The sequence below is a fragment of the Amblyomma mixtum genome, chromosome 2 (genome assembly GCF_055824585.1).
Source record: "Amblyomma mixtum isolate Tamu chromosome 2, ASM5582458v1, whole genome shotgun sequence".
Lineage (NCBI taxonomy): Eukaryota > Metazoa > Arthropoda > Arachnida > Ixodida > Ixodidae > Amblyomma > Amblyomma mixtum.
Window position 1 is genome coordinate 304705444 of NC_143013.1, and position 102300 is coordinate 304807743.

The 102300-nt window shown below is 48.5% G+C and overlaps 2 protein-coding genes across 4 annotated transcripts; one reads left to right on the top strand and one right to left on the bottom strand.

Moving 5' to 3' along the window:
• Positions 1–9799: 9799 nt before the first annotated feature.
• On the bottom strand, positions 9800–24887 carry LOC149364760 (uncharacterized). Its single transcript, XM_089574694.1, has 2 exons — positions 24456–24887; positions 9800–12432 (listed from the first exon to the last, which is right to left on the bottom strand). Exons 1-2 carry the CDS (start codon positions 24734–24736, stop codon positions 12297–12299), a joined length of 417 nt encoding a protein of 138 aa, XP_089430820.1. The 5' UTR covers positions 24737–24887; the 3' UTR covers positions 9800–12296.
• Positions 24888–25250: 363 nt separating this feature from the next.
• Positions 25251–99414, top strand: Hmgcr (HMG coenzyme A reductase). Of its 3 annotated transcripts, none has more exons than XM_089574696.1 (20): positions 25251–25702; positions 74425–74614; positions 76627–76738; positions 78480–78567; positions 86117–86201; positions 86555–86660; positions 86818–86924; positions 87210–87329; positions 88469–88584; positions 89895–90055; positions 91319–91524; positions 92165–92512; positions 93544–93629; positions 94238–94415; positions 94829–94935; positions 95450–95513; positions 96212–96352; positions 97444–97602; positions 98609–98760; positions 99255–99414. In XM_089574696.1, the coding sequence occupies exons 2-20, from the start codon at positions 74450–74452 to the stop codon at positions 99337–99339; spliced, it is 2586 nt and encodes an 861-aa protein (XP_089430822.1). In that variant the 5' UTR covers positions 25251–25702; positions 74425–74449; the 3' UTR covers positions 99340–99414. The 3 variants fall into 3 exon arrangements, with proteins under 3 accessions (XP_089430822.1, XP_089430823.1, XP_089430821.1); XM_089574697.1 differs by lacking the exon at positions 25251–25702 and adding an exon at positions 27832–27851; XM_089574695.1 differs by lacking the exon at positions 25251–25702 and adding an exon at positions 51645–51785.
• The last annotated feature ends 2886 nt before the right edge of the window (positions 99415–102300 follow it).

A 102300-nucleotide genomic window follows, 5' to 3' on the forward strand; every position in this document is an offset into this window, starting at 1 on the left:
TCTATACGTGGATTCAGAGATATATGAGAAGTTTTATGGGCATAGCAATAATACTTTTTTTTTTTGCGAATTTAAAAAGCATATAGACAGCTTGAGTCATAGAAGAGGCCGCTATAAGTTTTGGGACTATCAGCTGCCGCAACGTAATTGTGCTACTGCGCAAAATAATCGCAGCAGTTGAATAATTTTTTCAGAAAGATTAATAGGAAAAAATTTTGTATGCGTTTTACATAGCCCTTTATAAGCTGCATTAGAAAGAATGGCCTTTCGTCATAAAGTTTAATGCACGTAACAGCAGCGTCTCACTGGGCAACGCAGGTCGGATCCCAAGTTCTGAACCAACTGCTTTCGTCCTTTCAAACTTTCAAGTATATCACAATTTCCTGCATCTATGTATAGGACAGCCAGTGAGTTCAGCCCTCGACAGGCAAAGAAAACATAATTAATTTATTAAATTAGCCTAATGACCCAAGCAGGCATTACGAAGTGTGTGCGTGTGTCGGGAGGTGTGTGTGTGGGGGGGGGGGAGGTGGGGGGGGGGGGGGGGCAGGGGGTACCACAAAGGTTTAGTATACTCAGAACACGAACAAAACTGGCAAAAATGGAGAGAATTGAGAGCGTGTTGGCGCTCAATGTCAAGTTGTCTCACATAATTAAATTGGCCAATTTGGATATCTGTGCATGATGTACGGTATGGAATCCAAGGATAAATCAGCCCATTCCATGTTCTTCCCCTTTAGTAGGGCCAACCCAGCGCTAGAAATTTTATATCTGCATGTGGCAAGTAATCCTCGTCACTAACAAGTCGACTCTGGGAAATTCATAAGGTATTTTCACTACATTACTTCCCTTCACACTTCACACTTGCGTTTGAAATGCGTGAAATTTTTTATGGCGTCCGCCTCCCAACCTATCCGAGACTACAGGTTTCAAAGTTCTCGGAAAGATGGCGCTACGGTCCTATATACGGTTTTCGTTTCGTAGATACGAAGGAAAACTGGCCGCTCAGCGCAATATGTTTCGGGTTATGCCTTGTGATGACCGAAGGGAAAATGCAGGCTGTAACTTAAAGACTAAAGGCTAAACTTAAAGTCTGTAAACAGCGTTCAAACTTTGACGTGGGCTGCCAAGGGCTAACGCCGAATACAAAGGGGACTCCGCGCGCACCATTAGGTAAAAAGGCAAGGAACCAATCGTAGCAACCAGTCATATCATTTTTTTTTTCGTTGCTCTGTATACTTCCTTCGCATCGGAGCCACGTGAATTTTTCACCTATGCATGCACGATATTTTATCTCTTTCTTTTTTTTTGCAAATCGCTGCAAATGCGTAAAATATATCCGCTGTCGGATTTTTCAACATACCATAATTTTCAGTTCCCGACCGTGGAACGCCCAGACTCGCCACTGAGTTTTTAGAAATGAACACTGCTGTCGTCTACACAGAATTTTTCATTTTACATTAGTTGGTCCACTTAAACAATTTTGTTTGGATCCTGCTGTTGAATGTTTGTACTTTGGTACCCTAGCGGTAATGAATAAACTTTCAAATTTTAAAGCTCCGGAACATTTTCTTTTTCTTTGTTCATAAATAGTCATCTCCTACGCCTTGCCGCAGTGGGAACCCAGAAACTGTGGGGAAAAACAAATGCTTCAAAAAAATGCTTGTACACGCCAACCTGCAATCATGCACATACGCAGCGTTGACCGAATTCTTGTTTCTTTATTATTATTAGCATTAAGCCTTGGAATTTAGAACAATAACGTGAACTACCGAGTACCGACCGGGTACATGAGCAACCCAAACTCGTATGACCTGTCGTGAGCCGCTTGGAGTGAAATAAGGCTACCTCAAGTTGGGGCCCCATATGTGGAACCAACTGATTGAATAAAAGATCGACTCAAGCGGGCGCATATGTGATAAACCCATATGCACACGCATATATTCAATATTTTAATGTCCGTTTGTTATTATTTTCTCTTTCAGCGTTTGATCTGTCTTTTCCTGTCGTCCAGACTATTTTTTATTCCACCAGCTCGTTTTAATTTTTGACGAGTGTACTCAACCACTAAAAAATTCCAATACCTCGCTCAATTTAAAGCGACTTTTTTTCTGTGCGTTTGTGTACACGTGCTTCTTCAGCAGCGAGCTGGGCGCAGGGGTAGGATGAAGGCGAGAACGCGCGGTTCATCGAACGATCGGAGTCCTCGTGATTGAGTTGTTATGCAGATTGTGCCATTGCGGGCCTCGCGACGACAAAAAGCGAACATTGAGTCATTGCGTTTGCTCATCTATACGCGCCCGAAACCCGCAGCGCAATTCCCAGCGCGGCAATAACTCTGTGCGCTATTTCGCGGGATGTACCGCACGTGAACAACCCGCCCACGTACGTCACCAAAAGGTGTCTCAGGCAAACCTGTCTCGAATGCGCTACCGATTACAGGGTGTCCCATGTAAATTAAACCAAGGTTTAAAGACCAGGGACTCCAGGAAAGGGGGATGGGGACAGGGAACAGTCAGCCCTCCCCCCTCCCCCCCTCCTCCCCCCGTCGCCACCTGCTTTGCACTCGGATCAGATTTCTGACAAACGCTTCAATTCTAGAATATTGGGTGCAGTGGGCCTGGTCTAGTTGGCCTCACAACCAGTCTGAAAGCATTCCGTTGCAGTACGCTAACCGAATTCTATCCCAATAAAAGTCGTTTATTGACCGACCTCTGTTCATGCGGAAGGTTAGCAGAAGTGAAACATACTGTGCGCCAACATTTCTAATGCAGTCAATATCATTTCTCGTGCGTTCTTCATTGTAAAGTTGCCCATTTAAGTTTAGGTTTTACATGAATTAGCAAATACATCTTTGAGCGATGCAATATAAGAAGAGTAAACAAAATAATATTTAATGGACATTTAAATAAAACGAGGAATAAAAATAGCAATAACAAACTGGAAGTCTCGCCCCACCCCTCCCCCTCCCAATAAATTTGCGGAGTTCCTGTAAAAGGCGATGACAGTAGCATGGGAGACGAAGAGTTACGGCGATGGTTCATGTCCAACATTTTCGGACAAAAATTTTGAATATTGGAAAGTTGTAAGATACTGTTACGGAAATATTGAAGATAATGGTACATTCTTCTGATATGTAGCGAAATCTTTCTTTTAAAGCGTTTCCATCGATCGCATCCAACAGTTAAAACTGCCATAGAAAACCAATGGGGAACGTTTTTGACGACAGCAAAAATGTTAATAGAAAAAGAAAGATGCAAGACTGCCGTCGGGTGATCTGTGGATATCTAGATTGTTATAGTGAAATATTACATTATATGAAAAAAATTGCGTTCATAGAAGACTTCCCGCTAAAAAATGCTTTTGTCCAGAATAGTTCGCTGTGGTGGCACACCAGTACTCCTCCTATACCTCGCCTTTCCCAACACCTCAACGTACCTTTCCTCCCATAAGGAGTTGGGAGCTATAAACGGATCGGCATGCTACAGCTAACCCTCACCTCACGTTTAACCTCCCCGACATTCCTTCTTCCTTAGTTCTCTCTCGTCCATCCCATGACAGGATCACATGACCAAAGGTGACTCATTCTTGACAGAGCGCACTTCCCATCCTACATGGCCCTTCCCTTTGAAAAGTTTGTTTGTAAAGTAAATAGGCAATCTGTAGAGAGTATCTTGATTGCATATGGCAGTTTTTGTAAAGGTTATGGGGCCTATGTCTGCCTTAATAACATTTTATTAGGCCAGCAAGTGAACGCGGCAGTTTTCAGTTACGGCATACGATGGCTGCGACAGCGCTGCTCCTCGCGGAGAAGACGTATCCAACTATCGTAGTAAAAATAAAAAAAAATAATCGTAAGTATCGTATATATGTCTTCGGAATAAAATTGAAAGCATTGACGGTGACCTTCTCAGAACAGGAGATTCTTAGAGTTCATGCTGTAACCTGAAGAATCAATCAGACCCATGGCTGAGTTCCACTGGCATTCGGCAGCCAACGAGACCGTATCTTGTATGGCCCCGGTAGCCACATTTAAATGAGGGCGAAACGGAAAAGGCGCTCGTGTGCTGTGCTAGTTAGCGCACGTTAAAAACTCCAGGTAGTCGAATATACCATACGCACCACAATTGGTAAGGTTTAATAGTTTTCCTTTAAGCCACTGGAGTTACATAAAATGCGTTATCTGGAAACGTAACTATAGAGTCAGAAACAAAAATAGCCCAGTTGTTGTTGGCCTATAGTGGAGTGGCATATAACCCCTGTGGGGGATGATTGCCCACGGTGTCTTTCATGCACACAGTAGTGACATACTGACGCAGTAGTTGTTGCTGCTGTTGTCCTCTGTTTCTGGCAAGGTTTCATCCACTGCGGAGATGCAAGATGCTGTGGACTCTTACACGCGTTTTTAGCAACAGCGAAGGAGTTCTTCCACAGGTTCGACATGTTAAAAATTTCAAGTTAGGACTAATGCTTGAGCGAGTTGGTATGCCATTTCCAAGAACAGCGCGAAGTAGACAAGGACTAAAAGACGGCGTTGTCTTCCTGTAGTCCTTGTCTACTTCACGCTGTTCTTCAGCATTTCTAATTTCGCGCGCTCACCGCACTGGCGCCTATGCGGAAGGGGGCGATGAGGAGGAGGCGTTATGTGCTTCATTCTCCACGTCCCGCACCCCTTTTATAAAGTCTGCTCGAATTCTTATGCACGTGGCGCTATCTTAACGAAACCGCTTTCTCTACTCGCGCTTACCACATCTGCACTACCTGGCCAACTTCCTTCAGAAATAAGGTTTTCAATTCCCTAGACCAGGGGTTCTCAAACTGGGTTCCGCGGAACACAGGGGTTCCGCGGGCTGTCTTCTTGTGTTCCGCGAGAACCCTCACTGGCCCTGACCCGGCAGCTGATATGAGACTGGCTCTGAGTGCTGCTGAGCCCCGCTTTGACTTGCTCTCAAAAGGGAAGCAGTACCACCCATCACATTAGTATTTGTATTAATCGGTGCAATAAACATTTAACTTTTGCAACTCTCTCTATGCAAAAATGCACTCGACAACATTGCTGGTAAGTGAAAGCGGGGTGGGGGGGAGGGGTTCCCTGGAACTTATTGAAGGCTTTTGGGGTTCCTCCAAGCAAAAAAGTTTGAGAACCCCTGCCCTAGACGCTGGAAGCATGCCTAAAGCCTGCCGACGTATGGCGTGACAAAACACGTTTATTTATTTATTTCCAGATACTGCTAGCCTCCTTGAAGGAGCTGTGGCGGATTTAGAGGGCAAAGATTTATACACTAGAAAAATTCCTGTTTGCTTGCGTGAAGATAACTGACCTTCTGTCCCCAATGAGTACACTGCGCTTAAGTAATACACGACTTAACCTTCTGTCATAACCTCGAGCGGAGTTTCGACACCGTGATATTTCAAGCTCTTCTCTGAGATAACGGCCCACTGTGAAGAACTCCAAGTGGTCGTAATTAACACAGAGCCCTCCACCACCTCGTGCCTCAAAACTTAGTGTAGCTTTATCTAAATTGTCAGGGTCTCAAGTATGAGATTTTTACGTGCGATCTTTATATGTGCACGCCACACTTTCTTCGTACCTAGCTCAGCTCATTCTTTTTTCTCCAAGAGCTTCTACACATTTATTTATCTGATTATTTATTAATTTGTTACATACTGCGGAACGTTGGGTATGTACCTACAGAATGGAGGCATAAAAATAAATGAACAATAACAAACAGTTAAGTGAGTAACAACTCACTTGTATATTTTTTGTTATTGTGAGAAGCTGTTTGCGACTCATCGTTCTGGTCTGTGCAAGGAAAAAGCTAAATTTTTAGATGTCAGTTTGAGCATAATAGAGAGGTAGGGTGCTATAGGCTGGGGGTGGATGTCTTGCGTGTACTGTAATTAGGGACGCCATATAAAGGCATAAGATTGCAAGGGGAGCATATTGTCACAGTAGGTTCACTCTATAAAGCCAAGTGTTTAATTTCAAAACGGTATTGCATATCATGTTATATCATGCATATCCAAAGCGGTCGGTTCCACCTACTCTATGCCTTCTCTGTTGTAAATAATTTGGGAACCTTTTTCCTTCCAATGTTTATCACAACTACTGGGACCGCACATACTTTAGAAATCTGGACCGCAATCAACGCCTTCAAAATCAAGCATTTATAATAATGACATTCAAAGCCCATTGCTCTCTCACTCAGCCTCACTTTACCGTCAACTAAATATCTTTCCTTTTGGGCAACTTTTCGCCTTTTCGCTCGTTTTCTCATCACATCTTCGTCATATATGTACTTTCCCTTTATTTTCAAGCACCAATGTAAAGCGAAATACTCGCAGATCCAACGCTTATCGGCAGGAAAAACTTTCTCCCTTATCATAGCTGATAGAAACAGCAGAGCAGGCTCAGTTAACGCTTCAGAAAAAAAAAAAAAACTATAGGGGTGGGCAAATACTGGAGATTTTGGAACAGGGAATCGAATATACTTCTGTTCGATTTGTTGAACTGATCAAGTAGGGCATGTTCAAAGTTATTCGACACGAGTCGAATTCTTGCTCAAGTTTTCGAGTAGTTTTCTAATAATTGGCATTAAGTTCGAATATATGGAACGCCGTCGATTTTTTGGGCCCACTCTAACGCCGCAGAGCATGCTGACGCGATTGCTCTGTGCGGGAAGGAGGGTTCAGTAGTGATGCAACACTATCGGAAAATTGACTATCGATAGTTTTTTTGAAACTATCGATAGTGCTACTATTGATAGACTATCGATAGTATTATCGATAGTCTACTGTCGATAGTAATACTATCGATAGTATTACTATCGATAGTAGAATCGATAGTATTACTATCGATAGCAGACTATATTACTATCAATAGTAGAATCGGCAGTATTACTATCGATAGCGTTGCTATCGATAGTATGGTTTTCGATAGCGTTGCTATCGAAAACGGGCGAGTCCTGTAAGTTACTCATACCATCACCTCCATACCACACACCCGGGAAACCAAGTTTGGGATGCAGTGGGTGCGCGTGGTTGATTTTATAGTATCGATAGTACTATATATAACAAGTAGAATCGATACGGCTATCGATAGTACTATCAATAGAACTATCGATAGTATTTTTTGCCAACGATAGTTCGATAGTGACTCAACTATCGATAGTATCGATAGTACTATCGATAGTTTTTCATCACTAGGGTTCAGCCAATGCCATAGACGTGGATCGATCCATGTGGCCGCCTTTTTCACAAGATGTGGTGCCCTCTGGGGAGTGTTGAAAACAAACGCAGGACACGCAGGCGCGATCCGGTTCCACGCGGCGCCAACGGCGCCTGCGAAGTGGCAGATGTGTACTTGACAGCTGCCGCCATCTGCCGCACTCGCCTGTCTCTAAAACGAACTGCGACTGAGCAGCAGCAGCAGGTGGTTCGTTTTCAACCAGTAGAGCCGGAGGAGATGCGCGCATGCGCACAGAGGTGAAAAAGGCGGACGCTAAAACCTGTGCCCTTTCAAGAATGTGCCGCCCGACGACGCGGCAGGGTTAAGTCAGATACTGCATAACAGATGAGATTTGGGTCTTGTTCGTCGTCGTCATCAGTATCATAACGTATCATAACGTTATCCTCCTAAGACGTGTTGGTCATAGAGTATAATACCCTTACTTCGTGTGGCGTGTCCCGTGTGGAGATCAGCCATGGAGATCAGCGCTGTCTTTCAACAGCTACGGATTTAACTCCATGACTTATAGCGGCACCGCTAGCGTTGTGATGTTTCGCCCCAATATTCATTTTGTACGAATATTCGCAAAACTAGCAAATAATTACTAGGGTTGTATGAATAGTATTTTCTCAAACCGGATCGAATAGTGTACATTGCTACCAGACTGAACACGAAAGTTTAGCTGAAAACCGAACTGAATAGGAATCGAATAGTGAGAGAACCGAATCAAATACGAATTGAATATTCGGAAGATTGTTCGCTACTTGTGTGAATATTCAATGAGCTATCATGAGAAACAGTGAAGCGCTGCTTTCGCACTTATAGCTGTATGTGTTAAAAGGTCGCAGCATGAAGTAAGTGCATGAACTTTATCATTGTCATGTTATGCTCACAGGAAGAGTACATTAATTCTGATGTTGATAAAGAAAGATAACAAACTACCGCCCCTACTCAGTGCAATAGACGGGAGAGAGCTACGTATGAAGCGTGGCCTCCGAGGTCAGGCATAAAGGCCGGGTTTGCTGAACTTGCCCGGGCCCTGCCGCGTCGTCCAATCTCTGAGGCCATGTACGAGGATTATCAACACCGCCGCCCGAACGCATCGCACCGTGGCGCCGCGGCGTTGAGCCAGCTCCACCCCGCGTTTACCAATCGCGGCAGCATGGCAGGCGGCGTGTATGGTCCCTGTTTTTGGAATATAGTAACAAAATTTTAATAAATCGATTGCATAGTTCGGTGCTACCTGGGATGCTATTAAGTCGTATCCTTGCAACATGAAAGCCAATGCGCCGATGTGTGTTTCAAGCTGCGGTCCTATCCACGATATAGGACTGGAGCACTTCTGTCGTGTTGAATATCTGCGAGAAGAGTCTGTGCAAGCAGAAATGGCGAGCGCCGTGGCAACCAGCAGACCGGGCTACGAACGAACCGAAGTTTGCCACCTAGGATATAACGAAGTTTTGTGTCTGGGCCTCGGATGTAACGAAATTAGCGTGACCTCGGCTCCAAGCCTCGACGTGCCTTACCACTTCGGAGTATAACGAACGCTTGGCTGCTAACACATTCCACCGATCCACCGAGGATCGCCTGAATTTTTACTGTTAGGTTATATGCAGTAACTGCATACCGACTTCCCTCCGCAACGCCGACCACAGCACTCTTTTCAGCTTCGCGCCTCCGCTGTAGTAGTGGCCGGCCTGGAGCCGCATGGACTTTCAGGCTGGCAGATTGCTGGCGCCATCTGACGTTACGTTCTCGAAACACCGAGAGGCGCGAAAAACAAAACCCCTTGGTGACAATGCACTCCGCGTGATGCGAGGAAGAGGAGAAAATAGTAACAGAAAGAAAAAGCAGCAACTAGAGAATGTGTGAAAAAAACTGTAAGCAAGAACCGTACAGATGAGTCCGATTACATTTCTTTAAAGACCCCCCCCCCCCCCCCCCCCCCCCCCCCAACACAGACTTTTTCAGGAGGTTATCAGGGATTGGATTTTGCTTGAATAACAAACTGATGTTTAGCGTTCAAGGCGATCTGTTACACGCTACGTTTTTAAATATGCTGGTTACACGCTCTTGAACGACAAATGACGATGCGAAGGTGATGATCATCTTTTTGATGTCAGAATCTTGCAATTCGCACAGTTGCAGGATTTGCAGCCTCTTGCAACAAAGACGCAAATTTATTACCAGTTAGAACTTCAGTGCTTGCAGCAAATAACTCCTATGAAAGCCATTCTTCAATTTTTTCGCCTTATTCTTCAAAAGAGCAGTTTTTTTTTTTTTTTTCACAATATATTTGGACCGGAATGGATACTTTTTTGTCAGGCACGTATAGCCAGCATTTGTCATTTGGAAAGGGCCCAAGGTACTGTATTGTATCTGCTACCCACACACCCTCCTCGCACATCCCTCCTCTCTGACACAAAAGAACAAACACACAAGCATAGTTATGCTGATGCCTAAAGACGCGTGATATTCGATATGTAAAGTAAGTACACGATTTCTCAAATTTCTGGAGTGCAGGTTCTATTAACACTGCCTGTGCACGTCAACAGCAGTTAAACACGACGCTTGTCAAAACAATGCCTTTATTTTGTGCGCATGGGAAACAGCCGGCCACGGTAACAAAGTTAACACAAAGCAGATTACAGTGTTATACTCTTCTTGCTTAGTGTGTCAGCCGCTTATACCATCAAAAAATTTATACAGGGTGTACATAGGAATAAACTGTGCACTAGTGAGGTAAGATAAAGCATGAGGAGAAACTACCTTTTCAGCAGCAAGATCTGAAATGTGGCTGGACTCAGCCAAACACTTGCTGGTACAAGTCCACTCTGCCAGCAGAGAACACAGCAAGGACACTTTTAACCACACATAACCCTAAACTTGTCGCAGAGCACTACCTGCAGGTGCCATTCACCGAGCAACCAATCGCTAAACCCATAGTTACCTCAGTAGTGCCTCAGCAGATGTTGCAATGAAATTGTTGACATCAGCTGCTATTTCCAATCAGCAGATCCATCCATGCTAGCAAAGATTTAGTGTCTTCAGTTATACCCCAGCTTTGTGCCTTCGGCAGAAGTGCAAGGCTCTTCAAGGGCAGCGCAAAAGGCACAAAGCATAATGATACAAAGCAATGAGAGCTCATCATGTCCACCAATTCACTCTGAATTTTTCGTCTACAATGCTCACTCTCTGCCACACTTCTAACACCTGTATTCACAAGCTTCATTACTGCTTGGTCGCTGCATACCATGCTACACATCACTGCAATATGACATATCCATAAATTAGATGTCTCAAAAACTAATTTTTCAGTTGGACAAATTCAGTGTTTTTGCAAATGACACCTAAAAAGCTGCAAAAGTATGGAGCTTTCCAACAAAAAAGGCGTGCTTTAAATGAAAACTTGCATGCCATTGCAAACTGGAGAAGCAACCTAAAGACAATTGCTGCTATGGCAAGGTTCTCAGCGAGAGTGACAGGAATGTAGGAATAATCTTAATGCGTCAGATCCTGCAGATCAATGCAAGCAATCGACAGTGTCCACTGCTATACCAACACTACTTGATTATTAACATAACTGAAACAAAACAGTCATCCCATCAAAGAACATTAAATGACAGCTTTTGTATATCTACATGGTTACAGATATGTCTGTCTCTGTATAACTAAAACATGTTGCAATGCCACTAAACTAAACATGAAACACGTTTTTTTGTTCAGGAAAATTTATCACCATAAGCCCTTGATATTGAGAACACCAAAATGATGACCCTACATGAATCCTCCTAAATCATGCAGTAGCATAGCATTAAATTTTGTTTTGTTTAGACCTTACTGGAAAGTTTAGGTTTATGCAATCTGAGAGTATTGATATGACATGACGACAAAGGTAGTACAGGCTTGGCTACTATAGGCTGGAGGCAAAGTCTGTATTTAGAAAATGTGGCTCATGTAAACACACATACATTTGGCAGGAACGCTAACCACGCGAAGTTCTATGCATTTTGCATCTAGAGTAACACTCCCTTGGGCTTCACAGCAACACAAAGACAAAAATGCAGTGATAAGATCTTTGATTCTCTTGTGCAATAACCTAAAAGAAGGCATAAATGAGCGAAATCCAAATAGCTTGGCTCCTAAAAGAGTAACAGCCCTCAAACCTGGCCATGATGCTAGCTCCATAAACATGAAAAGGAATAATCAAACGCTTTAAAAAATTGGCAATTACCTAAGAGCATGCTAGAGCCTTTGCTATCAACCTGCAAAATGGTTCGTTTTGCATTTAAACACTTTCTCTCTTGAGATTTGCATGTGCCAATGGTGCAAAAAGTCCTACTGCACTGCTGGTAAAAGCAAATCAAATTTAACTGAAGCAAAACCAAAACAGAAGCAAACTAAAACAGAAAGTGGAGCAAAACAATGGCATGCATATTTTAACAATGACTGCGCCTCAGCCATGCAAGCAAAGACGGCCATGCACCACAGGCAATACATTGCACGAGGTCCTTGCATTCCTTCTTTCGTGCACTCCTGTCAGTCACTCTTTATTATACATGATACACATATAGTGCCCATCACAAGCCAAAAATATTTTAGTGTCAAGTGGTGTCATAAAACTTGACAAAGACAAATGAAAGCACGAGCGACACTTAGCTATGACACAAACCTCAGTTAGATGTTTCTTTCCAGCATACCTGAAACAGTGGCATGAATGAAACTGACAGGATATGGACACTTTGGAAAACAGGGTCAACTCAAAGCCCCGTTACTACCTAGTACTTTAATGCTTGACAGAACCAGCTTCAACTTAGTCCAAGCAGAAAAACCAATAATAAAGAAAAGCAGAATCAACAGAGAAGACTGCTCCACTTCTTTTCAACAACAGAGGTGCAAAATCAGGAGCTTGGAACACTTGCATCACACAGAATGCAGGCACGTGAAGACTAGATGCAGAACCAGGCAAGTGCCCGCTACTCCCCTAGCGAACACCAGTCAGCCAGTGTCAGGAAAGATAGACACAGGAGGCACACACAATGCGTGAGCTGCTTCCCACCATAGTGGCTCAGCGCTTGCCAGCTTCGAAAAGGGTCGTCTCTTCCTCTTCGTCATCTGCACGATCCAATGGCTGCATTTCCAACTCAGCACTGTGGCTGGCTATGATGCCGTACCTCCGCGTTTTACTCCGCCTGTACCTTGACCTGCAAAAGAAATCCTCAGTAAACATCAGCACAGACCTCCTGAGTAATCAAGGAAGGACCTGACTGGAAGCCAATACTGCGGTGGTCCAGTTTTTCTCATAACTAGTTCAGCTTCTAAAACAAGTTCAAAAAACGTCAACTGCCTGCGAAGGGAGCGACACTGGCGACAACAAATGCATAGCCAGCTACGAAAACTACATGTGAAACATACTGCATTCTAGAGGTTGATGCGCTTGAGGGCAAGACAGAATGCAAGAATACGATGCACTGGGCTTAAAGATACTGTTTACACACTTTGATCATGTACCGTCATGAATCGAAATGCACACATTCATAAGTAGAACTGTCTGTCCACCTGTCTGTACAAACAGTTTAACATCCTGGAGCTGCATCTGGGCTCTGAGACACACCACAGTGGACTACAGAGCATTAATTTGTACCTCCTGGGGTTCTCTAATCTGCACTGTCATTGCACACCACCTGCACATTTTTGCATTCCACCTCCATCAAAATAAAGCTGCCATGGCTGGGATTCAATCCTATGACACTGAACTCAACAGCTGAATGCCAAGACTATGGAGCCACTATAGCAGGTAAGTACAAAAAACCAGCACAAAAATACTACGTAAGTTACAAATACGCACTCTTGCTGCTAATGATTCGTAACAAGACAAGCAACGCAAGTATGACACCAAGCAGCTATCGTGTTTTATCGATGCTTCATGTGATCCTCCATCATTCATGTCATGCCTCTGAAAATTTGCTTTTGTTGATTGGTTTAGCAAAGCCCAATTAATTTAATATGCAGGGAGGTGCTGCATGTTTACTTAAGAGGTAATGAGTACACACTCAATAATTTTGCATACCTCAACATCCTGCTAGAGCCAACACGGCCACAACACAAACACTAGCTTAAATCTAGCTTTCTCCTCTGTAAAGGTTAACAACTATTTAGCCATCACTCCAAAAAAACTAGAATATGCTAGCATGATTTGAGACCCACATCAGTCATTTTTTTTTTTTTTGAACACACTTGAATCAGCACAGAACTGCGAAGCAAGATTTCTTTTTTTACTCTGAGTAAAGAGACCAGTGTTTTTAATCAAATCTCAAGCTAATCTATCTACCCTCATTTTTATCATTTTACCATTCACAGCTATCCTCTTTCCCTCCTGGCCGACTTCACAACAAGCAACACAAAAGTGCGAAGGAATGGTCTTCCCACTGAAGCTGTGCTTCACTCCAATCCAAAACATTTCAAGGTATCCATCAAAAATTCATCTACTGTTGTATTAATTGCATTCTTTATGTAATACTCCCTATCTGGGGTCATCTGAGGTATATTAAGGCGGAAGCCTTTAATGTCTCATCGTTGTAAGCAGCAGTTGTCGACAGAAAATGTCACGCTTTTCAATTGGTGGAAACGGTCGTGACGTCACAGTGCGCGAATTTCAAACCGGGCCAATTGTACTTTGGCTAGTAACCATGCAACCAATTGAAGGGATCGTATAGTCATGCTCCAAGTAAGTGGGACTGAGCTTAGTTAATTGCTTAATTACTCAATTAGCCTAATTAGCTTTACTAGTCAGGCCATATAAATAAATAAAACCGATTAAGAAATTGGTCGAGCTCAGGAATCGAACCCCGGTCTTCGGCGTGAGAGACGAGCATGCTACCCACTCCGCCATGCCTGCCCAATGGTTTGGAATGAACAAAGGCGCGTCTAGTGAATACGGTGTCTTCACTCACTCTCATCCTCCTCCATTCCCTTCCCGCGAGGTTTACGTGTCCACCGACAAATGAGAGACAGATAATTTCCTTTCCTCAAAAACCAATTTACTGACGAGCGAGGCGTAGAACCGAATGGGCGATGGCGTTCTATGGACTCCTTGGCAGCGTTGCAAGACGCTGTCGCGTTCCACTCTTAGGGGCATCAGTGGTCACTGATGCCCCTATGTGATATGTGACGCCACCGGTGATATGTGATATGTGACGCCACTGATATGTGACGCCACCGGTGCCACAGAAACAGCGAAGGTGGTGCGGAAAACGCTTCCGCCTCTACCCACTTTAGACAGTCAAAGTGCCCCCTGAATTTTTTGTAATATACAAAGACTGAACTCACATGACTGCTACAAAACAAAAAGTTCAGTTCGGTTTTAGGAACATGCACTAACAAGTGAGTAGGCTAAGAAAGAACCCTCAATATTATAATTTTATGCATTATTGATTACATGATTAATGTTGTACAGTGGTATGAGGATTAACTGTGAAAATCAATGGTGTGATAGAACATGTCAATGTGAGCTAGAGGAGGAGGGAAAACTTCATTAGTTCCAGAAGAAAAAAAAAAAATGGAACTTGAAGTCGAGGCTAGGTGATTGGAAAACGTTGCTTCGTGATGATGACTCGCTCGAGGGCCTGGCATAGGACAGCCAGGTCCGAGCTAAGCAGTGCTGCCTCCCATCACTCAGAAGTACTGAGTAGCAGCTCTGGTTTAGGGAGATCAGTGGGGAAAGCCCATAGGATGTGGGCTATATCGGCATGTCGATCGCAAAGGGCACAGTCAGGCTATAGCTACCGGGAAACATGGTGTCATAGAGGGCTGGCGTACGGAGAGACAGTGTTTGAGGCTGTCGCCAAAGGACTGCTTCAGATTTTTAAAGAGATTTATCACCCGCTGGAAAGTGGAGTCATTTGAGTCAGTAATGTGGGCTAAGAAATATTTCATAAAGAGCAGCTAAACACTATCGCCAAACTATATTAAGAACAACAGCCAAGTCTTTATGCACTTAGTCACACTTTAATATTAATCAACTTGATTCTAACAATGTTAAACTGATGTCAATCAACTTTAAATGTTAAATTCTCTGCAAGGCAGAATCCCCATAAAGCAGACAATGGAACTGAGTTTGGAGCTCAGGAGTGAGATGCACAAAATAGTGAATGTCAGACTCTGTTTAGAGGATGGTACGAAAGAAAAAGAGCTAAAATACATACTAAAAGACCCACAGAAAGAAAGAAATGCACTGTAAAAGCCATCCCGTATATTAATTTACTGGTGAACCCAACATTTTGTAAGAGTTGTTTATAGGCCAATTCTAACCAACACAAACAGGCAAAGAACATTTGGTGCTGTATGGTGTGGTACGCAAAGTTCTATTTCCCAAAGCTGCTCATGGCTATGAAGTATGTCATAGTGGAGGGTTCCAGATTAATTTCAACCATGTGTAGTTTGTTAATCTGCACTGACATCACATGGCACAAAGATACTTTTGCCCTCTATCTCCAGCAAAATGTGGCTTCCATGGTCGGGATTCGAGCTCACAACCTTGGTCTGGGCAGCCAAACATCACAACGACCGTGGCAGGTAGGCAAGGAATGTCATCCAACTACGAGGTCACAGAATCTCCAATAACACTCATGAATGAATCACTGCTGATGATAATGTGACTCTTTAATGAATGTACATTCCATGCAGATATGGTTAAATAAAAAAAAGAAAGAAAGATGACATTCAAATTGTTCCAGTATGAGGCATTGCAATTATTTTATCTAATCTGTCAGGTTCACTGAAAGCCAATTAAGTGCCAAATTACATTTTGTCTGTTGCAGACTATGTATGTCAGCATTTGCAGAGGATGGATCTTCCATTGTGTTTTGAGTCCTGGAATGCTGCTACTTTCCCTTAGGTTCCTAACAAATACAGAGAACTGTGTCGTAAAGAGAAAATTAAAAAAAAAAATCTTAGCTTAACTGATCCCTTGTGGAGGCCAGAATTTTGCACAGTGGGGGAATTTGGCTGTAAGATTTGTTTTACAATATGTATAGGTTGGGCACTAGTCTGAATTATCCTCATCATATTCGGCGATTCCCTCAAAAGTTAGGAAGTGGTCTTCAATTTGTATCTTGCATTCGTTTGCTTTCGCCATTCTGCCGCCGAAAACAGCCGATGCTGTCAGTACAGGCATTGTGAAAGTTGTTTTTTTTTTTTTTTTGGTACAGCACCAGCATTTACAATGCAGATTTTTGATTAATTCCCACTGATTCAGGCAAGTACCTAACCCAAACGTAGCATAAAGTAAATCGTACCACTAAATGCCACCTCTGAGCAAAATTTGAAAGCGAATAAGCCAGAGGTATAGCTTCTTTGATTTTCTCTAAGCGATGCAACACTCACTATAAGCTTTCGATACATGTCCCAGATAAACCTTAGCATTTTTATCCACGCATTTTTGATGGCACTAATGTTTCATTTCGATGATTGTTAGTTTTTTATGCCGCAAGGGTACCTGTGGCCAAACAGCGCTATGGCACAAGGTATTTTTCTTCTTCTCAAAGCGAAGTCAAGGACCCATTTCCCAAGTGTCTCACCCAAAATAAGCCGAGCACCAGGCCTGGGGAAGCTTGCACCCATTGTATCACTGGTGGGTATGTGGCGGCACTGGGGATCTGATGTTTTATTTTGTGTGCAGGCAGAAAACAACACATGCATATTCCATTAAAGACCTCATAATGGTTACTCATAATTTTCTCCCCTCCCTTTCTGTAAGTGTGCCAGGACAGAATGTGCTTTGCATTCCCTGATGTTTATATTTAACTATACATTAGTTGTGCTAAGTTACAGCTAAGCAGGTTTATTGCGAGCTATTTGGGACCTCATATAGTACACTACACTTTAAGCCCCCATGTACAGTGCTATTATGTGTGCCATTCAAAGAGCTACCAGTGGTTAAACAGAACACCACAGAACTTAGGCCACTGCAGTGGCTCAGTAGTTATGGTGCTCAGCTACTGACCCGGAAGATCCAGGTTCGAACCGGGCCATGGTGGCAGCACTTTGATAGAGGCGAAATGCTAGAGGCCCATGCATTGAGCGATGTCAGTACATATTAAAGGGACACTGAGGAGAGATTGAAGTTGGCTTGTATTGACAGAATACCAGCTCCTGATTATAAAAACGCCATTCATACTGACAACAAAGCTCTCGTAACGTAGAAAAGAGCAAGAACCAAAATACAGGTATCGCAGCCACAGGTCAAACTCGCAAGTACAAGCGTGATGACGTCATAGGAGAAAACAGTGTTGCTAGAACCAATACTTCTAGTAACACTGGGACACGAGAAGCTACGAATCACTGAGGAGCAGCTAATGCATGCGCAAATCTCCTTGACGCCACCAGATGGCGCCACGTACCCGGCAGCTACGCGCGCGCCTGCAGCATCGGGACCAATCAGTGCCTGCTCACCGGCAGTAGGCGGGCTCCTGGTATTCCGCTAACGGTAACAAGGTACACGATATGCCAAAGGTGTCTATTTGCGAGAACTTCGTTGACGACTTTGAGTACGGGATCCATCGTAACGCTGGCAAAACGCCAGTGCAAACGTAAACAAAGCGACGGTAGCGAAGGCCGCAATAGCTGATAGATGCCTTCAACGTGCGGCCGGCGGTAGCTTTCTTTTCGGCTGCAGCTAGGCCGCTCTGCTGGCCGTCAGAAATCACTGAGTCTGCATTACGTCATGTGCCCGTCATGTTTCACGTCACTTAGTCCTGTGTCGTCATAAGAGAATCCCAAGTTTGAATCAGAGCGGCGGGAAAAACTTTTCAACTTCGAATCCAAATTTCTTAGAAATAAATTCATCTTTCGCTGCCGGCCAAGAGGCAACAAAGCCATGAAATGCCGAACTATCGGATTTTGCTATAAAAAAAATATTAATAGAGCTCTCCTCACTGTCCCTTTAAAGAACCTCAGGTGGCCGAAATTATCCGGAGCCTTCGACTTCAGCGTCCCTCACAGCCTGAGTCGTTTTGTGGCATTAAACTCCAACTCCACAGAACCAAATCAAAACCAAACACAACTGAGCAAGGCTACGAAGACTGGTGCAACATAAACAGACTTAAGGAATAGGTTTACCCACTGCTACAAGGCGCCTACTTGACAGGAAGGAACAATATGTCACATTATCAATCCATAAACAAATCATACGGACAGCACAAACTGATGGGGCAAGATGGTTTCACATAAGGCAAAACAGCACTTCACAACAAGGACAAGGGAAGAGCACGGAAAAGTATACAACATCAATAAATCATTTAGCACTAATGATAAGGTGGAAGTCATCAAAATGAGTCCTAATAAGGGGTGCTAAATGAACACGGTACAGGCTCATGAAGTTATGATGACAAGATAATGTGAAGGCTATGTGAAGATGTTGGTGAGAAGACTATAAAAAGTGAAATTGCAGTACTGTGCTGAAGGGTGACATCAATGTATGAATAGAGAAGAAGGCTTCAGGTGAACAGGCAACTACAAACAACAACATGGTCTGGGAGATATCTGTAGTCAATTAGGCAAAACCTGTGAAAAGGAAATATCTGAAAACCAGAATTATATTTTTCTGCATACACAATAAAAGGAAATGCATATGGGAAAAAAAATGCTGAGACACAAATGAAATAGACTTCAACCTGTGCCCTTTCCCTGGCATTTTACAGGATACAGTGGTGCTAGCTAAGGTCAAGCAGTCTATGATTAGTATAGAGTGGAAATGTGAATAAAGCAAAGTTATCATGAAAAATGGATCAATACAATAGCAGCAGCAACAACAACAACAACAACAACAAGAACATGATTTAGCATGCCTAGGCCAAATGCATATTTGGTGCACTGGCACTTTTCAGTTTCACTGGAGGGGACACTTAAGCTCTGGTTTAAAGGGACACTGAGGAGAAATTGAAGTTGACTTGCATCGTCAGAATACCAGCTCCTGATTACAAAAACGCCACTCATACTGACAACAAAGCTCTTGTAACGTAGAAAAGAGCAAGAACCAAAATACAGGTATCGCCGCCACAGGCCAAACTCGCAAGTACAAGCTTCATGACGTCATAGGACAAAACAGTGTTGCTAGAACCAATAGTTCTAGCAACACTAGGACACGAGAAGCCACGAATCACTGAGGCGCAGCAAATGCATGCGCAAATCTCCTTGACGTCGCCAGATGGCGCCACGTACCCGACAGCTAGACAGCTACGCGCGCTCCTGCAGCGCCGGGACCAATCAGCGTCTGCTCACAGCGGTATGGGGGCTCCCGGTATTCCGCTAACGGTAACAAGGTACACGGTATGCTAAATGTGTCTATTTGCGAGAACTTCGTTGACGACTTCGGGAACGGGATCCATTGTAACGCTGGAAAAACGCCGGTGCAAACGTAAACGAAGCGACGGCCGCAATAGCCGATAGATGCCTTCAACGTGCGGCCGGCGGTAACTTTCTTTTCGGCTGCTGCTGGGCCGCACTGCTGGCCGCCAGAAATCACGGAGTCTGCGTTACGTCATGTGCACGTCATGTTTCACGTCACTTAGTCCTGTGTCGTCATAGGAGAATCCCACGTTTGAATCAGAGCGGCGGGAAAAACTTTCTCAACTTCGAATCCAAATTTCTTAGAAATAAATGCATCTTTCGCTGCCGGCCAAGTGGCAACAAAGCCATGAAATGCCGAACTATCGGATTTTGCTACAAAAAAAATATTAATAGAGCTCTCCTCAGTGTCCCTTTAAGGGTATGATGCGATAGCAACAATGGCTTAATGCCCATATATGCAGGATTGGTCATTCTCTACTTTGGCGCATTCGCTGCGGCATACCACTCCTGGCGCAGCGGTGCAGCAGTTAAGTGCTGTGCCACTGCCCTGCAATGGCAGGTGCTACCACCAGTGGGAGTTGAGACTCAGGTTGCTCTTCCAGAGGAACCTCTCGCGACCAATCATTAACTGAACTGCCACCTGCCACAGCGGCAGTTTGCTACCAACCTGGTGTGCAGGTTGCGATGACGTCACATGGACAGATTATCTAGGTGGTCCAACTAGGAAAAGTTACCCACAGCCCGGTGGGCACACAGAAGGACCTCACACACAACGGCTAAGTGGTTGAGTGGAAGCTACAGTTCTAATGCACTAAAAATTCCTCGCAGTTAAAACTTCTTACTTTCTGCCACACATGAAAAAGAAGAGCCTGAAATACAGGTAACAAATGCCATGGCAAAAACAAGCATGTGATGCGCAACTGAGGTAGGACAGCTGGTAACTTGGCAGGACACTGGTCATCTCCCATGAAACCACCTCATTACAGGCACACTGAGGACAAACAGAAGCTTGTTCGTATCAATAGGGCACCGTGTTCTAAAAACAAAGAGACCACTCTCACTGAAAATGGAGCTTTTATAAGCTAGAAAAGACGAAGAAACTAGATACAGGTATCTGCTTCACCAGCCATTTTCGCAAGTAAAATGCGTGCTTTGACACCTATGCTTGGGAGCAGATCCCAGAGGCTATGCTACGCCCCCATACACTTCAAAGCGGTGGCAACCTGTCCTTCTCGGTAAGGACATTGCGTGTTTGAATCTACTGGAGGGAATACTTTTAAATCGAATTTTCTCGGCGATAGATGCATCTTAGGTTGCTGGACAAACTTTAACGTACCCGGAAAGAGCCAGAGAATCAAGATTTACTGAAAAAAAATTTGAATTGAGTTGTCCTCCATGTTCCTTTAAGAAGCACCAGTTCATGAAAGCCCCACGTACCAAATTAAGGCAGAACCTTAAGGACTGTTAAAATCAATCGAACCACTAAGAGTAAGTGACAGTGGGAAGAACATGCAACGAGAATTGAAAAACTGCAAAGAAAAGCACAAGGGGTAAGCTGGGAACAGGCTGAAACTAAATGGACATAGTTAAACACAACCATAGTAATGCCATCAGCGATCTGAATGAGAGAGGCACAGTAGAAGAGGAGTTTTACTCTGCATTGTACAATAGGTTTGGTTTAGTTTATGGGGTTTAACGTCCCAAAGCGACTAAGGCTATGAGAGACGCCGTAGTGGAGGGCTCCGGAGATTTCGACCACCTGGGGTTCTTTAACGTGCACTGACATCGCACAGTACACGGGCCTCTAGAATTTCTCCCCCAAAGAAATTCAACCGCCGCGGCCGGGATCGAACCCGCGTCTTTCGGGTCAGCAGCCGAGCACTATAACCGCTGAGCCACTGCGGTGGCCTTAAGGTCCCATGCTTCTGGATTCCCATTAACATTGTGTAAAAAAAAGACAACGGACTGAGAGATCACATGACACGAGAGCTGTGTAGAGCTGTGCAGTGTAGCCTCTCTGCTCGTTGTCCTTTTTCGTTTGTGCAATGTTAACAGGAATGAGTACGAAGTTATCAAGTTTCGTGTTCTGCTTGATCACTGAGCTTTATCGGCAAAGGCAACATTGTGGACTCTCAGGCATGTGGTAGCACAGGGCTCCAGGTTAATGCAAAGTGCCGTGAGCCCTTGAACATACCCTGAAATGGCAACATGTGGGTCAGCCAGGACAGCAGCTTGGGCATGTTGGTTATTCATTTGTGACGGAACAGCGCAAAACAACAGGACAAGAGACAAGGGCTGACTTACAAATGATCTTTGGTAAGTCAGCGCTTGTCTCTTGTCCCGGCGTTTTGCACTGTTCCGTCACAAATGAACGTGTGGGTGTTATTGAATTTAAACTTCTTTGAAATGCAGCCAAGTTCCACAGTCTCAGTGGCAGGCAAGGTGCATTTTTGTGTGCATCTGCCCCTAGACAAGCATCGAAGGCAAGCAGGCAGGCATGGCGATGATACAGCAAGGGCAACGTTAAGCTTCATTTAGCTAAGAAACTGGCTGGTTTTAGAGAAGGGCACTTGAAAAGAATCATCTTTGTCATCAGTTAGGTACAAAAAAATCTGCACCATACGTGTTCCGGTATTGTGCATCTTTATCGTGAACACTTTTTAAAAATTTTCTTGCCTCAACCACTGACTCGTTTGCGGTGAAACTTCGCATAAAGCTCGGTTATTGCGGTAACTTTTGTGCCATAGGAAGCTTTAGAATGGTACTTACCTGGTTCAGCCACATATGATGCAAACCCGCAATTGTAATCATATGGTCAAGAGAGAGGAACCGAAAGTCGCCAACGCTGGGTTTACGCCATCTGTTGTCTGTAGATGAAAGTGGCAGGACATGAAAGACGCCTAGGCAAGCATTGCAAGGTTCGTGGGTCCTCTAATGGCTTTTTCGCTGCCCTTCAGTGGCAACGCGGCGCTGGTGGCTTTTAGCTGCTCGATCTCGGTGCAGACGATTACAGGTTTGCATCATGCACGGCTGAACCAGGTAAGCACCGTTGTAAAACTTAATACAAAACAAAAGTCACCGCAACACCCAAGCTCTATGCACAGTTTCACTATAAATGAGCCAGCGGTTGAGGCAGGAAAATTTTATGTCTTCATGATACAAATGCACAATACTGTATGCTCTGCAAAGCTGCCGCAGCAGAACCTGACACGAATGAGAAGAGGAAATACACCCAAGAGCACCCATGTGTCCTTTTTTTGTCAGCGCCAGTCTTCACAAAGCATGTCTCATTAACTTGCCCTAACTGTTATGCATCCCTGTACACATGGCCTTCATGGCATAAGAAAACGCATTTGATTCTCTGGAAACTTGACTGATAATGCAGGTGCAGCATAAAAGGCAAAGGAGAATTGCAGGCTTGAAAATCAGTATGAAGAAAACTACAGTAATAATCAAGAGCGCAGGGAAAACGCAAAAGCTTATAAGTACTGAAGAAGCAGATGCGACTGGGCCAAGTAGTCATGACAGGCTGAGGATATAAAAGATAAATCAGCAAAGGACTCCACACCTTCGAAATGAAATTGACCTGTGTTAGTAGTTAGCATCGCCCGATTGAAATCTTCTCACTTAAAAGTTCATGTTTACATTTTTTTGTTCGCGTTTCATCTGTTGCTGATGGTACATGTGTCCTTGATATTCTCTAAGCCTGATTACCTGTTGTATCTCCTGTGATATGACCACGTAAATATAGGCGCCATCTGCCTCCATGCTAGTCAACCTTGGCTCCCTTCATTCAACCTGCCTCGGGTCACTACCGTTTCACCTGCAGTAAATGTAGGTGTGCTGAGTGTGACAATGGCGATGATGACTCAGTTACGAACAGTATGTACTGACATTCATAAGGAAGCAAGTATGTCACACCACATCCGGCCAACAATAACCAATAGTTGCTAAATTAGAAGCTAATGAAACGGGCTTGAAATGGTGCTAAGGCCAGCGAAGTGAGTTCTTGAGAGGAAAATAATATGTGCAGTTTATGGGACTACAAACCCTATATGCAGATGATAGCGGCAGCACGCAACTCCTTGAATTAAGGGTTCAAAACAAGCTGGCAAAGTGAATGTGCTAAACCGTGTACAAAGCTTAGGTAAGCGGTCACCAGCCATATCACAACTCGCACTCACATGCAAGGGCCACTGCAAAGCTCACAGCACATAGACAAAGTATAAGCTTCTGAATATAGGGTGTGAAGTGGGCATCGAAGTTTGAGGTTTACCACGCAGATCAATGAGGTTGCCTCTCGGAGACCTGATAAATAAAGGGCGCAACGTTAGTTTGCCACCAGCCTGTGCCAACAGAAAGCAACTTCAGCATGTATCGATCTCGTTATCCGTGTGCTTTCTTATGCAACAGCAAAGTGTGTTGTCCGAAAAATGTTCCACAAGATAGACAGCTTTCAATAAGATCAAGCAAAGCGGTGAAATACGAGGTGCGTTGAGCGAGTCACCCTTGCGATAGGCCAACATCACGGACAAAGTCGATGTGAAGGACACAGTTATAAACAACATATGTGGCCCCTCCACGACGCCGAAAACACTGAAAAGCGTACAGAGGTTCCCAACAGATCAACAACGAAGACTACGACGCGTAGGGAGACCAACACACCGATTTTCCGATTAACGACATAACGTTCGCTAACACAGTAACCAGTATACAAGAATACGACTTTCTGAGCTCACTTTCACGACTGGATGCACTCAAAGCTTTATCTGGTGTCTAGCTCTTGAACGCGTGATAGCTGGGCGCTCTTTGAGCTTCACAGAGGTGACGTGTTTCCTGTGACACCAGTGGTAAACATCGGACTCTGCACGTCACGTACCTCACTATTCGAACGACGAAATAAACGAGGATGATCATCATGACGCCCACGATCACGTAGAATGCTCGCAGAACGACGCCGTTAGCCTGTTCCATGCCCGCAATGTTGAAGAAGGTGGTGGTCGTACTGTTCCTTCGGGTGGCATTCCCAGCTGAGGTGACAACTTGTTCGTGCACTGTCAGCGGAGAAGGTGTCGTCGGCGACTCCACAGCTTTCTCCACAGCTTTCTCCGCAGCTGAGACGCTCAGCCAGCAGGCAGCCGCGAGAAGTGTCGTGAACATGGTCCCTGGCTTCTCAGTCTGCTACACCAATGAAGTGTCACGCAGCAAACTTGCGAACTGTCCGAACAAACGAAATGCAAATGCAGGAAACAGCGTCCATGCTGTCACGAGCCGTTCCGCAGATTTCGCTTGCACCGCTACGGCTGCTATTTCGACGGCAACCGGCAACGTTGCCCAGCTCAACCGTCATCATCAATAATAAGCAAATATTCGTTTTGTAAATAAAATATTATAATAATTGTTAACTAATATGTAGAGAAAATGCAAATTATACAGTACTTAAATAGAAACAATTGTTCTATTATTGTAAAATATGCGTGTAACTAAATTATAATAGAGAGCATAAAACAGCATAAAAACAAAATAACAACAAGTAAACAATTATTTTACATATATGCACAATGATTTTATGTGTTTTGTCATTTTTTTTTAAAGTTCATTACTTACGCAAAGTTGGATGGCTTAGCGCGCCATCTGCAAGCTTTGCGAAGGCGCCGCTTTTTAGTGCGCCGACTTTGTCTCATCCACTGACCTAGCTCACCTACCTCCTCATCGCTTCCTCCTCTACCCCGGGCTGCCCTGGCTGCCCTGCTCCAGCAAGCTTGTCCGGTCGTTGCAACTGTAATCACAGCACCGTAATTCTCGCAGCGTCTTTATTCGAAACCTCTTGGACGGCCACGCTTGGTACGCATAGCTCGTTTTCAACCGAATGACGTTTCCGTGAATCGGCGTGGAAACAGCGTTGCCTGGTTCCGGTGATTCACTTCATGAGACGAGCATGTTGCTTCGGACCTATCGTCGCAGCAGCGAAGCATCGCATTGCTGTCCGTGATGTGCCTTGTTGCCTGGAGCAAAGAGAATCGCTTCACGTCTGACAATTTCCGAAAGAAATTTCCTGTGGACGCTGCCGCCGCTTCATCGTCGAATTTTGACGACCCTCTTCAAGAACCTTCTGGACAAGCTTTGGTGAGTCGTGGTTTCGTTGCGCCGGGTGCCTAGAAACGATCCTTACACCGCGGAAAAATACGGTATGTCAATGTTGTTGCAAAGCGGGCAAATTCAGTGAATTTTTAACGAGAGAAAATACATCTTCGCTGTGCGCCCCAAAAAGTCTAATCGCGACATACTGATTGAAAGGGCTGCGCTGTATCAACGTACTTAAAAAAAAAAATAAGAGCAATCTGGGATGTCGATATTTGGGTTTGTGCGATTTCGTACTTTTTAAGGCTGTGCTGACTAGATAACATATGCGAAGCACGCTGTTGATATTGCGCACAGCAAATGTAGTTTTTTTCTTGGAGCAGAATAAATTAATTTTTGTAGTGTACGGGTGTCAAAAAAGTAAAACCTCATAGCCAGCAGTTAGCTGATGTAGTATGTTTTTGCAGTCAGTGAATTCCCCGCAAGCGCGGCTCTCAGGGTTGTCTCCTTTTCGCATTTGCGTAATACCAGAGCTATTTGAACCTGTTATTAATCGTTGCATCCTACATGCTTGGTACTGCCCACCTTTCGAAGCGCATTATAAAGACAACAGACCGCCCGTCGAAACAGCACTGATTTAAACTGTTTTTGAGCCAGGTGATCTCAGCCCGGTGGAATTTTTCATCACGGTAGTCGTTTCTTTTTTGCTGATCTACGCCGACCAAAGTGATAACCCTCATGTTTCCCAGGTGCTTGTTTCCCAGAAAAAAATAAAGGGGGTACGCCCGTATTGAACTTGATGGAACAAACGCATTCCCATAACGAACGTACCCACTATTTGGCTGTCGCAATATTTGCTATCGCTAATATCTTACCTCGCGTAATGAACGCAGCCCCAAGACTTTATAATTTTTTTGTTAGGAAAAAAGGTCCTTCTATTATGGGAGTACATACGGTAATGCGTATGTGGATCAGGGCGGATGAAATGTGCGCTCGTTTCGGCAAGTGGGCTCAAGGGGGCCGTGACACCTCTGCATCGTGCACTCGACTTTTTTCCCGGATGTGTGTGGTGCGTTGTACTTAAAACGTGCGTTGTCAGTCGAATAAAACCGTGGTCTAAAAAAAAAAGGCAAGAAGAATGAGGAGAGCAAAAATCCTAGCACCGCTTAAGATAACCATTTGTCTAACAAGCCGGTGCTCTAAACCACTTCTAATGTCTACGCTATGGGTTTACCATCGCAGCGAAGTAGACGCAGAGGTGTTTCTGGCATAACAGAGGCGTCGTAATGGGATCACCGCGAAACGCGTAAAATGAGAGACTTTGAAATAGAATGGGCTGCAACAGGCACTGTGTAACCTGATAACGACGTCATGCCATCTTGCCGCGGCATGCAGCGCCGTCATCGGCCCGTCGTCAATTGCCATCGCGTTGCCATCGTGCCATGTCTATTTCTCGCCCTGACATTGGCTAGATCATGGTGCGTGAAAGGCGATGAACTGCACTGTGGACTTGATGGAAGAAGTGTATAGTGTGTCTTATCTCGTAGCATGACGATGATGATGAAATACAGTGGCGCAAAGGTTCGTCTTCGTAAGGTGGGGTCACCCATTTTGCAAGAATTTCACCGCAAAGAAACCAAGCACCAGACCAGGGGTAAGCTTATAGCCATTGGAAGCCGGTGGGCGCCCGGCGGCACTGGGGATCGAACAAAATATAGGGCGAGCTTAGGCGACGATCACGGCCCACCTGCCTAACTGTTGCCCGATTGACGGGAATGAGATGAGCGGCATCCAACAGAAGTCCAACACTTCCCCCCTTTCTTTCCTTTTCCCTGTCCCCTCCATGTCATTTTATTCCCTCTAGCCCCAGCTCAGGTGCTTCAGGCTTCGATGGCAGATGCCGCGGCTAGCAACATCTTTTCCTTCCATTTTTTATTTTCTTATTACGTGTAAATAGCCACTAACAACAAAAAAAAATGTGAACGGAGAAGCCAGTCAGGGGAAAGGAGGCGAGATTGGTGGAGGGGAGACCTTGCAATCCTTCCAACAGAAAAACATCCTTTGTGGAGTTAAGTCACTCCTGCCCTCTCTATGGCGGCTACACGGGGGATACGACGCCGTCAAAATGCGCGGCTGTGAGCTTCCCCGGCACACACACGCGGTTCTGATTGGAAGCGCCCAATATCAGCACTGGGTGAGTGAAATGGGCGAATGAAATGCGTTTTCGTCTTATTTTATTTCGAATTTTCTAATTGGAATAACTTTCGCTTGCATGCTCTGATTTCAGTTACACTTTTTGCAATGGTCTCTGGTACGCATGGGGAATCCATTTAATCAGATTAATCGGCACTGATGAAAACATCATGGTGCCCCTTTAAGAGGAAGGTTCTTGCCGGTGTGCACCCGTTTTCGGTATGTGCGCCGATGGAGATTTGCAGATTACAGTGACCACCACCAAAGTCGTCCTTTCCTGAGAAGACATTGGGCAAGCAGCTGAATTACCCCAACGGGTATTGCAGTGCTAAACACCCTGTGCAGAGGTTACTTTACAACTGGGGACAAAAGTCTGCAGGACGCATACCCGGGAACAAAAGCCGATAGCTCCGTTATTACGGAGTTTATTAAAGCCAAACTTGCGGAAGTAATAGTCTCACGCGCTCCAATGTGATGCAGTGAAAGCAGATGTTCGTTGGCAGGCGTGATACTTGTGGACCTAGATCGCTTTTTCCCCGTCCTGGAGAATTTTGTCCCCGTTAGTACGTGGGCGTCAGTCCTCAGCCATCATTTAACCGGTGCGTCCGTTAGTGGACCCTGGGTGCCACCTTTCCTTTTCCTTTTAGCAGCGTACTACTGATGACGGGCGTACAGCGTGAAGGCATACTTTATTTACCCCAAAACCGTTCGGCTTCACAGCCTGGCCCACTTCCTCCGCCTCGGCAGCTAAGTATCAGACTCCATCCAGTCAGCATGCCTGTCATAAGTGCGCAGTGACACTCTCCGAAGTGCGGTGGACGCTTTTCGTTGCCCTTTGTGGTCGCTAGATGGTTCTGAAACACGATGTCCATAAAAGCACTGGCGGCAGCACACGCGCACTATAGGAAGCCAGTGGCGCGCCATGCTGTTGGCCTGGTGGAGGAGGCTAGCCCTGACTTCCGCCAACAAGTCTAGCAGTGCTGGCAACGAAAGCCGGGTTGCAGCAGCCCCTTGTTTGTCACTCTGCGCCATCGGTTCGCGCATGCGTGTCAGCTGTCACACAGCCGTGACGTTCCTGCGCCGTCGTGAATGGAAAACTCTAGACCCTGTATATGCGCCGCGACAGGCGGCGGCCGAGGTCAGTGCCGCGGCATGCGACACGCGGTGGCGGCGATGACCCTGCCCTGTCGCCCTTGAAAAGCCTTGAGCGGTGGCGAAAGTTACTGGCCGCGTGCCATACATCCATTCACGTATCGGTAGCCAGATCGAGGTGACGATGCCAGCGACTGCCCATACCGGTATGGGTGGGCGGGCACCGCTGTTGATATGTTGGAAGCGCTTGCAACGACATTTGTCAAAGCAAGGTGTGTTGTGCACCGGAGCGGCTGTGAGAGCGCAGATGTCAGTAGGGCTTATTAATCGCCAGACTCGTCTTGGTTTACTGCACGCTACTGTACAACGCTACTGACTATGAAATCGACGAATAAACAGACAAGAACAAGCGAGGCGCCTCGTTTGTTGTTGTCAGTTTCTTCTATTGACAGTAGTGTCGTGTAGTTGCGCGCAGTAAACCAAGATGCAGTGTCAACTGTCCCCTATTTTAGCAATGCTTGCCAGACTCTTATTACGCTGCGCAGATGCGAGGGAAATTTCTCTTGAGTCATGACTATTCCTTAGGCGTACGAGTTTGGCTCTCACGTTCTTTTCAGCACCGTGTGTGTGTGTTCGTTCGCCTTTATTTTATTTATCTATTTATTTCGTTTCATCACATCCTGCAAGCCAGAATATGGCCCAAGCAGGAGCGCGCTATTAATAGTACATTTGACACTACACTGAACTACTGGAATGAAGCAAGCACAGCTGAAGAACAGGCAAAACGTTAGAACATCAGAGCAAACGAACGCACCCACGTCTCATAAAACACTTGAGTTGTTCAAAGCACATTTCCAGTTCCAAAAACATTACGAAGAAAAAAAAAAGAAACGATATTAATACGAGCAAACAAAGGAGTTAGCTTCCTGCGAGATTCGTAATTTTTATGTTATTCTGTATCATTAAGTCCAGATGGGGAATGAAGCCGCTGGTGGGATGATATAGAAACGAACTGCTGCTAAAGTTTTTTTTTTTTCGTTGTCATTTTTCTAATGATTTCCACACTTTAGTCGCCAGTGGTGATGCCGCTCTCATTTTCTCCGTGTTGCTTGACGCTCCTTCGCAGAGTTGCCTGTTTATTTATGGACAACTTTTCCTGTGTTTGCTTGCGGAGGTCTCCGAGAAGAGAAAAGGCGTTTCGCGGAACAAGCAGCCCTGTGCTGGGCTGTTACGCGTCGCAGTCACTAGCTTTTCCTCTTCCCTGAACGGCCAATCACAGAAGGAAGGAGTTGTGGAGAGGAGGCCCGGTCGGCGCGATAGAGTTTTTAGTATCGGTCGAGTTAGCCATCGCTCTGCGGTCTTCCTGCTCGCAAGGCATGCCCAGGACTTCCTGAGGGCCGGTCATCTTGCAGTGTGCCTTGCAAGCACCCGCTCTACTTCCAGTGGTGTTCAGTAGTCGCGCTACGTGTAATGGTCACCGCGTATTTGCGCAATGTCGCCTGTCGTGGTATATATCTAAGTGGGAAAAAGCAGGCACCTCTCTGCGAAATGATTTCAGCTTCCGTCGCCGGCAGTCTGTTTAATGGCTTCCCGCCAAAGCTCGGGTACAGTGTACTTCTAGTTCACTGTAGCTCGGGTCGTAACTTGACGAGAAGTTTGCTCCAAACTTTGCGTCGAAATCTCCTTCGATTGTTACTTCTGGTTTCGAGAACCTCTTTCGAAACCAGCTTCAGGATGACGTCGCGAAACTGTCTTGCCGCGTTCGGGTTCGCGACGTTTTTTTTTTCTCTGCCCTTCGCGCAACTGCAGAGAAAGGGGGTGAGTCACACTCGCTACCCAGCGGGATGGGGGGAGCCGGACAGGGGAGGATTCCGAGAATACGGGAAAGGTCAAACCACCTCCGGGAACGCATATGTCAGGTCGCATCCCATTGTACACGTTCTTGCGCCGAGGCGGATTCGCACTTTTCAGCGCCTATAGGTGGCGCGGCGGCACCGGCGTCATGGAGAACGGAGCGGTGATGGAGGTGCCACGGAAGCGCTCGCGTATGAAGGAGCATGCAGCTCTCGGCCTTGTGTTTGTCGGAACGGTTATGTCGCTCGCTAAACCAACGCAGAGGTGCGTCGTAGAGGATGAGACACCTTTTAATGCCAGCCATATGATCCACTAACCGCTTGAAACCATACAACGCAAAGAAAGGCAGGAGACGAAATAAGCACTTCAAGCGCCTCTTTTCGGTCCTCTGTTGCATTACTTTGCGCTGCAACTTTTTAGCATGAAACGCTAAGTAACTGGCTTCAATGTACCGTAATTTCAGGTATGCAATCCGCGGGCTGTAATGCCCAAAAGCTGAAATTTCGCGCTTTGCGCACTAACTATAGGCGCGGATAGTACAGTATCTTTCAATATCGGCGGATATGCAATGACATTCCCTACGCTTACTTTATTAGAATGTAATCGTTCTGGAGTGTGTGCAGATAAATTTTATGCGCCTGTCGCACACGTTGCTCCTCTGGGCTACATGTATTGGACGCAGACAGTCTAGTGAACAAATTTTTTTTTCAGAAGAAATTGAGCCCTGCTGACAGGTGTGAACTGCATATTGTAAATTACAGTAATCCGCCAATTCCGCCACTAATGTATTGCTTTAACCTCACCCTAACTACAGAACCCGTGAACACGACAACGAGCGGAAAATACAGAACGTTTCGCAAAACATTACTGTGCACAGGGGTCCGCTACATTTAGATGTTTCATGAGCACCACGGTCAAAACATTAACAGTCAACATTCAAACCACACCTTTAAAACACGTATAGGCAAACTCTCTAACCGGCTTGTGCTTTTTTTTTTATTCTTGACGCCATGTCGCGAGAGTACTCTGTAATCTGTAGCGGAGACACGGTGCCGGCTTTCAGCCGTGGTCGCAGAGGGTTAAGATCCTTGATTGAAGTCATAAAACATCGGACCGAGGAGCGCCCTAACCAGTCACGCTGTGGCGCTCAACTCACCGAGATAACGCAAGAACAAATCTTTCTAGACGGGCTCACAGTACACGACCATTGAATTTGAATCAGTCACTTTATTCCCGATCCACAGCAGGAAGCTACAAAGTGCTTTCAATTTTTTGTACCTAGAGGAACTGTGCAGGCTCAATTCATGTCACGCTGCACGATTTATGCCCTGGGGGACACTGCACAAACGATTTCATCGCACTTTTCGCGTCGGCACATCCACTGCGCGAAGCGTAGCTGCTTGCACTGCGAACGCTGATCACCGGGCGAGCGCTTCGGAAAATAACCGCGTGGGGGCGCCACCGTTGCTGAAAAGTGCGAATAAGGTGTCCACGTTCTCGTCGCGTGGCTTTTGTCCCATGTCTACGGCAGCGCTCGTTGACAGCTTGAGGCGCGGTCAACAGGGCATTACCACGCTAGCTGCAGACATGAAGAATGACCGCTCATTGGTCAACCTCACATGCACAGGCAAGGGACACGCGAGACACGCGCTTTGTGCGAGAGTTGGCAGTTGGTGACCATTCCTCTACCGTGCATGACATTTTGTGAGTGACGGTACTGGACAGATGGGCCTTGAAGTGACTTTCCTCGAACCTGAGTTTACCAGAGGTTGAAACAACCCCTACCGTGGGAAAGCGAGAATTTTCGCGAAGCTCGCGGCCAGAAGGGAGAATCCTCTGAAACCTTGATGGTGGAGAGTGCCCATATTTGTACAGTGTTTGTCGACATGAGTTATCTTCTTTCCCCAATCATTGATTGGCTGTGTTTTCTTTTCCCAATCGTTGATTGATGATGTTTTCCGGTCCCCAATGATTTATTGGGTGGATGTTTGCGGAGTTACCTGATTAGTTACTGTCCCCATCGAGGGCGGGGACATAGGGTTTAAAATCTGCTGTTTCGGCGGGACGGAGGGCTGTTTTCTTCACGCAAAACTACGGATCAATCAAATGTAAATGAGTTTTCTCCTTGCTTGTATCTTTCTTTGTTTTATTAATTGGTAATAAACAGTTAACCTCTCCAGAAGTGTCCTCGACCAGTGTGATCGAGCAATATTGAATCTTCAAGACGACAAGCTACGAAATCAGCTTTTTAGTTTAGCGTTTTATAATCCGGCCTTTAATATATCAAACCAGCCACAGGCACCAAAATTCCTGAGCTTCTTTGTCTTGGGTTTAGCTTCTTGTTTAGATAACAGGAAAAGGCTTCAACAACCGAATATCTTTTTGGGCGGAGCTTTACTGCTAACCGGAGCGATGAGGCGGACTCCGAAGAAAAAAAAAAGTCTCCGGAAAGGGTTCGCCAACCTTCACGCGCGATTGTGGGTTCTCCGCTGCGTGTAGTAGTGTTAGGCTACTTGGCGCAGGTGTTCATGATGACACAGTGTAGTGATTGTGCGAGTTTATGTACTCTCGTCAGAAGGCGTTTCAGTGCCCCTTTAATGTGTTAGCAACCGAACGCCAATTATCGCAATAAGTGCTCGGCGTTGGCATGTGAAGTAGTGATGCAAAACTATCGGAAAATTGACTATCGATAGTATCGATAGTTTTTTTGAAACTATCGATAGTGTAAAAAAGCTATCGATAGCGCTACTATCGATAGACTATAGATAGTATTATCGATAGCCTACTATCGATAGTAATACTATCGATAGTATTGCAGTAATATCGATAGTGTTACTATCGATAGTACTACTAGCGATAGTACCGCTATCGATAGCAAGACTATCGATAGTGAAACTGTGGGTGGTAAGACTACTGATATTATGCATTTGTTGGCCAGCGATATAACCAAAACATTTGCGATACCTGATTGGTTTGACGGTCTCATGTGGCTTAATGTCCCACAGAGACTCAAGCTATGAGGAATGCCGTAGTAGAGGTCTGCGGGTAAATTTCGACCAGCTGTGGTTCCTTAACGTGCACTGGGACAGTTCGGAAAAATACCTGAAACTGCATCCGATGAAAGAACAAATAGCCCAAGTTGTGCTGGCTTGCTGACGTAACCGCTGCAGAAATGGTTTTCGCAACTAGGACATTCGCACGCTAACATTTTATCCAGCAACTTTACGTAGGGAACGGCTGCAGAGCTCGGTGACGCGTAAGCCGCGAAAACGGGCGAGTCCTGTCAGTTACTTATACCATCACCTCCATACCACACACTCGGGAAACCAAGTTTAGGATGCAGTGGGTACGAGTTGTTGATTTTGTAGTATCGATAGTACTATATGTAACAAGTAGTATCGACGCGGCTATGATAGTACTATGAATAGAACTATCGATAGTACTATCGATGGTACTATCGATATTACTATCGATGGTACTATCGATATTACTATCGATGGTACTATCGATATTACTATCGATAGTACTATCGATAGTTTTGCATCACTAATGTGAAGCCCCCACATTCCGGGTCCTGATGGTGCGTCTCCCACCACCCACGTACCAACCTCCACTTTCCAAAGGCCTCCACCCGCCTCCATCCAACCTCCAAAAGGCTCCCCATACCACAAACCCACGGTGAAAGCAAATTCGAAGACGCAGTTTGGTCGTCTAGTGGCAGCTGAAGCCGAGTACAGGATATGCGAACGGCAGGCAGGCTCTAATGCTTACGCATACGCCGCCGCATGAATCGCACTGATTATCTGTGACCTTTTTCTTCTTTCTTTTTTGCTCATCGTTACTAACTGTAGGTGAACAGATGTCGGCTCTTGCATTTGAGAAACGGCGGCTGCACCCGCCTCAGCGAGGTACGTTTTAGCCCGGCAGTCTGCATGCGCCTCTTGCCTCGTATACCACGGGCACCGTATGCATCCCCACGACACGGAAACCTTTTTGCGGAAACGGGCTCGTCGTCACATTTTTTCCTTAGCGCGGATTCGTGTTTCCGGAAAGAATCGCGCTGTGACGGCGTACACCACTTCTGCGATCACGTGAGCGCATTATTCCTTGCATTTTTTTCTTCCTTTAGAAAACGTCCCGGAAGGCGACGGTTCCATTCCTACTCAACGTCTTCGCGCTATGCAAGCGATTAGAACAAAATATTTATATAAGCACGCAAGATCGCGCCACCGTTGCCTTGCAGGGAAGCCAAGGCGAGGCCGGAAAGTGTTGCAGCCGTGCGAGAGCATGCTCTAGAAGTGAGCCCTCGAGAAAGTGGTAGGAAGTGCGAAGTACCCGCGGAACACGTCGATGGGCGTCGTCTCTCATTTAGATTTCTTTGGTTGTTTATTTTTTTCTGTTCGGCGAGGTGTTTGTGCCGTAATGGTTATCGCGGTTTGTCCCTATAACGAGCCGCCGCCCGGTTAAAAGCAGCGTGCCCGCGGGACTGCTGCTGCCGCCCCCTAACCGGCTTCTGGACGCGGTTCTCGCTCGAGCATATCGAGCCGTGTAATCTATTAAGGCTTCCCTATCCGCTGCCTGAGTGAGTGCGCGCACAGCAGTCGTAAGCCGTTCTGCGCGTGTGCGCTATCTCGTACGTATACAGTGGAGAGCCGAAATGTAGGCCGAGTGCCGTACCATCAGCAGCAGGAAAACCGATTTCCTCCCCTGTATTCCGGCTTACGCAAGCCACCGCCATGCAGGGGAGTGGAGGCGGTAGATATACGAAGGTGTCTTCATTCTCGGTTGTCTTCATTACGCTGTGTTCCTGTCTCTCGGTGGAAGCCGTAATAGACAACAGCAGCAGCAAAGCCGCAAATAGATTAGCGGCGAAGATATCTCCTTCGAGATTTTGTAGCGATGGCCGCGTTTCCCCACCCCCGTGACAAGAAAGCCGGCTGTCTGGAAGAAGCGTCGCCGTCTGGATAATTATCTCGGCACAGTTTCTTTTTCTTTTACAGTCTGTCTATCCCCGCACAGTGCCCTCACAGAAGAGACGCCTTCCTGGAGTCCCCCCGTTAAGAAAGTGCGCGCGGAAGTCGCCTTTTGTGGGCGCCCGTCACGTGGTACCATCGCACTCGTTTGCACCCGTTGTATTGCCCGGAGCCGGTCCGAGTCTATTTCTTTGGCTCCTTTATCGCCTTCGACGACAGGCTTCGAGGCTTTTTGTGCAGTGGTCAGATAGCGAGTGCAAAGCGGTGCTCGCTTGCATGTAACCGTGTCTGTGTGTGTGTCCACATAATAGCGTGCGCCGAAAGAGAAACGGAAAGCCGAGCACGCAATCTCGGTGCAGTCCACTTTAGTTTCGCTCGAACTGCCGAGGCGGAAGTTATGTCATTGTGCAGGCCGGCGTATACGCGGTGACGTGGCCAATCGGCACACGCTTGTTCGACCTGTTCGAGCGCGTTAGGTTACTGCAACCGAAAGCAGCAGTGCGAGATCCTGCGCGATTAGTTCTCCTCGATTCTTTCTGCACTTTCTGCACCGGTGCAGGCGGTGCAGCACTCTCGCACTCGATTTGTCAGCGCAGCTAGCGCCACCTGCACTTTGGCACTCGATTTGATTTCGTGCTGCTCGAGTTCGTCTGCACTATAGCCTCCCGCGTGTTATGACCTCCTGCAAGTAAATGCGAGGTGCTTGGCGCGCTCCGTAGCAGACAGGTAGCAGACGGCTTCTCAGCCATGCTTGTTTGAGCGACCGGCGTTGAGACGTCTGCATACCTGTACCTCTGCCCTACAGCTGAAATTACAGTGCATGTGTGTGTGTGTGTGTGTCTGTGTACGCGTGTGTAAGCGACTGGCTGGCAGGCGCACTGCGTATGGGCTCTCGCCTTTCTGTCCAGCCTCGCACTTTGACACCGTTTGTCCTTTGTGCGTAAATGAAATAGACAGCACGATGGAGCGTCTGCAGAAGAGACAGAGGGTGAGATGTTGTTTTTCGATGCGTTGGGGATTGCAACGCTTGTGATGACTGGCTGCAGCGTCATCCGCGCCTCCGCTTACAGTAGCGACTGGCTTCGAGGTGTTCAATCACCGCACGGTCCACGCCTTCGCTTGCCGGTCATTCACTCCACCGCCACCGACCGCCTACAGTGAAGGCGAGTTGGGGAGTTCAAATAAGTCCGTTATCAGGCAAGTGGTTCTGCTGTTATTGTTCGACTACCGGAGACACTTTTCGGACAGAACGGCGACAGCCTGAACCGCACGTACAGACTGTCAAAGGTTGTCTTGAGCGATAATAACCTCTTGGACAACCTCTTGTACTCAATCTTGTAAAGTCCAAGTATTCGGCTTGTTGCCGCTTCAAAGTACCCATTGACTAGGTGACGGTCGACCGCGCCACTTTGCACAACGCCACATAAAGGCCGGTGTCTAATTCTTCAACACTCTAGGAGTTAAAATTTTCATCACCTCTCCGCGAGATGCGCCACTTCGAACAAATGCGCAGCGTTCAATACAGCTGGGACGATCCCGCCCATAGGTCACAAACCACGTGACAAACGACAACACACTGCCGCAGCGGACCAATGTTTCTGCACATTTGCATTCGATTTGGCCGCTGCATTGAGAACACTTCACTCGCGCCTCAAGAACTGGCGCTGCATGCACTGGCACAGCACTTTGTTAACTAGTACAGAGAGCTAAATCGAGGAGACCTATTGGCAGCTCTGCGTGCAGGACGGCGTCTGTAAACCTCGGCGTTGTCGAGCAAGTGACGAACGCATGTCGTATACGGCTCGCTGGATGCCTCGTTCTCAAACATGGCATTTAGTCGGGCGTAGTTAATGTGAACATTGTGGTTTGTAATCACGAATAAAGGCGCCGCGGTGGCTCACTAGTTATGGTGCTCGGCTGTTGGCCCGAAAGACGCGTGCTCGATTCCGGCCGCGGAGGTCGCGTTTTGTTGGAGGCGAAATCATCTGGAGCCCTCCACTACGGCGCCCCCCATAGCCTGAGTCTTTCTGGGACGTTAAACCCCACAAACCGTGAAACCGTAATCATGAATCATGAAAAAACAAGCGAGGGAAAATTTCAAAAAGAAACATTCTGTGATTGAAGTTGGTTTCTTTGCATATCGGTGTGCAGTGAAGTGGAATTTGAACAAAAACTTGGGAGTTCTGAGATCGCTACCCTGGTCACCGTCATCCAAAAAATATTCAGTACATGTCTGTGCATACACAGTCGGCTGGCTGCTGTTGAACGTGGCTTTCAGCATAGCAAAAACATGCAAAGAGAGCTTCCTTCACAGCCATCCATGCAGCATGCCAATGCAAAGGTGCGCTGACCGGGCACGGTGGCCTTGTAAATCATGAAACCAGAAAACAAAAAATAAAGGACCGTCACTGAGGCATTTGCACTTTGGTACTGCATTTGGCTGGTGTATTGCACTCGAGACGCTAGAACGAAACAGCTGGTTTGTTTTCATGTTAAAGTGATAAAAATTCATGGGCGTCAGTGCGCCCCGTGTGTTTTTAGGCTGCTTGTTATCCGAACAGCGAGCTTCGATACGAAAGAGTCAGAAATACATTTAGATCTAAAGTTTCGGCCCCCCAAAAATTGTTCATAATTAGAGTCGTCCACGGGAGTCGTAGGTTGACGGGGCACGACTGTATACCCCACTCAGGCACACACTGCGCATGCTGCGCATGCGGGCCTTTCTTCGCTAGTATGCTTCACGCACTGACCGTTCTTCTTGGGGACCTCCTCGGAATTTCATTCTTCCCCTTTCTGCGCGTGTGTATTTGTTTGCGAGACATGGCATTTGACCTTTTCTGATGCTACTCAGAAATCTGTGGGAGTATCGTTGAAAAAAGTGAAGTTTTTGCAGCCGACCGTCATGACATTCGACAGGAACGAAATATGCATAAGAAACTTGTGTGTTGGGCGGTATTAGCGCAACCCTTCACTACGGTGTCTTTTTCTCTATTCCTTCTTCCACCCCAGGTGATCGAAATTTCCGGAGCCCTCCACTACGGCGTCCCTCATAGCCTGAGTCGCTTTGGGACGTTAAACCACCACAAACAAAACCAAACTCCCCCCTTCATAACTTCCTTCATGACGTGGTTGATATGTGTGTGCTCTTAGAAGTGTGACATAGAAGCAACATTTATTGCCAAGAACTTGTTTTCCGTGGGCGGCTGGGCCTCAGTGTCAACCCCATGCAGGGGTGACCTCCAAGGAACGAGAGCTAACGAGAGCTTCCTGTGTTGTCCGTTTCCTGCTTCATCAGCAGTTGGTTCAGTCACTGCGTCTTTCCTTTCCTCAAAACCAAGTTTTCAGGTGTCCGTCGGTCTAGAATGAGGGTTACCCCGCCCTTCCTTTTCTCATAACTGATGTCCAGCCCTCGTCGATCAAAAGTATACAGACCACAAGGTTTACGCCGGGGTCGTGCAGTGCAGCTCGTTTTGCGTCGCCATCATTCAAAATATGGAAACTGAGCACGAACTGCCTACCTCACCCCTGCAGAGTTTGGGGCTTTCACGAGTCCGGCAAGAGCAGCCCAAAGCGACTTAGAATCAAAGTCTGTGGGATGTGTACTTCTGAAAAAGACTGTACTTCATCACTTTGTCTGCCACGTCGAAACTGTGGTCCCTTTGCGGGAGTAATGCGTAGTGTCCACTGAAGCGAGACTTGTTCCGAGAGCTCAGCTCTTTACGTATTCCTATAGTTGCCTCTGAAATCTTGCATCAGACCGCATGTTCAACCCCTCCGCTTTGAGGCTCCTAATTTGCCGGCAGTAACCCGAAGGCCGCGTCATCGTTTGGCGCAGAGAATCCTGCAGAGATGCAGCGCAATCTTGTTTGTCCCACGCGGCCTTCGGGGTGTTTTCACGGCTCGAATGAGCACGCGGCGCTGAGTCGGTGACCTATTTGGTGGAGTTCGTGTGAGCAGCCGTGAGCGGGCCGCTCTCTCTGTGAACGGAAGAGGGCACGTGATGTCCATTGCACAGTATTGCATGCTAATCCCGAAAGCCGGTTGACGTGCACTGCATACAGCGCAGCTCGTGGAAATACAAATATGTATGCGTGGATTATCTTTGATTGCGCGATTTGCCGATGCCTTCGTGAGATCCTCCGTTCTTTCGTCTTCGTAGACTGTCATGTGGAAGATGACGTGCAGAGGACAGTGACGGCGAGGAATCGCGCCTCCCGCTCACGTCCGCGCGCATTATGACGTCGTCCCGAGGGAATTCAGCGACCCGTGCAATGACTTTGTACCCGGACCCCCAAACGCACACCCATGCAGGACTGCATGGCGAATGAATGCAAGCGCAGTTCTTAATCGCCGCGCTTACTGACTGACGGTCGCAGCATAAAGGAGCGTCCCGTAAAGCCGGTGGCAGCCGCAGGTCCTCCATATGGAGGCAGCGTGGTCGCTTGGCTATGCATGTTGCGTCGGAAAGGGGCACTGTTCTTGTTTTTCCCTCCACCGGTTTGCGCGTGGCATTCCGTGGAGGCCACGCCGTGCAGACCCCGGCCTTTTTCCACGACGTGCGGTCACGATGACGCAGGCAGGCGGGGGTAGTGACGCTGCGTGTACACAACGGGGGCGCACGCCGCCGCGGCGCCAAGTTCGCCGTCAGGGAAAGAGGAGCCCCCCAAGGACGGCGTGATTGATCGACATGGCTTAATCGCGTCTTGAGGAGTCGCGGTTCCCATGCCAGCCATGGCGCAGACGCTGTCGATGTGTGCTTCAGGGGTGTACGCTGTGGGAGGTGTTAGCGGCGTAGTGCCTAACTTGGCGTCGAAAAGCGGCGGCTCAAGCCTGAAGGATGAAGGCTTTGGGTGCCGATGCAAGAAAGGGTTACGCACGAGTAATTGGCTTCTTTCCTCACACCCTGGTAGCGCGTAAGGCTTCACGTCATATCGCTTGCGGCACCATACTCGTCATTGGGTTTACCCGCCGCGGTGGATCATTGACTTTGGGCTCCTGATGCCAAGGTCGCGGGTTCGGTCCCAGCTGCGTCGGCCGTAATTCGATAGCGCCGAAATACTTAAGTTGGAGCTCCGCTTAAGCTTAAGGGTATTACGTGGTACCTGTTGACGGGTTAATGCCGACGTATGCGAAATTGGTCAATCACCGGATGCCCTCATACCACTCCTGTGGCAGTACCACGTAGCGCCACTGCCCTGCGATGGCAGGCGTTGCCACCGGTGGGGCTTGTTCGGCCAAGGTTCCTCTTCCCGAGCAACCTCTAGCGACCAATCATTCATTTAACTGCCACCTGCCACGGTGGTCAGTTTGCTCACAATACGATGGGCAGGTTGTGATGACGCCGCATGGTCACGTGACCTAACTGGCCCCTCCAGGTCGCTTATCCGGAGAACTTTCGTTCACAGCGCCGAAGACGCCGCATTTTCTGAGAACACTGTCGCGTTAAAAGCGCCTAAATTAAGTGACAGAAAATCCCGCTTACACACAAGGCAGACAAAGAAGACGAGCTGGACGGGACCAGATATGTGTCTGCTCGTATGATGTGTCTGTCTTAAAACCAACCACAAGCCAGCTAACCCAGCAAGAAGTACTTCTAAGATGCCTAAATTAATAGAGTGAAATGCGAATTAAATACTAAAACGCCCGTCTAATTTAAACCGGAGTCCTCCACTGCGGCATCCTTTATAGTCCATGTGTCGCTTCTAGATGTTAAACCCTACAATTTACAATTTCTTTGCCCATCGGGTATCCTGATTTGCCAGCCCGACGTACATTGGACGTCCAATTCTCGCTTTATTGGGGCTGTGAAAATTTCGTGACGCTTTCGCACATTCGCACTGGAGCCATGGGCATGTATACCTATAGGTTCGTGTTTCCAGATTACCTGCAGTCTTTGTCAAAAGTAACCAGGCTTCATGCATGGTTTGCTTCTCATTCGTACAGCAGAGCCCTCACATCTTCTCTAAAGATCAAAAAGTTCTTTGAAGGTGAGAACAGGGGTTCTTCTTACCATACAGAGATATAGAGCCTGAGGGCTGGCATAATAGCTTCAATATACGACTGAGAAGAAAAACGTGTATCCTGGTTACTTTTGACCTACGTTTGGCGTTTACAAAATAATATGCTCAGTATTAATTCGTAGCTCCTCTCTGCACAGTCCATGACTTTGTTTCTTTCCCAGGTGGGGGCGTCCTTGAGTTGAATCAGCACTCCTTACGAGATGATCGCCAGGCGAGCTCGTTTCGGCAGCTCCCAAATACCGTCCTGTTGCTTTTTAGCGGATACTCGGTCTGAACCAAAATGAAGGCGTTGGTGTCGACTATGTAAGTCGAGCGGAAGCGCGCGTTTCTTCAGTCTTTTCGGCGAGTGACCCTCAACATTCGGACCGTGGTTGTCGATTCAATTTCATTGTCGAGCCAATGTCGATTCAATGCCCATTCCAATGCCAATTCGATCTCGAGTCAGTTTTGTGTCCGAAGTCGTTTCCGGTATATCGGAAACTTGGGACACTTAGCAACTCACGTTTGGCCACGTTCGCGCGGCGACCATCACCTGCTGTTTAGCGTACACATACGTACGGTTTGATGGGCCTGATGAAGCGGCAAGGTTGAAAGCGCGTCGCGTACGGGGCTATCAGCGCCAAACTAAACGGAGCACGGTTCCATAATTTCGAGCTCTCTAGTGTCCGACCTATTGAAAGTTCGTAATCATGGCACTGACACACTCACAAGCCTCGTTTACAGTAACCCAACAGCGGCGGTTCGAGTCAGGGGATCGAGTTGAACAAGGTCAGCCCAACTCGACGACTGCATGTTTACATGAATTCGATTTTAGCGAGTCGAGACCGGTTCAACTGAAGCGATACGACGCAAGATTGCGACACGGCATCGCTGTCTCGCAGGCGCGACGGCGCAAGCGAAAAACAGGTTCGCGTTTATTATCTCCCCTCCCACTAACCCGACTCTTCGACACGATGCTTCTAAGCCCTGTTCACGTGAACCCGACAGGACCGGGTAGAGTCAGCGTCGGGTTAGGTTACTCGCCCCTGATTCACCCCGCTTGGTGGCTACATGAACTCGGTTCAAGCGCGTAAGTATCGCAGCGGCGCCTAGCGTCGAGGTTTTTAAAAAGGCGGGTCAAGCGAGTTTACCTACACCCTGCAGGCGAGTTAACTCCACTCGCTCTGCCGCTTATTTTACTCGACCCGACAGCGTTTACATGAACCCGACAGCTGGTTTTTTACCCGACAAGCAAACTCGACTCGACTCTATCGAGTTCATGTAAACAGATCTATATATACGGGCACCGAAGCGCTCACACACATACGCTCACACGCATGTTCCTCTTAAATTCCACAAGGTCGCGGGCGTCGCTGTACTTGTGTTCCTTGTACTTTTGACTCAACTTGTGCATACATTCCATGTATACGCAGAAATTTCCCGGTGGAATCGTGCTCGAGGCGCTGTTTAGGCCAAGGGCAGCACAGCGCAGGCTTGACGGCAAGGCACCGTTTTTGTCGACGCCTCTGGTGTAAGAATGTCCTCTACGCTCATACAGCTGTAGTATACGTACACTATACGTACAGTATATATGTCGCATGTTCTGGGCAGGCAGCTCGGGCAACATATAGCTGAGCTAGAATCGCTTGCGACCCTGGATACTGGCGCGTATAGTTGTACGTCTTGTACACTCTCCGAATTCACTAAGTAACTGCTAACCAGTTAATTGTCACAAAGATCACTACCTTCTTAGGAACTTGTTAGCACTCGCATAACTTACACGCCACGGGGTCTCAACACGTCCACGCAAGACAGCGCTCCTGCACAGTATCCGCGAAACGCCCCGCGTTCGACTCTCAGGCTCAAACGGTTGAGCGTCGAGCGGAACAACCATCCTGCCTTCGAGCCACGCTGAGTGGGGATCGGCGGCATATTCGTTCCCAAGCTTGTCAGTACACAGACCCCGCGGCCCGGGACATTCGGCGCCGTGAAATGTAAACCACGCACTCACGAGGTGTGCCCGCGCCCGCATTCGGACTCCGAACTCGTAAATTTCCGAAGCCTCGGCACCACGCAAGTGAAGAATGCTGGCGTAACGTTGGCCGTCGACAGGCGCGTCGGGGAGAACACCGAGCGGCGAATGCTTCGAGCGAGGCCCAAGGGAGACGACCGAGAGACGCTGACGAAACGAGACGCGTCAGCAAAGCCCTCCCAACTCTGCAGACCCGCCGAACCTCCTACGTGTCAATGAGCCAGTTATCTCATTCTTGTATCCTTAAGTTTAAATTTACCAGTTTGCTTTATTCGAGAAGAATCCGGCCACTTCTTGCTAACAAACTGAAGGTAGTAATCGTTTTAGGCGCAAAAAACATAGACGAGACACATAGGAAACGTAACAGGATACCGTTCTCGGACCTAACCTAACCTAATACCTAAAACCTATTTCAATATGAACCAATACCAACTAGCCCAGCAGCAAGTGCTCTTAGACTATGAAGGTAGTAAAAGTAGAACTAGTGAAAGTTACTACCTCAAAAAGCTAGTGAAGAGCACTACAGTCGCGAACAAAAAGCTAGTAGTATTTACTATGAAAATGGGTAGAAACTTTTCGCATTTGTTGCTAGGTTCTTCGTACGGTGTGCTGGCGTGGCCTGTTAAATTTGTGCATAGTGGATAAATGAACTAAAAGCTACGTGGTAAATTTGACTAATTCATGATACCAGTCAGGGCTACCAGAGCGTGCTCACACTTAGGCTTAGACATGTTGCGCATTACATGTACCAATTATGCGAAGTGATGGCATCAGACAACCTTACCGGGCACACACAAAGGTCCTGAATGAAAGAAAAGCACAAATTAGAAAGCGTCACACACGCGTGACACGCGCACTACGCGTGCACAGGTAAATTATTCTCCGTCTTATATACTCGTAACTGTGACTCTCAGTTACGGGCTAGTGGCTTTTACCCGTGGAGCTAAGGTGCCAACGTTAATTTTGAGGTTGCGATTGTAGCAACAGGTTCGTCTACCTAACTTGCTAATTTACTACACTGATTTACACTACTAATTTACAAAACCAATTTATTCATACAACAGCCTGTGTCAGTTACAGTTTATTACTTTATTTTTGGCTTAAACGAACGATTACTAACAGCAGGTACTAACTAACGGCCATAGGAAAAAGGTAGCAAGGGCTACTTTTATTAGTAAATAGTAAAAAGGTAGGAAAAGGTAGCAAGGGCTCTTTCTATTAGTAAATAGTAAAAAGGTAATAAAACGAAGTCAGAGTTAGTATCTGCTGCACTTACTACGTTCTTACTATCCTTATTTTTTTTAAAGAATGTATCCATCGAACCCTTTACTTAACGGTGCAGTTTTATAATCCGTTGAGGAATTTCTAGTGTGTGTTTAATAGCTTTCCCCGTCTGTAACTTTGAGGCCGTAATGTATGCAGATCCGAGCGCGATATGTGTTCAGAATGTTTGTTTTTGCAAGCAATTCCTTAGCTTCCGAAATTTTGGCTGCAAGGTTTTGGGACAACTCGCGCTATCACCTTTTCGACACGCGAAATCCGAAGGCTGCTGGTGTTGAACAGGCGCTCTGTTGTTTTGCCTACTCACCCGGAGTTCCTTAAACTATTCATTTTGTACTATCGTGTCCCATACTTGTACCGCTTTTCTTCAAGCCCAGTGTGGCCAAGAGGCCACACTGGGCCTTCGTTCTGCTTTATTTCCCGGAGCCTATTGTGATCGGGGGAGAGCTGATGTCCTGGCATTTCGTTCAGGGCGTCGATATCTGAAGCGTATCGTGTTTTATACCAGAAACCGAGTGGCCTTGTGCCTGGAATCGAAGCTGTGACGAAAAACGGCATGTTATGGAAACGGCGCGAAGACGCCCCCCCATTTTCTTTTCTTTTACAAAAGATGCTGACGCTACGCCGAGCTAAAACGGCGGCGCCGTCTTCGAGGGGGGAAAACAAAGAAAAATAGGCAGCGGCGCCTGTTCCTGCAAGCACGCACACATACATATATACACCCGCCGACGCATGCCTTGTTTGACTTCAGCGCCAGTTTGTCTACAGGGCAAACGGCGCCGGGTAAACATGGTGGCGTCGTGTCTCTGGGAAGAGGAGCGACTTTTCCTCGTTGCTCAAGAGGAAAAGTATTGGCGGGACCCCAGCCGAACTTCCGGGTTGCATCACGGCGCTCATGTGCTGCAGCTGGTCGGAAGTGACGCTCGAGCCGCGGTTCGCCCCAGCACCGCATGTCTACTCTTGTCAGGGTGCCAAATACGTGTGAGGCAGCGTTATGCAGTTGGGGGTATGGGGGAGGGTCGCAGCTCACGTTGTCGACTTCTTTTCGTCACACCCACGGTTCTCGTAGGACAAAAGCATAAACGTTCATTCATTCATTCATTCATTCATTCATTCATTCATTCATTCATTCATTCATTCATTCATTCATTCATTCATTCATTCATTTACCGGTTGCTGTATTTCGTATTTCTCAAAGCGTCATTCAGTAGCACAAGCAAGAACCCACGTCACTTCCAGGTGCCTTCGATCGTAACCTTTACGAGACTCTTGACACAGGGCCTATGTATAGGGGTGGGACTTTTTGGTTTTTATTTTTTTGAGAGTTAGGAAGGCTTTGCTGCGGTGGTTTTCAGAATACAGTTTTCGGTTTTTTCGATGAATTTTTTATCTACGAAATATAGTATGATGTCCAAGTATGTTCAAGAGTGAAGTTGAGTTAAACTTAAACATTACCCGTCTTCTATAATCAACGATGCCATTAAAAAAGCAGAAGCAACTAATATTAATCATGTCATTAAGGAATCTCAGCCAACATCACAGCGCTGTAATCTCATACTAAACTTCACAAATAATTTCCCGAACATTAACAAAATCTTAAAAAAACACTTCAATATCATAGAACAGAGTGACCGGCTTTCAAAAATTTTCACAACGGTCCCCCAAGTAACATATAGACGACCAAAAAATCTGCAAAACCAAGTTGTCCATTCGACAGTCAATAAACCGAGAGCTGTAGGTTGCACACCGTGCGGAAAAAGCTGATGCCAAGTCTGCAAACACATGGAAACCACGGCACTGGCTAAAAGTACCCACTCAAATTTCAAGCATTCTATCCGGGAAGATTTAAATTGCGATTCCAGCAACGTGGTTTACATGCTCGAGTGTGGCGACTGTCGAATGCAATACATAAACCAAACAGACAATTCCTTCCGATTCAGATTTAATAACCACCGCTCAAATACCCAATCCCTCCCCAACCTCCCTCTTTCGAAACACCTCCGCGAGAAAGGCCACGAGTTTGACAAACTTAAAGCAACAATACTACAAAGTGGCTTCAAAACCAATCGTGAGCGCGAAAGCCAGAATCCTATTTTATTTTTAAATTTAACACAGTGCAAAATGGCATTCATGAAACTTACGGCACCCTCGCCTCTCTTCCCGAGGTCAGAGGCCTACGAAATTAAACAAAGCGCCACTATGTCGTCTGAGGTCATACCCCTTTTTGCATGCCACACCTGTGCCGTTCCCCCCCCCCCCCCCCCCCCATTGTTGTGCTCACCTTGTGGTCCCGCGAATGCCAGAAAATTTTTTCTTTTTTCCTTTTTATTTTTACTATGTAAGCTTACATTTTTTTTACATTCCTTCCAATACTGCCGCTCAACCGGGCGTGGGTGCATCATTGCTGGCTGCGAAGAAAAAGCACTGCTTTAAAAGGTTTTTTTTTTTTTTTAAACCTCTCACTTTTTTTCTTCCGAGGTTTCTTTCCTGCTCTTTTCGTTTTCTCGTTTTCTCTTGTCTGCCCTCTCTGTTGGAGGGTCAGATTTATATATGTTTTTTCTTTTTTTTTCTTTCTTGCCCTCGCGGCCAGGAGAAGGAACAAGTTCTCGCATTTTTTTACGAAAGTTGCTGCACGGCCACGCACCTGTCGAGCACCTCCGAGCTGGACACGCCTGTCAATAAGCAAGCCTGTGGTACTTAACAAAGCAGAGGCCGTTGTATTTTCTTACTGAGTACCTGTTCCTCGCACTCTCTTTTTTTTTTCTCGTGTGCGTCCCACTGCCTCTAATAATTTTTTATGTGTATTTTCCTGCTATGTGCTTTGTGTTTCCCACTTACCTGTACTGTGCCCACCCCTATAAAAGGGGATGCATTAACAAAGTAAAATCTCTCCTGAAGAAGGTCGGTCTTCCGATCGAAACGTCGAGTCGAATAAATATGTTTCCTTTAACGAAGCGTATACTTTGCTATATATATATATATATATATATATATATATATATATATATATATATATATATATATATATATATATATATATACTAGCAGCTGAAGGAAGTCGCACAGTTAGAACAGAAAATAAAAATGTCGGAGTTCAAATGATCGGGCCTTGCAGCAGAAACGTACGTTTAGTTCTAAAAAGTTGTAAAAACGGAGTTTAGTTCTAAAAACTGTTGCTGTCATGTTCATGGTTGCACTCAGCGTCATACGAGAGGACTGCGCATCAAGAGGTCCGCGTGCTGACTGCAGCGATGGAACTGCACCTTAACCGTTGCCGAAGCCAGAACATGGTATTTCCGTGCCGTTTATGCCTGGTTTCGTGTTAATGGTTGCTTGTCACGGCTCCAAAAGCTGTCATTGTCCTTACGTGCGGTGGAAAAACCTACTTAAGCCGACAGCGCCTGGCTAGGACGTGGAGCCTCCTGATCGTGTCTGAGTTCACGGATCAGTGCATCAAAACGCCGAAGATACCGTTCTCTGACCGCGTTCCTGTAGTTCCAGCACTTTGCTATAGTTTTCTCCTGTGCCCTACTCTAGCTGGCACTTCATCGTGACATGCATGTCAGAAATACCGGCCTTTTTTCAAAAAATGAATACGGCGTACTTTTATCGGCGTTTTTCGGTGTGAACCGAAAAGTCCAACAGATGTCTATATATCAACAGCACTACTGCGATTAGTTCAAGATTCGAAGGTTCGCAGTATGTTGCGCCACCTGTGTCTTACAGAGAAACAGATAAGTGCGTCGCTCAAAACAGTTACGGTAGGGAAAGGGTCACCGACAGCTGACTGGCCAGCTCCTAGGCGGCGCCTATGTCTACTAACCTCCAGATACTAACTGTCCACGACCGCCGCGGCGGCTCAGTGGCTATGGTGCTCGGCTGCTGACCCGAAAGACGCGGGTTCGATCCCGGCCGCGGCGGCTGGAATTTCTTTGGAGGAGAAATTCTAGAGGCCCGTGTACTGTGCGATGTCAGTGCACGTTAAAGAACCCCAGGTGGTCGAAATTTCCGGAGCCCTTCACTACGGCGTCTCTCATAGCCTCAGTCGCTTTGGGACGTAAAACCCCATAAACCAACCACTAACTGTCCACGGGTCATGCCTGGATTTTGATTCGGTGCATCGTAAGTGCTAGGTTCGAATAACGCTGGTCAAAAGCACGGGAGCAGGCCTGTGAAGAAGCTGCTCGACGCAGGTGAGACCGGCGTGAATTTCTGCACTACGCTGCGCAGTTCCCATCGGTGCCTGCTCTGGCCTTTAGTGTTCGGTACAGAAGTATTAGATACCTTTGGCGTAGCGTTAATCGTATACGATACACAGTTGCAGTCAACCGCCAGCAGTTCTTCGGCAATGAAGTGCTATAGACCACCACGTTTGCTGTTGATTTGATGCTCACAGTCCGTGTGGGGGTTTCCATGCGACACCTTTGTTCGAGAGGAGCACTGAAGTTCGCACCTTCCAACGACCTGGACCGTGAGGTGTGTGCGTTAGCGAGCTCACTAAGTGTAGGATCATGTCTCGCGTGGTTCCATCTTGTGGTCGGTTTGATGGGCTCTGAACGGGATCTGGGCTGGAGCTTTCTTCGATGCTCATTTCGGGTTCGCGGTGTAGTTCAGACTGTGCAGGCGACTTCGCCACCGTAAAGGTGGATTCACACGACGGACCATTGGCCCTTGGGCCACCGCGGACCAGGCGCAACGTGACGTACCACTGTTGGCTTCCTTCATATGCATATCATAACGTGCCCCTTCATTTCCCTACCTTTGCCTGCTAATGCAGGACACTAGGTCTTGTGCGTCTCTATGGGCGTTCGCTAGCTGCGAGCATCGTTAGCATCCAGAGCGTGAAAGAGAACGTCCCCCGCGATAATTTCTCACTGGCGTAGGAAGGATTCGATAGCTTCTGCTCCCGCACCCTCCCGGGGCCGATTGTTGTTGACCGAAAAGCGGAACTGCGCCGTGGGATGCACAGATGATTTTATGAATGAAATTTGTACACAAGTTACGAGATGGTCTGCATGTGATACGAGCGCCATAGCGAGGTGACGCAGTTTCCACGCTGTGAGCCAGAGTAGCTCATCGAATCCGCGAAGGAGCAAGATGTCCAACGCGGTCCAGTAAGAACTCAGGACCTGAATCTTAATCACCCATTGAAACACGCTCTCCGGTTTTATGGAGCAAGAAAACTTGCTCTACTTCGCCAATTGGTATGCGCCATTAGACATGCGCGCAAATTTTTGCCGTTTTCGCCAGCATGACTGCCGCTGTGACGTTGTTGAACTTGACTGAAATGGAAACGGGGGATTGTTGGCAGGCGCTCCCGCAGCGGAAACGCATCCGGTAGCCGGGGCTGTGCTACATGAATGCGGCCGCCCGAGCGTGACAGTGCAAACAGCTCCGGTAGCTTCGAAAAGATAGTTTTCCCTTTCTAGAGATTTGTGGGCAACAAAACTCGCAAGAAAACCAGTGTGGCTCACGTGACCTCTGTCGCTCTCACACACACACACACGCACATACAAACACTGAAGAGTCAATGCACTCCCAACGAGTTACAAAAATCTCGGAACTGAAAGAGGGAGTGCAGGGCATTGCGCCGCCCGGCATAGGTCATCAGCACGTCTAGGCGCCGGTCTTGGTTGCCTTAGTGTTCCTGTGTATGCTGCTGCGGGAACATATATAGGAGCAACACTTGTCAGCGCTCCTGTCCGTCGTGTTCCACCTTTTTCTTGTCCGTTGTGTTTTGTGCGCTGGTTCCTTCAGAAGTATATATAGGAGCACTGGCCTGCCTGTTCTCTTAATCCCTTTTCCACACATAGGCGATTGCACGTGTGTGTGGACAGAGCTGATGGGGGACACGCCGGCTGTATAGTCGAGATAACCCTCGTGACCGCCGGATGCCTTCGCGTTCGCATTCGGAGGACACGTGTGCACCTCAGTCACCTGCCTGGCTTCGCGTGATGAGTGCGTCTGCACTGTTGCTTCCGTACTGTGACGTCGTATTTTAAGCTTGCTCCATCGTGCATTCCGAGGCGCCTGTGCCGAGAGCGTTCCGCCTTTAGCTCCGCCGCAGCTGTCGATTTGCGGGGAGCAGACGAACTGGGAGAGGGGGTGAAATTTCCTTTCAAAAACTTCGCGCGGCGCGGGCTCGCAACTGTGGCCGTGCCAGTTATGCTTATTCCCCGGTCGTTCCTGGACCGCACAGGGCACTTGGGTGACCGCTCAAGAATTCCAAATGCCGACTGACGTCGGAATCTGTCAACCTCCGGCGAGCGCCCGAGCATGGCGCTTGTGAGCGGCTGTGGTGACCGTGAAGAGTGCGTGCGCGCATACATCTGCTGAAGCGCGGGAAGAGAAGCGGTGGAGGGAGAGGAGGAAGCACTCCTGGATGGAGCCCTCCTCTGTTTGAACGGTGACTGGAGGGTTGTCCGCTCCGGAGGGGTTCCTCCGGGACCGCGGCTGGACCAAGCGGGGCTTTCCTTGTTCCTGATCGCGACTGACGCCGCGGGCCCGCACGTCGTTGGTGTGTGTGCGCGTGTGCGTGCGGCGGAGGGTGACATCGCACAGTGGGTGCGACGGTGACGACGCCACCGGACGACAGACAGTCCGCGCGCGCATTGTCCTCTCGACTCAGCGGCGGCGATGGTCGTGGTGCGACCGCTGGCGATGGTCGCCCAACTGGTGGCCTTCTTGCGCTCCTTCCGACGCAGGTCAGTTTTGTGTTCGCCCCAGCATGCTTTCTTGGCGCCCTTCTGAATCTGTACTCGATGGACTTAGCCTTCGCGATGTGGTCCCGGAACACTGTTCTATGAGCGGCACTAGGAGCACGAGTCCGATCAGCTACGGTGGATATAACCGGGGGTTGCGTTTTAGGTGAGTAATTGCGGCGTTGCGTTTTAGGTGAGTAATTGCGGCAGGTCTTGCGTAAAATGCCCCTGTCACAAGCACAGGTTCAAGTGGGTACTGAGTGGAGAGCCTTCGAGATGCCCAGTCGCTGTCGAACCCGCAGGAGTTTCGCCGCCGTAGTGAGGGAAACTGGATCGCAGTCAAAAGATTCCATCATGTCACACCAAAGTGGTTGGCGCCACCGTCGCCGCCAGGGCGTGCAAGCATCAGCCTTCAGTTTTAACCCGACACGATTAAGAAGTAAACGTTTATTTGTTCCACTTGAAATAAATTCCGTTTTGGACAAGCTGGAGTAGCATTTATGCAGGTTTGGTGAAGCTCTGATGTCGGATGTTTTGTTAACTTCGCCTTTTTTCTTTTGCTGCAAAATAAGTTGTATCTTTTCGAGTTCAGTAGTATCGCAGTGATTGTACTGCTCTGATTTTTTTTCCCCGGCGCGTTGCCGCAAACGCTCCAACTCCTACAGTGGACGCTTCAGCCGTTAGAAAGCCTTCGAAATGTCGATTGAGCTCCGCGCTTCTCAGCTCACTTGATATATTATTGACTCGATGGCCATTGGAGCCGCATGCCTGTGTCGCAGCCTTTGAATCGATAGACTATCAGTTCGAAGGCGTTCGAAATGCCCGTGCGACAGGGGTATTATTAACTGTGGACGCGTGTCACACATCACAGGCTGCAACTGGTCGGCTAGACGTACGACCCCCAAAGCTTTTTCTTTTTTAATTTATTTCGCGCTAACCTCGCAGCTTCGGCGCGCTGTCGTCTGCTAGTGTGATTCGTGGTCCGGTGTCACGCAGCGCAGCGGTTCGTTCACCTATACCGTCTGGCTGTTTGTCTGCCTGCGAAATGTTCGTCATTTCAGTGCCTTTATTGTTTTCTCTTTTTTTTTCATTTCCGCGGTACAACGGAATGAATGCGTTGGAACACCACACTTCTGGAAGAGGGCTGAAGTTTAGCGCGTTGGTGACCTTACACGCGCTCCTTTTATGCGAAGCATACTACTTTAGCTAATGCGCCTCCAAATCACGTGATACATGACGTCACACCACGTGACACGATGACGTCACGACAGTGGAGAAACGGGGGCCCACCTCGCGCCGTCGCTGTGGTTGTGCGCCTCCAAATCACGTGATGCATGACGTCACAGCACGTGACACGATGACGTCACGACAGTGGAGAAACGGGGGCCCACCTCGCGCCGTCGCTGTGGTTGTGCGCCTCCAAATTACGCGACACGATGATGCTTCGCATTCTCCAGGCTTAACCAAGTTAAGCCTCAGCCGTTTTTTAATTTGCGCGAGACTATGCCGGACTGGCTCGTACACGTGCATCATGTGGAACCAGTGGCACGTTAACGTCCAGCTAGCGAGCTGCATTGCGTGCGGAACGGGAGACTGGAAAGCTTCGAGGACACCGATCGGACGGGGAAGAGGAAAAAATTGGCGGGGGCTTAGCTTTGGTTAAGCCTGGTAGGTTGCGAAGCAAAAGCGCAGCGCCTCCAACTGAAGGAACGCAGTGCGCCGCGTCCACAGGACACGTGTGGCTACCGGCCGCCGCTGCGCGACGACTGAAAGCGTCTTGGAACGCAGTGCGCCGCGTCTACAGGTCACGCGTGGCTACGGGCCGCCGCTGCGCGACGACTCAAAGCGTCTTCGGTATTTTTTTTATATTTTGTTTTTGATGTTGTTGCGACTGAGAGAAAGAAAGCATGATCTACAGCTGGTATGACGTCACAGCGGCAGTAGTGCCACAGGTGCGCAGCGCGGCAAACACACACCGTAACTGCAGCCGGGCTCTCTGAAGGAGCGAGTTGGTCGTCCATAATCTACAGCTGGTATGACGTCACAGTGGCAGTAGCGCCACAGGTGCGCGGCGCGGCGTAACTGCAGCCGGACGATCTGAAGGAGCGAGTTGGTCGCCCATATTCACTCCGCTAAAGGTCAAACGTAACTGCGGCCTGGTCACGCGAAGGCTTGGGAGTGCGAGTAGTATTGCTTTTGCAATAATAAAAACGACAAACTTTGCCGGAAGAATTAATTACTCGGATAAGGCAGACTGCCGCCGCGCGTTTGTTCGGACCGCCTTTTCCACGATGAACTGAAAACGAATTTCGAGTGGGTTGGACTGTTGGGCGCTGTTGTCCTGGGGTTCCGTTCACACCTTCCGCTTGTGCACTCCCTCCACCTTCTCCCCCTCCCCAACCTGTGGCCGGCCTGCGCGAACTGAAAAGGGGCGAGCCGTTCCACTTCTGATTCTTATTGCTTTGCTTGTTTTCGTTATCTGGCGACTGTAGATTTCCTGTTCGTTTTGCGGCATTCTTTGCGGGCAGTGAAAGAAAAAGAAGAGAACGCCCGTTCCTTCCGTCGTCTGGAGAGAGAGAAGAGCTATAGTGAAGTGGTCGCACTCAAGATGGCCAAATATTGGAGACACTCCGTTGGTCCATGGTAACCGAAGTTTGAAGGCGTCCTCGGAGGCACTGCTTTCGGAGAAATGTGAAAATCGGGGCGAGTTGTTTTTTTTTACTGCGGGTTGTTTTTGCTGGCCACTGTTGTGTTGTTGATTCCTGCCGTAAGAAGTGGGGGTATGGTGGGGCGGATCGAGTGCTTGTGTTGTCGGCGGTGTTGTCGTTTTATGCGGCACAATGGCGGGAACATTGGTTCTTCGCGGTCTGCCGAATGTTTCCGCGATCTGACGAGACGATCAGACTGCAGCGCCATCGGCCCCGCGCCTTAGGTCATGACCTGCCGTAAGCGTAACCCGCAGAGGCAGAATCACGACGAGCTATGTTGTGGAAGACGTCTTTGGAATTGTTGGTATGGTATCGGATGGGATGGTATGATGGGGTGATATGTGATATGGTATGGGGGGTTTAACATCCCAAAGCGACTCATGTTATGACTAATGAGGGACGCTGTAGTGTAGGGCTCCGGATTAAATTCTAGAGGCCCGTGTACTGTGCGATGTCAGTGCACGTTAAAGAACCCCAGGTGGTCGAAATTTCCGGAGCCCTCCACTACGGCGTCTCTCATAGCCTTAGTCGCTTTGGGACGTTAAACCCCATAAAACCAAACCAACCAATTTAGACCACCTGGGGTTCTTTAACATGCACTGACATCGCACAGTACACGGACGTCTTGCGTGTCGCCTCCATGGAAACGCGGCCCTTTGCAACTGTTCCTCGTGGTATTGGTGTTCTCTGAGATCACGTGATCTTGCGTACCACCCCGGGGTTCTTCTGTTGTGTACTAGTACAATTTGACGCGCTGTGGTGCAGAAAGAGTTCTGTATTATCGAAGTGACCTTCATCCGTATCTTCCTCTACAACAGCGGCGTGTTGGATTCGCACCGCAGTCGCATATGTGCTGTTATATGTGCGGCCCTTGTCTCGAAGTCCTGCTGCTGTATGACGATTAGAAGGGGCGGGCTTCGAGGAGGAGTAAAGAAAAAGTGTTTAATTCACATAATTGCAGGCATAGAAAGCAAGGCGTCGTATTATGCGGTCTGTTTTATGCAGCTCACTATCCCCAGATCTCTAGATAGAAGAACAATTTATTCGTACTTCGTGATGGACCCCGAAGACTGCTTTCTTCTCCGAAGTGCGGAATAAGGAGCAAACGGTTGCAGTCAGAAAAGAGAGAGAATTTTTTTTAGCATGATGGAGTAGTGAGAGAAAAAATTAAAGGAAAACACCTCTTGAATGATTCTCCCGGCTCGTTTTAAAGGTTTTTAATTTCCCCTGGTACCCATCTGAAGAATCTGGTTCCTTCAACCTTCCACAGTGCTGCAAATAACTTTTGATATGGAGCATAGGCCGGCTAGAGGAAATGCTGATTCACCCGAACCCCCGTATGTACGATCGATGGTCACTGGCAAAACAAAATATCGGACTCATTTAAAGTATTTTCCGGTACTAGCTTCAGGGCGGATGCCTTTTCATGCTTTGCGTTTCCTTCCTTCCTTCCTTCCTTCCTTCCTTCCTTCCTTCCTTCCTTCCTTCCTTCCTTCCTTCCTTCCTTCCTTCCTTCCTTCCTTCCTTCCTTCCTTCCTTCCTTCCTTCCTTCCTTTCTTTTTCTTCTTTCTTTCTTTCTTTCTTACTTTCATTCTTTCTTTTATTTGCTCCTTAGGCATTTGCCTATGAGCGGGCTGAAGCTAAATGCTCAGTGAAACGGTGGTTGGCAGTATGGACTAGAACTGAGCTCGGGCCGCAATTTCGCGCCCGGCCCGGGCCCTACTCTACCGGCAGGAAGCCCGGCGCGCCCCGACACTGAAGGACCCTGAGCCTACTCGGACCCGGCCCTGGTCCCTGAGTTAAGGCCCGGCCAGGGCCCGGCCCGACCTGCAAAGCGACGACGACTTCAACGACATTTAAATTTTGCCCTCGCATTCCGAATGTCAGTTTGTGATTATACTCAGACACAACGCATATAGGTATAGAATTATCACTCCAAGTTGATATGCAAGAGCAAATTGTCCATTCATGATGGCTTGAGGCGGCGCTCCTGCATTACGAATCCGTCAGCGCTGAAATTTCTCTGAACTGGTGGCCGCGGAACGGCTAATACTTTTTTAGCAAGAAGAAAAACGCTTCTAGCACGAAGGGGAATGACAGGCGTGGTGTCGTGTGCCGTGGACGGGGTGCCACGACAGGCAGACGTTTCGACTTGTCAGATGATAAGCCAGCAAATTAGCGACAGCATAGCGCTCTCCTGCGAATGCCGATGTAGCCGCGACGTCCCTGCTTCCGATATTCACGGGAAGTAATGGTGTTGTGTTCTCTTCGCTGATAAACAATTACAGCGAAACACAACAACCAAGCCTGCGACGGAACGGTACGAGCCGTAGTAGAGGCGCCAGGGGCATTCTTTTACCGTCATTCATGTGGTGGCAGTCCCCCCCCCCCCCCGCCCCCCCCCCCCCCCCCCCTCCCCCTTGGCTTTTTCCCGTGAATGTTGTTTGTCTCCCCTGCCGGAACCGAAGCGAGTAGCTCCTTTCGGGTACACGGACAAGAGAAGGCAGTCGGTGCTGTGGTGCGTTGCGAAGCGTCTTCCTGAGAACGGCTCCACAAAACGTCCCATATCGTTCCCTTCGCTGGATACCCACAGCGGCGAGTTGAAGTTAACCCTTTCCCGAGGCGCTCCTGCGAGAAAATAACGACGTCTCTTGCGCTGGCAGTGATCTGTTCCTCTTGTCGACCCCAGCGCTGGTACTTGCTGGAATCGAAAATGCGTTTAGAGCCCAAACTAGCTTTGTTTGCTTTTTGTTAGCGTTTGTACTTTCCTCCCGTCCTTGTACATTCTCTCGTGGATGGTCTTAGACACAAAGCAACACCTGCTGAGCATGCAAGACACCCAGCGCACCATGGCCGTGTTCGCACTTCCGCACATGATACAGCCTTTGTCCAGTTGACAGCCCCGGCGGTTTGGTTCTGAGTAGGGGTGTGCGAAGATCAAATTTTTCGAAAACGAATCTAATACGAATACTTTGTTCCGAATATCGAATCGAATATCGAATAATCAAGGACAGACGCATTTAACCACTACGAAACATTTATTTGAGCACCCAAGAACATCACAGTTCAACTATAAGTGATGAAATGAGCACAAAAGGTGTGTGTGGCTGTACAAAAAGTACCAAAGTCTCGAACACTGTTTTTAGAAGAGTGGAAATATCATAGAAGATGGCTGGTACACGTCATTGATCAAGGCTAGCTTGCCATAAGCACAAAAGCGCGTTGCTGGGATGAACATAAAAGGTTGTCGTGAAGGAAAACCGGCTGCTCCACATGGTCAGGCAGAAGTAGTTCCCTTCTAGCTGAAACGACTTCTCCAGCCACAGAAAATGCCCTCTCAATTGGCACTGAACTGGCTCGTATTGTGAGGTATTTCGTGCACAACTCTGACTATACCAGCTTCGCAGGTATAGCCACAAAGAAGCTCACCAGTGCAGTCAGCTGCTGCACGGCCCAACGTTACGCATTGCTCTGGGCACCGCCATGTTGTTATGTCTCTGTCGATAGGACTTACGGACCGAAATGAACGCCGGTGCTCTCAATAGAATATTCGGCTGGATACGAATATTCGCGTCGTGTCGAATATTCGAAACAACACGAATACTTGGATTTCGAATCGAATACGAATACTAAAAATATGATATTCGAATTATATTCGAAAATTTCGAATATTCGCACACCCCTAGTTCTGAGTAACACCGTGTGGCTCGTAATCATTCCCAGAGTTCCAAATCTCCTGAAGGTAACATTCCTAGGCCTGCCCCCTCGAGTCCGGTAGGACTTCCAAGAATGTTACAGGAGCCCCACTACACGGCTTAGAAGCAAACCCCGTGGGCTCTAAACTTCTGACCTAGGCTGTACGTGTACTCGCTTTCGCGAAGCCTGGCCGGCTCGTACAAGACAGATATACCCGGGCCCGGCCCGAGCCCGGCCCGCGGGTCACCCACGGGCTTTCGTGCCGGCCAGAGTCCGTGCACAGCTCTAGGGTGGACGGTCTCGATTTTGTAACCGTGGTCCAGGAAGACCCAAGGCTCACCGTGCCACGGCAAACATTTAATCTGGACCTGCGCATGCAAACTGTCTGGGAGCGGCTATTTCGGCTGCGCCCGACTACGGTGCTTCGGCGGAAGCGCGTAGGAAGGGTGTACGTGTGCATCGTCTCACTGCACATTTTCTGCACCCGCGTGTGTGTGTTTTTGTGCTCTCGTGATGCAACAGTCTCGTCGCCGAGATTCGGGGACAGCGGAAGGCGGCAGCTGCTGCTGTCGCGGTGGCGGCGGCCCACTTTCGCCCGGGGACCCGTTTTCCCGCGGGGCGGAAGTGGTTTTCTCGACCACCGGAACAACCTGTCGCCCGCGCGCGCACGCACAAAACAGATCTTCGCCGGACAGCTCTGTTCCGCCCCTCGTTCCGGCTCTCTTCCGGTCCTCGAGCGCGCGCAAAGGCGCCCAGTTAATGCGTGCCTCTTTTGCATAACCCGGTGGCCCCGAATGCGCCGCGGGAAATGCGCTTCTCTTTTGCGCACGTGTCGGCCCGCTGGACGTCGTGCATTAGCGTGGCCACCGTACTGCTGGTTTTTTTCTAACATAAGAGCTCCAGTAAGAAGACCCCCTTCGGTTCTCTTGAAGGAGCTCAGTGCCGTGCGTGCGCTAGCCAGCACCGCCGTTTTGAGTCCCGAAAGAGTCAACAGCCTGTATGACACAGGGCCGATAGAAGCGTGCGGTTTAGCTGTGTCGGCAGCTGTACATTTCTTTGTAATTTATCCGTTAGTTGATTGTGAAAAACGGCGCAAGCTAAACTGGACGCACGGGAAAAGGAAGACATGCGCTGACTCGCAACTGAAGGTTCTGTGAATAGGTGAGGGAAGATATGTAGAGAACCATTGAAAACTGCGCACGTCACGACTGGTCGGAGACAAGGTGGTTCTCTGTACATGTTCTTTCGCCTTTTCACTAAACTTTCTGTTGCGAGTCAGGGCGTATGTGTGTTCCTTCTCTTCTGTGCTCCGTCTAGTTTGCGTTGTTTTTCACCGTGAATGTTCCGTGAATGTTCGCCAACTAAACCAAACTTCGCTTTGCAACACCTGCTTTACTGGTTGCACCGCTAATGGCGATGAGTCATAACGGCTTTTGTCCTCTTCATTTCACCAAAAACTTTACGTGATGAGGGGCTATATACTCCTTCTCACAAGTCGTTTGCAGCGCTTTGAAGGCTGCGGCAATCTGAGCCAATCGCTAGGGCGCGCGCTGCAAAACGTGTTCCTTCGCTCCCAACACCCCGCGAGTCGCGGCTCCATCCCTGGGAATGAAAGAGCACCTATGTCCAACTTCTGCGCGCTGAAGACTCCGCCGACACGGCGGACGCCATGTTTACGAATGGCGACGCACCACTTCGCGGGAAGCCTCCACAGTACTGTGTTCGAGCTCACTTTCTCTGTTAATTTAACCAGTGAATTAAACGCTCGCTGAACTTGCGCGTTAGCCTACTGTTGCTTGCCGTAGCTTCAACTCCGCTGCCGCAAAGTTCTGCCATCTGGTGCAGTCTTGATGTTCCGGATACGGGCTGAGTTCCCGTACCGTTGACGCCCCTGTAATGTGAGGCATAGCGTGGGCTCCTACTGTGCATTTACTGATAGGTATATGCACTGGGTTTAGACTATACCGTGGTCTTTCTGGCCCACGTGTCTGACGCTACTGCACCGCCTCATTGCTTAGTGCCACGGTGCAACACCGCAGTCTTTGTATTTTCAGTGGTTGCTGAATTGTGTACCTTCTCTGTCGGCGACACTACGCGATGCAGCCTTCCTTCGAGGTAGAGTCGACGACGTCTTTCTGTTCCTTAGCTCAGTCGGTAGTTTAGCCCTTGCAGGTCCCGGTGGGGTATGCCAGGAGGGGCCATTGGAGGATACGCTGTGGTCGTTGTGGAGCGGGCAATTTCACCCAATCTTCCCGGTCACATGTCGTTCGAAGTCGTGTGGATCGAGTGCCTTCGCGTCCGAAGGTGACGTGTAATGTGTCATGTGACAAGGGTGCTGGTCTGGGCTCCTCGTATCGGTGTTTCGGTTGGCTTGTTGGTGACGGGGGACGGTAAAATGTTCTCTTTACGTTCCTGCGATGTCGATGTTCATTTGTTCATTTCATGACGTTCATGCCACGTAAATTTCATCCGTTCATTTCATGGCCAAAGGGGTCATGCTTGATGGCTTCAAGGGCGATCTGATGGGCCAGCTCATCTCCCTTCAGTTTCTCACCCGCTCTGATCTTGAGTCTGGGTTCGTAGCGTTTGTCCAGGTGCTGTTTGTTTACGGAGGAAGCTCGTCTCTATTTGCCCTTAGTCACCCCTGGTTGACGCATGCCTCTGGACGGCCAAAGCACCGTTTAGTGCTGGGGCGCGTCGCTTGTGTCACATCGCACTGCAGGCACATAGCAGACAAGCACATGGCATCCTTCAGTGATTTACTGCTCGTATATGCGAGCACACATCCCGCAGTTTGTCAGAGCTTGCTCTTCCACTTTAGGTCTGTCTCACGTGTTATATACAGGTATATGACGGTGCTTGGCGGACATTCACAAGGGCTGTTTCGGTCACCAATTGCAGCCATGCATCATGTGTACCTGTGCGTCTCTAAATGCTTCCTTTTTTTGTTCTTTCAGCGTCTTTTGTTCATCGTTTAGAAAGTGCCTTGACTCTTTGTTCCGGCTGTTTGTTTACTTCGACACAACCGTCCGAATCGCATTCTCGTCCGGCGCCGTTTGCAGACTTGTACGTTTGGGGCCTCTGCGACGCGCAACTTCTCTTAACACCATCTCCAGCGAGGCTGACATGTTCTCTCCGTCGTGTCCCTGGTGCGTACGATCTTAATCAGTCGGCATGGCTTGTCGTTTTGGCGAAGTGAACTGCCGCCAAACAGGCTGTAGAGGTAGACGCAGCGCGTTGCTTGCGCGGACGTCGGTCGGCAGAGCTCAGGTTGCCCGTCGACGGAGCCGCCTTGCTTTTCTTCGCGACGAACTCAAACCTGTTCGGTGGAACGGGCGAGGAGCGGGCGAGATCTGGGCGGCGCGTACACGGACGCACAATGCGGCCAGTTATACACGCGAGCCATTGTGTGCCGCCGACTCGCGGACACCAGGATCTTCACCCTCACGAAGTGGAGCAGCGGGCGCGCTCGCTTCCTCGAGCGTGAGGGAAACCCCGTCCGTTGCCCCCCGCCGAATGTATGGCAGATGGACGACGCGCAAGGACAATGGATGCGCCTGGGAAGCGGCGACCGAGTGTGCGGTGCGCGAACAGCCCGGTGTGTGTCGGGAATAATTGCCGAAGCCGGACGGGCACGGGTTTGCATGTAGTGTAGTCACTAGCGGGGCGTCGGCGTATGGCTGGACGTCGCCTTTACTCTGCTGCGGAGTATCGTGCTGGAGTATCATCGTCGCAGTCCCCTCTGGAGACGCCGTTGCAGCATGGCTGATCGCGACCTCCGAATCCATCTGCGGACGTGCCACGGTGCTTTGGGTTGCGTTGTTCGGCAGTGGGTCCGAGTGCGACCGAAGTTGGGCCGGGAACCCTGCTCCTGGACGGAACCGCGCACGTTCCCCACGTGGTCCAGCGGGCGCCGCCCTGAGCCACCGTGAATTGGCGCTGTTGGCACCAGTCGTTTGTTGCTGCTGCGCCGTGGCGTACAGTGAACGTGGCATTCTTCCGCAAGCGCCCGCGGCTCGAAATAAAGGCTGAGAGCGAGCGCGAGTGAAGATCACCCCTGCCACCAGCGGTGTGCCTGGTGGCGTCGCCGCCGCCGAGAGCCAGCCACGGCCAGGCCCCGATTCGGGCGATCCCGGGGAGAGATCCCCCCGCTGTCCGCGCCCGGTTTCGTGGGCGAGTCGCGTGACTCGAAGAGTGGGGGAGAGGGGGCCCCTCGAAAAGGCGTTTCTTGCCGAAGACGGCGGCCATCGTCGAGTGTAGCAGGAAGGCGGGCTGACCCAGAGACCCTCGGGCCAATGTCAGGGCCGCCGCGCCGTGGCCTAGATCGGCGGCCGACCGGGAAACGGGGTCGTTCACACGCGCCACTGTTTGGTCGTCGTCGCGGGCGGAGGGGGGGAGGTGGCGACTGCTTCCGCGACGGGCCTCTTCCCTCGGCGCGGCGGCGGAGGAGCGCACGCGGAAGGGGCCCCCTTTTCTCTCGGGGCGAAAGCGGCGGCCTTCCTTCCGCGGCGACCAGTTTCCTCGCCGTCCGAGCGCCATGAGGCTCGGCTGACCCCCCCGCGCTGGGAGCCAGCACCATGGGCGACGCGCCACCGCCGCCGCCGCCGTCGCCGCACCGCCCCGACACCGTCGTGCACAAGCTCGAAGAGGCCGCCCGGGCCGCTGTGCGTCGCGCTCTACGCCACTGCGCCAGGTACGCTGCCGCAGCCGCATTCTGCTACTTTCTCGGCGCCGCCGCACTTTTTTTTGCTGCTTGTGGCCGGGAGACCGCCTCCCTCGCCTGGGTCTTCGCCGTGAACGGCGGCACACTGGGCCGTCGGGCGGGCGACGACGACGTGTACGCGGCTTCGCGCTCCTGGGCAGGGCTGCCGCTCCTCCTCAGCGGACTGTGTCGACCGGCCTCGTTCGGTGCCGTTGGCGGAGGCGGATTTTCGGCGCGGATTTGTCGTTCGCGGAAAGCTCGACTGCCGAGGCTGTCCCGCTTTGATGGCTGGAGTCTGCGAGTCCTCGACAAGTGTAGAAGTCGGCGCTTCCTCCGGTACCAGTGCTGGCCTTTGCGGACCCGTGCGCCGGTCCCGTCTACTCGGCCATTCGTGATGCCGGGCACTGTCACCTCGTGGGACGCAACTTCTTTGTGTCTGTCTAGAGGAGATCGCGAAAGTGAAGGTTGCAGCCTGACAATTCAGGTGCTCGTGGTGGTGAGGGTGGAGGTGAGACGCGGTAGTAAGCGTCGAACCACTTTTACTGTCCCGCCGTGACTTGGGACGAGCCTTCCGAGAATGTAACAGACCGAATTCTTTGCGGGAGATTGCGTCCGTACACGTCGCGAAGATCGCGGGTGCTACTCAGCGCAGCAGCAGCATGAGACCGATGTCTTGGGGCCCGTGACCTGATCATCGTCGTGGGCCTTCCTCAGGTCGCGCATTTATACAGTAGCCGCTCGCTACCGCTCTCGTACGCATGGGCTCACGTTCATGAAATGCTTTCGGTTTTGCGTGAGTACCGCGATGTGCATAAAGTGCATTAATATATTTTGTAGATTACGCGCGCTCGCAATTATCTATCACTTTTTTATAGCTTCTGGATTATTCGTTAAATGTAGTGGGGAAGCAGAATTATTTGTGCTTGATTCTGTCACGGTGGTTTTGGTAAGGCTGTTATAAAAAAAAAAACGGAAGCATGCATTGACCACTGTTGGAGGTGACTGAGTTGTAGGCCGGCTGCGGTGACCTCTTCACGCTGGAAGGTCGCACGACAGCACGGATCGGTATTATTAATCACTGCGCGGTAAATAGACTGCTAACCGCTGAGAAGACTTTGCGAAGGGTCCGTGTTTTCGTTATGAGGTTGCCGATCTGTAAGTTGTAGATTTGTTTGTCGTTCTGTTCAACCTGCTCCGCTTCCGAGCAGTACGCCGCCGACGCCAGAAACAAACACACAGCTGTCCTCTCCACTCGCATGCACTTTCCTTGTTCCCGCCTGTCTGCCATTTAGACGGAATGCTCAGAGTTGGGCTTACCGCTCAGGGGACGGAAAGAAATAGGGGATAATCAGTGCGCATGCGCACGAGCCAAAGAACGAACGCTTCGGGCTGGAGTTTGCTTTGTCGGGAACGCTCAATTGGAGGAGTAGCGTGCACACCCAAGGCCCGCAGCGTCAGGCAAAATGGCGGACCTCGCGGAAGCAGGGGCCGCTCGCTCCACCCGTTCGTCGTCGAGGCTGTTAGTGTGCCTTAATTCTGTTCGGGGCTGATGAGTGATGCACGAAGCCTGTGCTTCGCCTCAAGTTAACTGCACCACGAATGTCCGCCGAGAAAATATAAAGATTTTATGACTCCTTCTGAATTTTCGACGGTTGCTAGGCTTAGCGAGGACTAGCAGTTTGGTTACACTGTAGTTTTGTCGCCATGAAAATAAATAAAGAAAAACGCGGGATGTCTATACTGGTAATAGTGTTCTTCGTTCGCGCCAACCGCAAAAAAATTAAGATTGTAAGTTGCTTGCCACATATATTGCAGCCTTCTATTTCCACGACATATAAGTTGTAAAATGTAGAAACTGAGAGTTCCACATTTTGGCCCTAGTGGCGCTGCAGGCAGCTGCCAGTCCAACGGTGCCAGCCGTGATTTAAACCCGTCTTCGCTGCACCTTTCAGAGCCGCCGTACGCAATACGAATTCAGGCCTCCCATTCTAAAAACCCCGCCGCGGTGGCTCATTGGTTACGGCGCTCGGCTGCTGGCCCGAAAGACGCGGGTTCGATCCCGGCCGCGGCGGCCGAATTTCGATGGAGGCGAAATTCTAGAGGCCCGTGTACTGTGCGATGTCAGTGCACGTTAGAGAACCCCAGGTGGTCGAAATTTTCGGAGCCCTTCACTACGGCGTCCCTCATAGCCTGAGTTGCTTTGGGACACTAAACCCCAATAAACCAATGAACCAAACCATTATAAATCTTTTAATCTTTCGAAGAGTGTGCAAAATCGTGGATTTTTTAAATATTTTAATTCGCGTAAAGTGGCTACTAAAATGGGAACGCCTTCTAATGTCCTCAGTGGCCGTACGGTGCATGCCAGCTGTGTCTGCTCCTACAAACACATTCGCTTTCATAGGTGTAAGCGTTACGAAAGGGAACAGTCATTGGACCTGTAGAGCGGCGCAGCGGATGTTATGGTTGTGCTAGACAGCAGAGAGACTTTGAAACGAAGTTCAGTTTGACTCGGTGCGCTGCACTAACTGCGTGTCGTACTTCGGCCACCACGATGTGGCTAGCGCCATTTATAACCCATCCTGGAATGTGCCACGCCGGTATACTGCAAAATAGTTAATGCTTACATCTACTCTCGGCTATGAGAGAGACTGCAGTTTTCATTTCTGCTCTGAGTTTGAAAACTTCTGTGTGTTATCGGTCAAGAGGAAGACTATTAGACACAAAAGGAAAAAAAGTGTGTGCTCATGTATGCATTACGCATACTTATGAAGTAATAATTGCTTTACTTCTGATAGTCTGTTCCCTTTCATACTGAATTTCGATGGAGGCGAAATTCTAAAGGCCCGTGCACTGTGCGATGTCGGTGCACGTTAAAGAACCCCAGGTGGTCGAAATTTCCGGAGCCCTTCACTACGGCGTCCCTCATAGCCTGAGTCGCTTTGGGATGTTAAACCCATATAAATCATACTGCACCACTATGTATTTGCAGGACCAAAGGCGAACACGTCACCAGTTTCGTGGCATTCGCCATGTACGGCTGTGTCGAGGCATGCGCCCGTTTATTGCCGCCCGACCGTCCACGCGTGCTCGCTCGAACGCCGTCGGTCGGAGCGGAGCAGCAGGCCTCGCCGAACCCGCCTACTTGCACGCATATATCAGATTTCACGGCCGCGTTTGCAGTCACGTCGACGGCGTCCCACTTGACGTGCCCATACTTCATGCCGGCCGATCCCGTTACAGCATCGTCGCTCGCTATCGGCGTCCAGGTGTTTTCTTGCTTGCTGTGTACGGAGTGATGACCCGCATGAACTTCGCGCTCTGTAGCGTCTCTCGTCACCCGTTCCTGTCCTCTTCGGAAGCTTGCATGGCTTCCTCCGGCACCGCGGGTTACTAGCACAGTTCATCCATGACCGTGGTACGCCTTGCAGATATGACCGCCAATCGCCATTGTGCTCGGCTGTGACGTCGGAATAGAAGCCGCTGTCGTGGGGTTAACTGCGTCGACCGGACTTCGCGACTCTACCTCCTCCGCAAGATTTGCTCATTCGTCTATCGGAAAACGAAGCTCGAACGGCGCTTATGCGTGCCGAATGCTCTGCACTGCGCTTTCTTGCCATTCCAATCATCGCATCTCGTGAGCGGCTATGTGGGTTCGCACGTGCACACTGAAACGACGCGGCTGGTGACCCCCCGCCACCGCCGTCTCCACGTCCTCGCTTCAGCGCGGGCAGATCGATCTGGAAGTTCGCGCGCTGGCACCGTTCGGTTAGAATGTATATAACGTGTATAAAAAGTCGACCTTGCCCGAGTGCAGACGGGCTTTCTCCGTCTCAGGTTTCCTCAGGAGCGCGGTGGGAGGAGGGTGGAGGGGAGAAGTAGCGGCAGCGGCCGAGTCCGCAAACACATGTGGCCCGGTTTTCTTTTTTTCGTTTTTGTTTCCCGCGTCGGTGTGCGACCCCACGCCTCGTCTGCCTCGCGGCGATCGTTCCGCCTCGTTGGCGGCGGCGACACGGGCTCGGGACACGTGTAAACATGGAAATCGACAGTACCACAGCCTTCCCGCGCCGCGGCGTCTTTCTTTTTCCCGGCTCCCGAAAATAGCATCGGAGGGTGGCCGCCTCCTCTTGGCCAGACGTGATGGTGGCGGCGGTGGTCCGGGCGATCGCCTTGCGCAACTGGCCGCCCTTCGTGCGACGCGCCCCTCTCCCGGCGTCCACTTCGCGCTTTGCGGCTGAAATCCAGGGCGGCGCGTCTTCCCTTCCCCTCCTTGTTCTCCCGCGGGTTCTCAGTCGGAAGGCGGCGGATAGCGAGGAACTCGTTAACGCAGTCGGCGCCGGTTTCGCGCTCCTCCCCTGCATGGAAATGGCAAGGACGTTGTCCGCTGGGTGATCCGCGGATGCCCCAACAGATGGGTGGCTAGCGCATGCCCCACTGGGCACTTAAACTCCCTTGGACGTCATGTGGACGTTTAGGACATCTATGGGACGTCCTGTGGACGTTTACGACGTCTATGGGACGTCCAAGGGAGTTTCAGTCTGTTGGGGCGAGGAGCGTGCCTTAAGCAAGCTCCAGTAGCTAGAGAGTTTTAGCATAGCAGAGGTGCTACCATAGTCGGATACAACTCAAGAACGAAGCTGCAAATGCCCCTCAAAGGAGCCCTATCCAGCCAGTTGCGTCGGCCGATTCTCCCCCTTGACCGATCCCCTTGTGCCGGCTGGCGTGAAGCCGCAGGGGGTGATGGATGAAAGGGGATTAACCACGAAGTCATGAGAATCGGTCGACGCCATTGGTTTTTGGGCCTCCTTTGAGGTGCATCTGCCGCTTCGTCACATATGGCCAGTTGTAACGTGCACTGTTATGTGGGCACACATGGCCACTGGTAGCGTGCCCTGCACACGTGGTCGCATATGGCCAGTTGTTGCGCATGACCACGTGTAGCATGCAATGCACACGTGGTCACACATGGGCCAGTTGTAACGTGCATTGCACACGTGGTCACACATTGTCACGTGTAGCATGCAGTGCACACATATCTCATATACATATCTTGGATGATATGTTATACATGTTATTGAAATGGGCTTGGAAGAAGAGGGCGAAGTGGCTGACGAAGAAAGTAAGATGACCTCGTTAGAACACGTTAATGGTAGCTCCCGTCAGAAGAGTAGAGGGAACGCACCGCTATCAGTCATCAGGGGCAGTCGGCATTTCTGTAGGAGTTGGAAGCGAGCGTTCCGCGGTGTGTAATGGCATTCGGCGGGCTGAATGTCATTAATCTCAAATGACGTCCAGTCTTTCATTGTGACAGCGTTAACCACGCTTCTTTTATTCAAGCGTGCTTTGTGCCCGCAAGCGCTCCTGCGGCCAGCTGCGGACGAAAAACGTTCGCTCAAGGCTCGCGAAGCTTTCGGTCGATTAACTCATTCGAAAATCGACAGGCATGAAGGGAACACGTCAAGAACGCATCACGCCATACCCCCACCTCTCGTCGGAAGAAGCCACGAGTCGTCCGTCTGGAATTTTGTGTGCGTTGGCGTTTGCAGAGAGGCGTGTGACGTGTCATAAATGAAGCTCATGGTGCAGCGTATAGTACCTACCCCCTTTGAGTATCGGGAACGACCTCAAGCTTCTTTTCACTTCTTATTCCTTGTGTAAGTAATCGGTGTTTGTTCTGTTCTCGCCGGTGGAACGCACCCGCAAAACAGTTTTAGACCAGATTGTAAAGAAGAAGAAAAAATCGATGTGCAGCTAGCGCGGGCTGCTGTTCTGGGAGTCGGGGACCTTCATCTTAATACGGGACGGAATTGATTCAAAATTATTCAAAATTTGACCTTCAGAATGGAAATATAAGTGCGTGAAGTTGTAAAGAAACTTTGCTTTCGGTGTTAAGCTCTCTCTTAAATGGTAGTTCCCTTTGTCGAGTGTTGCGATTTTGTTTTTTGTTTTTGTTTTTTTGTCCCGTGTTCTTGGCGCCATCGTATTTTCAGCCAGAGTGAACTTTCAGAAAATAATTGGATTTGCTTCTTTAAAAAAAACTCCGAGAGACAACCGTGGTTCTATCGCCTTTGGCCCCATTCCCCCAATAAGGAGAGAAACCGAAACTATGTAAACTGCACTACGACCTAGGCTTCTGTGAATTAAGTGTCTACATCAGCCATGCAGCCAGCGGCACACTCAGGTCCGGCTCGTGCTTGGAAAATGCCGCTGGAGAACACACGCACACATTTCTGTCTCGTACGTTTTTCTTTGCTGTAATGGATGTCCATGTGAACGTGACTTGCTTTGTGCATTCGGTCCACCGCGCCATCACGCGTTGCGAGTAGCGAGAGAATCGGGTGAGCGTGTGTTCTCGGTCCCAGATGCTTAATCTGCAGCCGTCTGGACTGCGGATTCACGATAGCCTCTCGCTATCTCTGTCGCGAAAGAGCACTCAGTCTGGGTCGGCCGCGTTTACAAACACAGCGTCTGTCGCGAGATCACGGCCGGCTTGAAATAAAAAAGGAAAGTCACCTCTATCTCCGGCAGAAGAGCCTAAAACGATGTGGCTCTCCCGTTGTGCATTAGCTCAGGACAACAAGCGCGTCTTTACTAAACAAGCGGCTCGCCGGCGCCGTAAAGCAAGCGACAGGCTTGACGGGCCGACAAACAGGGCTTCGGCGGCCGAGTGCATTGTTCAAGAAATCCCCGCACACTGGCGCCGCGCGGCTGGCGTTCGAGTGCCGAGGGAAGCCGGAGTGGGAGGGAGAAAGGAGGTTGTTGATGAGAGCCGGACGGAGCAGCCATCCTTCCTCCGGTGCTGCCTGTTGTGGCCCGGCCAAACACGGCGCGTGGCTTTCCGCTCTTGCTTTTGCCGTTCCAGGCCCAACTGGTTGCGCAAACACGGCCCAAACGAGTGGCCGACTGTGACCCCGTTTGTGCGAAAGCCACTCAAGGCTGGCAGCAGTCTGTGCCCGCTCTTGCGGTGAACGCTCTGAGCGCACGTATGCCAGCGAGAGGAGAGGCGTGGGGTGGGTATATAAACGTCACGGCGCTTTCTCGCGTGTTCAGTAGCGGTGTCCCCTTGATGTCGGCTGTCCGGACAGTTTCTGTGCTAGCGGTGTAGCCGCTGGGATATGTCCACAACTACGCGGATGCGTTACAGTGTCAACAGTGGCCGTCGCGTTCCATTGGATCGCTTCAAATCACGTCACGACCGTCCTATAGGTGCGCCAGGTTGATGACCAGCGTGCACTGCGGATCTTGAGCCCTGAGCGATTGGAGACCTACTGCAAGGGTCACATTCTTCGTGAGTGATTAGTTGTCATGACGTTCATACGTGTATATACTGTATGGAGGACTCATTTTTCGCGAGCTCAGTGTTTCCCGAATTCGGTTAGATTCGCGGTAGCAGGATATTTCTGGAATACTAAACTTGTCGGAGCAGACGTGATAAGCCCCTTAGCTCTCCTTTCGCCCTAATTATTGTCGTGATCATTTTTTTTCACGAGGTCTATATAATTCACGAGAAATGCGAAAATTACGTCCTTGCGATAATTTATATAGTCGTTTACAGCATATTGTAGCGAAGTGGAAAAACGCTCCATCTAGGTAAGAATTTATTTTTAGTCCACGTTTCAACTAGAAACTGGCATTTTTAAGAGTACTGAAAGCCAGTTTCTAGTTATATATATATAGATGTAAAATAAATTTTGCCTAGTTGCTTCCCGACTGACACCTTTCTGCCAGCGCATGCCATAGATGTCGTGACCGATGCGTTTGCTAAGACCTGTCCTTGAAGTGCCCCTACTGCTCGGTGTGCGGGGCTTTGTTTCCTTGTTTCTCTGCTTCTCGTTTTGTTTCGAATAACGACGACGCACTGTTTGTTCCCTGTGCCTGCATGGAAACGCACCCCGCGAGGACGTCATTCGTTCAGTTAGCTTGCACCAGCTACGTTACAGTTGGACCATAGCTGCGGTGACAGAAGACTTTGCAGCCAAGAGAGAGAAAAAAAAAGTTCTTGAGCGGAAACATCTTACATTTTTTGCCTTTATTGTTTCTTTTTCCTTTCGCAAAACATGACTAGCGCTTAAGTGTCGCCCCGTAAAACTCTGCCCAGAGCATTTCGCTCAGGCCACCCGATGCCGACGGCGCAAAAGTGTCTTCGCTAAGCCTAACGAGCATTGCCACGGATCATAGCGCAACGCGTGTGGTAATCTCTTTGTGTAGGGGTTGTTGTTTAACGTCGCGTCGTAAACACGGTGCGTCGACCGATTGATGAATCTCCGTTCCTGCTTTCGGTATACGAGATACAAGCGGAAAAGCTGGGCTTTGCAGGGGAGTCGTTTGTCTCGTCTCTCGTTTGCCGTCACTTGAAGCTTTCTGTAACAGCTTGGAAGGTCTGGCGGCTGCGTCAGCGTTTTGGGGTCCCCGGATGTAATTGGGCTCATTCTTACTGGGAACGAGGAAGAGGCGTTCATAGGTAAAACCCGACAGGGACCAATGCAACTCAAGGTGTAGCTTGAGAGAAGAGGTTTACAATTGAGAGCTTGTTGATGCTCTTTGCAATTACAGAAGAACAGTGAACCGCAAAATACCTCGCTGGTCGCAAAGAATCGCCTTCCTCCCTTTGAAGTAAACGTAAAAAACATTACATGCGTCCGCACGGTTTTCAGAGTGTTCCAAGACGCATGAGAGCTGACGTGCTCACGTATGATTCCATATAAAAATTCAGTGGAAGGTACTCGATTCTACTCCTCGGATTTTCAAATTTGGCGGTACTGATTACGCCGCTACATTACCGGGTGGTTTTAGCGAGGATACAAGCTAAAGGCTGTCGCATTAAAATTGGTCTTTTCGTGCAAACTGTTTGTTCCCTTTCGTATTGAAGGGAGCTGTGCGTGACACGGGGTGCACAAAGATTCGGCACCTTTAACTTGCCATTGTTGTTTTGTACGCGACCATAATGCGCATGCTTACTGTGCACCCGTAAGCGCACTTTTTTTTTTTTATCACAGAATGCTATTTAAGGGCTGCTCCTCGAGGTTACCTGCCCGTCAGCTTTCGTGAAGAAAACTTTTCAAAAAGTTGCCACAATTTGAGCACTTGTAATAATGGAATAAATGCACCGAAGGGGGGGTCATCTCCTTTCATCATCATCAGCCTGACTACGCCGACTGCAGAACAAACGCCTCTCCCATATATCTCCAATTAATCCTGTCCTGTGCCATCTGCGGCCACCCTATTCCCGCAAACTTCTTTATCTCATCCGCCCACCTAGCTTTCTCCCGCCCCCTGCTACGCTTGCCTTCTCTTGGAACCCACTCTGTTGCCCTCAAGGACCACTCTGCCCTCTTCCTGTCTTAACGCTACACCTATCACTTTTCTCATCAGGTAATTTGTGAGCCGCTAATCACGCTTGGATGGATTTGACGGGCAAGGCGGTAATAGCAGAAAAGCGCGTTCCTTTTAGATCATGACTAGTCCATCGTTAACATCTCGACCTCCGCTGTCTTATTGGTCATCATCTCTTGTGGGTCATCTCAACGAAATGCTTTCTGCTGCATACAGATTCTAGGGGAGCTAACTGGACTGCGTTTTCCAATTAATTTCAATTCCGTCTGCGCAGGAAGTGTTCCAGGGCACGACTGCGTTACGTTTCGTGCCGTGTGATTGATTACCTTATGGTGGCCACCGAAACCCGAAGCAAAGGTTGACCGCCTGCATGAGGCGCCTCTGGCCACGATTCAAACTATTTCGCGCGAGGGCAGAGCTCTTGTACAGCCACCGCTTCACTGCAAGGACATAGTTTGCGGTCCGGGACGAATACGTGTCCCCAGGAGGTGTGGCCCCAAGGCGAGCGCGTGTTCGGCCGTGGAAGAGGCGCAGCACAGTCCCATTCCTCATCGCCGGAAGGTCCCGTCTGCATGCGTGTGACCAACCCTGGCTGTGCGAAACGCGGCCTCTGACTGCGTTCGCTTTCGCGCCTCGTGTCCCTCTGCTCCGTTTGCTCACACCGGGAGCTGTACGTTTCAAATGACGTCCGTTGTGCTGCATTTCAGGCCAGAACGCGAGGCGCTTAATCAGCGGCCGGTTTTGAAGGGCGCGCGTATGCTCACCTGTGGCGCTGAATAGTTACTGACGTACTGGATGTCTAGTCTTGCAGTAGTGCTTGCGGCAATGAGTGCGACGCCATCTGTCGGGGCGTCTTTCTTTCTTTCTTTCTTTCTTTCTTTCTTTCTTTCTTTCTTTCTTTCTTTCTTTCTTTCTTTCTTTCTTTCTTTCTTTCTTTCTTTCTTTCTTTCTTTCTTTCCTTCTTTCTTTCTTTTTTTTTTGTAGTTGACCCTTCGTGCCTTGTACATCTTTGCTGGCAACTGTGACATTGGCACGCGCTGTTTCGACGTCGTTCACTGTGTTATTTGTTTCGCTCATGCTTTCCCGTTGGAAGCAAGGGGAGGATATCAACTATCTCATTCAGGTATATCCTACAACGACGTATAGTAGTCGACCTCACCTGAACGTCCTTCAGCCGCCTCTTCCACGCAGCCTGAAACGAGCTGCAAAAAAAAAAATAATAAGGCAGCTACGCTGAGACAGCCACTGAAGCTTTTTGTGATCTAGAGGAGGACGTGCACGCGTACCTAAGCGGGTTACTGACCGCCGAACCAGCTGTTACTGGCAGTGTGTCGCAGCCCCGTGTGTGGTTTATACGTGTTGGTTGAAACGCTGACTGCATACGGGCGACATATCGCTCGTGTCCGTGCAACTTGTCCCCCCGTTGACGCCGTTGCTGTAGGCTCTGTGCAGAAGGGCCTCCGCGGCATTCCTGCTTAAATTGCGGCTCGACCCGCTCGTTCCATCCTCCGTGGAGCCGAACCGCGGAGTATGCGTATACTCTTGGCCCTAGCCTCTGCAGGACTATCGAACCATGCGTTTTTGTGGTGAGTGTTTTGGACACGAGCATAACTATTATTGACTTTCTTTTTGCACCCTCTGCTTGGCCAGCGGACTGCAACACTGTTCTTCGGTTAGCGCTGATCGTAATCTTCAGCACCCACTGCTCACTATCGTGCCGGTGAGACTTCCCATCTGCGCGGAGTTTCTGGAAGACCGGTGCATGGTTGTCTCGCGCACGACTCTTTGTGTGTTTTTGTGTTCAACCTCCTCCAGGATGCATCCGGCTTCGTCACAAGCGGGATGTCAGTGCTGAAGTCGCCGGGGCGCATTAAGCTTGGGCAGTGTGCAGCGTACACTTTCGTTAGATGGTGGGTGGCCAGGAAAAAAAAAAAATTGCCCCGCCCGCGCCGCATATATGGCACAGCGAGCTTGCACACGTACGCTGAAAGAACCCGTTTGAGCGGGTCTGAAGGGTGGCGACGGTGTTTCCTCGTGAGTGCCCCATTGTTCTTTAAAGCTGTGTAGTTTGTGCCGTATACTAGCGAATGTGCGCTTCCCGGAAAAAAAAAAATTAACGAAAGAATGTGTTGCGAGGTCTGTCGCATGTCTGGTTCGCGCGTGGCGAGGCTGCCGATTACACCTGCTCTTCTTCCACTCGTAGGGCCCAGCGCTGCAGCCCGGGGGCGATGCTGGCGCGGCTGTTCTACGCGCACGGGCGCGTGTGCGCGTCGCACCCGTGGGAGGTGATCGTGGGCTTCCTCACGCTCACCATCTGCCTGCTCTCCATGGGCTCCGCCTTCCTGGCCGGCAGCAAGCTCTGCGGATGGTCGCCTCACTGCCAGATGAAGGAGGTACGCACGCGCGTGTGCGCCTGTCGCCCTTGTCTGCGTACCTCGCGTGAGGTACCCTCTTTGTCACAAAAATGCGCAGCCCATGGGCTTTGATTCTAGGGCACGTAGACAGTCTCTTGTGGGACCCATTGAAGTTTCAAGCTACGGATTGTCCTGGATAAGAGTTCCCTCTCACTTCAGAAAGATTTGGAACGCTGGTCAGGCAAAACGAGCCGTGTAGAGCACTGTACGCGTACCTCGTGGTACGGTTTCTTGATTAATCCGAACGCATATTATTGTATTTGCTTGCAGGACGCGTCGGTATTTCGGAAACGAGCAGCCTCGTATGTTGCCGAAACGATGTGTTTACCCGACGAGCCCAGGATTGGTAAAGCTTCGTCCAAGGATTGATACTGCGACCGGTCGGGGCGTCGGCTTTCGCGGAACAAGTCTAACTCGAAGCCAAAACAACGCAACAAAAATCGAAAAGTGAACGAACGTCGGTCGCCAGTGTGAAACCGGGGGTGCCTGAGGCTACAGCGGTGACCCGATCTGCGTAGTTATTCAGGATTTCATTCTAACCGTTCTGTGCAGCTCCGAAAGCGGCCAGTGTCGGTGGCATTAGCTATGTGGAGGCGTCTGTGCCTAAACGTGCTAAGAAGCACGCTATAGCTTCGCGTTTGACATCTATAGGGAGGGTTAACTGACGTCACAGCGGTCGCCATTTTGTTGTCTATGGAGCTCTGCGAAAGGCCGCGGGCTTGTGTGTTGCGATAGTCCCCTCCTGCTCCGGTCTGCATTTCTGAAGCTACGAGCTGGACAGCAAAATGGCGCCCGTGAAGTCACGTGAAAACACCCTGTTAATTGAAGCTTGCTTCTTGTTGATTGCGAAATCACTAGCGTTTATGCTGTCGCTGTTATCTAGCTTAAACTGAAAGGATCGTATAGAACAGGGAACGACTCATAAAACGGGAATTTTGTTTGTGTGGCGGCTTGGACCGTGTAAGGCTAACGTGTGCGAAAGCACAGCTGGGGTCTCCCGTATACACCCGCAGGTGCATCACGAGACGGCCTTCCCGTCAGTCGTGAGCTAACTAGCGTGTCTTCTACGCTGATTGTCTGCAGTTGATTGCCCGCGCTGACATGTGATAATGTAGAGGCACGTTCCATTAAGTCGGGAGATATCTGGCCGGCTCTACAATTCGTTTTTATTTTTTCCTCTTAGCTAGTTTTGATTACTTTGCAGCTGCGTTCTAGGTGCCCCTACTACAGTTTCCGCTAAGGTTATCCTGTTGTTACAGCGTTGCAGAAGACTCGTTTTCAAAGGAAATCATAACCTGGTTCAGAAGCCTATATTGGCCAAGCTTTGTTGCAAGGCTGTTGTTACACCATTATGCGTTACTCCCGGAGTGTATGGTAGTGAGAGGGCGGGTAGAGAGGTTCTTGCAAACAGAAAGTGAACAAGGGAAGGGGGGGGGGGGGGGGGGAGCCTTAGAGAGCTTGGCAAGCTCTCGTTGGCAAGCTCCTTGAGGCTTGTTCCTCCCTTGTTCACTGTGTGTTTACTCTATTCGTCTATTTCATAAACGGTTGGTAAATATACAGATGTCACCGCTGGTCGCATAAAAAAAAAAAAAAACGAGTCTAACGCTGTTTACTTATTGTAGCTGAGCACGAATAGGCGAAAGGTTGTGTTTATGGCCGGCATTCGTGTTTGATTCCAGTACGTCTATGTTGAAACGAGTAGCTGTCGTGCCGCCGCGATGGCTCAGTGGTTTCGGCGCTCGGCTACTGGCCCGAAAGACGCTGGTTCGATCCCGGCCGCGACAGTTGAATTTCTATGGAGGCGAAATTCTAGAGGCCCGTGTGCTGTGTACGATGCTAGTGCACGTTAAAGAACCCCAGGTGGTATAAATTATCCGGAGCCCTTCACTACGGCGTCCCTCATAGCCCGAGTCGCTGTTGGACGTTAAATCCCCATCAACAATGTAAACCGAACGAGTGGCTGTCACATTGCTCGTCATCTCGCTCCTCAGGAGGACAAAGGTATGGACGTGGTCGTGATGACCGTGACGCGCTGCATGGCCCTGCTGTACGTGTACCACCAGTTCCGGGTGCTCTACAAGCTGGGCTCCAAGTACCTCATAGGTGAGCATTTCGACGGCATGTTTGCGAGCCTTGTACGTGCGCAGGATCAGTCTGTCTCGCGTCAATTGTTGCGGCCTCCCCCCCCCCTCCCCCCCCCCCCCCCCCCCCCCCCCCCCCCCGTCCCCCTGGCGCCAAATGCATAACCGCCCTAGACCAGCCAGCAGTTGCAGGCCAGGGCCATGTTACCACCGGCCGACCTCTCCACCTTTTCCTCATTAAAATTCCTTTTTTGAGACGAAGGTTCTCCAATCATACCGGTGGAGTGGAAGGAGGCAGAGAGAAAGGGGTGTTGTAGCGGTGGGTAACAGTTACTGCGCCGTTCCTTTCCTCGTGGCTAAATATTTTTATCACTATTTGCTTTTATTCTGGCACGGCTATGTTAGCTGTAAGGCTCGCATAAGCACGCCAGAACGTGAACCAACGACGTGTTAGTTTTTATGGCCGGGATCAGTCTACGATATTACACCGTGGACGGGATCATTTTTTTCTATGCGTGGGTAAATGTTTAGGAAGTGATACGTTTTGCCGGGCTAGAAGCGTGTTCCACCAGGCATCGGATCCAGGAGCACCGCCGCTGTGCCGACGGAGGAAGGAACGTGGGGGGAGACAGGGAGTAGAAGAAGCAAAGGAAAAACTGTATTCACATATTTACAAAGTTATTTACAAGCAATGACAAACAGGATAAAAGCTGAGAAGTCTCAGGGAAACGCTGAGGGAATCGCTCCTCGATGAACGTGTCGAGCGCTTTAAATAGACCTTCCCGAGGTCTTTCCGCCTTTTTCGACCAATCGTAGGGACTTCGTCCGGGTACTCCCCAAGGGCGTTCCCCGCTCCATCTTCTTCCTCGGCTGAGCCACTTGAATAAAGTTTCCTGGAAGTGTCCCTTCCGGCCAGGGGGATCCCATATCTTGTTTCAAGGAAACGCCCCAAAGGCGAACACCTGCAGCCGCGTCACCCCGCTTCATCGTCTTCCTCGGCTGAATATCTTGGATACCCGGAAGTGTCCCTTCCGGCCAGGTGGATCCCGTATCTTGTTTCAAGGAAACGCCCAAAGGCTAACACCTGCAGCGACGTCCCCCCGCGCAGTTGACAAAAGACCGAGGCGCGGTTGAATGGCAGACGCTCGTCTCCGCACGTGGCAGCAGGCGTTGAGTCATGTCACACTAACGGTTGTACACACAAGGTCGCAGGGTCAATACTGCTGCGTTGGGTGCCGTTTAAGGGGAACTCGGGAAAACCACGTCGTGGCAGTTAGGCAGAAGTGGAGGTACGTGGAATCCAGGAGTCGTATCCGTCCCTCGTGTTCGGTTCCACCTTTCTTTTCAGGAGGTCGCATGGGAGCGCGTGTACGGAGAAAGACCACTTTCGCAGAACCACGCACTGCCTCTGGGAATGGCCTATGTGGATACAGATGTGACGGGAACACACAAAAAGAGTTGGGGTAGAAGGGGGGGGGGGGGGGGGGGGGGGGGGGGTAGAGTCACAACAGAAGCCAGTGGCGATTAACGTACATGTGAGAAACGGTCTGCTTTCGAGTGCGATGCCAAAGTGTAGTTTAGATAGCTAAGTATAGAAGTTGCATATCTGCATGCTTCAGCAGTTGTGAGCCGCGCGTTTCGGACGTTTTTATTTTCTTTTTGTTGTTTCATTTTCGCCTCACCTAACGAATTGCATTAGTAATGTGGGTCCACTATACATAACTCAACGTTTTTTTTTTCGTTTTCTTCCTGTTCACTTTCAGGAATAGCAACCATTTTCACAATTTTCTCCAGTTTCGTCTTCAGCAGCAGCGTGGTGAATCTCCTAGAAGGCGACCTGTCTGAGCTCAAGTGAGTATTTCCCTCTTGCGCTTAAATGGACACGGGGGACAAATTGAAGTTTGTCTGTATTGATGGCGGCATTCTAACGACGAAGAGACCGCTCTCATCGAAAACGGAGCTATTATGAGGTAGAAAAGACGAAAAACGCAAACGCAGGTGTCGCCATCGCCGGCCGATTTCGCAAGCAGACTAGACTGCTTGCGTCGACACCGAATTATTGTGCGGATCCCAGAGGCTTTGTTATACCGCCATTGACTGCCAACCGGCGGCAACCCGCCCTTTTCGGTGCTGACGCGACGAGTTTCGATCGAGGGTCGAGAAAATTTTACGGCGAAAGCTGTTATAGCTTATATAGCTTTAGTTTATAAAGTTATAAAGCTATATATAGCTTTAGTTATAAAGCATTATAGCTTTAGTTTAGGCTTATAGTCCGGCATTCTACCGTGGAATTGACAGCGTCAGCCGTAAGGCCTTAATTACTTAGTGAATTAATTTAAGTTAATAAGTGGATTTCAATTCAATTTGCCACCTGATAGCCGCGGCAGATAGAAAGTGCAGAGAAATTCCTCCCTCCACATCTGCGGCAGAAAATGGAGAGGGCAAGGGCTACAGGAAAGGGAGAGCGGGTAGGAGGCGACGGTTGGCCAGATCAGTCAGATTCCGCTTATTCGCATTAGCACGGCTGGGCTTTCTTTTATGTACGGCTGACGATGTGGATTTCCCGGCCAAATGCAAGCTATAACAGCTTTTGCTGATTATTGCGCTAAGCCTACCGGGTAAGCTCCTGTTAAATGAATTCAGAATAAAGAAGAGGGACATGCGCTTCCTGTCTTTCCTTTTTGTGTGTGTTCTCCATTTGTTGCTCTTGATCCTTGGTCTATACTATACAAGCTGCGCACTAACTTACCTAGCAACGTTTTTTGCAGTAAGGTTAGCTCTGCAAGCATTTTAAATTCAGCTTTCTTTACAATATATGTCTTCTTCCTTTTTTTCCTTTTTTTGCTGCCAGACAAGCGTTAAATCGCACAGAAAAAGCTAGAGCATCAATTTTCACTGAGAGCGATAGTTGGACGTAGTTGTCCTCAGCACAAGTGGTGGCGCTGCTATCTGCAGCCGGTTGCAGCCGGTGCTCGTCCGCCCTGTGTGCTGTAACTGCCACCTCTTGTTCCATGCGCGGCAGCAGCGGTGAACTGGGGCGGTGTATACTGGCTGCCGGTCCGCCGCGGAGAGCGCGCGTTGTCCTCCGGCGCTAGGTCGTGAGCGCGATATCAGTGACACTACCGCCGCGCCATATATTTCGGTGAGCGCGAATTAGTTACTGTGCCAAGTTACTGCGTGCCGTAATTATCCGGAATATATACTCACTCTTTATTTGCGCATGGCACAAAATGCTTCCTATTTTCAAGGTTTCTGTGCCGCGGAAGAAAGAAAGGTGAAAATGCTAGTTACTCGCCTCTAATTGAGGGAACGGAACTGAGTTTTGCCGCCGCGGTGGCTCAGTGGTTATGGTGCTCGGCTACTGACCTGAAAGACGCGGGTTCGATCCCGGCCGCGGCGGCTGAATTTCTTTGGACGAGAAATTCTAGAGGCCCGTGTACTGTACGATGTCAGTGCACGTTAAAGAACCCCAGGTGGTCGAAATTTCCGGAGCCCTCCACTACGGCGTCTCTCATAGCCTTAGTTGCTTTGGGACGTTAAACCCCACAAACCAAACCAAACCGGAACTGAGTTGTAGTTTAATAGTCACGCAATTCGTCGCGCTGTTTGGGCAAGTTCAGGGCTTAAAGTCAGGGGGGTCTCAGACTCCCCTCCAATACTGACGAGGGGTCTGAGACCCTCCTCGCCTTCATGGCCTTTGGGTATTGGCAAATCGGAATCTGCACACAGCGGTCTTTTTTTTTTTCTTTTTCAAGCGGTTTTGCAAGATTTTTTACTTCATATACCATCGAGCACACTGGCAGAGCGTGGGGTCACTTGTTTAAGGTCTGTGTCTTAAACTGCTGATTTATCCATGCACTTTGTATAAAACTCTGTTATAAACTGAGCAAACAAAAACATCCTTAAATTTGTTTCCCCTCATTGTATAAAACTATGCGTAAAACAGGCGGCCAGCCACTTTCTCTCCCTCTATTACCCTCTCCACCTGAGCCCCAATCACTAGAGACCCCCCTCCGATGGAGCAAGACTTTAAGCACTGGGCAAGTTGCCCTTGTGCCATTCAAATTCATCGCCGTCTTCACTAATATATCTAAGTCGGAAAAGCGCGTTTCTTGCACGGTAAACTGCATTTCCCCTCGGGTACTATAATAAGTCGGCTAGAACTCAAGGGCGAAGCGGCGAATTCACCTCTATGAAGGCCCTCCAGACAATGGCGTCGACCGGGTCTCACGACGTCGCAGTTAATACCCTAGCGTGAAGTCGCAGACGACTGGCAGGTGTCTCCGTGAACGAATGGGATTAACCGCGACGCCATGACAATCGGTCTACGCCATTGGAGACGGAGGGCCTCCTTCGAGGTGAATTCTCCGCTTCATTCTTGAGTTGTATTCGACTGTAGTAGCTAAGCGCAGTCAGGCGTAAACGAGAGGCGTAAGAGAGAAGATGGTCCGGTGCGGTCATCAAGCCGCTCCCCTCCTCTTCCGCGCATCCCGATCGTCACGGGCGAAGTCAAGGGCACGCCCGCGACCTCGGCCCGATGGCGATTACCCCTCCGGTGCCAGTCAAGGGCCTCCGGTGCCAGTCAAGGGCCTCCGGTGCCAGTCAAGGGCACGCCAGCGACTTCGGCCCGATGGTGATTACCCCTCCGGTGCCAGTCAAGGGCCTCCGGTGCCAGTCAAGGGCACGCCCGCGACCTCGGCCCGATGGCGATTACCCCTCCGGTGCCAGTCAAGGGCACGCCCGCGACTTCGCCCCGATGGCGATTACACCTCCGGTGCCTCAGGTTCCGAATACCTTTCAGGGCTGGCCGGCACGTCCGCCGAGACCGAGTCCAGAGTTTTCACATCGAAGAAGAACTTGTTGTTGGGCTAGTTGGTAGTTATTCATAATTAAATTCAAAGGCGCCAAACCATACATCGAGCCCAAGTGCGACCAGGAAGGCCGAGGAGGGGGAACGAATACTGGAGCAGTCGGGCGCTCGCTCCCCGAAACGAGGAGGAGGCCCCCCGTTGCCGCTTACCGCGGTCGCGTTTCCTCAACGGGCGCTTTCCTTCCTCACGCTGCACCTGTTTTTTTCCACGACTGCGAGAACCGTTTTTTTTTTTTTTTCGCCCTCGTTCTGGCGCGGACACTTCGCTTCGCCGCTGTGCCACCCTGGAAACGGGCGCGATATATGGAAGCGAGAACGACGGGCTCTTGCTAACGCGAGTGGCGAGGTTAGAAATAAAGGGGAACCGTGAATACGATGCCCGGCGTTCCACAGGGCGAGTCGTCGTTACGCGAGCCGCTCGTGGTCAGAGGGGTCATTATATCATCACTGTGTAGCTCAGTCAGAAACGTTGTTGTTAGTGGCTATTTATTTATTTATTTATTCAAATACCCTAAAGGCCCTCTGCAAGAGGGTATTACATAGGGGGGGGGCACACGAAACACACTAATAAGAATATGCGAGAAACAAAATAGTAAGAATAAACAATTTCAGCAAACATAGCAAGAAAACCACAAAATACGCAAACACCAATATTAGAAGTGGATTAAAGTTCGAATAAAGATAAGATAAAAGCGTGAAAATTGAAACACCGGGGGTTCGAGGATAACACAAAAAGAAAAAACTACAATACGATATCGAACAAGATGCACAGGTATTAAATTAGTCCTGAAAAAAAAAAACAGCTAACCACAAAAAACGCACAGAGACGTCAAATTCTGATATGAGTCCACAGCATTTGATGAAATTGATCGGTGTTAACTTCAGTGGCAATATCTGATGGTAGGTTATTCCAGTCAGCTATGGTTTTGGGGATGAATGATTGTGCGTAATGGGCCGAGTGGCATGCTGGGCGTTTGACTTTGCAGGGATGATCACGGCGAGGAAAAATGACAGGGGGTGACTGAAAGAAGTCGTCGCGCAAACGATCATGATGATAAAGTTTGTGAAAGAGAGATAAGCGGGCGTGTTTCCGTCGTAGTGATAGCGGATGCAGTTCGGCACGAATTTTTAAAGATGAAACACTGGAGTACGGAGAATAATCTGAAAAAATGAAGCGAGCAGCACGGCTTTGCAGGGATTCAATGTTACGTATAATGTAGTCTTGGCTCGGGTCCCAGATGGCACATGCATATTCAATTTTAGGCCTGATTAACGTGATGTACGCGAGTTTCTTTAGATGTGAAGGCGCTTGCTTTAGTCTGTGTTTCATGATTCCGAAAGTACGGTTAGCAGATGCAAGAGTAACGTTGATGTGATGATGCCATTATTGGTAATAATAAAATAAAATATGAAGGGAAAAGATGTTTCTAGCCGCGGCATCTGCCATCGAAGCCTGAAGCACCTGAGCTGCGGCTGGCGAGAATAAAATGACAGGGAGAAGACAAGAGGGAAAGAAAGGGGGAGCGATAGAAAGAAATGGTGGGGGCAGGGCGGCAATTTACATTATGTACAAATACAGGGAGTAAAAATAAAAAATAAAATAAATGTTGGGTGCTGCCCGCGCCAGGTTGTTGAGAGTGCGCGGGCGTGCAAATTGCGTGGAGGAGGGGGAGCGGCCGGCTGCAGCCTCCGCGGTGACTTTCCGGCCGGCACAGATGCGCTGCCGTGCGCCAGTGAGGGCATCGCGCGGGCCATTGTTCCTGGGGAAGCATAGGGCACGCGCACATTCACTTGGTCGTCGCAGGCCGGCCGCTCAAAGGTAAATATTTAAATGCCGCGCGCGTGCCGTGTTCTGTCCCGAGGGAAGGAAGGAAAAACAGGACAGAAGCACACGCTCGCCGCTCACTGTACAGATAAGCTGGTGTGGGGGCGCCCAGCGTCCGAAGGTAGCACACGCGGAGCGTTTTGTCTCTGCGAATAACTACCTGGCGCGGAACAAACGGGACGTCAAGCCCGTCTGTTCGAAGTATACACAGAGGCTCACCAGAGTTCGCTCACAGGTGCGCGCACTGCCCTTGGGCCACAGGAGCGCCGAGACTGTCCGGGATGAGTCTCTGCAAGCCGCAAGCATGTCGCGACGCAGTTGGGCGAACGCGGTACAGCGGAGGAGCAAGTGCTCCAGTGTTTCAACTGCACCACAATCGCCGCACACGTCGCTTGTAGCTAGTCCGTGGCGCACCCGTCTGTCCCCGGGCCACACGCATCCTACACGCGCACGGAAGATCATCGCACGCTGCTGCCGTGTCAGGGAGCGGCCACTGATATTATTGATGCGCTCCCCTCGTGCGTTGCGCTGGTCGGGTAGAAACGTCACTATACCTGTAGCAGCGGCGCAGTGTGGTACGGCGCTATAAGTCATGGAGTTACAGCTAGAGCTGCCGTAAGGCCAGTCACTGATCTCCAGTAGGGGTACGCGACACACAGTCAGTATATTAGCTCTTCGACCGCCATGTGATATGCATGCGTAGTACAATTACCTTTTGTTACTGCTGACAACTGCGAATAAACTATAGCACCGCATCTCACTAGATGAGACGGGTGCAGGCAATGAGCCATGGCCTCAGAGAGCGGCCATTGCGGTGAGGTTACCTGAACCTGGCTGAACTCCTGCTGCATCGCCCAATCTTGGAGGCAGTTTGTGAGCGCTATGAACCGTGTCACACACACAAACCATGTTATGGCCCTGAACGTTCCTCTTTGCATAGCTGGCGCTATTTTCAGGGCAGTCATCGAAGAAAAGTACTGTTTCCTTGTGGAAATCATTTGGAAGCTACTTGAAAGAATATTATAATGCAGTAAAATCGTGTTCCCGGTTCATACGATTTCTTGGTTCGTTCGTCCAAAATCGCGGCCATTAAAAATGTCTAATAGAGTTGCTCTATACAGGGTGTTTCACCTAAGACTTTCTGCAATTTTTAAAAATAAGCTATTTGGATTAGAGGCGCGCTTTTTCTGGCATAGCATTGTCAGTGGTGTAGTACATCATAATGCAGCTAAGACGTGCTAACTAGCAGGCTTGTTAACAAATATTTAATAGTTAACTTTTAAACTATTACCGTTGGGCTCCTTAATTATTGAGAGGCATGCAGCCCACCGTAGGTAATGTCCATATCCGTTTTTAGAATTTCGATAACGCGATTATCCTCGGCGCTGTGGCCCAACAAATTTCGCCTACATCGCGCCAAAATACATGCGGTTTGAGAATTACGTGCACTGGAGAGGTTGCTTTGCCTGCAAGCTTCTCAAACCGCATGTATTTTGGCGCGATGTAGGCGAAATTTGTTGGGCCACAGCGCCGAGGATAATCGCGTTATCGAAATTCTAAAAACGGATATGGACATTACCTACGGTGGGCTGCATGCCTCTCAATAATTAAGGAGCCCAACGGTAATAGTTTAAAAGTTAACTATTAAATATTGGTTAACAAGCTGCTAGTTAGCACGTCTTAGCTGCATTATGATGTACTACACCACTGACAATGCTATGCCAGAAAAAGCGCGCATCTAATTCAAATAGCTTATTTTTAAAAATTGCAGAAAGTCTTAGGTGAAACACCCTGTATTTCTCCCAGTTGATACGTTCCTGGATAACACGATTTCCCGGACACTGCTTTCAAAATTTGACAAATTGTGGTCGTATAACGCGTTTATTGACCAAGCGCACGTGCGCGAACATAAAAGTTTGTCGAACACGAGGGCACGCGACTTTAACAGCTGAAATGCAGCTGCAGTCACTCGCCGTGGTGGCTTCTCTGCGGTGCCTGGGTGCAAAGTGGCGAAGCACCACTACCACCATAATTACCATCACTAAAACAACAACGAAATAAAAACTGCGTGCTAGCATTCGAGAGAGCCGTTCTTGCGGGGACGCGACAGGAAGAGAAAGGCTGAGGTTTTGTCGCGGTGTATGGGCAAGGGGGCGAAGCATTTAACTACAACGATCAGTTGTTACTAGCGGGTCGAGTGTGGGGAACGCAGCGTATAAAGCAGAAACGCCGCGACTGTCAGCCGCCGTGGTGGCTTCCCCGCAGTACTTAGGTGCAAGGGGGTGAAGCATTCGAAAATGACGAGGAAGAGATTTTGGTTACTTTCACTATTGCCGACTACAGACCGGTCTTGTTGCGGAGTTCCTTCCACTCTTAAGACAGCGCAAACGCGGACTTAATTGTGTGAGCACTAGAAGTAGATTGGTTGGGGTCCTGTGCCAAGAAATGCTAATCGGCATTTTTATGAAGAGAAATAGTCAAATGTTTTTGTACCTCATTCAGCAGTTACATTTTTCAAAATTAGGCGGTTTGGATCATGCGTTTTCCCGAATAATACTTTTTTACCGCATTTTTTTAAAGACGTATCAACGAGGTTTTACTTTAGTTCTTAATAATTTATAATGTGCACTATATTTGTATGCCCGGCAAGTTTAATAGGAGGATATCCAATTTGTTACACGCCGTTGTAAATGTTTTCTTTGCAGAGAGGCGCTGCCATTCTTCTTGCTTCTTATTGACCTATCCAAGGCTGGTCTTCTGGCCCAGTTTGCCCTCAGCTCCAGCTCACAGGTATGTGAGGCATGCTTGTTAAATGCTTTTAGGATAGGGCTCTGCATTTCTGACAGATTTGTCAAATTCAAGAAATGTTACTAGGTAAAGTGTGCATATAGTTTTGCATTTATGTGAAAACTCTGAGAGTCCGAATTTTGGTATAAATTTGCAAGCATATCTGCTGTTTCATAGCTAGTGTTTATCCAGCATGTATTCAATAACAGCATCTATTTTGTGCCCTGTTAGTGCTTGTAGTTTCTCTTCTCCAGAAAGCAGCCATTTTGACGCTATCCCACTGTAGTGCATCTTGCTGCAAGCAAATATTAGACGAGAGTGAAGTGCAACGGACTGTGTGGTTTGCATTTGTGCAGGAGGAGGTGCGAGAGAACATAGCCCGCGGGATGGCTGTGCTGGGTCCTACCATCACTCTGGACACCATTGTGGAGACGTTGGTTATTGGTGTTGGCACCCTGTCAGGTGGGTACCCTTCACAACAAGCACCTTGGTCGCACTTTCACATTACGCAGTGTGTATTCACATTTTGCCTGTGTGCCATCAACGTTGCTGCACATCATTTCGTGCCTCATGCTGTTCAGCAGTGTGTGACAGTCTGAAATTTCTTTGTTTCGTGCAGGTGTGAAGCGGCTGGAAGAGCTCTGTTGTTTTGCCTGCATGTCGGCATTGGTCAACTACGTTGTCTTCATGACATTTTTCCCAGCTTGTTTATCTCTGGTCCTAGAGGTGAGAGACAGTGCTGTGACTAATAAATTGTACACTAGGATGCGACCTACACTGTAAAACCTCGTAAGAACCTGTAGGTTACCAGTAGTTTTCCACTAGGTCAGTTAACCAGGTCAGTATGCCCGATGCCTACGTTTTTATCAATGTGCACGTTTGCTTGGTTGATATGTACACAACACAGGGTTGATAGATTGATAGCGTTTACTTCAGCACAATAGTTAGTACAGCTTGTTAGCAGAGCGAGCCAGTGTTTGGTTAATGTCTAATCATTTTTATTACTTCCAGCTGTCAAGAGACAGGGAAGAGGGACGTCCTGTGTGGCAGCTGAGCACATTAGCCAGGGTCTTGCAACAAGAAGAAGAGCAGAAGCCAAATCCAGTCCTCCAGAGGGTCAAGATGATCATGGTGAGAAGCAAAGCTGCATTTGCTGGGGAAATTAGGATGTGAAGAAAACCATTGGATGCAGAGAAAAAAAACTGGAGAGGATACAAGCTCTGCCTTAAGGGTACTATGCGATAAAGTTAGTGGGTTAATGCCCATATATGCATGAACAAGCCCAAGTTGCTCTTCCCGAGCAACCTCTGGCGACCAATGATTAAATTAACCGCCACCTGCCACAATAGGCAGTTTGTTCACAATCCAATGTGCAGGTTGTGATGACGCTGGTAGGTCATGCAACCTAAATGGCCCACCTGTGTTGCTTCTTTTTGGATTTCTCATGGATTTTTTGCTCACGGCTAATGATGCTGACAATGATGACAATATTATACGCGGCTGGTAAGGTGAACCACTGTTACGCCATCCGCGCCTAGAAAGTAGTTCCCACTCAGTGAAAATTATAGCAAGAGGGCCCGAACACTGAGCGGCTCACAGCTTTGGCCGTGATTTTCAGTGCTATCACTTCATTTTATACCGCTCTTTGTTTTTGTCTCACCACTGACCGAAGCTTCGAGACGAATGACTGATACATGGCAGAGTAGTGTTGTTTCGCAGATGCACTACTTCCTCAGCCTTCACAGCGTTGTCTGCCACATATGAAATGGAGTGTGGAGAAGCCTAGTGAGCAGTGTTCTGCCACTGTGCCGGCGGGCTGCACATTGCAGCAAGAAGCGTGTCACTAGAGTGGGTGCAGTGTATCCTTGCTTTTAGGTTACAAATAAGCTCATCTATTGCCATTTTTCATATATATCGAAATGTATTTCGCGGTTCCCTTCGAGTTCAATATATCTGGGATTAACTGCAATTGCACACCCTTAGAAAATGTCGCAAAAGATCACAAGAAAAAAAATTTTTTTTGGCTGTCCCACCCATAAAAAAAAATGTATAAGCCCTTTTTCACAATGAATAGCACTGTACTTCATGGTCATATGTCCTGCGTCATTTTTTCCATTTTCATGGAAGTCTGTAGAACATCCTGCTCAAAAAAGAAAAACTCCAAAAAAGAGTATGAGTCAAAAGTGTGGTCATAATTGATTGCATTTGTGTTTCAGCTCTTGCAGTGATGTGCTAAATATATATATATATATTTTTATTCCTTTGTGCAGTCAGCTGGGCTCATGCTTGTTCACACACACAGCCGGTGGATGGCAGGCAACCCAGCAACACACAGCCCAGATCCCATCGCATCAGACACGTTTGCCTGGGGGCCTTACTTTCAAAGGCAAGTGTCTCTGTTGTTCACGAATAACTTGTTTTCCTGTCTAGACAGGCTGCAGCATGCATTCTGATTTTTTGCTGGAAGCTTCAAGACAGATGCTTTTCATATAGCATGTGCATGACTATTTCAAGCAGGAAGGAAACACAAGTACACAACATTAAGATTCTGAGATCTGCGATAGATGATCACTGGTCTTTATTCTCCTTTTGGCTTGACTAAGCACTCTGTAGCACAGTTCTGGTTCTGAATTCTTGAACCTCTGATATGTGCTCGCTATGATGTTTTCTTTTAGCACACAAGCCTTTTAGTGCAGAAACACTACTTCAGTAGCAATCCTGAGAATGGTGATTTCTGTCTGAAGCCTCTCAGATGCCTGCAGAAATCAAATGAATATCGCGACTGGGTTTTGAACCTGCGGCAGCGCCATCAGATCAGCTTCCCTGGCCACTGCACAAAAGCACTGTGCTATCATTGCAGCCGATTATGCCTCGTGCTAAACTGCCACCCTCACACGCTGTACATTGCACATCGTCGTCTTCATCAACTTCCATCTGTGCGCAAAAGTCATGGAAAGAAAGGAAACGCACAAAACTGGCTCTTTGGGTCAGTGGACACCTCAATCATGGTGAGATGTGTGCTGCTTGAATTTGTGTTCATGCTTTGGCGGAAATGCGGCACTGGAGCAATAGGCCGCCGACGTTCTATGGGTTCATTGGCGTTGACAACATTGTAGACTCCATTGATTTTTGAGGAAAGGAAAGGCACATAACTGGCTCCCTGGGTCAGTGGACATCTCAAATCGCGCTGTCTACCTGCATAAAATTGCTTTCACAGGTTTAGTAATGCTAAACTGCCAGCAAGTTTTTCTTTGTCTCAAACCTTTTCTGAATGCCTTTGTTTTTCAGACTTTGCAAATATAGAAGTTATATGCGACTAGGCAGAGTATTGGCTGTGCTCATAGTTTTCTAGAAAAAAAATTTAGTGACTTCTCATGGTGGTCGAAATCTCGTAGAATAACGTGCTGACTGGTAACACCAAACTATCCCTTTTTTGAGTGCACATTTGACACCCCAACTGTTTATTCACAGAGTTATGCAGCTGTCAGAGTTCTGATAGAGATGCTGCTGTGACACCACATATTATGCAGCCAAGCTTCTTTGTGCAGTGCCAAACAGCACTAAGTTACCCACTGCATACTTGTACCCGCTCTAAGACTCAACACAGTCCAGTGATTTTCTGCAGCAACCTTGCTGCCAGCTATACCAGGAAAGCGCAGTTTTTCACGGTGGCTTCCTACACTGCCCTGCGTGCAGGTGGCTGGCGGTGAGCCCCGAGCAGCTGGTGTTGCTCGTGTTGGCGTCAGCGCTGGCCGTCAAGTACATCTTCTTTGAAAACCGGGAGGAGCTGGAGCTGCACCTGGCCCAGCAGAGCCACCCGTGGGAAGAGAAGCCCTGCCTGGGCGACTCGGCAGCCGGTGAGCATTCACTGCGCCCACGGCATGGCGCACACCCTGCTTTTGCCATCGCTTCGTGCATCTGTCACGGTTAGCACTGAGGGCAAGTGCAAGTCGGCCTGTATAGATAGATCACCACGTTCTAATGACAAAGTGGCTAACTTAACTGAGAATGGAGCCCTTATTTGGGCTAGAAAAGATTTAAAAAAAACAAATACCAAAGAGCCAAGGAATTGATTTCCACCAACGCAGAAATTCAGTGTTGCTCTCCTCAGTGTCCCTTTAAATCTGTGCTTGGCCTATCAAGAATATTTTAACTGTTTACTCATATATGGTGCTCACGAGTTTTCAGGCTTTGCCAACAGATATTGAAAAAGACATGCCAGTCAGAACATTTCTAGTTTGTATTGTGGCAAAAAATATCTTTTGACAATTTGCTTTGCTGATCATAACTGCAGGGGACAGGCCATTGCACTGACCTCATACACCAGGCTGCACGCTCTCGGCTGCAGCCTTGCTAGATGAGATTCACTGGTCACTGACCATGGTCAAATAAAAACAAAAATGACGTTTCGGGAGCGCTACGGCTCCCTTGTTCACAATGCTCACAATGTTCATTTTTGTTTTTGTTTGACCATGGTCAGTGACCAGTGAATCTCATCAAGCCATGATTCCTGACCAGACGGTATGCCGTCGAACCCTTGACTACAGCCTTGCTAGAGCTGGTTGGAGTTGGAGTGACTGATGCTTAGAGCTTGCTCCTATAAATATGCACCACCGCATATTCTAGCTCACTTGGGACTAGCTGTGATAGGTAGAGAAAAAAACTACAGTCATTGTTGCACATTGACAGCCTGGTATACTATCACAAGTACGCCTTGTGCTTGGGCAAACATGAAAATACAGCTTAGCTCTGCAAAGAATAAGCATGGCACGAGTAATAGTGAGGCATTAGGTCCATTAGTGATCCCTCAACCACTCTGCATTTTGCATTATAATTTTTTTTTTCTGCTTATATTTAGCTCTTTGTCAGTGTAGTCTTTACGCCTTCCACTGTTGCTTGTACTATCTGTCTGTTCTGTGTCGCTTCTGCAGTTTGTACTTTTTGCTGTTTGATTTGTGTAGCCTGTTACTGTAACCTCTGAATTTTGTCAGTCTTGATCGTATTAAACCTTTTTGCTGCTTTGTTATCACTTTTGTACGTAGCCCATTCCCCTGCTTATGCCCTCGCGTCTTGAGGGTAACGACATGAATAAGTAAGTTGCACCACTATCACAATTGCAGGGGCAGATGGGTCTGCTGGGAGCCGCCCCAGCACACCATCTACTCAGCCTGCCTGTCCGACCGAGCCCCGTGTGGACTTTGTGCTGGGGGCCGATGACTGTTGGGATATGGTGGACAAGGGCTGCCAGACAGAAGACAACCCCCAGGAGGAGCCCGATCCTGAGCCCCGTAGTTTGGACGAGTGTGTCGCCGTACTGCAAGGACAGGTTTGTGCTTATGAACCAGATAAAGTAAAACGATTATTTCCTCTTGTAGTGGAAAGTTTGGAGGCGGAGACTGAAAAGTCATTGTGCAGTTTTGCATGGGGTTCTAAACTTCCACTGTAACATGGTCTTGCGCAATACTAATACTTACAAGAGACAACATATTGATAGACACATTAGTGGATATAAGCACAGCTATTGCCATCAGTTTTTTCCTTTAGGAGAGGACAAAAAGACAAAGTGGTACTTGTTAGCCCATTTACCTAGCTAAATGCGTACATAAGCATTAGAGGGAGAGGCAGTTTTTTAGGGCAAAATATATTTAGTTATATACCATAATACTGAGCTAAAGGAAATCCTCATGTACAGTGAGTGGTCTTGTATCTTGTGGCAGAAAGGAAGGTATGGAAACAGGATGATAGTCATATTGCAGACTTGCTCTCAGGACCTAAGAACCTTAAGATAAATTCAATTTGAATAATAGCACATTAGTTTTAAGCCCGTGAACATGATGGGTTGAGGTGTGAACAGAAAGGTATCTAGTTACTCACTCACACTTGTCGCACTGGCATTAGCCCTTCCTGCATGTTGGTGTCGTGTACACTGTGCCAGGTTCCAAACAAAGGGTGCATGCATCGTGCAGGACGGTGCTCGGAGCCTGACAGACGAGGAGGTGCTCCGGCTGTGCGAGGCCCAGCGGCTGGCAGCTTACCGCCTGGAGCAGGCAGTGGGCAGTGCCCTGCGGGGCGTGTCCCTGCGGCGGCGGCTGCTGGAGCGGCAGGGGGCAACGCCCCTGGAGGGCCTGCCCTTCCACGGCTACGACTACACGGCCGTGCAGGGGGCCTGCTGCGAAAACGTGGTCGGCTTCCTGCCCGTGCCCGTGGGCATAGCTGGCCCCCTGCTGCTTGACGGCCAGCAGTACCACGTGCCCATGGCCACTACCGAGGGATGCCTGGTGGCCAGCACCAACCGGGGTTGCCGCGCCCTGTCTGTAAGTGTGCAACTGAGTGCCGGGGGCACTGTAAGATGAGCGTTTGACTAACCAGACAAACTCTGTTAGAAATTGGAATCTGGCTTATTTATCACAGAAAGTAGGTGCATGAGCAAATATTTGTATTCCTTCTGATTATCACACTGGAGCACCCGAGCAGTGTAAGCAGCGGCTGGAAGCTTTGACACTACAGTGGTGTCCCACTGATACAAATCTCATGGAACTGCGAAGAATATGGATGTGGGAGGGTTTCCTGAACACCCAAAATTTTACACATAGTACACGGTGCTCTTGGCCAGGGCATTTTACGAATTCGGATCGTACCAAAGTCAGCATCGGCCGCAATCGTATTGTCAAGATTCTACTCTATGCAGATAAACTTTATAGTAGGTATAGTTCAGTGCTTTTTGGTGCTGTGCTAAGAAAGGTAGCCTAAATAAGTGTGAAGTAAGTGCCTTACTTCTTTTGAGCTTTTGCGCATGCATTCCCGCATGGACGGACCACCTAATGTGTTCAGTTTCTACTCCCCAAGCTGAATAAGTGCTGTTGCTTGTAACCTTTCTTTAACCAACTAATAGTAGTCAGAACAACAGACAGAGAGATGGCGCAGTCGCTTTGGATTATTGAACTTGCTCCTTGAAGTTCGGAGATTGCTCCCCAAGTGGCTGTCATGCTTCAAAACACGATTCCCAGTTGCAAGTACTGGTGGTTTTTTACTAAATTAAATGATGGTCTGTACCTGCCCAACACATTTGTTTCTTGTGTTACAACTGTTTATGTTACGCATAGTTCCATTTCAGTAAAGTTAACTGATTAATTACACTAAAAGTACCCTTGTGGTCCCATGAAACATGTTTGGGTATTGTCTGTCAGGTGTTCATAGTCAGTAATTGTATCCTAATATTCATGGCATTCATGGCACATTTACGTTGTGCTGGCAGGCTTCATTTTTCCTAATCAAACATTGTGAACTGCACATGCAGTCACAGTTGTGCAGTTGCTCACATGTGTGTTGTTCTTTTTTGTTGCAGATGTCTGGCGGTGCCTTCAGCAGCGTTGTCCAGGACGGCATGACTCGTGGGCCTGTTGTCAAGTTACCCACAGCACAGCAGGCAGCGTTAGTGGCTTTCTTTATGCCTCTTATGCACATTCATGCTTGCAAGAAATAGCATCTCCAACTGTCCATACCTCTGGAGTGTAATAAATCATACCTCTGGAGTGTAATAAATTTGGTCCTGTCACTTCAGAGCTTTGAAACGCAGTGGACTGGCAACTACTATAGAGGACAGCACATCAGCTATCCACTCTGCCAGGCGCACCTGTATTTAGTGATAGTAGCAGTGTGGCCATTGATTGTGTGTTGCAGTGTGTGGTGAAAAAAAAATGGAGGCCACTTCAAAAGTGGCCAGAGCAGTCTGTGCATGTCACTATGGGCCACCTGTGGTGCTTCTTGCACTGTGAAGCTTGAGAGAGAGTGTGAGAACTGCCCCTCTCCCTTTCTGCTGCCTCAGAGCACCCGGAGTCTCACAGTAGCTGCACAGTGCGGCCTGGAAACTGCTCCGGTTTCTCTCTGAAGTGGTTGAAACAGTTCTAAAAAGAAACTGCGCATCCTATTGTCTTGGCAAGAGTCTTTCTTTCTTTCTGTCCTGCATTGGCAGTATTGTAAAGAAAAATGGACAGTCTTTTCGGAAGGCCCTTGCAGAGTGTTTCGTGTTTGCATTGCAGGGAGGTGATGCGGTGGCTGCAGAACCCAGAGCACTTTGCACAGCTCAAGGTAGCGTTTGATGGAACCAGCCGGTTTGCCAGGCTCCAGAAGCTCCACACCAGCATAGCGGCACGCTACCTCTTCATCCGCTTTGTCTCGGTCACTGGCGACGCCATGGGCATGAACATGCTCTCCAAGGCAAGTCACGGGTCTGCCCCGCTCTCAGACGGAAGTACTTGTGCACGGTCATTTGCCATCACATTGAGGAAAATGTACAGCATCGGATGTCTGCTAAGAAAAAGAAATTAAGGTTTAAACAGTTCCTTCTTTTGTTCAAACTTTACAAGGTTTTTTTTTATTGCGTACCGAGACACAAGGAGACAAGGGACACAACACAAATAGACAGCAACACAGATGCCAAGTGCTGTCTTCTACAGCCATGCCCCTTCTCTTTTTGTTGCAGTAAAGTTTGTTCAAAAGCTTCGGTGTGTAACAGTAAGCCTAGAGTTAGTGTGATGTATTTCACCTCAGTGAAATGTGAAAGATATGGTCGGCTGCCAGTATTTCATTGTCGATTCTCAATGATGTGATTCGCCACTGTGCTCTTGCAGGGCGCAGAGGTGGCCCTCCATAGACTACAGGAGGTGTTCCCAGCCCTGCAAGTGATCAGCGTCAGTGGCAACTACTGCACTGACAAGAAGCCAACTGCCCTGAACTGGTAAGCTCGGGTAGTGTGAGTGTGTGTGTGTGTGCTTCTCTGGCAGCCTGTGAACAAATCAAACGGGTCACGCTTGTTGGTGGCTTGCATTGATGTTCCATTTGGGGAATTTCCCTGTCTTCAGGGAACTTGAGGAATGAATTGGCGAAAAGGGAATTTTTAAGGAGTTTCAAGGAATTTTAAGAACCGAATTTGTCTCACTTTTCCAAACTGATGGAGGTTTCAAACTGCTGGAGCAAAAAAGGGCCCAAATAGGATATTTGGGTCTAATTGAGAGAATTCTCAGTTGGCATGAAACATCACTGGGTGGCTGCCATCAAGTTGCATTGCAGAGAATTGACACTTTAATTAAGAAGATAAGCTGTAAGAGTTTAGAGCTCTCACCGCTAATGCTCATGAAAATATGAGTGAAATAATGCCTAGGTTGCTGGCTTAATTCCATTGCTTCGGGCTATGACATAGTGGAAAATATGAAGAAAAAAACACGTTTTACCTCTTTGTTCATGTTTTGCAGGATTGAAGGCAGAGGCAAGTCTGTCGTCTGTGAAGCCACAGTCCCAGCTCGGGTAGTGAGAGAGGCAAGTGACAAATTTGCAATGAGTGCCTTTACTGGGATATTGTCATCATTTACAAGTGCAACTGTAGTAATAGGCCAAGTGGGGAAGCCTCTTTTTAGTTTTATCAGATACATACTTCCACATTCAAGTGGTACACTGCTTATTTGTTCCAAAAAGAGTGGTAGTTAATTATAGTGTGGCTGTGAGCAGCACCAAAATGCAATTAGGAATTGCACCTCATTTCAGTGCAAGCTCTGCACTTCACAGTGCTTCTAAATTAATGTGTTGCAATAAAGAAATGGCAGGTGAATGTAGTAAGGCATAGCGTGCAAGGGCGTCAACTGCTTTTGGACCAGCACCAGAAAGGCACATGGTGTAATGCAGAAAATTTGTTCCACTATCCTGGTTCTTGCTGTTTTATAATTGTATTTATATTGTAATCTCAAAAATCCTTCAGAGTTTCTCTTTAAAGTACAACCCTGATAATAAAGAAGATATAAAAAAAACTCTCCCTTGTCAGGGGCTTCACACTGCATTGCTTAATAGAGCCTGACCGTAAATATAATTCCGTGGCGGGTGCACTGTCATAATTGTTGACCACATTTAAAAAATAATTCTGCTCTAGTGTGTTTTCCAAAGCTGTGGAAACGTGGCTGCCATAGTTTCATTGTACCTTCAGTAAAAGGAGGCAAGCCATTTGAGACGAACATGCCGTGCAGGTCCTGAAGACAAATGTGAAGTCTCTGATCGAGGTCAACATCAGCAAGAACCTTGTGGGGTCAGCCATGGCAGGCAGTGTGGGTGGCTTCAACGCCCAGGCGGCCAACATCGTCACAGCCATCTTCATCGCTACTGGCCAGGTAAGAGAGGCTGTGCACCTGCGGTGTTGCCCCCTCTACCCTTATTTATGCAACTCATACTGGCGGTCCCCTGCCAGCTTTTGTGACATTTGAAGGGACACCGAGGGCAACGACATTGTTCGTGGTAAAAGTCCATTCCGTGGCTCTTTCTGGCTTTGTTGGTGTGTTTCAGCAAAAGATAGATTTATTGCCGAGAAAACTGAATTTCAACATTTTGCACCCCTTGTTTCAAACTGGTGAAGTCAAGCCCGAAAAAGACTGTGTAATCGCCAAGTGAATGACGATGTAGACTCGCAGCAGGGATCTACGTATGAAAAACTGTCTTGACGCACTGCGGTTTACTTGCAAAAATGGCCACTAGTTTTGATAACTGTATTTCATTTTTTTTTTCATGTTTTCTTGCTTATAAAAGGTGATTCCACTGAAAATAGCATCTTTGTTAGTATATGGTAATCTATTGGTACGGGCCAACTTTGATTTGTTCTCGCTGTCCTCTGATGGGTCCTGATAGTTCTGTCTAAAGCGCTTGCAGGAGAACGCACGAACAGATTCTAAAAAAAAAAAAAGAGAGATTGGCAAAGGGATCGAAAATTTGGGTGCTGGGATGACTGTTTAACAGTGTTAGATTTCCGTTAGACCCGATCAGTGCCTGGCTTGGGTCACTCAGCTCTTCAGCTGCAGCCATAAGTATCGCAGATGAATCATCTTTCATTTTGAGCAGCGCGGTGCTTGTGCTTCACACAGTTGACTGTCCCTCCTCAGAATACAGTAGAGTTCAATTTGATGCAGCCGTTGCCTGGCTTTTCACCTAGCGCAATTTTCAGTGAAGCTATTCTCATGCTTTTAGTGTTTATGTAACTGTCTGTACCACTATTATGTGTGCATCTGTAATCTTTGATACCAAAATTTAATGCAGTTTAGTTCCGCAGCGTAAATCTGACATGGTAAAGTGCCGTAGTAGTAGTGCCCACTTTGCTAGCTACCGAAGAAGGTAATCACATGAGACAGCAGCAGGGCCTATTGAGCAAACTTTGGCGACACTGAAAGCCAAGGCAGTTGGTGACCTGTGCACAAATACTATTGCCTTCCAGGACCCAGCACAGAATGTGACAAGTTCAAATTGTCTCACACTGGTTGAGGCCTGCGGTGCAACAGGCCAAGATTTGTACATCAGCTGCACCATGCCTTCCATCGAGATTGGTACCGTCGGTGGAGGAACCGTGCTGCAGCCACAGGGAACCATGCTTGAGGTATGTACCCTAGTCGCAAAGAAACTTCTCTACTCTTTTTCACTGGAGTTATCGCAAACAAGATGCTGCATCAAGATATTTATTCCTGTATTACACACAGGTGCAGCGTGTTGTGGTGTTTAGTTGCACACACCAGAGTCAGTGCCAGTGGTGCCTTAAGGGGGGACACTGGTCTTGAAAAGAAAATTTTATTAGTTTAGTCACAGTTATGAAATTTTCAGGGCACATGTATTTTTGTGCGCTGATTCTAGGTATGTCATTTAATTTCGTGTAAAACAATTCCTTGAGCACTTATGCACTTTTTATGCAAGTATTTTGCGGAGAGTTTTGAAGAAAATTTGCTGCAGGAAACTCGCTGAAGTGTATGCCATTGGGTTCTCTTGACACCAAGGAATACAATAAGGGTAAAATTATCATCCTGGCTCTCATAGAACTTGAGTAATAGGGTACTGAATCTACCACTTCAGACACAGGAATACACATTTTCCTTCTCATTTCTGAAGCGACAACTTCAAAACTCTACAACTTAAGTTCTATGATAGGCAGGAAGACAATTTCACCCTTATTGTATTTCTTGGTGTCAAGAGAACCCAATGGCATACATTTCAGCGAGTTTCCTGCAGCAAATTTTCTTCAAAACTCTCCGCAAAATGCTAGCATAAAAAGTCCATAAGTGCTCAAGGAATTGTTTTACATGAAATTAAATGACATATTTAGAATCAGCACACAAAAATACATATGCCCTGAAGATTTTGTAACTGTGACTTCATTAATAAACAATTTTTTTTCAAGACCAGTGTCCCCCCTTAACTAAGCCAAGCTTTAGCCTCACTGAGCAGTGCTTTCGAGATGTGTGTGTCAGAGCTACACTGATGGAGCAGAAACACCATGGTTGTAAAGCTGCTAATCCATTCCTCAATGCGTAGTTTTGCTGCAGTGGAGGAAGAACTGTGTGCACTGTTACAGCCCTGTAGTGAGGTTCATCAATGGGTTCCAACTTTTGCAGCTCCTGGGTGTGCGAGGCTCGAGCGAGGAGCCTGGTGCGCATGCCTGCACCCTGGCACGAGTGGTGTGCGCCACTGTGCTGGCTGGAGAACTCTCCCTGCTGTCGGCCCTGGCAGCAGGACATCTAGTCAAGTCTCACATGAGGCACAACAGGTGCGTGCTTTTACGCGGCATTTCTTGTCACGTGGCCTCAGTTTTCCAACTAAGGTATTTTGGGTGCAGAGTTAATGAGAGTTGCCGTGGTTGCTTTGTGCCAAATTGGCTACTTTGTATAATAATTTTGGATTGGTTTCCTGGCTACTTTCAGCTTTCACTTGTAGGTTAGCAGTGGTCTATTAGCGCTAGCCAACAGGTATAAAAACCGTGCACTGTTTTCGTGGCTCATAATTCTTGGCTGTTCTTTTTCTTGCCATCTTAGTGACATGTCACAGCATATTTTTTCCTCTTTGTTATGTGCAATGAAAAATGCATAAAGCCTATTCACGTGATGTCAACTGCATGATGCGCCTATCAGACTAGACTTTTATCAGCTGCCCAGTGGCGACCCTGTTCACACCTGAGCATGTTTCTAAATTTTATGTCAGTGCTATAAAATAGTGCACTGCTTGAGCATGATTCCAACGTGGTTTCCCCTCTGCTTTGCCCAGGTCAAGTGTTAACGTGGCTCAGTCAACAGCAGATGAGTCTCCAACAAGCCCCAAGACCATTGGAGGACTACTCGCCCCACACTAGGATCTGCTCCAACACTGGCAACTAGAACTCGCCAACATGTGTTGAGCATGTTGAATAAAATGGGAGCACAGATCACTCCTGTTATCATGGATGAAATGGCGTTGTGAAGCTTTACGCAGTACGCCAACCACTGGACCTTTGACCACGTGCCACTTTCTTTGCACGATTCCATAGATGTGAGACACAAAAATGAGCACTGGAGAGTTTCCAAAAGCTTCTCTCAATCCTTCTTTGTAGCAAGATTCAAGCTTACACTTTTGACTTTTTGCTATGCATTGCCCAATGCGGGGCACAGGAATGAGAGCTATTAAATGATGCTTCCAAAAGCTTTGCTCAAAATTTCTTGTCAGATGCAGGACTAAGAAAGGAAGAGTACACTGCAAGCTTGTTTTACATGGAGACGCATGAACAAAGTTCACCTGTTCTTCCCTTGCTATGTCCACTTCAGAATAACATGAAAAGCAATAAGCTATCTTGCACCGAAGGATAATATGTAGTTCAAAAAGGGGAAAGATGGCCTCACAGCCTACTTTCCGCAAGGAAAGACAGCTCTCCTTGGCCCCCTCTCAAGCAGCTCCTTGCCCATTACTGGGCAGTTGCGTTCTCTACATGGATGCCTCCTACACCACTTCAGGACAATCTACCACTTTCAGTGGCCGAACACTTCCACTCCTCAATTGCTTCAAAACTTACAGCATCGACACTTTTTACTTTGCCTTGGAGTTGGAAGTGATATTAAATGCCACAACAACTTGACCTGAAACCCCCCTATCATCAAGTTCATCTTTCCACGGTACCTTTGAGGTTGTCCAATCAATCCATGCTACTTGCCTCTCATACCCGATGCCTATACATATTTGCAGGCTAACATAGATCCTACTCCTAAGCCATCTAACATCCTCTACTTCCCTCGAGGAGCGCAGGAGCAAATTTATGGGTGTCTCTATATTCCATTTCATACATCAAGTGCAACAGTGTCAAAGCTAGCACTGTTGTTTGCGCAACTTGCACCTGCAATCAAAAAGTAGTGCATTTCTGTGGCGAGAGGAAAACAGTGAATACTTTGCCTGCAGGCTTATTACATGACACAGTTGTGATGAGTGTGATTAAATGCACTCTTATTGCTGACGACACGCTGTTACTTTCTCGCTCCTTAGACCACTCAGCCACAATACAAGCATAGAGTAACATGCGTCCTTTTATTTCTTCATGCGGACTACTTCCGTACCTTTCACAAAGCCACACCTGATGTTTAAAATGGAGTATAGAAGGAGCACGTTGGGGAGGGGGTTATATACTCACAATGAATTTGTGAGTGTCTCAGCACCGAAAAAATGTACCTTCACACAGTTTTCTCTTAGAAAATTTCGCATCCACCACTGAGGCAGCGTACACACACCCTCGTTCCCCCTTTTATGTACCCTTTTCCCCACAGTCTAATTCTGGTAGAGGAGATCTACTCATGGCCTTTATCCCAGCGGTTTGGCACCTATTGTGGACATGCCCTGCAATACCAACGCTGCGCACTAGAGTTCTTTGGGAGGCTGGGCAGTGCTGGAACAGTGACTAACACATGCGCTCGCACCTGATGGACTATGCCTACACTCACCAAACGATTGCATGCGCACCTGTAACCCCCTCTAACCCCTCCATTTTGTTTTAACTCCCCCCAATTTATCTCCTACATTCATTTATGTTACCTTTTTACCAGTCTTTCATGCTACATGGCACACTATAAAAAAAAAGGCCTCCCTTGTTCCTGGGGTACTAAGAGACAGCAATGCATTGGATGTAACACCAGCTTTAGCCATTTGGTTTAGGTTTGAAAATCAAGCAGTGATCATGCAAAAATGATAATCAAAACTGCATATGCAGATTACAGTGGACACAATATGTCAAGTTTTACAGAAACTAAAGATGTGAAGTGGAAGGGAGACAGCATATAAAAGTTTACAGGACAGATAAGCACAACAACCACTTTGCAGGTTTAGTGATAAATTCACTTCTTTGAAGAAAGTAGAATAATTTTGAGTCAATGTCTGCCACACCAGCATGAGAAGTTGGAACAGCTGTTCTTGGCAGTTTTATGGTCGTGCTGCGGAATCTTAGTTGAAAATTAACTTGTGGGAGCTGCACAGAAAATGAGCTGCAGCTGTTAGGGCATTCTTATGACGTGTGTGCGAAGTCTGTAACCTAAATCAGGTGTGCTATGCCATCTAATCAGCATTCAATGCCAGAGCACATTCCACCTCTCCGCAGGTGACGGGCCATGTGCTGCCAACAAGTAGCTACATACAGACAAGAGTTACAATACAATGTATATTTCCGGTTACTCAAAGCTTATTTGTGAGCAACAAACTCATGCAATTTCTGATGTATGTCATAATGGACATTAAAAATTTTGAAATTTAAGGCACAACAGGTAACACAGAACAGTAGGTTGGCTAGTTATTTCATTTAGCACCACAATGCACTAGCCTATATAAACAAATAAAGGATGCCGATGCCAATGCAAAATACATATTAAAATAAGTTGCATAGCACCTAGTTGCACAGCTTTTTATGCTCACAGATCACACTCTCCCAGTTGCTTTTCATAATAGATCTGATGTGTTGAGAGAGCAAAGGACATTGGCAACCTCTCAGGACTTTGAACTACAACAAAGCCAATTGCAGCAGCACTTGTTCCAGGAGCACTGCGTGCACTCAAACACATACGTCACTTAATCACTGAATTACACCCTTGAACTTGGAGCATCACTTCAATGAAGTTTTCTTTAACAAAACTTCTGTTTGGGCTAGATGGTGCATAGCTAATATTGAAATGAAATTTAAGCGCACACGAAAAACGCACACAAGAGGAGGATATACACAGGACAGGCGCTAACTTCATCTGGTTTATTCGCAGGTAAGAGAGCGAAAATATATACATAAAACGAGACATGCACAGTAAAGAAACAG

Coding starts and splice junctions, on each gene's coding strand:
- LOC149364760 (XM_089574694.1), bottom strand. CDS start 24,736: ATGTTCACGACACTTCTCGCGGCTGCCTGCTGGCTGAGCGTCTCAGCT. Junction 12,433..24,455: donor TTCGTCGTTCGAATAGTGAG/GTACGTGACGTG, acceptor TTTCTTTTGCAG/GTCAAGGTACAGGCGGAGTA.
- Hmgcr (XM_089574695.1), top strand. CDS start 51,718: ATGGTCGTGGTGCGACCGCTGGCGATGGTCGCCCAACTGGTGGCCTTC. Junction 91,525..92,164: donor TCGCCGTACTGCAAGGACAG/GTTTGTGCTTAT, acceptor TGCATCGTGCAG/GACGGTGCTCGGAGCCTGAC. Junction 96,353..97,443: donor TCTTCATCGCTACTGGCCAG/GTAAGAGAGGCT, acceptor ATTGCCTTCCAG/GACCCAGCACAGAATGTGAC.